This window comes from Pogona vitticeps, chromosome 3, assembly GCF_051106095.1.
Source record: "Pogona vitticeps strain Pit_001003342236 chromosome 3, PviZW2.1, whole genome shotgun sequence".
Lineage (NCBI taxonomy): Eukaryota > Metazoa > Chordata > Lepidosauria > Squamata > Agamidae > Pogona > Pogona vitticeps.
In genome coordinates this window covers 117,749,296-117,893,474 of record NC_135785.1, presented here as the reverse complement: position 1 = coordinate 117,893,474, position 144,179 = coordinate 117,749,296, and the positions used below count along the sequence as shown (strand labels likewise).

General features: G+C 42.7%; 3 protein-coding genes across 53 annotated transcripts in view; 1 reads left to right on the top strand and 2 right to left on the bottom strand.

Moving 5' to 3' along the window:
• Positions 1-20,391, bottom strand: part of SORBS1 (sorbin and SH3 domain containing 1) — a 166,668-nt gene extending 146,277 nt beyond the window's left edge. For all 50 annotated transcript variants that reach the window (XM_072994897.2, XM_078390592.1, XM_078390608.1 and 47 more), the window contains exon 1: positions 20,254-20,391. The gene's annotated coding sequence lies outside the window, so the exon portion shown is untranslated. The remainder of the gene's footprint in view (positions 1-20,253) is intronic.
• Positions 20,392-61,122: 40,731 nt separating this feature from the next.
• On the top strand, positions 61,123-105,610 carry PDLIM1 (PDZ and LIM domain 1). 2 transcript variants are annotated; one of them, XM_020808787.3, is made up of 7 exons: positions 61,123-61,520; positions 66,518-66,669; positions 79,377-79,461; positions 93,441-93,634; positions 102,255-102,409; positions 104,321-104,438; positions 105,134-105,610. In XM_020808787.3, the coding sequence occupies exons 1-7, from the start codon at positions 61,422-61,424 to the stop codon at positions 105,318-105,320; spliced, it is 990 nt and encodes a 329-aa protein (XP_020664446.2). In that variant the 5' UTR covers positions 61,123-61,421; the 3' UTR covers positions 105,321-105,610. The 2 variants fall into 2 exon arrangements, with proteins under 2 accessions (XP_020664446.2, XP_078246713.1); XM_078390587.1 differs by lacking the exons at positions 61,123-61,520; positions 66,518-66,669; positions 79,377-79,461; positions 93,441-93,634 and adding an exon at positions 94,046-95,985.
• Positions 105,611-106,745: 1,135 nt separating this feature from the next.
• HELLS (helicase, lymphoid specific) lies at positions 106,746-141,866 on the bottom strand. Its single transcript, XM_072994913.2, has 22 exons — positions 141,668-141,866; positions 140,950-141,077; positions 137,954-138,076; positions 136,901-136,957; positions 135,274-135,301; positions 135,119-135,183; positions 134,565-134,609; positions 132,303-132,527; positions 131,211-131,393; positions 129,415-129,558; positions 124,813-125,009; positions 124,039-124,135; positions 123,004-123,165; positions 120,689-120,834; positions 119,953-120,094; positions 116,354-116,437; positions 116,154-116,273; positions 113,843-113,959; positions 112,668-112,827; positions 110,926-111,022; positions 110,629-110,705; positions 106,746-107,187 (listed from the first exon to the last, which is right to left on the bottom strand). The coding sequence occupies exons 1-22, from the start codon at positions 141,738-141,740 to the stop codon at positions 107,093-107,095; spliced, it is 2,565 nt and encodes an 854-aa protein (XP_072851014.2). The 5' UTR covers positions 141,741-141,866; the 3' UTR covers positions 106,746-107,092.
• Positions 141,867-144,179: the final 2,313 nt, after the last annotated feature.

Sequence of the window (144,179 nt, the reverse complement as noted above, 5' to 3'; positions counted from 1 at the left end):
AATGTGCAGTGAGTGACACACATATATATACAATTTATGCTATTTGTACAGAAGAGAAAGTATTGCCAACAAACTCATAGACAGCTGAGAGTCTCCAGGGCTGCCTGGCCACTGTAAGCTGTATTACTCCTACGCCTTGCAATGAATCCCATCCCTTTTGTACGGCATGGCAGCCTTTAAAGTATTTGGTGCATGCAGCTGGGCATTCCCCACTGTTACAGGATACATCCTGTTCCATCATGCGCTGTTTACAGTGAACTTCCAGTATATTAGAATTATTATCTTACTGAGATAAAGAATTATCTCCCGCCTCCCTTCAGAAAGGAAAATAATTGCACAAATGTGGAAATTAAGAAATTATGCCTTGAGAGCTATCTTTTCAATGGAAAAACAGGATGTGAACACTCTCAATAAATAAACAACATAAAGGGCTTTCCTCCCCTTTTTTATAGTTTAATCAACATTAGAAGCATAGACCTTTTGGCTACTAGTGACAGCTTGAGCTCTGATGAGAGCAATCGTGTGTTTGCCACTGTTAGATCTTCATTGATCATGGAATGCTTTGGGCTGATTTTATTAAGTGTTCCCTGATATAATGTGAAGTTGACGTATGAAGCAGCCTTATACTATTTCAAACCACTGGTACATCATGTTACAGTAGAACTACTGTACAGTGTACAGTACTGTGTACTGTGTACAGTAGAACCCTCTTATCCACAGGATCAGTATCCAAGGATTCATTTATCCATGGTCTGAAAATATTAAAAATACTGTATTAAAAGAAAAGTCCTAGAAAATATATATATATTCTGCGGTTTAGCATGGTCACTGGCTCTCTCTTTATATACATATTTCTAAAAAAGAAATTATCACAACTGTCCATTAGAGAAAGCCAGTGAACATGGTAAACCGCAGAAGCCTCTGGGCTGCAAGGTCAAAAGACCAGGAGTTCGAATCCACGCATCAGAGTAAGTTCCCGTTGCTTGTCCCAACTCCTGCCAACCTAGCAGTTTGAAAGCACGTAAAAATGTGAGTAGATAAATAGGGACCAACTCACAATTTTTGGTGAGTTCTCTCCCCTTATATGAGGTATGCAGCAAGTAGCAAGGGCTGCTTTTGATTCTGCAGTTGGGAGATGATGGAGTCAGGAGATCAGTGCTTGGCAGGGGCAAGCCACAGCGATGGACTTAGATCAATGCTTCCCAACTTTGGATAAATGCAGGTATTTTGGGCTGCAACTCCTAGAATCCTTCACCACTAGCTCTGCTGGGGTTTCTGGGAGTTGCAGTCCAAGAACACCTGCATTATCCAAAGTTGGGAAGCACTGATCTAAGTCCACCGCTATGGCTTGCCCCTGCCATGCACTGATCTCCCGATTCCACCAGCTCCCAACTGCAGAATCGAAAGCAGCCCTTGCTACTTGCTGCATACCTCATATAAGGGGAGAGAAATCACCAAAAATTGTGGGGCTTCAGTTGCCTCAACCTCTCCTTGCTACTTATGCTTTCTCTTAACTTACTCAGTAGGTTAGTATTCTAATTGCATCAAAAGGCAAAATATCAGTGTAAATCAGCTTACAGAAAATACACAACAGACACGCACACACACAAATACTGAGAAACAATAAAGCAGACAATGTCATCTGGATGTCGCAAGACATGACAATTCCACAGGAAAAATGTAACATGGAAAGAAGGAATTTAACTTACAACGGGGCACATTAGCCTCCTCCTACATATTGAGGCCATGGGACTCCTTCAGCCTCACTCCTGAATATTCCAGCCTGTTTTGAACAATAAAGAAGACTGGAATGTTTCGGCGCCAGCTCCAAAACAGCAGATATTTAAAGCTTGTTTTCTTTCTGGGAGTATCTGAGAAAAACAAGTCTGATTGTAATGTCAAGCAGCTTTCTCTACCACTCCTTGCCACTCCACCTTAATTTTGTGTTACATGCAGAGCAGAAAAGCTATTACCCAACAGGGAGGGACAACTGAACCGCTCCCTATAGCATGTTTTTGTTCAAATTATAAACAGACTCCTAAATTAATTCCCTTTCAAGTAGAAGAACACTTGCAGGAAGACCATCATGATAGCCAAAAGGAAGGGTTCCTACTTTGAAATGTTGTATTTACATCTGTGTATTAACGTGAAATAGAATGTAACACATAATACCCGAAATACACTTTCTTAGCGATCCATTACTGGAAGAGACAAGGTGTCATACTCTGATGTTCAGTGATATGAGCAATACTATCTGTAACATTTTGCACATTTTAAAAAATGTAAATAGTTCTGTGGTCCAGGAGAAAAATAAAAATAAGAAATTCTACCCATAAATGGCTAAATTTGCTATGTTTCTGTTTTTGTTGTTGATGTTGTTGTTTTTGCTACAGAAAAAACTGTATTCAGTTATTTTGAATCTAGCATCAATGGAAGAGTTTTTCTTCTCAGTGTACAACTACATTGAGGGTTCCATCTCCCCCATCCACTAGGTAATACTCAGTTTGGCTTTAAGTTGACTTTTTTAACCCAAGTGCACTACCTCAGGCAAACTCCCATATTCCTTAACACTTCTGCTCTAAGCCAACTCTGGTGCTTCAACCATGGCAATTGGCAAGTACAGTACCAAGTTTCAGCCAGCTTTTTTTAACCTTAAAAATGGAGTGCAGCCATCAACCATGCATCCTCACATATACTGAGTGTAAACCAGTACATTCATACCTATATTGTACTTCCATTCAGGCTACTATTTCTATCTTGGACGTTAGCTGTAGACAAGGATCACAATACTCAGCCAAATATATGGGCTTAGTGTGTCTCCCTCACTAAGCAAAACAATTTATGCCATTTATGATGATGAAGTGTTTTAGAGAGAACAGAGAAACATCATATACGTCAGCTGCATTTTGGTTTGATATTTTGATATTACCTAACTCTGAATTTTGTTTTACCAGTTAACCATAACTCGGACTTATACCTTAATTTTCTAAAATCAAACAGTTACCCTGTTTCCCCCAAAATAAGACCTAACCTGAAAATGAGCCCTAGTATGATTTTTCAGGATGCTCGTAACATAAGCCCTACCCCCCAAAAAAGCCCCAGTTAAGTGAAACCCTGCCCTCCGCCATTGTGCAACAACCAGAAGATGACATGACTGTATTTGAATAAATGTAGATTGTTGTACATGAAAAATATAAAACATCCCCTGAAAATAAGCCCTACTGAGTTTGGGGAGCAAAAATTAATATAGACCCTGTCTTATTTTGGGGAAACACAGTATATATGACTCTCTTCATTACTTTGTAACTAGGAACGGGGGTTGGGGGGTGTTTTTTGTTTGTTTGTTTTACTTTAAGAATAGTAAGGTTTTGTAGCCATTAGTCAGCTTGCTCTTTCCTGTTAAACATCTCACATTATGATTTCATTAAGCCAGCCTTAGTTTACATTAAGGCTGATAGGAACACAAAACTAGTCCTAATTATATTTTTTAAACTCACGTTAGGAAGCATTGCTGTGGCACAAGCTTGCCCAACAGCCATGCTGATCTAGGCTTAGTTCTTGCTGAAATGGTGAAAAGTTGTACTATCTGAGGCTACAGGTGTAACTCTCACCACTGAATGCTTCCCACACAGAGAGAGGGTTTTTTATATTCAGGTCATGTGGGGTTCAGAGTTTTTAATCTGTAAACCACCCAGACTAGTGTGTCCACTAGAAGGGTGGTACAGTATATAAATCAAATAAATGCATGTATGCATTGATTCATCCATACAAGTAGAAGGCAAGTGTTTTGTGTGTGAGAAAGCTAGACTACAACTCTTCTCCCGTTTGGGGGGAGGGTGCTTGAAGTTTTTTATTGGTTTGCTTGTTTACTTTGTCTTTGGTGGGATCCTGGAGACCATCAGTCATACAAACTCCCACCTTGGCCACTCTTCTGGAAAGCAAGAAATCACTATGTTTTAAGTTTCAAGTAGCTTCATGATGATTCACAGAATTTCATTACACCCTCTCAGACACACTCTCTAATCCACAACCCAAGCGACCACTTTGTAAATATCTTTGTTTTGTTTAATTCATTCCACTATGCTGAGCAATTCTGGTTCAAAGGTCCTGAGACCATTTTAGGTCTGAAAGCAAGTTAAACATTGCTCCAAATTAAACATTGTGCACAGACCTTCATATTAAACTGGAAGCATACTTAAGCAAGAGATGTTTCAGAACATCCAACAGGTATTTTATTAAACTGGTAACTGTTTAAAGTTCTCAAAACATCTCAATGGGTACCTCCAACGTACCCTGTAACTTTCAGTTTTGCTGGGTGGGGCTCAGCCTTTGTCTCACGCACAACTTTGCTTCTGCGCACCAGCGTGACCCCCACCCAGGGTGCTGCCACAACCGGAACCTAACACAACTGTTGCGCAGAGGGGGAAGACAGCTGTGCGGAGGGAGGCATAGGTGTGCGCACACACACCCACCCAGCTTACAGGGAACCTTGGGTACCTCATGCCAACTCCTAAGCTTCCACGTGCAAATTGTCATGGAATGCAAGCAAAATTAAAAGCCTTGCAGAAAACCACATACCTGGATTGCTGCTGCTCTTGGCACTGGTTACACCACTGTAAGCAAAACTAGTGAAAAGTTTTGTGGTACCTTAAAGACCGGTATGTTTCATTTGCTATGAGCTTTTGTGGGGACTGTTAGCCACATTCTTCAGATGCAATGTAAAAAAAAAGTGCTACGGTCCAAGAAAGCTTTCGGCAAATAAAATGTCTTAGTCTTTAGGGTTCTACAAGTCTTTTTGTTGTTTTTGCTGCGACAGATTAACAGGGCTCTCCTCTTGGACATGTTTAAAGTGCTTACTCTTGTACGCAGCCACACCTGTCTAACAACCATTTCAAGGGATACAGAACTCTTGATATGCAGGTACTGAGGTACATCGGCAGCCTAGATAAGAACCTTTTAAACACCGCATTTAAATAATGCAGATAAACGCAAACCGCCTCTATACACAGCTAAGAATGTAGTTGGCAACTTCAGCTCTGTCAAGATAGGCTGGATCTGTCCTTGATGTCCTTGCACTTGCAGGAAAATAACTTTCTGTTTTGGTCAGCCTTTCGCAACTGACTAATTACTGAAGAAAAGGCCTTTTAACAGATACTTACTGTGCTAAAAAAAACCCTATAGATATATATTTTAATTCTTTTAAACTGAACTGCATTGTAATATTAGTTAGTTACACTGCAATTTAATACGATAAGCTTTTTGCATGCTTTTATCCTTATGTGATTGTTCAAATCTCTTTTTTTGTATCTGTTGTTATCTTGCTGTGAAGTGCATAGTTCGGAGAGGAAAATGTGGAACAGTATGTTTGAACTCTTTTTTTCCCCACTGTGTTCACTGGAATGCTTTTCAGACATTCTTAGGAGTTATATGTTTTAAAACAGGAGGGGGGAAATCAAAGACAAGTATGCCACCCCTGCCATCTGTCCTATCACTGCCCTTATTGCCTTCCCACATGGAGAGAGAAGGAAGGTAAGCAGTCTCTTCTGTCCTCACAGGATTTAGAACAAAGTGCGGTGAGAATAGCTGGCCCAGTAACATCCTGACTTGAGTGCCATCCTTCCCCACAGAGAAATGGGAAAAACCGATAGAGGTTCAGAAGGGAAAGCCCCGGATTAAATGGAAAGGGACCACCCCATGGGAGACAGAAATGAGGCAAAATTAAAAGGGCCATGAGAAGTAATACAGAGATATGGGGTACAATTGCTGGCAGAGGCAGGAAAACCAACTGAGGAAAGGAGTTGGGTCAAAAGAGGAGATAGAGAAGACAGTGGGGGAGGAGAAACAGCAGTTGGAAAAGGCGGGAATAGGAGGGAAGGAGGAGTCAGTGATTGCATGGGCTACTGCTAAGCCAGCTGGGTCTATGAATAACTGACACACACCATAATTGGGATAATGAGACCACATCTTTACTGATCGGGATGGCAGTTATTCTGGCCAAGCACTGGGTCAGATCCAGCTGATCGGAAGACCCATGTGTCACAGTCTCCCTGAGGGGTGGCAGTTCTGTCTGGAGACCACATGGACGTATGCCACTCCATGACTCCACTGCACATCCCTTCTTATGCCATGCTGGTGGACCAGAGTAGAAACCCCTCCCTTCAGGTCTGCCAGCAGAATGCCCCACCTCTGCATGCCATGCCAGCCAATCCAGGGCTGGCCCTCACTCTTGGGCCCAGGCTGGGCCTTCCCAAGGTCCTTTATGCAGGGCACCACATGGCGGGCACCATTTCCCACCCTGCTGCTCCGAAAGGGGACCCAAGCTGCTGCACCACCGTCAACACAGGACCGTGGATAAGTCTGGGTCCCAACTATATAAATGAGAAAGAAGCAAGAGGGGGAGGTAGAAGATGGAGAGGTAGAATCAAAACAAGGAAAAGAGAACACTCCCACCAGGATGGGAATGGATTTAGATGGAGAATCCATGGATTCGTCAATGGGAGAAAATAATGATTCCTCATGAGGAGGCAGAGAGGAGGAGCCGAGAGGTAAAACCTGTTGAGGTGAGAAGGAAGCAACCCTCATATTGAGGTGAGAAGGAAGCTAGGGAGTAGGGAAGAAAAATAGGAGAGAAAAGGGCTTGATAGCACAAGAGAAGAGAGAGAGAAGAAAGGATTTCAAGACCCAGCAGCATGAGAGTTCCAAAAACTCCAAGATCAGGACTGTCAGGGTTCAAGCCCTGTAATGGAGACCAGGTGCCCCTGCTATCAATACCATTGGGCCAGGAGTTAAAGGAATCCATACCGGTCACAGATGTGGCACTGTTAGAAACTTCTGCATTTAACCCTTTCCATGTGCAAGACTCGAACCCCTTCACCACACCATTGTGTGAGGTTAAATATCCTTGTTGATATTAATAGTTTTCTTGAGCTACCAGAAATGTTGATGGTTTAGAATTAGATGCAACAAGACATTTGTCTTTAATTAGCCCCAAGAAGGAGGCAAGCTCTGAGATGCCTAAAGAGTTTGGTGAACTCTCACACTGGGGTTCTAAAGCCCATGATGAGTCCCCTTTTGATTAGCGGGTCCGATCTACACACAGAGGGCAATGGAGGGTGAACGAGCTAATGCCCAGACTTCTCCCCACTCTCCCCCACTGCATGTTTACTCTTTAAGCTTCTGTAAGCTACAAGCTTCAAAAACTCTTGGAGAGGGCTTAGATAATGTGTTGTTGTGGAGTTATTCAACCCTGCCTTGGCAATGAATTTTCTACCACTCTATATCAACCACGTTTATTCAGGAAAAAAGCCCCACTGAAAACTGTGGGACATAGCCCTATAAAAATATTTTTTTAGGGTGAGCCAGAATTTCAATAAGTTAGGGTATGACTAGACATTGAAATTATCCAGGAACAGATCATGCTAAACAGGGTTGCTTGAAAGTGTGATCTTTAATTTAGAACAATCCCTGCATTTACACACAATGATCAGGTGATTGTGGGACAGGAAACCACACTGCACCTCAAAGCGACCCTATTAAGCCTGTTTCTCCCACTTAGCCTCCATGCCTAACATCCCCTCCTGTGTCCTTCTATGTAGGAAGCAGAGGAAAGCTGGATTATTGTTTTTAATTGGGGTGACATATCAATTCACTGGTTTGACACAGAACTGAACATCAGTGCTTCTTTGGTTCAATACCAGCAACCACTCATGCTAGAAACTAAAACAGAGTGATTGATTCTAGCCATGCTAAACAAAAAACAATAGCCTTGTCGGAGGTCTGAAAAGGTGTGGATACCCACAGAAAAGGGCCAAGCTAATTAGCAATTACTGATATATTGTAAACTTGCTGGAAAACAGATTGAACCTGACTGTACCAATAGTGGTCCAAAAAGCAAGATCAAGTTCCACCTGATCACACCTTTAGATACCTGAAAGTACATGTTCATTGTAATGGATTCTGTTAGCAATTCTCAAGATAGCGAACCAGAATAACAACCATAAAGGGTAACTGGACTTCCCCAACAGATATCTGTTGCTCACACTATGAACTTGCATATATGTATATGACCATCCCTTTATTTTACTTTAACTAGGCTTCACTGAATTTGAGCTGGTATTGTGAGGGTTCCTTTCTTCCTTTTTGGTAAACTCCCATGACTGAATCCACACCAGGCCTAGGCTGCTTTAGAACTCCTTTTTTCCCTTGGCTGCTCCATCCCCTCTCATTTTAGTCACTGCAGCTTGAGAATAGCAGCTGGCCCTTGAAGGAGAGAGCCCATTCGGCCTCCCAGGGCTTCCTGTATGCGAAAACAGCTGCACAGCCAGCCCCTCGTCCAGCAAGAGGAAGTCTCACCCTCCATACAGAAACTAAACAGCTTAGCACACTCTGCGGACAGCAGGCAAAACTAGCAGGTCAGCATTCAACTGAAATGCCTCTGGAGGACTTAAGAGGATAAAGATGACTAGGAAAGATGGAAAATTGAGATATGTACAGGCACACAGATACATATACACAAAACACACATACAAACAGCAGGGCTGGTGACTTTCTCTAGGCATCCAGGCATTACTCTCACAACCCATATGCACACGCACACACACACACACACAAAAACACCACAGATCTTTTCCCACTCCATCCCTTTGGGCAGCTGGCCAAGGATCAAAACACCAAGATTTGTAGGTTTTGCCTTCAGATGCTTTGTGCAAACTCGCCTAATGACAACTGCGAAAGGCACAGCTGTTTTTGTAAAGAGGGCATCAATAAAAGGATGCTGTTGATGCTTTTGGTTCTTCACTTTGCCTTTGTTTTGCTCCCTGGCAGAGGTGGTATCAAGCTTACAAGGATTGCCTTGCCACAAAGATTTCTACCTTCAAAGATGATCAGTGACCATCATCCTGTCAGGCTGCCATCCAGCGCCCACTTTCTTTTTCCTCCTTCTCTTCCGTAACTTACCATTCGGTCTGGCACACTACTTTGCTGCCTTCTGCATTCACCATTGCTTTGCCAGTTGCCTTTTACCAAAGAGTTGTTCTGAGCACAGGGAACAATCACACAAGCTCAAGATGTTCCCAGGAGGGAGGGTGAAAAGCTGATGGGACTTCCTCTCCCATATCTGGGTCCAATCTGGCTCCATGGAGCTAATCAGGAACACAAACACAGCATAAAAGGGGATGGTGGCAGTGGTGGGTATTTCTCAGTCAATTACAAACAAGACTAATCTAAGCTCGGAAGTTCTTTCTCTCTCCTTCTTTGTTTAATCGTTTAGTCGTGTCCGACTCTTCGTGACCCCAGGGACCAGAGCATGCCAGGCCCTCCTGTCTTCCGCTGCCTCCCGGAGTTGGGTCAAATTCATGTTGGTCGCTTCGATGACACTGTCCAACCATCTCATCCTCTGTCGTCCCCTTCTCTTGCCTTCACACTTTCCTAACATCAGCATCTTTTCCAGGGAGTCTTCTCTTCTCATGAAGAAATTGAGGAATCCTTCTTAGGCTGCTTTAAAAGGATTCCTCTCCTCCCTGGCTTTTCACATCATGTCAAGGAATCCAGAGCCATGAAAAGCAGGTTCTCTCTCAGGGTAGTCAGACTGCCTTGAAAGGATGCTTCCTAAGTATCTCCATTCCCCATTTCCTTTCTCAGGGTCTTGCTGAAGGGTATTCAGGGAAGCCAGCAGTTTGGAATAGGCAGCTGAACAATGGGGAAATGGGTCCCTTTCCCCCTTCATCTCAGCCTTTCTTTTGCCTCATTTGATCATCTGGAGTAGAGGAAAGAGAAGGAATGGCTCCTTTCTTCATCCTCAGAAAATGGCTGAGGAATACTTGAGATTCTTGCTTTTACTCTCCCTTCCGCAAACAAAGTGAAGCCTCTCTCAAGCTTTTGAGGGAGACGAGAGGGGATGAAATTGAGGAATTTGTATCTCCCAGTTTTGCTCACCTGGATTCTTTGTGCAGCACTAGAAGAGACCAGGGGTTAGGCAGGGGGAATTGCAGTGGTCTATTGAGACTTCATCACTTCAGTGGATGTCATAACCTGCTAGCTTTGAGTGTATACACCCCAAAGTGGATATCTGGCACAGTATAGGAATTCTGTTGGCATGCCAACCACCCCATGCTCAAGTGCCTCCTTTTCTGAGCTAGTCAAGCTGGTCTCAGGGGCGGTACTGGAGCTTATTATGCTGGGGAAGTCAATATCCATGCTTATGGCATCTTGTCAGAAGTGAGCAAGACTTCATGTTCTCTTCAATGACCACAGGTCTGTCCAAAATGGCATCTGGCTCCACTCTTATTGCTGGGCATATGCTAGACTTGTTTTTTTTGTACTGGGTGGGATGACAATGATCTAGGTGTTGAGAAACTCTCTGCACTTCTGTAGTCATGGACAGATCAATACCTAGTGGGAATTATCTAATTTAGATTTACTGGAACTCTGAATCTCTGCAGGAGTTGGGGGGCTGATTAAGATGGTCAACCCTGAGAAGCGTATGGATCCAAATGGCTTCCTGTTGGCTGTTTGGAGGCGTTCCTGTTACTACAACAGGTGGTCCTGTCAAAAACTTTAAATGTTATTTGGAATGGGGAGCCAGCCTGGGCAGTGGATACAACCAACCCTTGATGTCATATCCCACAAGAGGCAAAGAGCCAGACTAACTTCTTGTTTATGAGGGAGTTAGTGGAGAGGAAATGGGTGGGACAGATGTCATATCAACAGCGCCCCCCCCAAAAAAAATCAAGAACAAATCCAACCAAGCACAGACTACAGCTTATTGGAATACCTACTCTATGGTAACAGTGGCAAAAAAATTATCCTTCTCCTCTGCCACAGTGCAAATACATGGAATCATCCACTGGAACAGTTCTGAGTAAGCAAAGGCTTGCCTGAAACATGCTCACCCACATGAACAGGGTGCAGACCATTCAACAACCCTTTTCAAAGACTCTGTCACAGCATTTTGCAGACTACATGGCTGAGGACCACCCTGACTTGGGTGCTGCAGTTGATGCAGGACTTAGTGGCTGTAACTTTGCCCCCTTCTTGTCCCATGATGATGGATAGGTTCCCATTTGTGCAGTCCGAGGAAGGGGGCAGGATGCTCAGAGTGATGAAAACCAGCATGTGTGTCCTGGACCATTGTCCTTTCTGGCTTATAAAAGCACCTAAGAGAGGACCAGCCATGAGAGGAATAAGATAAGAGGAATGGCAAATGCCTCCTTGGAGCAAGGCAGGTTTTAAGCATGCCTTTAAAAGACTTCTTTCAGCACCTCTGTAAAGGATAACTACTAGTCAGTCTCCAATATTCTAATTTTAGGCAATGCGTGGGAATGTGTAGTGGTTTCACAGCTCCTGAGGTTCCTGGATGAGGTGGATTATCTACAGTACATCCATTTCAATCTAGATTCAGGTCTGGTAATGACAAAGACAGGTTTGACTGCCTTCATGGAAAACCTGTGTTGAGAACAGGACAGAGGACATGGTTCTGCTAGACTTCTTAGCAACTTTTGATACCATTGACTGTCATGTTTTTCTGGGCCACCTCTTAGGAGTGGAACTTGGAGGCATAGTTTTAGTGATTCTGGACCTGCCTAGAGGGGTGAACTCAGAAGGAGGTGCTGGGGGAATCTTGTTTGATACCATGCTGGATAGCCTGTGGAGTTGACGAAAATTCTGTTATATCCCCCATCTTATTCAACATATACATACACACAGGAGAGATTGTCCAGAACGTTGGGTTTTCATGCCACCAATATGCTGATGACACTCAACTCTATCTCTCTTTTCCATCTAACTCCAGGGAAGATATTTTAGTTTAATGCATTATGCAATTCAACACTTCCCCATGAAAACTCAGGTCCACAGCTTGGCTACACTCCTAGATTCAGCCATCAGCCTGTATGCACAGGTTTTGGCAGTAGCCAGGAGTACCTTTACAAAGCTAAAGCTAGTCACCTGCTGCAGCTGTTCTTTGAGATGTCTGATCTGGCTACAGTGCCACACACTTTAGTTACACCCCATCTAGTTTGCTGCAACATGATCTATGTGGGGCTGCCTCTGAAGAGCGATGGGAAATTTCAGTTGGCTCAAAAGGCACCAGTTTGCAAGCAGCACATAGATATGTGTGTCTTTGTGTGTACAAGATCCATGTCTGCCTGCACACTGTAAAGGGAGGGAATGCCTGTCTCCTTGTGCATAATTGCCACTCCGGCAAATTGCATAATGACAGCAGCGAAGGCTCTTTGAGGTGCTGCTTATGTTCATCACCACTGACATATATTTTGACTTTGGTCAAGCTCACTTGGGTGCCGTCAAGAAATTGTGGCCAGGAGTAGGAAAAGCTGGAGTGTTCATTGACATTTGTGGCTTTGCCAAATTGTTGCACTCAAAACTACTGAGAAGTGTCCATATGAGTCATTCAAAAACAGTATCAAAAAGCAATTGTAAAATATTAAACAGAGTGTTTAAATAATTCATTCTCTCTGGGGTAGCGTCCTCTTAAACAGCACAGTGCAGACATACTGGAAGCAAAAACAGAAAGTGTCTTCCAGTTGACAAAATCCCCTCCCACGTCACTGTGACGCTCTCGTAATTTCACAAGTTTTTGCAATTTCAACCTGGAGACAGAGCCGTTCAAAACCATCTTTCCAAAGGTTAACTTTTGGACTGTAGTCATTCTTGCCATGAAATGCTATTCAATGAATACTGCAATTCCCTCAAGTTCTTCCTCTGTGATTAGTATGTGTATTACACCAACACAGGCTTAAAGATGGTTTCTTCTGTGAGACATATTATGGTTAACTGATTTGTAAAAGTTTATAATTTGCCCACCCATATTTGGAATATGGAATTTCACACTCTAAAGTTAAAATTCATACTCTGAACATTACATTTCATGATACAATTTGGTTTTTTTTTGCTTGTTAGCAACCTGCAGTTGTTTAGATAAGCACCAGTGTGAATTCTATAAAGCTTTCATATGATGTCCAGTTATTATATATCATGTGGTAAATCAGCTATCAAATACTGTCAGGTATCAGGAATCATACAAAAAGAATCATTAAATGTTTCGTAGGAGGCAGCAGTATATTAATTAAATTAAGGTACCAGAAGTCATTATTAAAATTTAGAAATAATACAATTAAAACAAAAACAAAAAAACAAATTAAGCACATAACTAAAAAGCATATGTAGAAAAGCTATAACAGTACACAGCAAGTAAAACCCTCCATTATCAATCCAAATTAAATGCAGAAGGCCTTTCTAAATGAAAACATATTTGCCTGCCACCAGAAGAAAAACACAGGGGAAACCTCTCCTAAAAGGGAGTTGCAGAGCCTGGAACCAGCCACCAGGAAAGCCCTGTGTTACAGCCTCAATAAGCACGCCAGGACTGAGGCAGCCAAACCAACAGAAGGGACCTCCCTGAAGACCTTTAAAGAGATCCGTACAGTACTTCAAAGTCTTTCAAACAGCCTGGTTCCAAGCCGTGTAGGGCTTTATTAAATTAGAACCATCACTTTGAATCATGTCTAGATGAAGACTGGTCAGCAGTGAAGTCGTTGCAACTAGGGAGTTACATGTCCGCTTGTAACTGGCCTTAGTAAAAAAGAATCTGAGTGCAGTATTCCTGAGCAGAGCAAATTTCTATGCATTTTTCAAAGGCAGCCCATGCAGAATGCATTACAAAGGTCCAACCAGGATATAACTAAGGTGTGTGCAATTGTGGCCAAATCAAAGAAACAAAGAAAGCCATGTGGTCCTTACACAATACAAAAAGCAAAAGTGTGTGATAACTTTATTATAGTACTAAACATTAAAAAATAATTAAAACTGCTAACTTTCGATGTACACCAGTCTTCGTCAGGCTTCATACCAACATACTGTGGCCAGTGCAGTGGGGGGGGGGGGAATCCCCAAAGTCAAAGGAAATGTCCATGTCAGGTCTGTTTCTTAAAAGTGAAGGCTGCAAACAAAAGTCAGGAACCTAGCTTCAAATCCCACCCCTGGTGGTCATTGGTTGGATTCTCACCCCTAGCTCAACAAACCTAGGGCTGCCACGTATGCAATATCCCCCCCCACCCGCGCAGCCTCCAATATGGCCAGATCAGGCATCTCAAGACAGGAGTGCTCACAAAGAAACTCTGTGGAACTGATGACATCTGGGTAAGCGGATACAGGACAGAATCCAGATGTCTGTCCAACTATAAATGGTAAGACTATGCTTGCAATGTGGAGTTGAATCACGGCTCCTTGATCTGCCTTTTGACTGAACACAAACACCTCTGTTTTGTCGGACTGAACGAGTTTGCTCTCATCTGGTCCACCAGACGCTGGTTTACGATTAGAAGAGCTTTGGATGAAATGCACAGCTATACTTCAGTATCATCAAAAGCTGGTGGCAGCCTCAATAATCCCTGCCAGTATTCTCATGTGTCTACTCAATAGAGTGGACAGAAGAGACCTGAGGTCTCTACAGGGCAATTGTACTGGAATCCACTATCACATCTTCTCAACTCATCTCTATACGAAAGACCAAAGCCACCACCCTACTTCAAGTCTAGTCACAAACAGGGCCCTGCAAAAGGATACCTTGATCTGTGGTATCAAAAGTCATTGAGGGGTTCAGCCAAAGCAAGAGAGACATTCCTCTGGTGTGCAGCTTCCAGCACAGATCCTCCTCCAAGAGTACTACAACAGCTTCTGTCTTCTATCTAGGCTTAAAGTCAGATACAAATGGATCTAGGTGATTTGTCTCATCCTACAGCCCCTCAAGCTGAAACGCCTCCACATATGCTCTACCACCAAAAATGGTATATCAGAGATTAGCTGGAAATTACACAGTACAGCAAGATTTGCTGATTACTTTAACAAAAGAGAGGAAGGAGTGTTCTGTTTAAACAAATCAGAACTACATCTTGTTGCAAAGATACACTCACAACTATTCTTCACCACTAAACTAGCTCCCCACATCCCAGCTGCTTTTATAAACCAGTAAAGGTAGGTGTCAAACAAGCACCCAGTAAGCCTTACCTCTCTAAGGAAGCTATTAACACCCTCTAGTTGTGCAAACACAGAATTATCGATTACATCTAAACAAACAAAGTTACATCCACTGGACCTGTCTGAATAATGCTGTGAAGTCAGTGAGTGACTTCATCCACTGGCTGGTGCATACTGGTTACAATAAGCTAAACAATTTTTAGTAGGCCGAAACATAAACAGGCTTTTGACCACCCAAACAGCTCCATTGGATGACTGTGTAGACACAACGGTGGCAGAGAAACAGAAGGCCTTCAAACAGTGACTGGTTAGATACACTGAGAGTTTCGTACAAATATTACTCTACTCAACATTCTGTTCAATTAATTGAACCCAGTATCCCTGAAAGCCAGTGAGCCCCTTGAAAAAACAAAAGAAAGGAGACACTCAGGAAGTACCATATCAACACCATAATATATTTCTCCATCCCAGAAATCAAGCAGTGCTTAAACTGAACAGCTTGCTGAGGTAATAAGAACATCTCCAGAAAGCTATTTAAATCTTATCAACCGCAGGGCAGACACCAACTCTCTTAGGAAAGGCCAGAGTCCCAATAATATACCATATTTCTAGGCTCAGCCCAGCAGGGCAATCCAGAAAGATGGCAGGGTAGGGGTCAGAAGCTGCCACTACAAAGTCAAAGATAACCAGCAAGGCTATGCTCCACTCATCTAGTTTTCAGTGTAAATAACCTACTGGAATGAGCAAGCTTGATGGCCTATGGCAATGGTTCCCAATCTTGTATAACCCAGATGTTCTTGGACTGCAACTCCCAGAAACCTCAGCCAGCACAGATAGAGATGAAGGCTACTGGGAACTGCAGTCCAAGAACATCTGGGTTACTCAAGGTTGGGAACCACTGGTTTATGACAAACAAACAACATGGCCCCTAGTGGGGTTATCAAAGGCCTCAATGTATCCCATGTCATCCAAGAATTGCACGCACCTGAGCTAACCAGGTCCCTTTAGACAGCTGTAAAGACCCTACAGCTATAACTTCCTGCTCAGAGATGCATTATGTCAACCTCACAACCACCATTACGGCTGAAACATACAACATACATTAAAAACTTCCTCAATTTCTAAAAGCTGGCAAAGCTATATGAGGCCACTTAGCTCTTTGTGTCTTTGGAGGTTTTGGCAATGTTATAGAAACTTCTTGTTCCTCGGGGGACATGACTGATTGATGTGCTGCATAATTACTAAATTGTATTTAGTACTGCCGCTTTCCTTCCTTTTATGTCAGCTGATCACATCACTGAGGATTCATTGCCACAGCAATGAAAAGCTCTGTTTTTGCACACACACGGTGGTCTGTGTGTGTGTGTGTGTGTGTGTGTGTGTGTGTGTGTGTGTGTGTGTGTGTGTGTGTGTGTGTGTGCGTGCGCGCGTGCGCGTGTATGTGTTGTTTTTGTTTTAAGCACAGATTGATTTCCTCATAATACATCAGGGTCTTTCACTTGCAAGACACTTAGGTATCATATTAAATTTAAGTGCACTCTTGTGTGGCCTGGACAGACATTAACTATCACTAACCAAGTTTTTCTGATGCCCAAAGTACAATTATTGTGCAAAAGCATGACATCACTGCTTGCAGAAATTCTCAGGCCTTGGGTTAAAATAAATACATGACCGGAAAAGGGAGGACTTTTTCAATATACAGTAATCATTAGATATTTTGGAAAACTGAGACATATTATAAAATACTTGCTCTTTAGGAAAGAGAACAATGCTTCCAAAACAAGTGTTTATTTACTCAAAATACATAGTAGAGCTTGCATTTAAAAACATCAGCACTAAAGAGTATATGCTGCAGGTTGCAGAAGGAAACTGTTGAACTTTCCGATGCTTCAGACTACCGTAACTATAAGCCTTTAAAACAGGCTATCCTGTCAAGAGCTTTTGAAAGCTGGAGTCTAAAAAACTCACTGGACTAAAAGTTCCTCATCCATGCTGCAGATAAATACAAGTTCAGCACTCGGGAAATATAATGGTAGTGAGTGCTACCATCTTTATGAGGGGAAGTTTATAAGGGCCTTTGGGTGGGGTGGTAGTTCTGAATTGCTGCTTTCTGATGACCTTTGTTCTGTGCTGTTTATTGTGTGCCAGGTATTTCTCTGATCATGCAATTGATCAGGTACTGTATATGATGGCCAGCCTATGAAACAGAAAAGATGTCGCTCCTATACATGCAATGAGACACAAGTGCCAAAACCTCCTGCGGTTACCTATATCTGCTCCCACTCTAACTGTTTTGACATGAGCCGCTTCCTTGTGGCCCCTCATTTCACCACTCCCTTCAAATTATTGTAACAGACGCCTTTATATAGGTGACACTATATTTGTAGATTCAATGTTTCTGTAGCATAAATTCAAGTCCAAATATTGTGTCAGTCCTTAAAATATGCTTAGGGGACACAGAATACAGCTGTTTAAAACAATATGAAAAGTTCTAACATTTTTTATATTAATAGGCTCTGGGAAAATAAATAAATAAATTATATGTATAAAGTTACTGGGCAATTTTTAGTGGCTTTGATTTCAACACATAGTTTTAAATAACTTCTGTAAATCTGTTCTCAGAAAAAAAAGCTCATACCTCACTTTTTACAAAGTATGAATGTACTAACAAATGTACAGTAGCTCGCAAACTTCTCTCACAAACATGTTTCTGGAAGCCGTTACCTGTCCAGGGCTACCTGAGAAGTACCTTGGTTCAAATGCTCTTCCTTTATAGTTTAGTTCAGTGGTTCTTAACCTTGGGTAGCCCAGGTGTTCTTGGACTGCAATTCCCAGAAGCCTTCACCACCAGCTATGCCGGTTGGGGCTTTTGGGATTTGCAGTCCCAGAATACCTGGATTACCCAAGGTTAAGAACCACTGGTTTTAGTTGACCTTTCAAAGGGCCTCATCAAACAGCATACCTCATCCCATACTCTTACTGCTAGATGTCAAATCTGTTGTCCAAATCATCAGGATGTCCTGGTTTAAGAATGTGCTAGATTTTAAGGTCTAGTGATAACACTTTGGTTGGTATATTCAACTCTTTTTCTTTTCTGAAGGAAACTTTCCAAATAACAGATTATTCTAATAACTGGCATGTCTCTGTGTCACTGTATGCTAACTCTTGGGTTCCAGGTTAGTGTGGAAACTCCTATTTTAATATCCCTGCTGGGAAATCCTAAAATCTACACATAGCAGAAACTGGAATGTGGCAGTAATTCTTAGAGGTATTAGGAGGCACAGTATAAAATGTGTCAGAGAAGTATGTATGTGTACCTTATGTATCCATGTATTAGATACACAGCAGTTTCCTTTGTATCTACTAGTAAACAGTAACAAATGACACTCTTAGGACAGCCACCACAAGAGTTTAAATTTTAACCCTTTAAAAACAATTGCAAGTTTCCGTAGAAATAGGAGAATCAGACCACAGACTCTCTTTAAAAGATGCCAGAGTGTCCCAAAAGTATACACAATTCTACCACAGGAAGGACCGGATGTGGGGAGGAGGAGGAGAAGAGGAGGCAAGAATTTCAGACTGGAGTAATAATCTCCGTTGGGGAAGAAAACATCTGTCAGTAAAAAAAAGGAAGAGCACTCTAAATCTTTGATTATATAGCTCACAAGAGAAAAAGACAAAATCATGTTCACAGTTTCACAACCAGACCAGCATCTTCCATACGCCATCAGTATTTTTAGAATCTGGCATAAAATTTGCTGATCAAAGTACACTCTGACCAAAACGAGATAGGAACAACCCACTCGGAATGATTTCCCTCTTTCTCCTAACACATTTAATAAGTTAGTGGGACCCTTCTTGCTCACAGGAGCATACGGCCAAGTTTTTCCCCAGCCTCAAGACTGCAAGATCTACCAGGCTGGAATACGAAGGGTAAAAGAAGACAGTTAGATGCTGACTTTGTTTTGTACTCACATGTAAGTAAACCTGAGTGGAATCAGTACCCTTAGGTCCACAGTCCTGCTCTATATGGATAGCTATTAACATTTCAGCACAGAGAATAATTGCACATTAAAAAAAAGTCTGAACAACAGCAATCCCGGGAGAATGCTCTCATGATCTTTAATTAGTCAACACCTGGGAGAAAATATAGCTTGTTTTTAAAATGCATTTTTAAAGTTATTAACAATCCTATTGCTACCCAAACTGGTTGACCAAAATATAGCACCCCGTTTGCTCTGTGGTTTCTCTAAGTGCAGTATTCCCCTCAGCCTTACTGCAAAATGCAAGCAAGCGCCAACGCATTACGATTTAGGACACTCGTGCTCTGCTTTCCCATGGGGCTTATCCAAGGGATCTTTCCCAGATGATCCGATACTTGGAAATGTAATGCTCTGCAGACAAGGATGAACAGCTACTTCCACTATGTCACATAAGCCCTGCTCCCTTGAGCTTTCCGAGTGTAGGAGATGCTATGCCTTTTCTACTCCTAGCCACATCCACGCTTTATTAACATCCTCACTCTTTGGAAACAATGCAGGCAGGCTTTCCTCCATCAATTTTACCCTTGCCTTTGAACCTCCCCACCCCAGCATTCTCCTGCCTATTTCAAGGTCGCCATCCAAAACAGACACCAACCTTAAAAATGGACTCCCGTCAGCTGATTTCTTTCGGAACCAAAAGATTTCTTTCAAAGCGTTCAAAGCCAGGGAATCTGGTGGCGCGTGCGAGCCTCCAGGGACCCACCGGGTAGGGCTAGGACTGTGGAGGGGGGGGGGGACGGCGGAGGTTATTACAAATTTTCACACACGAGTATCCAGGCAACGCGAATAACCAATGACGTGTCAATTAGCTTTTTCTTAAAACCTGAGCATATGCTCTTGTGTGTGTGTGTGTGTGTGTGTGTGTGTGTGTGTGTGTGTGTGTTAGAGAGAGAGAGAGAGAGGAGAAGCAGAAGCAGGGTGTAGGTAGGTATATTCGGGGCTTTTGAAAGGCTGGTTCTTGCACTCGCAGCGATGCCTTCTCCAGCCTCCATCCAGCCTACAGAGCCTGGCCTTTATGAACCAGCGCGTACACACACACACACACATATATGCATGCACACACACACACACACACACACACACACACACACACACACACACGCCGTCCTCCTCCTAAGGCGCCTCTAATGATAAGCGGATTCTTCCCCTGAAGAGACCCGGCGTGCATCGGCCGTGACAATTCGGCCTAGCTCCCGAAGGAAAGACTCCGCTCACTTACCTTACACGGGCGGCGGCGGCGGCGGCGGCCTCCTCCTCCTCCTCCTCCCTCTCTCCTCTCCCCTCTCCGTCTCCCTCGCTCCCTGGACAACGACTCCCGCCGGTTCCCCGCCGCAATTTTTCGCCGCTCTGCTTTCGCCGCGGGCAACCAGAGAAGCCCTGACTTCACCGCGACGCGAGCGGGCGGCCAATGGGCGGCGGCGACACCGCCTCCTCCGCCTCCTCCTCCCTCATTAAAACGCCTCCGTCCGCTTTGCCGCCCGCCCGCCCGGAGAGGAGAGGAGAGGAGCGAGCGAGGTCCAGGCGACAGAGCGCGGTCCGCTGCCCGCCCGCCCGGTCCCTTCCTGAGCAGAAGCAGGAAATGGGTGTCTCCGCCGACGGGGTTCCGCGGGAGGAAGGGAGCGGTGCGGGGTAGCGCATGCCGACGCTTCGCCCCCACGGCTGCGCCCGTGGCGCTCCCTCCTCTGCCCACGCGCGATGTATTTAGACCCTGTCCTCCTCCTCCTCCTCCTGGCCTGGGCCCGCTCACGGCCCGCTCCCTGTTGGCCTCGGAGCGGCCGGAGGTTCGCTGGGGAGGAGGGCATCCCCAGCCCGAACCCGTGAGCCTTTTGAGTGTGTGAGTGTAATAGGCGACCTCGCCGGGTGCCTCTCTCACTCTTTACCGGCTGACCGGGCCCGGGAAGGGAGATGAAGCTCCGGGCGTGTTTTCCCGCTTCGCACACTTGGGTGTGTGGCCAGCGAGTTCCAGAACTGGACTTTCTCTCTCTCACACACACACACACACACACGCACACAAACACACACACACGCACACACCGAGAGTCATGAAAGGCTCCTCTAACGGGACCCGTGGCAGTGGGTAAAGTCCTTGAGCCGTCGCTACATGGCAAAACGCTCTTTATTCCATTTTGTGACCGTGTGGAAGAGCAGGAAGGGAAAACCTGCACAGAAAAGGAGAAAGCAAGCCCTTAGCAGAGGGAGCATAAAAAGAACGGTCCAAATTTCCTGTAGTTTTCTAAACTGCCTGTTTTCATTCTAAATACTGCAAGCTGCAGATTGTATAAATAATAATCATGTGCCATCAAGTCAATTCTAGCTTGTGATGACCCTTTCCCAGGGTTTCTTAAGTAGAGAATAAACAGAAGTGGTTTCCCTTTCCCTTCTTCTGGAGGATGCCCTGGGACTCTGCTGTTTGTCCAAGGACACACAGGCTGGCTCGTCTCCCTGGAGGCACAGTGGGGGAATTGAACTCCTAAACGACTGAGCTATCCATCCAGCTGCAGAGTGTATAAGCACCTTACATATTCCTATGATTGATCCCTATGTTGATTCCTGTGTTGGTACAACTCTGTTCCAATACGGAATGTATTTTGTTTAACTGCATGTATTTCTTTTATTTTCATGTTAGCACAATTCCAGTTTCGCTTATTTCAAGTTGTATACAATTACACTTTCGCTATAGATGTGAAAATAGCAATATAGAAAAAAGCAAATTATAACTAGTTTCTAGTTCTGCTCATTACATATAAATAGCGATAACTCCCTGAGATGGGAAATCTTTAAATCAAATGCCGTTTGCTGTAATCCAAACAGACTAATCTCCCAGATCCTTCTATCCTGAAACCTATTCTGTTAAGTAAGGAAGACCAGAGCGGGGGGGGGGGGGGATGTTCCATCAGCCAAAGACTGTCTATACTAACCACAGACTTTGTCAGTTGTATTCCTAATTTTGCTACAGTTCCCTGTTCTTGTTGGCAGAACCGTATCCTTTCTGCTAGTGCAAGACAGGGTGCCTTTTGAATCCTTGAGATCATCACTTTGCTTAAGCTGCTTCATGAACTAACTAGTTAATAGGAAATTTAAAGCTTCTTCCCATTCCACAGCAGAAGAAAACAAGAGAGGATGCAGCTGTGTGTGTGTGTTTTAAAAAAAGACCCACTCTGTCCAGCATTGAATTGGTTGATCTGCAAGCCAACTCACATTAATCACATAAAAATAATCTTTTCAATTGCAACTTGCTCCTGTTCCCCCATGAAGGGAGAGACCGGAGAGGGGATTTCTCTCTTTTTAAATTTAAAATTGCCCTGTTGTTTCCTGCCCTGAAATGACGTACTGCACTTCAAAGAAACCCTATTTAACTCAATCTAGCCCAATCCAATTTGGTTGTCAGGTCACATCCTGACTCCCAAGAAATAAATACATAAAATCTCAGAAGTATTTTATTAAGATCTTCATGTTATATAGTCTGAATACCATGTCACAGACATATCGTTTATCATTGTAAAATAACATATTTTACATTCCTTTTTTTCCCCCAACTTTTCCAGAAAAAAAATAAGAAACAGCTTTGGGGGAAAATGGGAAAAATCTACTCCCGTGTAAATATGTGTGTGGGATTGCAGTCTAGGGCAGGATAGAAAATTTTTACCCTACCTTGATTGAGATGGTGGAGCTACTCTCCCTCACACAAACTCTTTTGTTTTTCCTTATCTTCAAGAAAGCTGCAACTTCGGAGGAAGTCAGGAAGCCTACACCCTCAGGAGCCGTGAAATCTGCTGGAGGGCTTTGAAGTGGTAGTTCTCTGTGCATACGCCTGATGGGGAAAAGGAAGTCAGCCCAAGACTGGGCTGCCATCTCCATCTTGAGATGGTAGTGGCTCAGAAAGTTGGCAAAGTTGAGGGGCAAGAAATGCCAACTCAGCCAGGAACAGCTGCTTTTAGGCTTGTTGAAGCAGTGGCTCCTGGAGGTTCCTGTCATTCCTCAGCTGTCCTGATCAGAAGGGCAAAGGTGGAGAGGATCTAGCTCAGAGACTGTGTGTGAATGGGATTCTGCCCCCCTGCCCCCTTCTGACATGTGCCCCCTCCTTTTGTGTATGCCTGGAGTAAGCTTGGCATTCAGACCAAAAAAGCTTCTTTGCCTCTAGTCTGCGTAATATATTCATATTCTGCTTCAGTTGCCTAATTAATTATTAGGTTTTTTTTATTTACCACACTGGTTTTGCACTACAGTATATTGTATTATCTACTGCTATCACAGAATAGGATGATATAGAGATAATAACAGTTGAGCTAAGTAATTGCACTGCACCTTTCATTTATAAAGTATCTCATGCAAGCTTTTTCTTTAAAACTGGATAATTTTCATAAATAAAAAAAAACTCCCAACAACAGTTTTATAATCGGATATGTCAATTGCCACAGCAGTATCTGGGGATAAATCAATGATAACAAAGGAGGATCTCTGCTTAAATAAGGGAAACACCCCAACTAGCTCTTATTCATGACAGGAAAATTCCCCGTCTTTCAACAGAAGAAGATGGTAATGTGGTTATAACCCAGGCTTGATCTTTGCTAGTGAAACTATAGCCCAACAGCATGTGAAGTCAGTCTGTACCTCAATTCCAAAATATGCAGCACTGGCCCATGAGATGTCAACCCATGGTGGCAGTCTTTCCATCAACATCGTTCCACAGGAGATACCATTTTTTAAAAAGCTGTTTGGCAGAAATTTAGTGCAAGTATTGGATGGAATCATATAGAACATTTGTCCAGACCATGATGACTATGATTAGTTCATTGAGGCAGTGAAAACATCATCTCCACTGTCCATACCCTGAGGATACAGAACCAACTTCCTCCAAGGCCTAACACTGGAAATAGTCAGTCAAGTAAATAATAATTTTTCATCATTTGAACAAAATCTATTGAGCGAAGAAACCATTTTGGCTGGAGAATGATTAATTTCTTTGGTCTCAGAAATGAAAAAACGTAATTGGATAAAATTCGTGAAAGAAATAAACATGTCAAGAAACAGTTGAAATTACAGTGGGGTCTTGTCTTGAGAACTTAATCCGTATTGGAAGGCGGTTCTCAAGTCAAAAAGTCTGTAAGTCAAGTCTCCATTGACCTACAGTGCATTGAAAACCGATTAATCCCGTAACAGGCCGTTTTTGTTCCATTTTGGTTTTTTTCTGGTCTGTAAGTCAAATCTCAGTCTGCAAGTCAAACCTAAATTTTGCGGCCAGAGAAGTGTGTAACTCAAAAAGTCTGTAAGTCAAGCCGTCTGTAAGTCAAGGGTCCACTGTATGGAGATTATTAATGACTCAAGTAAAGACCTTACTCATGCAAACATTTCAGCAAATGAAATCACCCACCAACTCCTCATGAATGGCAGATCCGAATGTCACCATAGGAAATCAGAACTTTAGCTTGAAAGAAACCAGCAACTGGAGATCAGTAACCTTATAAGCTTAAGCAAATTGGAAAAAAACTATTTATAGGCACAAAAATGGCAAGGCAGCCGGCCTGGGTGACACCTGCATAGAATATGGCCTAGCCACTATATGTGTAGGTTAAAAATGTAAACAAATAAATAATAAATACTCATTTTTTGCACAGTAATATAAAATGGCTTCTTAATTTCTTTAGTAATTGTCTTGAGAATTCCAAAAATTTGGAACAAGGCATGAGATACTGCCATTTTGAAAGATGATCAGGGACGCACTGACACCCCCACCCCACCCCAATTTAGGCCAGTCTCCTTCCTTTGCCATTTTTGTAAAGTCTTGGAAAGATTGCTTCTTAACCATCTAATGGAAGTAATTAAATCACTTCTCATCCCACAATAGACTGGTTTCAATCCAGGGAAAAATTGTATAGCATAAATCCTACATCTAATGTAGTGTATTGAGGATGATTTTGAAACCACGAGAACCATGGGGTTAGCCTTTTTAAAAAAAAAAAACCCTGAGTTAAAATATATTGTTCATCATAAAATACCACTGCAAAATTCTATAATCTAGCCAAGGATAATGAGATAATAGAATATTATTTGTCAGAATATTGCCAATAAAATCACCAATTTATTCTTTCTCTTACCAGTGTCTTGGAATGTGTTGTTGAGACTGTGTGCAAGATGAAGTGAACAAAGTAAAAAGGGGTGGTTTACTCTAGGGAGACTTGAAGCTAAGTCTTCTGTATAGATCCTTGAATCTTTGTTCTGATGCGTAGCTACAGTGTTGGCAGTTTTTTTTAGCAAATAAATATTCATACTCTGTCAAGACGTTCAATATGATTGAACGTCGCCAAGAAGCACAAGCTGCAAAAAGACAAACACTTTTACCTCAGGGTACCCCCATATAAATGCTGCCATATATTAACCTATGCTATATCCACTGATGGAAAAAGGCTTAAGGAGTTAACCTAGAGGCAAAATCCGGAGCTGGAGTCCCAAAGGCAGTTCGTGTCGTTCTGCCAACTCCTGTGACATTGCTGGAACCAGTTGTATTGGCTCTTGCCTTTCCATTGGACCATTTCAGCAATGTGGAGAGGGGGGAATCTGGTGCTTGGGTAACAGCCTATCCTCCATATTATTTTACCCAGGCTTCATGCTCTGGAGAGGACATTCCTCGATTCAGAGCATGTTACCATAGTCTCTCGAGACTGAAGGATGCCTATGGATGTAATCATGAAGGTTACCTGTATGCATACATGAAGACATCTACTAATGCCCCTTAAACCTGCTTGGGTAAGCAATGCAGAAATACGTTTTTTATTATTATTATTATTATTATTATTATTATTATGAAAAAGCAAAGCTAGCATTTGCCAAGTATACAGAAACATGTCTGTAACAAGCAAAGTGGAAATATTGCAAATATATCCATCTGTCCCACTTTTCATGATTCTGTTGATATGGAAATGCATATCATGGGACAACTGCCCAAATTGTACAAGGATGTTTTCAGTCCAATTTCAGCCCAGTTTTGCAGATAACCTTCAATCATGGAAGCAAATGAAATGCAATTGTGGAGCATATTCTGGTCTCATTTTGCCATCACAACAAATTATATTGAAGAATATTTGACATCTAGGAACCTACTGTATGGAAATGTTTTATGGTTTTCAGCCTAGGGATATGTTTTGCTAGGTCTGATTACTGAGCAGACACACAGCTCTAATTCAATCTGGCTTGAGCCAGGATGACTTTAATCACATCAGTAATACACCTATGCCAGGTATGTCCCTGTTGGTTCTTATAGACCCCTTGGCAGTTTTTGATCACAGTGCCCTTCTGGGCTGTCTCTCTGCAGTAGGTGATGCTGGAGGAATCCCATTTGACATAGTTGGCCTGTGGGGTCCCTCAGAATTCTGTAGGACATCCATTAAAATGCTCGGAGAGGCTATCCAGAGGCTTGGCGGTTTTGTGCCATCAGTAAGCAGATGGTACCCAATTCTGCTTCTCCTTTCCATCCAAATCCAAGGACATTGTTTTGGTTCTAACCTTGTTCCTGAGGTCAGCAATATACTGCATGTCGATGAATGAACTGAAGCTTAATCCAGATAAGATATGGCACTCTTTGTTAGTTGAAGGCAGATTAGAGACTAATCATCCAAACACTGCTTGATGGGGTTACCACTTTCACAGAATGGGTGTATTCCTAGTTTCAGCTCCAAGCCTGAATGCCCAGGTTACAGCCAAGTTCCCCCCCCCCCCCGTTTCACAGTTAAAACTAGTGAATGAAGTAACTGGTTCCTAGGAGAAATCCTTCATTACATCTCGTTTGGTTTACAGTCAAGGGTGCTCCTGGTTAGTCGAAAGGCAGATCAAGGAATAGGGATGCAACCTGTACGGAATGGGGTTACACTCCCTTTGAAAACACAAACGTGGAGCTTGGCGGTGGTCCTGGATTCATCTCTGAGCCTGGATACCCAGGTTTTAGCAGTGGCCAGGAGTGCAATGTTACAGTTGAAACTAGTGTGCCAGCTGCATCTGTTCCTGGAGAGGCCTGATCTGGTCACTATGACACATGCCTCAGTTATATCCCAGCTGGATTACTGTAACTCACTCTACACGGGGCTGCCTATGGAAAGTCTCAGGAAACTTCAGTGGGTCCAAAATGCAGCAGCCAGATTACTAGCTGGGGCTGGTTACAGGGATCACATAACCCCCTCCCTTACAGCAGTTCCACTGGATGTCAATCCATTTCTGGGTACAATTCAAAATGCTTGAGATAGCTGGGACCTAAACCATTTAGCACTTTATAGAGTAAAGTGCTAAATGGTTTAGGTCAAGCTATCGCAAGGATTTAATCTCCCTTTATCATAGAATCACAGAGTTAGACGAGACCACAGGGGCCATCGAGTACAACCCCCCCCCCCCAATTCTGCCTCTCTTCACCACTATTGGTCACACTTAACTTCTCTTATGGAGGACCTGGAAAGAAAATTTCCCTCCTCAGAAATTATTCTGGCAGGAGATTTTAATGCAAGGGTTGGTAACGATGCCTTGTTGTTCCACAAGGCTCTTGATATTGACCACGACACCTTTCTACCACCTCCTTACTCTCAAAGCCGACATTCAAAAGACAAACTACTAAACCGTGCTGGTATTTATCTAACAAAATTCTGTTTCCAGTTTAACAGAATATGGCTTAATGGGTCAATGAACTTCGCCAATTCCGGCGATTTCACTTTCCTGTCACCCAGAGGCTGCAGCGTAATTGACTATATAGTAATCTCTTCTTCTTTTCTGCCATACGTTAATGATTTTGCAGTGGGCGACTACACAGATAGCGACCACGTTCCTTTAACAATGAAAATTAAGCTTCATTACCAGCCTAGCTCTCTCTTAGCCAAACAATTCCCTGCTGAATCTACCGAGGCCCTATGCAAAATCCATTGGAACGAGGCCTCAATTCAAATATTTTCTAACTTAATCAAATCCCACACCATGCTAGAACTCCGGCTACATTGTACTTCGTCTGATGACCCCCCCGAATTTATTAAAAGATACGAGGCTATACTTTTCCACATAGTTGATTCCTTGATCCAGAGTCCAAGATCTCAAAGGAACTTAAGAACGCCTTATAGTTTTCCCTGGGCAGACAAGGGGTGCCGTGAACTGAAACATCTCATCCGTGACACTTACCGCCAATTCCGGGACTCTAATGACAGATCTCTACTTCTAAGATACTTTGACCTTAAAAAACAACTCCAACAACTTATCCAGAAAAAGAAAGAAGACCTTTCATTTTCCCAGTGGGAACAGCTATATCAAGCCACAATTTATAATAAACCTAAACTCTTCTGGTCTATAATATCTGGGTCTTCTCACAAAGCAGACCCAGAGGCTTCCACAGTTTCATCACTGGAGTGGCTTCGACACTTCTCAGCTCTGTTCTATGAAAGACAAACTGATGTTCCAAACTTTTTAGATCCCCCATTGACCGCCTTACCCAACTGGCCCTTGACTACACCAGACGAAGTCCGTGAGTTAATCTCTCAACTCAAAAATGGAAAAGCCCCTGGCCCCGATGTCATCTCAGCTGAAATGCTAAAGCATGACTCGGACTTCTGGGCCCCCCTTCTTGCCTCCACCTTTTCAATGGCTGACCAAACTGGCTTAATGCCAGAAGCATGGACGAATGCCATTATAACTCCCATCTTCAAGAAGGGAGACCGTTCACTCCCCTCCAACTATAGGCCAATTAGTCTCTTGTCCATCATCGGGAAACTCTATGCAAAGCATTTAATGGCCAAACTTGCCCCCTGGATGGCACAGTCCAAAATCCCTGGGCCTGAACAAATCGGGTTCTCTAAAGGGAAGTCAACTACAGACCACTGTCTAGTTCTCTATCATCTGGCCAACAAATATTCACAAAAGCCCAATTGCAAACTCTACACTGCTTTCCTGGATCTGAAGGGAGCTTTTGATTCTATTGACAGAGATCTTCTCTGGACCAAACTATACAAACTGAACATAGATCAAAGGCTGCTCTTCCTCATCAAAAGACTGCATACTTCTACAACATGCCAAGTCAAGTGCTCCCCCACTGGAACACTAACATTAAAGATCCCGGTTAATAAAGGCGTCAAACAGGGCTGCATCCTAGCGCCCGCTTTATTTAACCTGTTTTTCAACAATATGGCTCCTTGCTTGGCTGAAATAGATGCTCACTCTCCTAAAATCGGCTCCCTACAAGTCCCTCTGCTCCTCTACGCGGACGATGCTGTTCTAATCTCCCGCACCCGTGTGGGTTTGAAACGCCTACTTACCAGGTGCCTCGAATATTTCAACCAAAACAAGCTTCTACTAAACTGCGAAAAATCAAAAATTCTTGTTTTCTCCAAATCCTGGCGACCCTTAAAATGGGTAATCAATGGAAATACAATAGAACAGGTTAAGCATTTCAAATACCTTGGTATCAACTTTCAATATAACTTATTTTGGACACAACACCGTAATTCTGTTACAAATCTAGCCACTTCCAGCGCCTTTGCAGTCTCCCGGTTTTTCTACAATACTGGCAACCAACTCATCCCTGCAGCCATAAAGGTCTTTAACGCTAAAGTTCAGGCCCAAATTTTATATGGTTGCCCTATATGGATTAGCTCATTCGCCCATTCTATTGAGTGTATCCAGTCAAAATTTCTCCGCAAAATATTAGGGCTGCCCAATTGCGTCCCATACGCTGCTCTTTGCCTGGAAACCGGACAGACTTCAATCGAATCTAGAGCCTGGTTGATTACCTTCAAATACTGGCTGAGACTTCATAACGACCCTGATCCAAATAGTCTCATTTTTCAATTACTTCAAGATTTGTCCCCCTCCAACTGGCTTGCCATCATCGAAAAAAAAATTAGTGCTTTGGGTCTATGCTTGGACTCTTTCTACATGCTGTCTGCCTCTGAAACGTTTCAAATAATTAAACGAAGAGTCCTGGATATTGAGCAACAAAATCTTTATAATGCGGCTAACAAGACTTGTTCACCAGTGAAATTGTCTCTCCCTTGCAAATTTGGACATATAGCTTCATATCTTTCTGCACTAAGTAACCCCCAGCACCGGAGGGCGTTCTCATTGGCCCGGTTTAATGTGATGCCATCTGCAGTCCTGACGGGCAGATTTTTAAGGATTCCCCACGCAGATAGGCTTTGTTCATGCAAACAAAACTGTATCGATTCAATTTCCCATATCCTATTAGGGTGTCCCAAGTATACTGCCCCTCGTATCCAATTTTTAGAACCACTTTTAAAAAACAAATCAGGCCTCTCCGAAGCTGATAAAGTTTATTTTATGTTGAGTGACTCTTTACAGGATGTATCTGTGAGCGTAGCATCCTTTCTACACTATGTTACAATCCTGTGCAACAAAGACCAGCAAACTGCACTCCTCTTTTAATTTTCCTTTTATACGTTGTCTTGTCTATGCCAATAAAGGTCTGATTGATTGATTGATTGAGTACAACCCCCTGCCATGCAGGAACTCCATCAAAGCACTCTGGACAGATGGGCATCCAGCCTCTGCTTAAAAACCTCCAAAGAGGTTTAAACCACCACACTCTGAGGCTGCTCTGGTGTTTATGAGCCTGCTCTGGTGTTCAGATCATCAGGAGAGGGCTTTCTCTTGGTCACATCACCCTTCTCTGTTGCTGCACCCAGACTTTGGAACTCCCTCCCACAAGAGGCCAGACTGGCCCCATCTTTGCTGTCCTTCCATAAGCAGGCAAAGACCTTTCTCTTCAGGCAAGCTTCTACAGTACTTAGCAACTGGCTGCCTGAGTGGGTTTTTTAATGGATTGTTGTACATTACTGCTTTGAATGTGTTTTGGTGTTGCTTTTGTTTAGCATTTTTAGTGTGGTATTTGTTAGATCCTTTTCAGTATTTGTAGAACTTACTGTTGTTAGCTTTAAATACTGTATTTTAATGATGTAAGCCACTTCAGGTCATTTTTAAGGAGAAAGGTGGGTAAAAATACTTTAAATAAATAAATAAAAAATATTGTAATACACTATACAGTACAGTACTTGGGTCTTCCTTGGGAAAGTGCTCAGGAATCACTCATGGGGTCCAAAATGCTGTGGCCTAGCTGCTGACATATTGTGAAAATGACAATCCTTTGCTACAACAGCCTCATTGGCTACCAGCCTTTTCCCTGGCACAGTTTAAAATAATGGTCATTACTTCAAAAGCTCTATATAGTTTGGGTGGTTAGATGTTGCGTTCCTGTTGTTGTTGTCATTGTCGTTGTCATCGTGTTTTTCAGTGGGTTTTTAGAATGTTAATTATAGGCTGTTTCAGTGTAGAGTGCCATTTAATTATGTGTTAATATTGTAATTTGTTGTGTTTTTAAAATACATGCTGTGAGCCTCTTTGGGTCCTCTGAGGTAGATAGCAGGATATAAAATAAACACATAGAGTTGATGTTTGTGCACTTCATGAGAAAATGTTGAAATTATTAAGAACTGCATCTGGCCTTGTTCTTGTATGTTTTGTCTCTCTCACACACCCCGTGACCTTTGCCCTACCAGCTTCTGGAATGCAACATTTCCATGTGTGGTCCCTAAAGTGCTGTGCTGCCCAGCCTGGTTGACCTCTGTGTGCATAGTGGGAAGTAAACACCACCAGATCCTTGACTTCAGGATGCAAACTTCCCTCCGGGTGGCCCTTGACGATCCCTGATTATTCTCCTGGACCCCTCAGCATCTTGAAGTCCCATTGACCACAGAAGCCTTCTGTACTGGGGTGTGGTTTGGCCGATATTGTGAGAGCGGCTCACATCCTTTCAGAGGAGAGGGAATTTGTCCATAATATAACATTGGGAAAATACTGCCAGAATCTTTTTTTTTTAATTTAATTTTTTGCCTGCTACAGATTTTTGTGCTGTCTCCCTTTTTTTAACGTTTACGTGAAACCTCTGAGAGAGATCATCCGAGATTTTAGACTGAAATACCATCTGTATCTAGATGGTACACAGCTTTATTTTTCATTTTGATCAGTCCAATGGAGGGAGTGGGTAGAAACCTCGATCTCCATTTAGAGGCAATCCTGATATGGTTGAGGGCAAAGGAACTGAACCATAATCTAGATAAGACTGAAATAACATTCACAAGGGAAACCACTAACCTGGAAGGAGGTCCGCAATCTAGGTGGGTTTGCACTCCTCTGGAAGCATGGGTGGGCATTTTCTGAGGTCTGGCCACATAGGGATATGCCCTCTGACCGATGGCAATTTAATAAAACAAGACACTTGGGGAGTGTACCCTAATCTGAAGCAGAAATTGTTTGATTTTAAGTTTAATGGCAGCTGTTTCAAGTGGAAGATACAAAAACAGCATGAAAAAAAAATCGGTTTTGCTGTTTGGATGATTTGGGGGGAGGGCAGGTAGCACTGATGGCCAGAGTGCTGTTGTGCCAGCAGTTCTTTTACTTGCAGAAAACAGATCTAACCTCAGTTGCTCACGAGCTGGTTCCATCAAGACAAAACCGCTATAATGATAACTATTTGGAACCATTAAAGACAGCACTAGAACTTCATTTGATATAAAATATGGTTATGGGAAACATTACTAGGAATTCAGCAATCCACTTACGTTACACCAAGGCCACACCAGATTGTTTCTAGGTTCAGTGTGAAGTGCAGAGTTTATCTTTACAGTTCTTTAGGCAGTACTGTACTGTGCAGCCAGACTGTTTGAAGGGCCATGTTCCCTCACATGAGCCTGGCCGGCCAGGTTGGCCTCAGATCTCCTGCTGTCCACACAGACCACTGGGAAAGGCTGGGCTCGTGACTATTGGGGATGGTCTTTTCAAAAGTTGTTCCCTTTTTTTTTGAAGTCGCTTTCCTGGCATCTTCATCAAAGTCCCCCCCCTTTTTTTTTTTTTGGCCATGAAACAGGATTTCAGGACTTACTTGTTTTATGTACCGTCCCTACGAATCATTTCACCAGACTTCTCGCTGTTTTCTTACTATTGTTCAGCTTTAGTTTTATGTATCTTACTCTACTGTTGTTTCTGAAGTCATGATTATCGGCCCCTTTATAAGGCCACTGTAACTGAAAGGTAGGATAAAAGTATTTGAAATAAAACTAGTCTGGCAGCACCCATCCTCCAATAATGGGGAGCATCTGTAAGTATTGAACTTTACAATACAGTAGTCTGACGGGGGTGATTTGGCCGTAGCCACAGAGCAAGCTTCAGAGCTTAACATGAATTTGAATTCCCGTCTTTCTATCTGAAACAGAAGAAAACATAAATGCTTGCATTCATGCCCTTAATTGTTATATTTACCTATCTCATTCATTCACTCATTCATTTATTCAGTCAGTCAGTTATTTACCACCCCATTAGAGCAAGCACTATTCTGGGCAGTTTACAGCAATGCCTCTCCCATCTCTCTGCTGTCAACCTCCCTGCTATAATTTTAAGTACTAAGCACCATGGGGTAGAATTCCACACACATACACCCATTTGGGGGTCTATAGGTAAAGGTAAAGGTTCCCTTTGACAATTTTTGTCCAGTCATGTTCGACTCTAGGGGGCGGTGCTCATCCCCGTTTCCAAGCCATAGAGCCAGCATTTTGTCCCAAGACAATATTCCATGGTCACATGGCCAGTGCGACTTAGACACGGAACGCTGTTACCTTCCCACCGAGGTGGTCCCTATTGATCTACTTGCATTTGCATGCTTTCCAACTGCTAGGTTGGCGGGAGCTGGGACAAGCGACGGGTGCTCACTCCGTCGCGTGGATTCGATCTTACGACTGCTTGGTCTTCTGACCCAGCAGCACAGGCTTCTGTGGTTTAGCCCGCAGCGCCACCACGTCCCTTTAAAAACACAACACCAGACCCCTTGGGGGTCTATAAAGCACATATATTATTTATGTTCCTAGGCTGCTCCTATCACAGTCTGATACCTGGGCCCTGCAAATGTTGGACAACATGTTCCATCATCCCTGACCATAACTGCCTTCATTGGCTGGGGCCAATGGGAGATGGACTCCAACAACATCTCAAGGGCCACCAACTCTCCACCTCTGCACTAGTATGTCAACGAGAGCATAGGGCAAGGCTGTGCAAACAGAGCCTGGCTTGATTCTCAGTTCCCGTTGCAATCTATGTAGCAAACAGGCTACATCTGGGGCAGAGGTGATACGAGGAAAAGCTCACGGCTCATTTGAAAAACTCTTTCACAGACAACCCCACCCATTATGAAAGCTGGCATTTTGTTAGTAAATAATAGTGATTTTACTCCAAAGGCTCTTTCTGACCGTAAAGGCAACCAACAGAAATCCATAAGGTTTTAGGAAAGCAAACATGGCTTTAAAAAAATAGTTGAAATGGAAACCAGAGTATTGTTCAGCTGTACTTTCAACAGGTGTGCTTCCCCAATTCTGTACATGCAAATGTTGTTGTTTTTATGCAGAACTGAACTTTCTCGGGATGGAAGTTGGAACCTTCTGAAGCATATAAAACATTCCTCTAATCCACAGGCCATTGAACATAGGGGCCATGTAACCCCAACAATTGTGTCAATGCACGTTGCCAGGGTTCCTAATCCCTCCCGATCTCTGACATGAAGCTCTCTGTCTACAACAGCTCATTTGGATAAATCACAATCCCCATTTATGCTTGGGTACATGATGGAAATGCTGAGTTTGGTTCTTGTTGCCAGCAGTTGGGAGAAATAATATTTTCTACGCCTGAGCCTTTTGTCATCAATTATCACTGTTCAGAAAGAGCACCCAGAGAAAACAAATGAGCCCTTATACAATACGAATTTCTGCATAAAAACATTTCGAAGGGGGTGGAATGTTTCCTTCAATAGTAAATGGAAGGCAAAATAATTGTTTTCACTATTCCCATCTTGAGAATCTGTTTCAGAATGTTTTAGTCTACATGAACACTCTTTGAAATAACTGTTTTGTGAAAAACAGTACAAAACCAGACCTGAAAGAAAAACAGCTGAAATAAAGTATATACAGATGCTGGAGATCCACTTGAAAGGACAGAATATTAACCAAGGCTTCATAAGTTATTTTCAAGTGTGAAATTCTCCCTTGATGCACACCGTTTGCCACTTGTGTCAGCTACACTACTATTACCTTGTAGATTGGTAACTGACATCATTCACAGCCTGATAGCCTACTACCGAGTCATTATCACTTTGTCCATGATCTGTATCCCCACCTGGTAAAGGGTCCATGTATAAATATAACAGCCATACAGTCTCCCTCTTACATCTGAAAGTGGACTGGATCCATGAAAGCTCACGTGAAAATATGGCAGTTAGTCTTTAAGGTGCCACAAGGTTTTCATCTCTTTGTTTGTTTTGTTTGATATGCTTGCACAGACCAACACAACTGCGGCGGCCAGACTCCTTAGTGGAGTGAGAAAATACCACCATATCACTCCTACTCTGGCCGCACTGCATTGGCTGCGTATTCAGTTCCACATTGACTTCAAAGAGTTGATGCTTACGTATAAAGCCCTAAATGGCTTAGGGCCTTGATATTTGACGGAACGCCTACTCCCACCAAGATCTACCCATATCACTTGATCGAGTCAGGAGGTGAGGCTGAGGAGCCTGATGCCGAGGGAGGCCCGAAAGGAAAAAACAAGAAATCGGGCCTTCTCGGCGGTGGCTCCTTGCCTCTGGAACAACCTCCCTCCAGAAATTCGTGTGGCCCCGTCGCTGGGTATTTTTAAGACCCAACTAAAAACTTGGATGTTTAAGCAGGCCTTCCCTCCAGTTAATACTTAATTCTTTTTTCTTCACTTATCTTTTGTTATCTTTCCATCTTGAAGAATCTGTTTATTGTTTATTGTTTTATAATTTTTTATGTTGGTATATGTATATATTATCCTTGATTTGTCTGGAAGCTGCCTAGAGTGGTCACAATGACCAGATAAGTGGGGTAGAAATTAGATAGATAGATAGATAGATAGATAGATAGATAGATAGATAGATAGATAGATAGATAGATAGATAGATAGATAGATAGATAGATAGATAGATAGATAGATAGATAGATAGATAGATAGATAGATAGATAGATAGATAGATAGATAGATAGATAGATAGATAGATAGATAGATAGATAGATAACTTCAAAAACTGTAAATGATTTAAGATACCTTTGTTGTTATTGCTATGTGCAGTCAAGTCGGAACTGACTTTTAGCAACCCTAATAGGGCTTTCACAGTAAATGAGATATTTAAGGGGTGGTTTTACCAGTTCCACACCCCCACTGAGATTTCCATAGCTGAGAGATTTGAACCCAGGTGCCCTGAGTCAATCACTCTATCCATTATACTACTGAAGATATCTAAGTGACACCCTATTACTGGCAGAAAATGACAGTAACTTGAAATGACTACTGAGGAAAGTGAAACAAAAACATGCAAAACCAGGAACATAGCTGAACATTAAGAAGGCAAAATCGTGATTACAGAACAATTACATAATTTAAACATTGACAATGAAGAAATTGATATTTTGAGAGATTTTAAAAATATCTTGATTCTGTCATCAATCTATTTAGAGAGGCAACCAAGAAACTAGAAGACGACAGATTGGAAGAGCAGCTACATATGTAGGACTTAGAAAAGAGTCTCAAGCTTGAAGATGTATCGCTGCAGACCAAGGCCAACATCATCTGTACTTTGATACTTCTGATTATCACATATGGATGTAAAAGCTGGACAGTGAAAAAAGTCTGCAGGAAGATACATAAAAGATCCATTCCTCTGAAATGTGGTGTTTGAGGAGAGCTTTGTGAATACTGCGAATCACAAAAAAGACTAAGTGAGCACTAGATCAAATAAAGCCTGAACTTTCACTAGAAACTAAAATGATTGTCATACTTGGGAAATACAATGAGAGGATAAAACTCAATGGAAAACACAAAAATACTAGGAAATATGGAAGGTATTAGGAAAAGAATAAAACCAAACATCACATGGATTGATTTAGTAAAGGAAGCCATAGAGTTTGCATGGCCAGAGTAGATTGTGAATAATAACACTTTTTTGAGGTAGAGTCACCATAAGTCAGACAACAACAGATTCAAGACTAGTAAAAAAAGTTCTTAATTAATTAATTAATTTACTGCCAGAACTAATGGCCAACATGTTAATGGTTCTAAAATAGCATTAGATATTGAGGTTACTTCTACCAATGACTGTAGGCCATGATGTCTATCTGGAAATGTTTATATTTATAATTAATAGCTCTCGTATCCTGGTGGCATTTTATTGGCAATGAAGAGATAGAGGGTTCGGCACCAGATGGAACCATTGGTTTTATGCTGTAGGGTTTTTCTTACAGTTTCCTCTTCAGAATCAGCTCCAGAGATAGGTGCTTAGATGACATTCTCATATTACATATATTCAATTCACAATTTATACTATTAGTTGATTCCTAATAACTTCTAGTGTAATTTTCCTTGGGTCCCACAAGGTTCCAGTGCAGAACCTATAAAACCGTAAACACCTTGGGTCTAAGCTATTTCAAGGACTGTCTCTCCTTTTATGAGCCTGTCCAGGTATTTAGGATCATTGGGGCAGCCCTTTCTCTCTGTTCCACCACCTTCAGAGGTGTGTCTGATGGGGGCACAGGAAAGAGCTTTCTCTGTAGTTGCTTCCAGACTCTGGAACTCTCACCCACTGGAAGCCAGATTGGCTCCATCTTTGCTGTCCTTCCACAAGCAGGTGACGACCCTTCTCTTCAGACATGTTTTCCCTTAGTGTTGTACCTTGTTGTTTTCAATCTGGTTTTGGTGTTGATTTTGTTTATCATTTTTAGTGTGGTATTTGCTTGATTCTTTTTAATATTTGTACACTGTTTTTAGCTTTTAAATGCTGTCTTTTAATGATGTAAGCCGCCTTGGGTCCTTTTTAAGGAGAAAGGCAGGGTCAAAATATTTTAAACAATTAAAAATAAATGAAATAATTTTGGACAGTTTTCAAAGCTCTAACTCTTTGTGGTTGATGGTGCTCCTCATAACACCAACAAAGAAATTCAAATGGGTAGTAGAACATTAGTTTGAATGTTCACCCAGCTGTGCACATTTTTACCTTCAGTCAATGGGAGATATAGAGAAGGGACCAAAGCAAACATGCTCCTATGGAAGTCAACAAATGGCAAGAAGTGTTCCTTGTTATTCTGAGAGTAGACAAGAGATCGGGCACATGGTTTCCTGCATTGCACTGAATGAGACAGTCAAGTGTTGTTGATGTCATCATCATGGCACCATCTCTCCAAGGAATTGCCCACACAACGCAGCCCTAACATGCAAGTAGCAGAGGCACTGAGTTGCTCTTTGCAGTTCTTGTCTAGGAATTCCCATGTTCTTTGTAAGTAGCATATCATTCTATTTAGTGGGAGATAAGCACATGTTCTTTTTCCATTCTATTTATAGAGTTCAGCTAGAACAGAGAGTGCTTTATAAGACACATGAAAGTAAAAACTATGCTTTGAAGTTTGCATGGTGTAGGGGATCTTCTGATCTATGTTTCTGTTTACATAGAGGACAGATGTGCAGAATTTCTTAGTTGTGAGCAAAGGTCTTCCAAAATAATAGTGGAAAAACAATAAAGGAGTCTTTCTTTGCCCCCTTTGCTCATTAGCAATTGTAGAGGAGCACATCAGTGCCTATAAACAGCAGCATCAACCATGACTTCAAGCATACATTGCCTACAGTTGTGTGTGGTGCCTCTTATTCTCAGGCACATTCAAACAATGTTTTTCCTTGTCATTTCCTTAAGCATCAACTTGAATCTTTGTTGCAATGTGATTCTCAATGTGATCCTGAATGTTCTTTTAATACTGTTCCTTTAGATAGTGTAAGCCACCTTTGTAGAAGTAAGGCAGCATATAAACCACTGGTTTCCAACCTTGAGTCTTCAGATGTTCTTGGACTAAAACTCCAGAAAACTCTACCATTAGCTGTGCTGGTCAGGAGTTGTAGTACAAGAACATCGAGAGCCCCACGGTTGGGAATCACTGATAGGAAGGGAGGGAGGGAAGGAGGGAGGGTGGGTGGCAGTAGCACTTTAGCCTGTATGTGGAGTTCCAAATCTCCAGCATATTCATGTGGTGTAATGAGCCACTGAAGATCCCTTCACATATAAAAAGCAAGCTGTGAGAAATGACTAGGTTGGACATTTCTCCCTGCTGCATTGGTTTTCTAAGTGAACGGATAATTTGTATTGAGGAGCATTTAATTCACATTTTGCTGATAATCACTTGGCTCAGACACAGCTGTACCATATACTATGAAATCAGCAGACATGTGGAACCATCTTCCAAAGAAGGACTAAAAATTTTAAACCACAATATTTTCTTCCCCATCCCCAACTGTTTTGGAATGGATAGTTTTATTTAGAAAGGAAAGAGAAGAAAGGATGAAGCTCTTACTCATTCATTGGGGCAACAGGCTGCTGTTAAGTTTATTTGTCACTATTGGGAAACACAGTTTATATTTTGGAGAACAAAAAATAGGTACATAGACACTTCCATATATATTTTGTACATGTGGATACTAGAAGATTGGTAAGGCAGGATTTTGCAAACTCCATACTGGTTCTCTTGTTCTGATTACCGGTAGGTAGTTCTTTGTCATGGTTAATAATGTTGTAGTTGGTAACATTTTGCACAAACGGCCTGTAATTTCCTGAATCTGTTTTTGAAAATTAATCACATGAAAATCAGTCCTCTCATACATCTGACGGATAAATATCATGTTTTTGTTGGCACATCAGAAATTTCAGATCTGAGTACACCCTCGTGATCTGTTCTTTAAGTACTTTTGGGTGGATACCCTTGTGATCTGTTTATTTGGAATTAGTCATTAGCAGCTAGAACTTCATCTTGTGCCAGTGGTCAAAGTCCTGTTGCATAATTATGCCTGTGAGATACCCAGTGTGGTGCAGTGGATAGAGTGACGGAGTAGGATGCCGGTGGCCTTGATTCAAATCCCCGCACAGTCATGGAAACTTACTAAGGGCATGGAACTGGTAAAACCACACACTTTTTAAATATGTCACTTACCTTGAAAGCCCTCTTAGGGTTGCTGTAAGTCAATTCCAAACTGACAGAACCTAACAATATAACAGTTACACCTTAATTAACTCAGTTGCTTAAGCAGTTGCAAAATTCACACCAAGCTGGATGCCATATCCTGCAGGTTCTTCCAAAGGCACAGTTGTGCAACCAGCTGCACAATATGGACTGCTTGGGTATCACTCTCTGTGAACTTCTCCAGGTATAACTATTGCCAACTGCAATAGGATTTCAGCCGCTGTCTGTTTGTGGAGACATTTCAGGCACAGATATCCACCCTACACCTTTATAGTGTGCTGAGGCTCAGCTCAACAAATTGATCCAGCTCTGCAACATTTTATCCTTTTATTTCTCACTTTTACCTCATCTATCATTCAAGGTCCAATTGCATCTGTAGGTAAAAAAAAATATCTCCATAGGCATTTTCTGTTGCATGCTGAATCATCATCATTATCTTAGAACTGCAGAGCTGGAAGAGACCTTATGGATCATCGTGTCCAGCCCTTATCAAGGAGGTACAAGTTAAGAATCAAATTCCCAACCTCTGGCTCCAGAGCCAGATCCACTGAGCTATCCAGCAGTTCATGCCAAGTCAGTATGCAACAGATAATGCCTACAGAGATTTCTTAACTCATGACAAGTCACCACTAAAAGTTATGCCTTTTGCATAACTGCACAACATGATTTCAGTCATTGTGAGTGTGGAAAAAACAAGAAGGGTTTTGGCCACTGTTATCTTTTCTAACCTGTTATATGCGTAGAGCAAATCTTGCCTGACCTATCTCTTGAGGCAAAAATGATGAAGCTAAGGCTGTCCTATTTGGGCATGAGAAGGCAAGATTGTCTGGAAAAGGCAAAAATACTGTGAAAAGATGAAAGCAGTAGGAAAAGAAGACCGAATATGAGATTGATTGACTCCCTGAAGGAAGCCACAGGTTTGAGCTGAGCTGAGCAGAGCAGCAGAGGACAGGGCATTCTGGAGATTGCTCATTCATAGGGCTGCCATAAGTCGACAGTGACTTGACAGCATGTAACAACAACAATACGCATTCCAGTTGATCTTCTGTTACTTTTTTCCTAAAATAAGCGTTAAGAAATCTAGAGAGATTTGACTTTTCAGTTTTCTGTTCTAGTGCTTATTTTCCTTTCCTCTCTTGGCTTTCTAGAAATTTCCTCTTGTTAACTCAAACGTCAGAGTGCTAGGCTTTCTTGGAATGCACGTCTACTGTGCTCAGCGTGCCCAACTGATTCAGCAACACATCACTTGGAATTCTGCATGCAAGAGACTGTGAAACATATTTCCTGTTATTTGCACTTAGCTGATAAATAGGAATAAATGCCTGCATACAGTATGTGCAGTGAATGTGAAATAATAAGAAGTTTGGAACTGCAGAGCTGAAAGGCACCACATGCATCAGCCCCTGTCAACGAGGTACAGGGGGGAATCAAACCCTCAATCTCTGAATCCACAACCTGCTATCCATAGCAGATCCACAATGTATATTGAAATATACAATAAACAGGTGCTGCTGTATGTGTTTTAGAGCAGTGGTTCTTAACCTTTGTTACTCGGATGCTTTTGAACTGCAACTCCCAAAAACCCCAGTCAGGACAGCTGGTGGTGAAAGCTTCTGGGAGTTGCAGTCCAAAACTCCTGAGTAACCCAAGGTTAAGAACCAATGTTTTAGAGAATAAACAATAATAACTTGCAATGTGCAAAGGATTTTTGATATACTCTAGTATTCAATTTAACCTTTGTACCTCTATATAGCTCAGGTCCATTCATATGAGAATATAAGAAGTAATCCATTATTATAACATTTCCTGCCTTGGATCACTCACTAATTTCATTTTCCAATTGAAGATGACCCATAGCATTTTGATCAGATGGGGAAGGGGTACTAGTATGACCTCAGGGCTTTGAATCCCAATGGCCACCCAGAACTATTCTGTGGAGTGGCCCCACTGAGTTCCAGGTCAGAATCTATGCCCTCTTTGCCATATTGAGTGATACCACCACCAGCATGCCTCCCTCCCTCTCCCTCTCCCTCTCCCTCTCCCTCTCCCTCTCCCTCTCCCTCTCCCTCTCCCTCTCCCTCTCCCTCTCCCTCTCCTTTCTACAGAGCTCTTCATCAAGGGGATAATTGTATCCTATTGCTGTCTATATGCAGAATACATCATGCGAAAGGCTGGACTGGATGAATCCCAAACCGGAATTAAGATTGCCGGAAGAAATATCAACAAACTCCGATATGCAGATGATACCACTCTGATGGCAGAAAGTGAGGAGGAATTAAGGAACTTTGTAATGAGGGTGAAAGAGGAGAGCACAAAAATGGTGTGAAGCTCAACATAAAAAAAAAGATCATGGCCACTGGTCCCATCACCTCCTGGGAAATAGAAGGGGAAGATATGGAGGTAGTGACAGATTTTACTTTCTTGGGCTCCATGATCACTGCAGATGGTGACACCATCCACGAAATTAAAAGACACCTGCTTCTTGGGAGGAAAGCGATGACAAACCTAGACAGCATCTTAAAAAGCAGAGACATGACCTTGCCGACAAAGGTCCACATAGTCAAAGCTATGGTTTTTCCAGTAGCGATGTATGGAGGTGAGAGCTGGACCATAAAGAAGGCTGATCGCTGAAGAATTGATGCTTTTGAATTGTGGTGCTGGAGGAGACTCTTGAGAGTCCCCTGGACTGCAAGGAGAACAAACCTATCCGTTCTGAAGGAAATCAACCCTGAGTGCTCACTGGAAGGACAGATCCTGAAGATGAGGCTCCAGTACTTTGGCCATCTCATGAGAAGAGAAGACTCCCTGGAAAAGACCCTGATGTTAGGAAAGTGTGAAGGGAAGAGGAGACGGAGACGACAGAGGATGAGATGGTTGAACAGTGTCATTGAAGCTACCAACATGAATTTAATCAAACTCCAGGAGGCAATGGAAGACAGGAGGGCCTGGCATGCTCTGGTCCATGAGCTCATGAAGAGTCGGACATGACTTAATGACTAATCAACAAAATTGCTGTCCACATTCCTCTAGCTTTCAGTTGTGTGTACTATATCTATGCTCTTAACCCAGCCAAGCACTCCAGTTCCACCTGCTTGCTTTGGAGGCTAATAAAGGTAGCATATAGGTATCCCAGTGTCATATAAACACCAGTACCCTCCAACCCTTTGACATTCTTGACAAGCTGTCTTGTCCTACCATTATGTTTATTTCCTAGCTCTCTGCTGGCTCTGCGTGGATGATCTATAACATTTTCACTCTCACGAGAGCCAGAGAGAGAGAGAGAGAAAGAGAGATATCAGTGACTCCTTGGGTCTTGTCCATTTTTCACGTTTCCTTAGTTTAAAAGTTGTTCTGTGATCTTGTCAATATCAGGAGCCAGCATCAGTCTAATTCTGTTTTAGTTCAACAGAACTGTCCCTTTGGGCAAGTTTAGCTTATGGCAGAATATTCCCCGACATTTAAGAAATCTGAATCCCATTTCTTGTCATGTTTGTTGTCTTATTTGTATACAAAAAGTCCTCAGCTTTGCCTTTTGCTGGCACTGCAAATGGGATGAGCACCATTTTTGAGAATGCCATTTTGGAAATCGTGCATTTTAGCTTCCTTCATGGCAATTTAAATTTTGTTTCCAGCTCTGCATGACTACGTTTCCCCATGCCACTGGTACATCATGACAACTTATTCCTCTGCAGCATCGCTGCTGTTCAGTCTGTCTAAGAGAGTATGACATGTACAACCTGTGTAGCAGGCAGGCATGTCATCAAGTGTTCTAAAGACCCGTCAGGAACTCCTCTCCTTCTGTACGTCTAGAGATCACACTGCCTATGACTGGGAGAAGGAAGCCCATCCTAAGCCTTAAGAGGAACAACATTTTCACTGCCCAAGAAGAAGGGTAATTTCTGCCTTGCAATTTTATCCTCCTTCCCCACACATTCATTCTTACTCATTCAGCTGCTAAAATAGATTGAAGCTTCAGATTGTTTGGAGATTTATTATTTATTTAAAATATTTTTACCCTGCCTTTCTCCTTAAACGGATCCAAGGTGGTTTACAACAATTAAAAGACAATATTTAAAAGTTAAAAGCAGTGAATATACATGTTAAAAAAGGATTAAATAAGTATTATATTAAAAATGGTTAATTAAAAAAAAACTTTTAAAAACACCACAGCACAAGAATCCATTCCAAAAACAAACAAACAAACAAACAAAAAACCTTCAGGATGCCAGCCTCTAAGGAAAAGCCTGCCTAAAGAAAAAGGTCTTCCCTGCTTGTGGAAGGACAGCAATCTAAAAATCACACAACAGGTAGCTAGTTACTGAGGGAAGGCTTCCTTAAAAGAAAGGTCTTTGCCCGCTTGTGGAAGGATATTAAAGATGGAGCCAGTCTGGCCTGGTGTGGGAGGGAGGTTCTAAAGTTTGGGAGCAGCAACAGAGAAGGCCCCTCTCCTGTGTCCCCAATCAAACATCTTTGTGAGGGTGGTGGGACTGAGAGAAAGCTCTCCCCCTGATTATGTTAATTCCTGGGCAGGCTCATAGAGGTAGGCAAACTTTAAGTTGTGTTGAATTATTTCCAGAAATGTTCTTAGAAAATTTGTTGCCTACAGCAGAAAGTCCGTCTGGGTTTCCCTTGTGGTGGCAAAAAATGTAATAAATCTATTGTACGTCGCTGACAATTTGTTACTCCTCACTAGTAACCAAAACTGGCCAAGTGCGCTTGTTTATTTTGTTCTGCCAGATGGGCCCTGTCAATTTCTTGTCGTTGCTGTTTTATAAGACCTATGCAGTGGCTGAAATCCTGTTGTTCAGCATAACAATTTGCAACCAGAGTAGTCCCACTGAATCAGCAGAATTTCAGAGGTGGTGACTCACTAAGAACCCAGTGATTCAATGGGCTACTTAGCTGTGACTTGCTACACTACAGGATTTCAGGCACTGTTTTAAGAAACAAATGTTTTAAAATACAGAGAACAACTCGTTACACCACGATTGTTGACATTCTCAATTTTGCATCTGATATTCTGCACAGAATTATGACTGGAATACAGGAAACTTCTTACATTAGAGGCATCTCCTGTGGTAGTTTGTTAAGAAAACATGTGTGCACCCACACAGATCCATGTCAGGAGTCCAATTACTTCTCACACTCACAGGTAATCTGGAAGTTGAATCGTGGCAACTGGACTTTTCTTGTTAGGTTGAAGCGTTTTGCTACTCATTCAAGTAGCTTCTTCAGTCTTCACAGATAATCATAAGTAATGTGTCCTCAAGCTGTTCAGCATGAAAGCTTCGAAGCCAACCCCACCCCAGCGCCATTCATGAAGCTCCTGTCTCATGTAGAGGGGCCAGCGTGGAGCATTTGCAAAGTCATCTGCAACGTTTGAGAAGCCAAGCTGGTGCTTGTTTTGTGGCTTGGCAGGTTCTACTCTAGCACAGGACAAGAGTTAGCAACATTCTCTATAAACCACATTAAAGCCATCACTTCACAGTAATTGACTCAATACACCTGCCTTCTTGAACCTGAGGGGTTGACTAATGAAGAAATGTTATGGTTAAAGAATGGAGGGCAAGAAATCATAAAAGACATCAAATGCAGAAAGCTGAAATACTTTGGTTAGGTCATTTGAAACAAAAAAATATAATAATAATTGTCACGAGGGATCCTTCAACACAAATGAGAAAAGAAATTGCAGGGAGGAGAAGAATTCCATGGCTGAAAATCCTGAGAGACTAGTTTGGATGGTAACCTGATGTCACTTCCTAGAGCTGTCACAGCTGAAGTTGGAAGAGCCATGATGATATCCAGTCTCATGCAGGATATGAGCAGGAAGAAGACACCAGGCCAAGGACAGTTGCACCCTCCAAGATGCCTGTCAAGCTCTCTCTCTCTCTCTCTCTCTCTCTCGCACAAGCACACACATGCACGCACACACACACACACGCACACACACACACTTTGGTCATAATGCTTCAGGAAGACTGTCATTAATAGGTTTAGACCAAAAAGCTTGTCCAACTGTAACTGGCTTTCATCCAGACCAGCCTGCTTCATTTTATTTCCTTCCCTTCTTGTTTGACTTGTTTAAGAATGCTGCGTAAGACGATCACACAGTGTTCTGCAGCACAATTGTTCCGATCTCTTCTGTTCTGCTCTAAATCACTTTGCTGAAGTCACTTCAAAGTCACAGGAGCCAGAGTTCACTACAGAACTCCTCGCCCTTTTTCTTCCCCCACCCAAACAGACATGCAATTCTGGTAGCCCCAGTGGTTGCTTTGCTGCTAAAGTGGGGACTGGGAATGCTGTAGTAAGAAACCTTGCCAGAGGTTGTTCTGCTGGTTGCAGAAATTCTTCTCAGTCCTAGCACTGTATTCAAGGAGGATCCTTTGGGATGCTGGGAAAGCTCTCTTTCAGAACCTGTTCCAACTTCTGGACGTCTTTTCCTTCCCCATTTCCCCCATTTTACTACTGTATGTTAAGTATGAACTCTCTCTCTTTTTTTGCACACTATTGTCTAAAGTACTGTATAACATCTTGCTGGCAAATTGACAGACAGAATTGTGTGTAGTCTTCCTCTGTATCCCACAGGAAGAAACTCTGTCCTTCCCCATTGGGAAGGGACATGTGCAACCCACACATCTCTGTGATGATGCAGTCCAAAGTGCTGGTTGTTGCAGTGAGATTTTTTTGAGCAACGTATGACAACCGATCTGAACAAAACCATATATAGAACACCCACTTAAATGAGAAAACAAGATTCTGTGCCTGTCATAATTGCATGAAGAGTTCCCTCCGTTTCAGCAGATGGCAGTTACATGACAAGCAGGCATGATCTGAAATGTTTCTCTCTCTCCTTTTCATGTGACCACCCTTCACATGGCCCACATCGCACGATGTGTAGCCTGTATTCTTGGCTTGGCTCAACTGAGCCATAACTGCCTCCCTGCCCTGTGGAGGCTGGAATCAGATCCCTTGCTAGGAGAGGCACTGAGGTGCAATTGGTGGGAGTGGGCTGGTGATAGCAGTCTTGGGCTTGGATTGTGGGCAGGTGGCAGCACTATTCAGCCCCATCAGGATGGGAGTGGCTAGAGGATCGGATCTTAGCAGAGGAAGCAGGAACCAGTCCAAGAAGGATGTGGTGACAGGATCTGTCTCAGTAAAAGAAAAGTAGCAGTCAGGTCAGTTTTCAATAGAGAGTAAGGTGGCAATAATATGCGCAGGACAGCCTTCTACACCTATTGTATTCTGCACCTTTGACTATGTTGCTTGGATGTTGGCCAATTCAGTCCCTGCATTGAGTGAGTGCAAAGCTAGGCTAGTTAGTGGGATCAATGGGAGGTACGAGAAGAAGGTAAATGTTGTGTACAGATAACAAGGCGGCGGCAAACTTTAGGAGCAGAGGGAGAAGATGTTCTGGACAGTTGCTGGGCTAAATTGTCTTGTTGGGACCTCCTTTTCCCTTCTATCTTCCTGCAGGCTGGAGCCAGTCAGCTGTGTTCCACTTGCCATTGCAGGACAACGGGGACAGGCTCCTCCTCTCTGGAGAGCCCCCAGTGACTGCCCTCATCCAGAATGTTGGTTGCTTTCTCCTGCCCCAGTTGCCAGGTCCCACAAGTCCCTCCTCCCCAGCTGCACAACTGCCCCCAAAACTTTCATTCCCCAGACATCTTTCCCCTCCAGCTGGCAGTCTCTGTGGCATTTCTGTTATTGCTAGACTATTGGCTGTTGAAGTTACACTTGGCAGGGCCCTGGTGCAGCTCACTGCATCTTCTGCAGTGCTTGTCAAGGAAGAAGCAGGAGCAGTGCTCCCCAATGCCACACTACAACCCTTCAGACAGGCAGCGGCCTTCCTGTTGTACAAAACACTTCCAGGGTGGTGTGATGGGGTGGTTCCTAATAAAGATTCAGAAGAGAGAGATTCATTTGTAAAGAGAATCTGGAACATGCATGCATGATGGCAAAAACCTGTGTGTTAGTCACTATCGGCCTTCCTTGACTGTGGAACTCTATTCTACTTCTCTTTGTCAGAGGCTATGGCTCTTCCTACCTTTCCAACTTGGCCCCTTGGGTTGGGGAAGTCACATACAGGGAAAGCCTGACTTACTCAGTTTAGGGATGGATTGTGCCACCTTCCCCATCCACTAGTTTTGTGCTTTCTTGCATTCAGCTGGTCTTTTAGGCCTAGCGGGAACAGGGCTAATTGCGCGCATTATCTTATTACAGTTCACATAGTAAGATCTCTTACTGCATGCCTGTATCAGATGAGCTGATTCCCCTAAAAGTAATAATTGTGTAGATTTTTTTTATTGCAGTGTGATAAACAAAAACTGCTGGATAGCTCAGTGGTTTACATATCTGGCTGCAGAGCCAAACATTGGGAGTTCCAATTCCCCAGTGTGCCTCCTTGACATGGGCTGGCCTCAATGATCTATTGGGTCCCTTCTAGCTCTGTCATTCTAAGATGATGATGCTAATGATTTAAACTGCCCTATTAGACTTGTGTGAGTTGTGTGTTAGTGGGACAAATTTGCTAAGACACACTACTTCCAAGGCTGCATTTCAGATGATCATATGTATTTCAGATGTTATAGGTCTACATATATCTGAAGAAGGAACAAAGATGCACATTCTATCACTGGGTCCACTTAAAAAGGTGGGGGTGGAATAGGATTTTTTCTTGTATGGAATTTAATCTGGTGTTGCTTGTTACCCAAGCTACAGTTGCTGACACTCCCTCTTCCATATATCTATTTACACTGTAGAAATCCTGTCCTTTTCATCATCTAACCACTCCATTCTCAAGCAACATTTTTTCCTTCTTAGGATGGAGAATTGATACAGACATATAAATACCCAACAGTTTCATTCTGAAGAAAAAGAAAACAATCTTGAAAAGGTAATTCAAAACTAGGGTGAGGCATATAATATATCAAGAATAGGAATACTCTTGAAATAATCCATCCACAAATAAAACATTGCACCTAACAGAACAGAGCCTCAGTGGATAAGATGTTAAAACCATCTGTTTGAGCATTGTCCTCTGGAGTGCAGGCAAAAAGGGTTATGAGAAATTGGCTGGCCAAGAGCAACAATTGTCAAAACTAAAATCCTCAGAGACCATTCATTGTTTGCACATACCAAGGTAGAAGGAAAATATGTCCCCACCTCGAAACTCACCCATTCTGAACAATAACAATCAAGTACCTTCATTTTTTTATCCAGTGAACCAGAACACACATTTTATTTTCATTTAATTTTTACCTTTACATACCTTTTAACCAGCAGAAAAAGTGAACATGTTTTCACACTTTCCTGGAAAGCTGCCAACTAAAGAGCTAATGTAGTTTCCGGGAAGGAAGTTCTACAATATGGGTGCCACAACTGGAAGGACCTGATTCCCCCTTTGAGTTCAACAGTCCTCTGAGAGGAAGGCAATGTGGAACAACATCTTTCAATATACCATTACAGAGAAAGGATTATGGAAGAGAGTGGTCTTCCAAACAGAATCATAAAATAATGGAGTTGGGAGGTGCCTATAAGGCTACCAAGTCCAACCCCTTACTCAATGCAAGAATCAAAGTTAGAATATATCTGACAGATGGTTGTCTAACCTATTCTTGAATATCCCCAGTGTTGGAGTGTTCACCACTTCCCAAGATAAATGGTTCCATTGTTGTACTGCTCTACCAGTTAGGAAGTCTTTCTTGTTATTCAACTGAAATCTGGCTTCCTGTATCTAAAGCCCATTATTACATGTCCTGAACTCCGGAATGTTTGAGAACAGATCCTGTCCCTCTTCTCTATGACAACTTTTCAAGTACTGTACAATAGCATCAATATCCACAGTTTCATTTATCTGTGGTTTGCTGCAGCCCTATATGCAACCTAAAAGGGTGCCCCCCTTATATGTTGTATATAGGGTTCCCTCATATCTGTGGTTTCATTCTCCTGGGGTTGATCGTGGAACTGATCCCCCATGGATACAGGGGCCCTACTGCATTTGATAGCTGGCTGAATAGCTCAGGGAATTAGGTATCTGACTGCAGAGACAGAGGTTGGGAGTTCAATTCCCCACTGTGCCTCCTGAGAGTAAAGCCATCCTGCATGGCTTTGAGCAACCTGTACAGTTTCTGGATGCCCCAGAAGAAGGGAATGGTAAGCCACTTCTGAGTACTTTCTAGCTAGAAAATGCTGAAAATGGTCACTATATGTCAGAATTGACTTGACTGCACACTGTATTTGATGAGTGCTATCATACCTCCCCTACTTTTCTCAAGGCTAAACATGCCAAGTTCTTTCTTCATAGGGCTTGGTTTCCAGTCCTCTAATCATCCATGTTGCCCTCCTCTGAATTTGTTGTCTGCATCCTTGTTGACATGCAATGTTCAGAACAGGACACACTACTCAAGATGAGGCCTATTATTGAATGAAAGGGAACTATTCTTTCTAATCCTAAAATAGTAATTGTCTTTTTTGCAGCTGCATCATGCTTTTGGCTCACACTCAGCTTGTGATCTACAACAATTCCAAGATTCTTTTCTCATGTAGTATGACTGAGCCAAGTATCTTGGAACTGTGCATTTGGTTTATTTTCCCTAGGTGTAGAACTATGCACTATTTCTGTTCAATTTCATTCTGTCATTTTCAGCCCAGTGCTTGAGAGTTTTTCTATATTTCTTTCATCTGGAGTTAATACCTGTGGCCAAAAAAAAAAGGTTAAGAACGGCTGCTCTAGAGTACTGTGCTCTGAGGGGCAAACCTACAAGAGAATGCTAAAAGGCTGCATTTTCAACTAGCGAAGCTTTCCTACACTTTTCAAAGATTGTTCCATGCAGAACACACTGCAGTAAGCAACTCTGATGTGACTGGAACATGTATGAGAATGGTCAAATTTCCACTCTATACAATCAGGCATCATTGGTAAACTATCCAAAGCTGCTTCCTACAAGCATCTGATCGAAAGACTAACCAGCTGCTGGTGCTGACAGGCACTAATGTTGGTCCCTGGATTTCCATGGGCAGCCTCCCAAAAGGAGCAGAATAAGGCTTCCATGTCCAATGCCATGAAAAAGATAAGTCCAGACAGAGGCTTACCATTGCAGTGAGTACAACATTTCTGATCTCACGGCACAAATACAGTTTGTAATTTGTCATTTAACATTGTGATTGTCATTAACACTAATCACCCTACAGAAGGGCCTGCTGGTACATGTGCACACATAGGATCAGAGCCACATACAGTAAGCCACGGAATAGTATGGAGGCAGGGGATGTGATTTTGGATCACAGCTCCTATCAACCCTGCTCTGCAGAGCCAATGCTGTGGAATGTTGGGAGTTATGAGTCAGCAACATCTGGAGGGTTATGAGTTTCCCATCCTCGCTGAAGTAGATCATCATTTTCTGACAGGACAAGGGAGAAAATGTAGACTGATGAGGGACAGGAGTAGGACAAAAATCTGATAATTCCTCATAATGGTTGTACAAAATAAGTAATAAAGATTAGAGGAATTCTAAACACACACTGGGTGTCTTTCGTTCACACTTTGGGCAAAGGCTTGTGCAACTGTGATAGAACAAGGACTAACTTTCAGTAGAAATCTAGGTGCTGTTAATCACATTATTAAAACATATTATAATATTTTTACATCAGAGAAATGTAAGGGTTGTTTTCCCCCCTCCTTTTGGTGAAATATGTGACATGACCAGATAGATTGAGAATATTTAGTGAATTGTTTATTTCAGCCAGTGTCAGAATGTGCATATGGTGTGTTTTCTTCAAACCTGCTTTGTTGTGTGGTTGTGGTAGCCTGCCTGTACTCAGACCTGTCAGGGGACACTGGCCCACCCACCCACATGTCCAGTCACAGGAATGTTTTTATCTCTGTCTGGGAAATGCCGATGATATGGAAGGGCTCTCTCATTTCCTGCCCCCTGCCAATGAAGTCAAAAGTCAAGTGCTGTAAGAGATAGCTATAGTTGTGTCACAGTAAAATGAACAGCAAAATAATGAAAACCAGGTCCAATCAATGTAAGCCTGATAAATTGGTTTAGGAAGGAGTCAACGAAGCATTGATATAGTGGGCTAAATAGTGCAAACATACACCTAAACACACTTTGCGAGATAAAGTAGAAGTTTCCAGAATCTGCCAAGAAAGTTCCAGTTTGGAGAGTTCATACCAGAGCCATCCTTTGAAGGCTTCTTGTGGTGGGTGGGAGCTGCGACCTTGAGGTCTGCAACAGAATGTTCAGAGTTGCATAACTAATGCTGGAATATATTTTTTGTAGGGCTGGACCGGTGGTTGGGGTGGGTGAGTGAGAGAATAATATTTTAGCCCAATACACATGATGCTATTTTTCCACTCTGTAAACCACCCAATTACCTAGCACAGGTCTTCTGGGTTGGGATGTTTGTATAATTTGAAATAACCAGCCCAAAGACAAGACAAAAAAACACCATCAACAGTTTCTATCATTGCAAAATTTGGGAACTCTGAGAATATTGTGACAAGGAATGTTGACTGCTTTGCACAGAGCTCCAGAGGACTGAAATGTGGAGGACAAGAGAGCACCATTAAAGGTCATAGAACTGATCCTTTCCCTTTAAAGGCATGGAGAGTTGTGAGCACAACAGCCAAAACATTTCCCTTCTCTGGTCATATGTTTGCTACTGCTCAACAAGGCGGAGTGTCAAGAAGCTGGGGAGACTTTGGCATTCAACTGTACATACTATGCAGGGAGAAGTCATTCCCAGAAAGGTTAGATTATCGCAAAGTTCACATGCAGAATGACATTTCTGTTCTCCTGATATCTTTAATAAGCGTCTGCTAGCCTTTTATTCTTCACTGTTGTTGTTTTTTGTCAATGTTATTTTGTACTTTTTTGGTATGGCAGAAAAGTAAACCTTCCTGCACGAAGTCAGCAGGGAAGGAAAATATGCTCTCCTCAAAAGGTTCTATTCTGAGATTGTGAAGGAATGAGAAAATAATACAGATAGGCAGAAATCTGGTTTTAGGATCTTCTCACCGTTATTTGAATAATGATACTCTAAGCAGCAAAACAGAAATAAAATCCTTCTAACTTTTTCATGCAAAACTGAGAACATTGTTATTTTACCGTGCTCCGTCTTGTACATACTCCCAAAGTGGGTAGTGTGTGGCCCCTTGGATAACGTTCAGTTGCAAATCTAATCAATCCTATTTAGCACAGTTGAGGGCTAGTGGGACTTACATAGAAACTTTTCTTGTTCTATCTAAAAGAATACTATTGACACAGAAATCAGAGGAAATGACCTCCAATCCCTTTTCTCCTTTCATGGGGCATTCAGGGCAGGGCGCTTCTACATTCTCCATGCCTTTGCCCTCCTACCATGGTCTCAGCAAATGGTCACGCCGATAGAGGGACTGGAGGGATCCAATCATTGAGGCGGGGCTTTGCCAACTTACCTGGATTAACACATCGGGTGGCCAAACGCAAGGACGGCCAAGGGGCGTGGGCAAGTCAGAGGGCATTTAAAGGGGGCACTACCTAACGCATAGGCAAGAAGGCTACTTTGTTGTGTTTTTCAGGCGCTCCGTGGGTACGGAGGAGAAGGCACATCATCATTATCGGCCACAGCTTCGTATTCTGGGCAGAGAGATATGCTGCCACATCCCCATGGGGGAGCAACCAGGGCCTCAATGACCGAGCCCTTTTGGAGTGGAAGGGGCGCCACGGCATGCTGTGGAGTCAGCTTTGTCGAGCGGCTGCCTTTGGTATGCAACTGCCAGACGTGTTATTGATACACCTGGGTGGCAACGATTTGGCTCAGTACCCGGGAAAGGCACTGATCATCAATGTGGTACGTGATCTCAGGTGGCTGAGGTGCACGTATCCGGAGATGTGGCTGGTGTGGTCGACAATCATCCCTCACCGGATTTGGAAAAGGGCAAGGCACTTTTGGTCTGTAAACAAGGCCCGGAGGAGTGTCAACAAAGAAGTCGACAGAGCAGTCTGTGGCGGCCTAGGTCAAGTGATCGGGCACCACAGAATACGGCTCGATAGGCCGGAATTGTACAGGCCGGACGGAGTGCACCTATCTTTTTGGAAGATGTCAAGGGGGGTCTGCTCTTAGATCTGCAGCAGCTCGAGGGGGAGCATGGGAAATAGTGGGCCTATTCCCATTGCTGTGGCAGGTAGTGCGGATTCAAAGGTACTGGATATTGTTTTATTAGGTAGTGGCAACAAATTCCAGCGGATCTGGACCAGTAGCACACCGGGGCAGGCAACCGCAGTGCTGGAAGGTAAAGATGTGCTGGGGACGCTACCGGACCCGCGAAAGGTACAGAGAGAACAAAGGGGTCTGGGGAAATTCAGAGACCGTCAGTTATTCCATGTTGATAACGAAGGGAATAACTGAGGCCTGAGACCAGCCTCGCAGCTGGGCAAGAGCCAACCTATTACCCATTAAGAATTTGAATCCGCACTACAGCAGGACCCCCCTTTTCCTCGGAGGATTAGCATGTTCATGGAAAATGAATGAATATTAATAAAGTATGGCCCATGTTTAACCCATATAACTGGTCTCGCGTGATTATTCCGGGAAAAATTGGCAAAGGGATTAATCTGCTAATTCCAAGGACTCCTAAATTCTTACAGGCCATAAACCAAGAAAAGGAGTGTGTGATGGTCTCATATCGTGTATTGTCTTAGTTTCCCTTTGATTTTCTTTCACTCAGAGACAAAACTGTATATTACATAAGATGTTTTGCAGGCAACCAAAAATCACTGTTTCACTTTAAAGTAAGTGCACACAGCCCTAATCCAGAGTAGAACCAGTGCATGACAGCGTGAGAGGTTTAAGCCAAGGCTGAGCAACCCTGACTGTCCAGATAATTTTGGTCCCATCAATCCCATAATATCTCCCACCGACAGTACTGGTTGAAGTTGCTGGGATGTGTAGGTCAAAAACATAGGTGGACCCACAACTCCTGGTTTAAATCAATCAGTTTTTTAAATTAATCTAAAAATCTCCTCCCCCTGCCACAAATTGCTTCAGAAAAGGGATCCCCAGCTGCATGTTCAGTGTAACAGACAGCTTAGTCCTGCATCAGAGAAACCACAGTGTGTCATTTAACCCTGAGCAATCCTTTTCAAGGCAAAAATGGTTAGCATTCCAGCAGCAGCTAGAGCAGAGGGAGATGTAAAGGGGCCATAAGGAGTCTAACTGTTGGCCACCAGGGTTGCCTTTTATCCTCTGCAGCCCATTCTGAATTTCACACCTCTAGAGATGCAGAAGACGTGTACCCTGCTGCAGCACAAGGAAGAGACCTCTGTTTTTAGGATCATCACTGAATAAAATGAACCCTATAAAAAGAAATTATTGTTACCCTTTTGCCTGGGCAGGAATGGCATTCCAGAGCTATTTCAGAGGAAATTCCAGTGCCTATAAGGCACCTACCTATTACCTACCTACCTGTTACCTTACTGGCTGAACAGTGACCCTGAAGAAAAGCTGTGGGAGGTTGCCTTGAACTTCCTGCCTCTCTGCTCGTGGAGATCAGTCAATGTAGGGAGTCCTTCCCAATTCTCATACTGCATTCCTGAAGAGGGAACACATACAACTGACAGACTACAAAGCCAGGCTTATAAAACGCAGCAGATGTAGAGCCACTGCTGTGAAGACAGAGCAGGCAATGAGAATAAAGCCTTCTTGCGGTCTTCCGTAGTAGAAGTGAATTGTTATTACAATCCATGTCTTCTGCATCTATCCCAGAGAACTTAACATCCAAATGAAAGTATCTTCTTCAACGTGGGTGCCAATTTGATGACAAAGTCTATTGGGACTTTAGGGTCTGTCCAGTGCAATGACTTCAATAAGTTTTAGTTGATTTAATTTGAAGGGGCGGTCAAAGTGCTTGGTGTTTTGTGATTCACCTTTATCAGATGGTTTTCTTCTGAAAGCTGTGAAACAGCCCATGGTAAACCTTGTCCAGACCTTTTGTTTGACTGCATTTAAAAACAAACAAACAAAAAACCAACAAAAAAACAAAAAAAGGACTCCAGGGTTAGTGCTCTCACTGTGCTATCTCTTCTGAGAAAGTTGGCTGATCTAATGTACTGATTATTGATCAATCATTTTGTTTATTACATTTCCACTTTGCCTTTCTATGATTAGACAATGCTTAAGGCAGCTTACAATAATTACAAATCATTATAAAACATACTCAAAACAAATAAAAAAACAAATTCAGCCATAGAACCATTATAATCAAATAAACCTGGCCATGAAACCATTAAAATCAGTTGGGTCTACAGGCAGCTAAAATAAGCACAATACTGTAAATAAAACAGGATCACACATCTTTTTCAAAAGATATGCCTTCATGTCCTTCCTAGAAACAGCAAAACGAGAAACTGATGGCAGTTCTGAAAGGAGTCCGTTCTGCAACTGTGAGTTGCATGGAGAGAGACGTGTCTCACATGATTCTGAAACCACCCTCTGCAACTATAGGTATTTTCAAAGGGACCAACCTCTGCTGAAGACTTTAATGTCTAAATAATTGGAATATAACTGCAGCCTTACTTTTGGAGGGGTGGACATCAGGTGTCCTGTGGGTTGCGCACGCACAAACATATGTAAACCCATAATCTCTGTGTCCCACATCCCTTCCCACTATTGTCCAAATCTAAGCAACATTGCTAGAAGTTGCTAGAGGGGTGGGGTATAAATCTAATTAAAGTAAAGTAAAGTAAAGTAAAGTAAAGTAAAGTAAAGTAGAAAGCACGATCTAAAGAGAGCATAGACCGCACTTCCCAGCAGAAAACAATTCTGCAGTTTTGGAGAGAAGCAAGGTATGGGTTCCTCATGTGCTGTTTCCCAGCAAAATTATTGCATTAAAGGAGCTATACCCACTATGAGCTGTGGGTGTGGGTGTGGGGACAGATTCCCTAGACCAGGGAAATGCTCAGCCCCATGTATATAATCTTGACGGGGAGATACCAACCTACACCTTTTTTCTGAATAACCCCACGGTGTGTAGCTTTCTCTTCCAATGTATGTAACACATAGAAAAAGTTCTGGGCTCTGCTCCTTCTTGAATGTGATTACTGGCAGGGACTGTTGACCTATTCTCGAGGGTCTGGCAGTTGTTCCCATACTTGGAAGACAGTTGCACTGAGTTAGGAAGCCAGATGGGAGGCAAGAGTAATTCAATTTTATTGTGGGCCACACTTTTATCTTCTTCAAATCTGTCTTCCTTCATCTCACTTTGGCAACATTGAAACGACATTCGCCTCAACCCCAACCATTCTCCTGAGGTCTCAATTTCCCATTTTGTTGCTTTGTCAAGAAGTCTTCCCCCATGCTAGCATATTTAACATGCCTGTACTCATCTAGTTTCTGGCCATAGTCTGCCATCTACTGGCATTTCTTCCTTTTAATACCAGCAATCATTGGACCTCAAATACATACATCCAGCCTCTGCAGTGTGCTTTGTCCTCAGATCCCTCAGCTGAGAAAGCAGTGCTGAGGTTCTCTTGGGTGTCTGATTGTATAACTAACCCTTCCTATTTTTATGGCTCCCATTGGCTTTTTGTGCAAAGTGTTTCTGTGTGTGAAGTGCTCCTTTACCAATGTTCCTATTTCTTTAATCTAAACTCTCCAAATATGAGACAGGCTGATGGATCTTCAATACACACATCCTGTTATATAAAGGTATGACTGCACAGAGAGCTTATCACACATTTATTCAGGTAGACTGAAGGTTTTTAAAACCAGTTTCTGCTCCTGAAATTGGTTCTGTGGTTCACACAGAGAACTGAAATAGTCTTCATTGCAGAAGGCCACAAAATTTACAACCACCCTCTTCATCACCCCTTCCCTCCATCCCTCTTCATCTGTCCTCTCTTCCCTTTAAAAAAAAAAGAGGAGATAGAATCTGAATTCATATGACAAAACTCTCTCAGTTCTCCCTTTTCCTTATCCTGATTGTTAAAGAGGCCTGTTTTGCTGATCACAGCTCACTCCATGCATTCTTGTTCATAACCTGGCTTTTCTTTATTATTATTATTATTTTAGACCCTTCTATAACAATATGTGTATTCCACTTGTAGTAGCAAAATGGCCAGCAATCCATGTGTAAAGGAAGAAAATGGGCACCCCCATTTAGCTTTCTCTTCCCCATTTTCTTCGTCCTCCCCTCCCCCTCCCCCTTGCTCAGACTTCAATATATCAATGGTGGAGGAGGGGAAGAGAAGAATAGAGAATGCTTGTCTCTTTTCTCTAATCAGATTGGCTGCAAACTCAGGAGAAGTGTTCAGCTGACACAGCACCGATCTGAATCAGCGCTGTATTTAACAGACCCATTAAAAACTCTTCTATGAAAAGTGAAGAGGTACTCACTTGAGGGGAAGGATCCAGCATCCCTGTCACATAACACTCCACAGAAGACATTACCTAGGACACACCGATATAGGCGATCACAAATGTCGGAAATCTGGACAAAGCAATGCAGGGAGAATAGCAACAAAAAAGGTAGAACCCCCTAATGGAAGAGCAAAATACAATGAATTACCATGAAAAAGGACTGGGCTTACTCACACTACCTTTACATCAGGTAATTAGAAGAAAATATCACAGTCAATTTCAAGTTAATTGCTGCAAATACTATGGGATAAATTGTAATGTAGGCAAGTGCTGAAACGCACATTCCCACGCTGGCTGTTAAATGTTGCTAGTGGGATGCCATGATTAAGAACTGAAGTGGCTGGCGTCCAATTTCAGGTGGCCCTGCACCCATATCCAGATGGTACACACCTTGGAAATCTATGTAATACTGTGTTATATCTATGTAGTGGCCATAGCACTTGTCAGGATTAAGCCTCATTTTGTCTGCCCTCATCCATTCCAGTACTAAGGCCTGACAGCTTACATGGTTTGTGATGGAAATCTGGAATAGAGCTGCGAGAAGTGACATTCATGTACCCATCAGAGTTGTATCATACTCTAAAATGTTGGACAGAATCTGACATTGGTGTCCTACGGATGTTAAATGACATGCGAGATAGAATAAAACCCTATGGAATATCAAAAACTAATGGCTAAAGCCCCGTCTTCTGTAACCATCCTTCTAAGAAGGGTTGAAATAATCACAGAATAATGGTGTTCCACCATGCAGCCCAGAAGATGATCATAGTTGACCATACAAAAGCCTACTACAATATCCAGCAGAAGTAACAGTTATGCCTCCCTTTGTTTGGCCCCTGATATCAATCTTCTACCAAGGTAAAAACAAAAAGGTCTATCTCTGTCCCATAAGTGGGTGTGGATCTAGGTTAGAGTGGGTTGAGAACATCTGTATCATCCAGAAAAACCTGAACCTCAGATGTCATCTAACCCAATGACATGGTAACAGGTTTAACTGTAAGCCATGGATTCTTTGAAGAACATGCCAGGGAGAGCCACACTTCTGAAATGTATTCCAGAAGGAATAGTGCAGTGATTTATATCCCAGGGGCCTTCATTCCATGCTGTCATGGCCGCCCCTGAGTTGTTTGCTGCTAGATGTTATTTAGCTGCAGGGATAATGATGCCAGCTTACTGATCTATTCAGGGGTGCTGCATATAAGGCATTCTCCATTTAAAGCAGACCAGTTGCCGCCTCCTGATGTGCCAACCTGTCCCCCCTCCCTCTTGCTTTAAACAGTATCTGCTGCAGCTGTGGCCATAGTGTGGATACTCCTACAATCTCTTCAGGGGTGTTGCATGTCCCCGTAATGTCTCAGATTTCCTCAGAGTCAGGTTTTGGGGCAACTAGGCCATGATTGCCTCAGAACATCATGTGGGAACACCACCTCGGGCCGGTGGCAAACACTCTTTAGAGTGTGAATGTTGTTAACACATTACACAGTATTTGCCACTGACACAAAAGGTGCATGGGTCTTTTCCAGAGTTACCTCACTCGCTCTAAGGAAGGGCATGATGGAGCAAGGTAGTTCTGAGCTAAAAGATGCAAACAAATAAAATACATATTCTGGAAAAACAGTCTGGAATGGTAACTCTCCAGCTAGCCAGATCAATCCAATTCAGCAAAAACACACTACTGGGTGATGCAGCAAGATATGGAGTTTTGGGCCTGGGGACAGTGCTAGAGTGGATTTTGTGAGGGTGTGCGCGCGTATTTGTTTCCCTGCATTGTTTTTTGTCTAGTCTTGCAGGGCTGGTGAATTTGGTTAGCATGGCAAGCTGGAAAATCGCAGTTCTGGGCCACTTCTTAGAATACGGTTTATGAAACAAAGATTGATATATTTTTTGCTCTGCACAAATACTGAGTATGGATTCTGTGGAGGTTTTGTGACCAGCTGCATCCCTCCCACCTAGTCAAGTATTTCATGGCTGAAATTGGGTCTCCTTGGTTTGTTCAGCTGTGGGCATTCCAAGACATTTCTTTTCCATTTTGGATGCTTTCTGGGCATTTTGTGGTCAATGAAAGAAAATGTCAAAGAATTCCGTTCTACAATACTGTCCTGGAACATAACACCTCCAAGCCGTTTCGTTTCGTTTCGTTTATTCGTGACCGACTCTCCAAGCCAGTAGGCATCAAATGCTGTGGCCACAGTGGACTTGTTCCGGCACCTTCTGTTCTGGCTTTCACTCGGTCTCCCGAAGGGGAGGGTCGAAGCTTTGCTCCTTCAGTTGGCCCGCCTTTTGTTCCCTGATGCTCCCAAGGGCCACTGGGCAAAGGCGCGCTCCCATTATTAGCAGGGCCAACAACAGCCCCACTCCACAGCACGCCCCTTTGGGCTGTTTTGCTTGCTTAAACGGTTGCAGTCCATTATCTATTACTCTGCAGTTTCCATTATTCGATGGGAAAAGGTCTTTTAAAGCAATATCGCGAACGCAGCCAATGAAGAGCAGACGGCCATGACGCCCCCCCCCTCTGTGTTGTGTGCTTCTGTCCGCCCCGGCCTCTTTCTGAGGGGGGCGTGTGGAGGAGAGCCGCCCCGGTCGCCCTCCGCCGCGCCCCGTCGGAAGCCTGCGTAGTGCGGGGGGCGGCCGCGCGGCTCTCCCTCCTCTTGAGGACTCCGGGGATGCCGGGGAGAGTGCCGGGTCGCGCCTCCTGGCCTGCTTGGCGTCACGGGGTGGAGTGAGGGCGGAACGGGGAAGGGCTCCGGCCGACGCTTCTGTCTCCGGGGGAATATCTCGCCTCCGGAGACCGCCTGGTTGGCAGCTCGGCTACGCCCGAGTGTGCGCCCCGGGGCGTGGCGCGGAGGCGCCGTCGCTCAGCCCAGCCGCTCCCCGACTCGAGCCGGCAGTGCCAGCCAGCAGCATGAGCAAGACCCACCGCGTCGCCATTGAAGGACCGGGGCCCTGGGGCTTCCGCCTGGTCGGGGGCAAAGACTTCGACCAGCCGCTGACCATCTCCAGGGTAAGGGAGGCTTCCCAGCCACGCGGGGTTCGCTTGGCGGAGCCAGACGTTCGGGAATGCCCGAAACCGTGGTGCGGGGTGGGTCGGGGAGGGATGAGAGGACTTCTGGGCATAAGCAAAGCGCACTCCCGGCTCCCATTGAGGAGCCGCGGCCCCTCTCCGCCTTTAGAGATAAAGCCTTTCGAAGGAGGGGGGTCGAGGAGCAGGAGGGCGTCCCGCCCCAGGGCGACGTGAACTAGTCTCGTCTTCTTTAACCATTAACCGCGCGACCTCGGCGCAAGCGGAGAGCCGTCCCTGGTTCAGAGCTGGGGCCGGACCTGTTCGTTGAGCCTCTCGTTCCCAGTGGGGTCCTCGGGTTTCTGAGAGGAGCCGGCAGGCAGGCTCGGATATAGACGTCAGCCCTGCTTTCTTTGATTCCTCAGCAGCCGGTGCGCTGCGTCTGAGGAAGGAGATGCCCTTAAGCTGAGAGAGAGTTAATAGCTGCTCATAAAATTGCCGAGAGTGATCGTAGAAACCGCAGGAGGGAGAGGGGGAGGCCGGCTCCAAGCTGCCTTGAACGCCATAATTAATATTTGAAATAATAAATCAGAAGGAACACGATTTCTTTCCCTGTGACCAGGCGTGTTAAAACAAACTTCTGAAGTTTATTAAAGGCACATTACAATAAACTTCTAAAGTATCATTTGAAGTAATAAAATAAAACAACTTAATCAGTCTCAGTTATTTTCAGTAATTCACAGGGATTACTGAACAAAGGGATCCACCTTTGTTAGGACAAACCACAACCCCCCACCCGACTCCAGTTTTGTATCCTTGTGATCCTTTACATTTTCCTTTCAGGATCTACTTCTTTCTCTGTTTGTAGCTCATTTGTAGCTTGCACTGATGTCAGTGGAACCCAGTATCTTTAGAAGCCATTCTCTCCTCCCATATTTTCCATGACCTTCTGCTATCCTCCCTCCTTCGCCATGGATATCCCGGTCCTTTGTTTCAGCCTGTGTCAACCCTGAGATCAGTAAATGCACTGCCACATACATTTTTGAGGGCAGGGTTGCTACAGTACATAATTCTTTTTACACAAAGTTGCCAACGCATCTCCTGTTGCTTTTGGTGCAATGGATAGCTTGCCCTTCTGAAGAGCTTAAGTTTGATTATTTTATGTATTTTAAATTTTTAAGATTAAAAAGAGCTTATTTGCAGCCTTCCAGTTTTCTCTCCAAAATATACAAGCTATGTTAGAGATAATGCTTCTTTGTCATCTCTTAATTGGGTTTACTAAGTTTGAATATACCTTCCATTTTATTAAAATTCTTTCCAAAGGTCAAAATCCAAAGAGAAATGAGTTGGGACTTGCAACAGGATACAACCTGTACATGACTCTAAGTCCAATTTGCCTTACTAAAGTAGACAATTGAATCAGTTACTCAAAGGTGAGACAGAACCTCTGCAAACCCTTTGAGTCAATGGGTTACTCTAGTTGGGACTATTAACTAGATTTATTCCACTGCATTCCAGCCCCCCTCCTCCACGATGAAACACATACAGTGGAACCTCGATTTAGGAATGTAATCTGTATTGGAACGGCGTTCATACGTCAAAACGTCTGTAAGTCGAAGCAAAATTCCCCATAGGAATACATTGAAAACCATTTAGTCCGTTCTGGCTGTTTTGGTTCTTATGTAGAGGCGCATTTGCAAGTAGAGGCATTAGTTCCCATAGGAACTAATGCAAAGCTGGTTAATCTGTACTTTACCACTAGGGGGAGATTTTTCTTCTTCTTCTTCTTCTGACCTAAGATGAACTTAGGTCAAAAAAAAGGGCAGGAAAGGAGGGAGGGAACACCTTCTAAACACAAGACCTTTTAACCCAAGCACCTTTTAAACAAAACCAAGCACCTTTTAGCTTAAAAAAGGTCAGGAGAACGCCTTTTAAAAAGAACATGGGTTATTTCCGTTCGTAATTTGAAGCGCCGTTCGCAAGTCGAAGCAAAATTTTGCAAATGGAGTGGTTCGTAAGTTGAAGTGTTCATAGGTAGGGACGTTCATAAGTCGAGGTTCCACTGTACATGAAGTTTTTTTTTTTAAAAAAACTTAATTTTTATTGCATTGAAAATAGAAATTATAAAAATAATTAAATAATTATCACAATATTAGCACATAACCAAAATAATGTTCTGTTATCTCTTTCGTAAAACAGTAAGTCTTTAACATTATTTCTTCCTTATTTTCCACCAAACATTTATTTTCTTCGCAATCTTAATAATACCTTTCTTAAGTGTTATTTTATATCCATATTAGCAGTCTGCTTTACTTTGTTTTTACTTCTGTTGAGAGCAGTTCTGCTTCCAATTTAAGCCTAAGTCACTTGGTACAGGAAACCTGTGCCAAACCATACATGAAGTTTTAACACCCAGTTTCTCCTGCCTTCCTCTAGGTCAAGTTAGGAAGTTCCTCCTACAGTATTTATTTATTTATTTATTTATTGTATTTATACCCCGCCTATCTAGTCATTTCGACCACTCTAGGCCCCTTTGTTAGGCCATGCAGAGGAGAGACCTCCTGTACCTTGAGCTGTGGATTGGAGAAATGTGGATATCTTTTCTTTTTTCAGATCACAAACTTGCATTTATAGCCATCAAAAGCGGCAACATAATCACAATTGCAGTTCTGATGTTAAAGTTTGGTATTACCTTGGTCTTTGCCTATTCGGTAGATAGCCGCTATAAACCAAGGAGATAGTATTGGACATGTCAGGGCAAACTTTCACAATTAAATGCTCGCTTTTAGGAAGTCTCTGTGATAGCATGTACAGTAGGACTAGAAGAATTTCCACACAATTTTTTTAACTCTTGAAGAAGGGAGAATAAGAGTCAGATTTCACACCCACTCTCAAATAGCCTTGGTTTTTGTTGATTATTTTCTGCCGTCTAACTTCAGGCTGTTCAAAAAGAGATTTTTCAAAATAGGGTGGTTTTGTGGGACTGTGAGTGTGGGTGGGTAGAATGTTGTCACATAAAAAAAAAACTCCTCCATCGTCATGACTATTTGGATTTTTTTCAATTCTGAGATTTTCTAGGTAGAATTCTCCCACGTTCTAGCCCACAGACCCACACCTTTAGATGCCTTTATTTCCCTTACCTGTAGCAAGGCATAGGCTGTATTCTAGGCCTTTATTTCCTGATGCAGTGTTTCCTGGGAGGAAGAGGCTGTAATGTTTCTTTGGCATCTTGGCTCTTATGGATCTGTATGGATGCCGCCTCCCAAATAACTATAACACTAAGGAAAAATAGCTGCAGTGTACTCCCAGGAAGCATTGTGGCAGGAAATGAAGGCCTGAAATGTAGCTTTGGAGGGCCGGGCCCTGCTCCAGGTGAGGGATGTCCAGGCATCAAAAGGTGTCCGTTTGTGGATTGGAACTCCCAGAACTCTACTTGGGGAATTCTTGGAGAATGCTGGGGAAAGAATGGCCTCTCTCTAGTCATGAATTTATGACTGAGGACAAGTATTCAGTGCCAGTTCTCCATCTCTGCAAAATAGAGATTTTGAAAATGGGGTCCTCAAGATACATTTTGGTGCCCTCAAATATATTTTAGAAAGTAGACTTCTCATTTGAAAATGCTTCTCCTTTGACAAAAAATGTACACTGCCCTAACAGTTTTATTTGAAGGTTGTTTTTGTTAGTATAGAATAACTTTTCTTAGAACAGTGGGGGTAAATGATGAAAACTCTGTAGGGCTCTTTGGCAGAGGAGATCTATGTAGAGCTTATAAATGTTACCTTCTTAGACTACAATTGCCAGAATCCCCAGTGGTGGGCCAGTGGCTATTCTGGTTTTAGGGTTCTGCATATTGTAGTCTGAAAAAAATTATTTCCCAAGGTCTGTTTCTTCATATCTGCCAGGAAAGTGCCAGAAAATGGGTATAGACAGGAATTCTGGTGCAAACAAGGCTTCTTGTGTTCTGTGTAAGTTTTCATGAAAACAAATAGGTACATTTTTATGTTATGTACCTGTGCAAACTCATCTAAATGGATAACTGAGCTGATCTGCAGTTTTGGCCTAGTGAATCTGAATGAAATTCAAGCCAGTGGTATTTCTTACACTGAGTTCTTTTTCAAACTAGGAATGGGAAACTATTTCAGTCCAGCTCCAGAATTAATACATAGGTTTAGATCTGTATCTGGTATTTGGATAAGAAAGGCCACAATGACTGCCAAGTTCCTTACTGCTCAGGATGGCTGAGCATCCCAGATAAGCGGCCTTCAGCGTCTACAAAATTGTTGAATCATTTTAGAGAGGGTGAGTCAATATCCCTCTTCGTCCCCAATCCCAGTGGAATAGGAATAGGGTAGGTATCAGACAAGGGTGGGAATTCCAGATACAGTGTGGTTATTTATTTTGAAAACCTCCTCCTGTGGTGTTTTGTTGGAGGCATAGTTGTAATTAGAGATGGGTGTATTCGTATACAGATACCCTCGCACAGGTAGACATAATGAGGGTCCAGTCCCCTGGGACCAGACCGTCTATTCTCCATCCGCTGTTGCCATGGGCTCTGTGCTCCCTTCCTATTGCTTCAGAGCTTGCAGTTTGTGAGCCATTCTTTGTCCTTGCAGCAAGGATCGTCCTCCTGCCTCCTGCCAGGAGTGGCTCGCAGACTGCGAGCTCCGGAGCAATAGGAAGGGAGCGTGGAGCTCGCAGCAACAGTGGAAGGTGAGTGGACGGTCCAGCCCCAGGGGACTGGACCCTCGGTATGTCCACCTGTGCGAGGGTATTTGGATTTGCATACAAATATGAATACCCCCATCTCTAGTTGCAATGTTTACCTACTACATCAAGAAATGGGATAGGTGATGGGGGAGCACAGCAAGACACATACTTCCAGGTATGCTGTCATCTCTTAAGCTGCATGTGGAGACCCGCTGCACATTTAAGGAAGATGTTTGGATGATACACTTACAGATTAGTGAAGCATTTATGATTCATCTTCTGTCTCCTTTCAGGTGACGCCTGGCAGCAAAGCTGCCATTGCCAATCTGTGCATTGGAGATGTAATCATGGCAATTGATGGGGAAAATACGGAGAACATGACTCACTTAGAAGCACAGAACAAAATCAAGGGCTGCACAGATGAACTGACCCTGACTGTGGGCAGGTAAAGTGGCTTCTGATGGAAAGAATGACACATATGTCTCCCACTGATTTTGACTGTGACTGCAGTCCTGCGTATTTGGCTGATTTCCCACAGCTTCTTCTTGAAGAAATTTCTTTCTGTGGATTGATACACTAAATATAAGATGGGGTAAAATAATCCTGTGTAACAATTTGCAACTTTGCAAAATGATCTTGGTATTCTGAAGCTTTGCACAAATATTTGCCAGGTTCTCCATAGAGGTTTTTTTTTTAAAGCAAATGATGACTAACATCCAACTGGATCTGTAAATAGACATAATGATGCTTAATTCTGTATTGGATTGTTACTTTACCCACCAGAGGTCTCAATCTGGGTTGTTCTCTTGAATGCATTATATACTTTTAAAAAGCTATTCACTGTGTTGCTGATGTTTCACAGGTGTTGTGCTTAGTTTCACCCTCAAACAACACTTCTCTCCTTCTTTATAGAGCTGGCAGGTGCCAAATTCACTGTATCCACTTTATGTCAAGTTTGGCCCTTTCAGTGGTATAATGAATTTTGTTCTCAGGTAGCAGATGGAAAGGAAGCCTGCAGCTGGAAAATCAATTTGGGAATTAATTAACAGGAAACTGCAGATTTTGCCTAAACTCAACGGAATCTTTGTTAGACCTCTACTTGGATAGATTAGAATACCACTCCCTTTTCCTTCCTTAAAACGAGGCTAAACATCTATACAACTGAGAATTTATGGCATAGTTTTATTCCCACTCAGTGGGACTTACCTTTGCGTGAACAGAATTACCCAGTTAGTAAGCTTTTACTTTTCTTTTCTTTTCTTTTTGGACTGGTGAGATTTGATACCCTGCCATGACAAGGATTTCTTGCTATTCAGCTGCTAGACACCATTTGAGGCGTGGCAGGGGAAAATATTTCTCTTTTGTTACTTCAAATACTGAGGAGAATTTGCTGCAGCTGTTGTGTTTTGACAAGACTGGGGACATACCAACACGGGCATCATTTTCCTTCTTAATAACTGGCTATATCTGACAGGTGAATTGCCATTCAATTCTCTGCCTGTAGTTTTAAATGTGAAAGTATAAAGATAGATTAACAGTGGAAACACTAACAAAAACTGTGATATTCCTGTCGTTGACAAGTTGGCAACCTTAAAATATAGTGGAGGTAGAAACCCAAAGTATATATGAGGAACAGATTATATATATATTATATTTTTTCTTTTAACAACTTTGTTCTGTCCACTGGTGCTGTCTGGGTGATAGTTTCTGTAGTCAAAATCTTACTTCTTTCTGTGCTTAGAGCTTTTGTATCTGATACCTGAGTGGTGGACTGAAACTTTTTTTGGGGGGAATTCCTGCCAGTATTTAGAAGTAAATAGTATGTCCATTTCAGTTCTGGTTGTAATGCTTGGCAGGTTCTGCTTCATCTTCATATATCAACTGTGCCTGTTTCGTTCCTTCTCATCATATACCTGAGGACTGTACTGAGCTCTCTGCTTTTTATCAAGAAAGTCACCCATCCCTTCCCATTATGAGGTAGAAGGTTGGGAGGTGCTAAATACTACACAGCAATATGAGAGCTAAGAGTTTTAAGATCTAAAAGAAGAGAAATGATTAGAAGGGAACCACTGAAGCAGTCCCATTATTAGTGCTAAACCTGTGTGGGGAACCCACCTAATCTACTGTTCCTCAGATATGTGAGTTACATATTCAAGTATAATGATTTCCATTTTTTCCCAAGACAATGTTCTTTCCTTGCATGGAGGTAAGAATGGGGTCAGATTTCAGCAGCCTGTTTCAGTGTTTTCCAGGACTAAAGACAAAAGAATGGAGACAGAGACCAGCCACTGTTTGCTTCTCCCTTTCTGTGCTCTTCTTTCATACATAATTTGTAATAACCTTTTATACATTGTTTCTAGTAATATTTTATATGTATCTTTGTACTAGCATGGAAATATGGTCCTGATACACAAACTATCAGAATTGTATTTCTCACTGTATCTTTGCATGCCTTCTTTTGCTTTCTTCCTGTAGAAACATGCCTAAATATTTTGGCGGGTGTCCTTTTCATTCTTCTCTTACACAATGCCACTAGACACCATTTGTATCTTTTGGGGTGGGGAGCCTTTTAAGTCTTGGATATTTATCAGCACCAGCTTTTAAAACAAGCTCTCAAGGATGTTTTTTCAGGAAATAAAGTTTTGCATGGCTTGAGTGGAGGCCAAATTCCCTTCGGTTTAGACCTACTGAACAGTAAATGTTTATGCTGTGTATTTACTAACCATGGCGATTTGGCCACTTGGTAAACGTAGATAATTTCCCAACCTGTCACCTGGTTTGCTCCTTCATTGCATAATTTTCTGTTATGGAATGATGGAGGTGCAGTGGTATGATGATTAAACACACACGCGAAAGGAGATGATTCTGTCTTTTGTGGCTCCATAGCAGCCAGTGCGAATGGAGATGTAGAGAGATTTGTGTTTGTTTCTTTTGTTTTTTGAATGCGTTTATATTCTTCAGAAGTGGGAAATGTGTCTAGAAAAGAGTGTTTTAATGTAGCTCCTGCCAGCCCAAGGTTTATGAGTGGTGAAAGAGAATGGGAATGGAGAGCCATATACTGTATTCCCCATCCTGGATATGTTGCCAAAGCATCTACGACAACTTAGATTTTTCAAATACTAAAACAAGCAAATGTTACAAAAATAGGACAGTGTTCTTGGCTGCTGCTTGGAAGTCTGTTTGGGAGCTGATGGCACAAACTCCAGACCTAGAGTTAGATATATCTTCCTTTGCTGGGAACATAGAGGTCATTTCTCTCAAAGAAGGAGGGGGAAGGACTGCTCCAACCATCTTCTCAGACTTGTTGATGACCTCTTTAGGAGCAGATTGCACATGTTTCCCTGAACCTTTTGACATATGGAGAGGGATCAGGGAAGGAGTCAGTGGTGGTCAGAGATATTCATTGGCCAAGGCAAAATTCTGCAACCTCTACTTTTACTAGGCAGTAATAAAGTATCAGTGTTAAGAAGCATTTGCTGAAAAGATAATAATGCTGTGAAGAGTTGAAGGCAGCAAGAAAAGAGAGTGACCGCGTATTATATATTCAGTAAAGGAATCTACAGTTTGCAAGACCTGAACAGGACTGTTGATTATAAGACCTTTTGGAAGACACCACTTTGTAGGGTCACTGTAAGTCAGAAATAAGATATCCAGCATAGCTGAGTATATATTAAGTTTTTCTATAGTCATGTGTCTCCAGGGGTAACCTCTGAATCTATAGCTGCTCGTGTGTTGGCACTGAAAAGCTGGGTCCCAATCACCATATACATTGTGGCTGTAAGAGCAAGATTTTTTAAAATTTTAAGAGCAAGATTTTTTAAAATTTTAAGTAGGCATATCCTCTTGCTAGAATAGGTGAAGTCTTTCAGATATTTGGGGATCCTTCCCCATTTCTCTTTCATGTGGAAAATCCTTATTAAATGAGGTATACCTATAACTATGGCAATTGATAAATCTCAAACTATATCCTTTCAATGTATTTGCGAAGGCTTTCGTGGCCGGGATCTAATGGTCGTTGTGGGTATATCTTTTCACTTCTTCTACACTAAAGCAGATAACTTCTTCCAGCCATTATTAAGGTTTATAAGGCCAAAATTGCAGCAACCTGGGGTTGACACCGGTATTTGGGACAGGGATGACATTATCTTTAGAGCATTGTTTCCAAACCTTGAATCCCCAGATATTCTTGGACTACAACTCACAGAAATACTGGCCAGCACAGTTAGCAGTGAAGGCTTTTGAGAGTTTTAGTCTAAGAACATCTGGGGACCCAAGGTTGGGAAACACTGCTTTAAAGGATAAAAGAGCATTTATGAGAATAAAATTTCCAAGGGCTGAAGGCCTATTCTACCTATTAGTGTCAACAGAGTCAAAGTGAGGGGGAAAAAAAACCCTTGCTCTCTGTGTTTCTTTAACACCACCTCTGCTCTGTTCTAATTTGGTCCAGTGCACAATTTGGTTCATGTGGAACCTAGTTATGGTGTTGTTCTGTGCTGACCTGTGCATTCTGTGGGTGTGTATCATTTGATCACATTTCCTTGCTGGTGTTTTTCTGCTGTCAGCCTGCATCTCCATGCCCTATGGATAGGTAAAACAAGGAGAAAAGGGAAGAGAGACTGAAATAAGTAGGGAGAGGGTGAAGAAGATAAGCAGAAGAGGAGGGTAATCTGTATTCAGAGTGCAGTTCCAGATAATGTTGTGAATAAGGTGTTCCTGGGACATCCCAATTCATCCAGCAAGAAATACTCTTACCATGTGAGCTCACCAATATTGGGATGATCTATTCAAATCTGCAACAACAACAACAAAAACACCAGAATGACCCAGGGTGATTCCAGAATGGCTGGAAACAAAAGCACTGTGTGGACAAGCTCTAAGATAAGAACTTAGTGTTTAGTTGTGTAGAATGAGTGCTTGACACATTTACATTTCTGCATATTCTCCTTGTAATACTGTTTTTATATTTTGTTACCTGATACTTGTTTCATATCACATTTATGTTTTCTAATGGGTTTTTAACTTTATATATGAATCTGAGTTTGATACTTGCTTTAAAGATGGGCTAGAAGGGCACAGAAACCACCTTTGCCCTGTTGTGTTGCTTTCTACTTCTCTAGAGAAAGGGTATGCCAAATAACGATTTGTAGCATCATGGCTGTTGAGGTTAGCCAGTTGCTTTTTAAATATGCCAACAGGCTCCTCCACAATTAGAGAGCCACTCTTTCTGACTCTTTGATGTTGATGTCTCCGGCCCTGCCAGTGTAGACTTCTGTTCGTGGTGAAAGCTAAGTGTACCATACCCATGTTGCTGCAACAGTAGCAGGTATGTCTTGGTTTCTCAGGGAGACGTGAAGGCGTGGAACAGGTAAAAAGGAGCCCTCTATCTCCTTTTCCTGTGACTTTGGTTTAGAGACCCTTGTAGGCCTTCTTGGCCTCTGAATCAGGGCCTTCCTAGTTCAAGTGCAGTGCCAGGAGAAGGAGCCACAGTGGGCCTTGGTTCATGAAGTGGTCATGGTTGGAATATTAATACAAAGGCCTAACTGGTTAAGATTTTAGAGGATCCTGAAACTTATTTCAGTCTACATTAATGTAGGAGGAGTTGAATTGGGGGGGGGGGAGTTTTTAATTAAGTTAATCATTAAATTAACCATTAAGTTATTAGGTTAAAGGAAACCCTATGAAAAAATAGTATATGTTATTGTGATTCACATTGTTCCTCCAGTGACATTTTGTTGTTACTCTTGGTTCTCTTTGTAGTTTAAGTTGGCGTCCCCAACCTGACACTTTACTCGTTAGATGTCTCGAACTGCAAATCCTGTAGTTGAGTTGTTGGCCAGGGATGGTAGGATTTGTCGTCCAACAGATCTTGAAAGTACAGTAATAGTTTGGAAAATGCAACCTTATAGAATGTGTTGTGTTAAGTCCTAATGCTTAAGTAGCCCAGCTTTTCAAAAGGCAAAGTGAAATCAAGGCACAAACTCTGGGAGAATGTAGTGCCTCCAATCTTTTAAGTTCACTTGGTTCCTAAAGGAACTCATGCAAGAGTTTGCCTGTACAAAGCATGGTGAAACATGCATAAATTTTCTTTCAGCTCAAGTAATAGAAAGAGTTAGAATGGAAGTTTAACAATATCTGTCCCACAAAATTACAAGGACCCATTGGGACATGCAGGTAACTCTTGTAAATGTAATTTTTTTATAGAAGACATCAGACATTAATGAGAAGCAGATATAGTAAGCTTACAGTGCTGTGCTCTCCTTCATGATGAACAGATTGAGCAAGTTCTATATAGGAACTAAAAAAAACAGGGAGGGGGAAACGTATACCGATGGAGTGCCTTGAATTCTGTTGACTCACTCCAGCCTTGTCACTCTTCAGAAAATTCTGTTGGCCTTGGGCAAAGTCTCTGTTGTCTAACCCAGTCTGGCATGCTGTGTTTATCAGTGTCTGTCTATATATGGTCATTCAAGCAGACTGGCTGCTTCTGGAAGGGAGGTTTTATTTATGGCTATCCACTGTGAGTTTTAAACAAGTGTAGTGCATGGGAAATGTCAGAGAGTTTGCCTCGTCAGAAAGAAAAGTCATATTTAGAATTTGTCTGAAGCTCATATCTTGTGCTTCTAGGACTAAATTTCCTGGCTTGGTGATTTCCCTGGAGACTGTCTGAAAGAATCTGGGCAGCCTTCATTTTTCTCTCACTGAATTTTAAAACTATGGGTCTGATACTCCAGGCTGAAGTATCTGCCAGAAGAAGAGGAAAGCCATCATTTGGCTGACTAACATAGGGTGAAACTATGTACTTTGTTGAAGATTTCTATGGGAGTACCCCATGTAATCCTTTATTAAGTTTTGTCTTGTGTGGAGCAGATAATTTGTGGCAGCAACTTGTGGGAACTGGTTAAACACCAACTTCTCCCTCTTCCACTCCCACTCTCTTCAAACGAGAAGCCACTACCACTATATATAGATGATACTGTAGTTTTATCCTTAACTCAGCTGGACAAGTTAAAGAGTTTAGATAGCTAGGGTTAAAAAGTACAATTCTAGCTGGACTGTGCATCATAAATATGCACTTAATCTGGTTGACTAGTACATTGGCTGTTGCTCACTTTTCTTATTCCCACCTGTGTAAGATACACAGCCATGCATATGAAACCTGAAGTAGGCCAATTGGAAACCAGAGCATGGATCCAGATTATAAAATTCTGGCTGCATCTTTTTAGCAAAGCTTCCTGGCTATGTGCACTTTATGGCAATGGATTTCTCAAATGGGTCACTTCTGGTCCAGCATAAAATTAGGTCCATTCCTCTTGATTCTGTTTGAATGCTTGGACAACAATAAGCATTTAGCGTATTGTCCCAGAGACTGTAAGCTATTGAGAGACAAGACCTGTTTCCTCTAGCAACCAAAACGTGCTCCCCTGTTGCAAAAGGTGTGTTGGCAACATTTGGATAATCTGCAGCTTATTGAATGATTTTTAGAACAACCAGGTTCACAGAATGTTCATATTTGCTAGATTTAACATTCTGGACCTAATATTCTACTTTCAATGTTGCTTCAGGATAGATTTTTGGGAATTTCCAGTCAAGAGAGATATTGTCTATGCATGGCTGGGGTGTCTGAATTTTTGAGTCATGTTCTTCTGTATTGTAGGCAGACATGAACAGATAAGGAGTGATTTAATATGTCTTCTTTTGCAAAACATTAAGGTTATCCTGGCTAATTATCTATTGTTTGTCAAACTGTTTGTCAAAATGCTACTGCTCAAGTTGCTAACTTTTTCCTTCCTATAATACAAAGAAGGGCCTACTTATTGGAAGATGCTTGATAACTTTTCTTGGGTTTTTAAAAACATTCTGTGTTCTTTGTATTGTGTATAAATATGAATGTCATAAACTTACTGATTGAAAACCCATCACTTCCATGGCTACAAGTTAACTGAAAAAAAGTTGTTCCAAGTTTAATCTGAATTGAATCCAAATAATCAGAAAAATCTACAATTCATTTGAGTTATCTGATACCATTTTGTGTGGCAGGAACTGTTGGTTCAGAAGTGACTTTACAACCCTAATTATGATTACTTTTCTTGGTTTTTCTATGTTGTTTTCAATATCAACATTGCAATAATGCAAACATGGCTTTTTAAACAGTTTAGTGTGTTCTATTAGTTCAGTAAGAGTCATTTAGATAAATTATATAACAGTGGGTGCAGTTCCTTAGTATCCCTTGTTTCACAATTCATACCAAGTAACAGATTTGTTAAGTCTTAAATTCAGTCAGTAGAACTATCATAAGCATCAGGTCTTCACTTCAGTACATGATAAATCTAAGTGGGATGTAGTTTCAGCAAACAGTAAGTTAATTTTTGTCACTGAAATAAGTCCTCAGTGAGGTAATAAGCAAATTGAGACACTGTGCGTGGTCCACAGGGTACTGTGGAAAAAATCTACAGCGATGAGTTTGTGTGGTTTTTCTGTTGTATGTCAAGGTGCTGTGAATTCTACACTCACTGACCAGCTTCTTGCACTTCTCTGATGTTGTATTCACAGTCTCTTCACTAGTTTTATTCCAGCATTCACAGGGCTTGTACGTGTGCATTCATTTCAATTAGCTCTGACTTCAGAGATTGCTGAAGGTATGTGCCTGGCTCTTGCCTTGTGAGGAATATTTGCTTAGGATTACAAAACAAATAAAAAAGGCCAATTTCTGCAACCCACACCACCCGTATAATTGTAGTCTTGCCTTTGTATTTCTCCACCCTGTTGATGACTTGCACTGCAGATCACTACTACATCTACTTTCCAGTGAAGTTTAGTCTGTGGAAATGGGCAGTGAGCAAATGTTGCTTGAGGATGGATTGCCCTAATTTGAACTTGAACTGCAACTTATTTTCCTGCCAATGGTTGAACAGCCATGGAGGCCTTGTCTAACTGGTCTATTGAGAGCAAGAAGATAAGAATGTACTGACTGTGCCCACTGTGGTTTTCTTTTTCTCTCTCTGGAATTCTCAACCCTTGTTCTTCTTTTGCCTGTCTTCTTTCTTTCTCATCTTTGTTCCATGCTGTGCACCTGTTGAGTAATTCTTGGAAGGAGAACGTGGTGGGAAAGAGAAGTTCTGGACTGTGTTTTATTAAAACTAGGCAAAACTAGATTTGTTTTTTGCTCCTCCTCATCCAACATTTTGCAAAAACTGAGCTCACAGTTGCTTTGTCAGCCACATTCCCAGCAATAGCATAAAAGCTTTAATAAAAATAGGAATTCAATTGAGATGAGGGAGGATATATGCATGCATATAAATCCTATGTAAGTCCTGGGGTGCTCAATGAGGCTTACTTCTAGAAAAGTGTGCATAACAGTGCAGCTCACATTATTGGAGGAAGTTTGCAAATTTCTCAGAAGCAGGTCCTAAGTTGTGATTGGAATATTGTGGGTTTAATAACCTGATTACTTTTTCACATACTAATCTATGTTTTCAATTCATATTCATTTTTGTCATTAGCATTTTTCTTTTCTGCAGAGATGCCAGGTTTAGTGGCAAGGGAAATGCATTTGTAAAGCATGATGGTACTCTTTCCATAGTCTTGAGCAGGGGTATAGAAGTGGATCTCCATCTTCCTGCTTTCCTGAAGGCTATATGACATCCCGGGGCATGGCCCAGCACCTAAAACCACAGCCATGATCATGTCTCTCCCTTGTTGTCACAGGAAGCTTCCAGATGGATACCAGGCAGATTTACTCTCTCTTTGCTTTCCTTATCTAAAGGTATGATAGCAAAGAGGAATTAAAACTGTACGCAGAACCAAGCGTCAGCTGCAAGAGTGTATCTGGAGTTGGTGATAGATCAGGGAAACTTTGCCAGCAAGGAAGCGTTGGGGGAGAGTTACAAAGTACACACAGTTTTTATGAGGCATTTCAAGTGAAAAATGAGGAGGGATTATTGTGCAGAGGGGAATAGTACCATGTATGATCTTGTTATAATTTGCTTGCAACAGGTGCAACCAGTCCTTAATCTCTAAACGAGGAACACTGAGACTTTAATCTGTTTGGGAGATGCTCCATTACTTTATGTGTGGGGAGGTGGGGAAGCTATAATTGCTAGGAGAGGTGGGGAGAAAAGCATTCTGCATTTGCTCCCAAGCTGTCTCTGTTTTACTTATTTCCATCCACATTTGCCACATTTAAATTTTTGCATTTATTAATTAGTTGCATTTCTAGCCCCCCGTTTCTTCCAGTGAGTTCATTGTGGCATACCTGACTCTCCTCCTTCCCATTTTATTCTCATTTGAGGTAGATGACATTGAAAAGGAATGACTAGCTCAAGGGCACCCAGTATTAATAATAATAATATGATTTATTGTCATTGTAAGTATATACACAGTATACCATACAACGAAATTCACAGTAGGTTTTGTGGTTCAATAAGGATTAAATGTAGATTTTTCCAAGTCCCAATCCAATGCTCTAAAAACTCACACTGTGCTGAATTTGTACATATACACATAAATCAGTGTGTGCAAATTGGTGGCAGAGGTGTGCGCCTTAGAGCTAGCAACATCCCTGGCTACAAGTTTCCTAGTCATGAGGCATACATGCAGATGTGAAACATTTTCTTAAATAAAAAGTTAGGATTCTTAGGAGTTTCAATGCCAGCCTCTTTAGTGCTCACCTTGAACACCATTTTATATGCTGTTGCCCTAAAATTTATCCTAAAATGTCTGTTTCCCTACTTCACTTGTTTAGAGCATGTCAGCCACCTTACTACAAGTGTTGGGGGCTCAATGATGGCAGCAACATAATTGGGAACTGCAGCTGTTTTGTTTCATTTGGAAGACAGCTGTTATATATTTTAGGATGCTAACTTTAGTCTGCATGTTTGGAATGTTGGCCTTTAAATGGAAGGTGAGAGAGCTCACAGTTCTTTGCTCATTCCCTTGGCATGATTAAAAGCCTGGAATCCTTAATCCCTAGCTCTGTGGTATGCCTTTCTTGTTTGTTCTGCCTTGCACACCAAATACGTATATAGTTGGTCAGCAGTTGGGACAACTGAGGATGTACCTGAAAGACATTAGTAAAGAGGTGGTGCAGGTGCAAACATTCCATTTTCTCCTGGTTAAGAGACAAGCTGTTGACCATGGGCTGGCCGATTACCTCTTCTGCACAAACATTCCATTTCTTCCTTGTAATTGTTAATGGTGGCAGAGCACTGAGAAAGCTTGAGTTGGCGTTATCCTCTACGGCAGGCTTGCAGGATCTGCCTCTTCGCCTTCCTGGCATGTTAACTGCAGGCTAGCGCAAGAGATGTTTTTGGAAGTCAAGAATTGTGAGCCTAGGAAGCTGTCTTGAATACAAGAACTGAAAAGAGGTTGCACCCTCCAAAATCCTTTCCTGTTCTTTCCTCATTTCAGCGTTGTAATTGTCTTATGAGTCAGAAATGCTTGCCAACTTACTGCAAATCACCCAGAATTCTGCTGTAGATGAACCTTCTGTTTACCATTGTGTTAAGAAAGATCCTATTTCTTTTCACTAGGTGTGCCTCAACAGGTAGTAGAATCTCATAGGAAGTTTTTGAGAATATACTTCTTCAGATAGTATATAACTGTAATGTCATATAGGGCATTAAAGGTCATAAACAGCACTATGAATTGTACTCAGAAATGGATTGGCAGCCAAGCAAGCTGTTGAAAAAAAAAAGGGATTTGCATGCTGCCAGTTAGCAGCTCTAGTCAGCAGTTTAGTTGTTACTGATATAGAGATGTAGTACTTAACTGGGATAAGAAACAGCCTCTTCTTTTATAAAGGAAATTTCTAATAAATCTCCAACAGAATTGTTCTTTTCCTGAATAAGGGATGTGTTGTCCACCTTCTTGTGCATTCTCATCAGTTGGAGCTGGTCTGAAAAGAACGATGTATGTATTTTTATGTCTGTCATGAATTTTAAGCTGCAGTGAGAAGGAAGACTATCCTTCGGTACAAATGTTTCCTTCAGGGAGGATTGCTCAATGACCCAATTTATAAAGCAATTAAGAAACAACAACTCACAAATATATAAATATATCTATTTGTGGGTTGTTATATATATTTATATACATATAAATATCCCACAAATAAATATATAGAAAGATATGAGTATACATCTGTCTGTGTGTTCATGTGTATGGACGCACACATACGCACGCACGCACTCTCTCTCTCTCTCTCTCTCCATCCTGATGGGGGTAGAAATAGATCTAAAGACCTTACCGTGGATAATATTTGATTCAACATGAGAAATCCATATTGTTTCAGCTATCAGATTTGTGGAGAAACCATTTACTGTCTGAAATACAATTGCTATGAGAATAAAATAGGAAGATCTTGTGGCTCTGAGTTCATTGTAGAAGTATAGGTGATAAACATGATACATGTACGCAAAGCAAAAACACACTACAAATTGCTTATGCTTTTTTACACCCTAAAAGTGAGCGGCAGTGAGCCATAAAACTACAGTGGGAAAGTTGTTTATTTTTGTGGTCTGATTTCAGTACATTTTCCAGACATGGAAGGTTCTCCTGATAAGATGGGGCACAACTACAAAATGCTGAAAGCACCCTTGACACATTTCAAAAGCAGAACCCTGGACTCTGGCGAATTCCCTTTTATGGAGTTGTCAAGTAGTACAGGGGTGCCCCGCATAGCGACATTAATCCGTTCCAGGAAAAACGTCGCTATCCGAAAGCATCGCTATACGGAAATGAAAACCCCATAGGAACGCATTAAACTCCGTTTAATGCATTCCTGTGGGGGAGTAAACTCACCGCTAAGCGGGAATCCTCCATAGGGCCGCCATTTTCGCCACCTCGGTAAGCGAGGAATCGGCACGAAAACGCTGCGGGCAGCCATTTTCTTCATCCAGTTGCCATTTTGGAACCGCCGATCAGCTGTTTCCCAAATATCGCAATGTAAAGATCGGTAAGCGAAACGCTTACCAATCATCGCAATGCGATGTTTTGCCTATTAAAACATTGCAATGCGATCGTAAAAACAATTGCAAAATCTGCATCGCTATGCGGATTTGTTTAAACGGTGCGCTCGTTGAGCGAGACACCATTGTATATTGAAACTTTTAAATGTAGAGAACACTGGAGATGATCACAAGCTATTCCTCTTTTCAGAACTGAATCAAAGATATGGTCACCACTGGTTACTGAGGAAGGGAAGACAAACCCATACAAGATGAATCTGGCTTCCCAGCCACAGGTAAGTACCATAGATAATTCTCTGTTCCTTTTCTGCTATCCTGTGGCCAATGCAAATATTGTAATATACTGAGGCACCATAAATTGCTCTCCCTTAACGGCGTCTCAGATATTTTTAAAGGAATGGATACACTTTTTTTAAAAAATTAATACATGAATGCATGATGTAAACGTGATGATTATGTCACAGGGAAAATGAGTTGTGCAAATCCATTGTGATGTTTGGGGCCAAAGAATACACAATTCCAGGCTGGCGCACCTGGTTCGTATGCTAACTGTTTCACCTTTGGGCACCTTCAGTAATGGCTGCATTCTCAAATTACTGCCTACGAGAAGAATCAAATTGCGGTGGTTCCACATAGAAGCATTTATTTGTTCTGCCTTATACAGTCAGAAATAGTCTGTTGTCTGACATAACCATTCGAGTATTTCTCATTAGCAGCATTTCACAGATTGAGTTACAAGTTGCTCAGTACTGAGACATAGGGTGATTGTTTCACGCATGTTGGCTCACAGAGTTACATGGCTGAGCTGCATGGTGATGGATTGGGTATTCACTTTCCATGCTGTATGTATAGAGGTCCAGGTCACATAATCTTCCTCTGTTTTTTGACTGGGAAGTATTGCATATGTAGATCCCCTTGTTGAGCACTCATGTATCACATTGAGGAGAGACTTGATGGGCAGGGGTGTAACATGGTTTTTTGAAAACTGGTTGTAACATACAGCACTGATGGTACCTGTCTGTCATGGGTTTGGAGGGAAAGTTCCATCCTATGGGGAGTGGAAGGCGGGACATCAGGGGGAGGAGCTGTACTGTATATATTTGGGAGCTTGTGTGGGGAGAAGCAGGAGTTGGAGTCTGTGTGTCAGACTGGGTACAACTGTGTGTCAGTTAGTACCTACCTGATAGGTTCAGGTTTCTATTTGGGTAGCCAGAACTGATAGGTTCAGGGTCTGTGCTTTACTTTAAAGGGTTCTGTGTGAACCAAACTGTTATATGTATATGTTTGGGACTATGCCACGTTACAGTATCTTATTTACTTGATCTTTTTATTTACCCTGTTTGTTATTTAAATAAACCTTGTTCTTTTATTTGTTAAAATCCATTCCTGGTCTGTGTGACTCCTTATAGGGAATGGTTGGTGGCAGCTTAGGTAAAGTGTGGCACACTCCAGTAGGTCTGGGGTTGTCACATTGATTGGTGTCCAGCGTGTGGGATACGACTGATCCAGTTGTCCAGTGGTCCAGCAAAGCCTTGGCAAGTGTGCCCAGAGCAAGGGGGTCTAGTCAGGGACAATCTGAGAGTGCGTAGGTAATCTTCTAGGCTTACCTCACGGGGAGGTAAGCTCGTGGAAGAACGTGTAACCTCAGATTGGGGACTAGATTAGGGAGCTCTGAGGCAATCCGTTTTGGTGGGAAAAGGACTGAGGCAAAGCTGTGTGAAGTAACAGTGATCTAGCCTGTCTGCTGAGAGGCCCAGCAGAGGGGGGTGGATTCTGCCTGGCAACAGTTGCAAGTTAGTGCTGAAGGAACAGCAGCAATCTATAGAAGGCTGTTGCTGAGGCAAAAGAAAAAAAGTCGTCGCTTTATTTTGAGGCTTGACTTTTGAAGGCAGCCTGTTCTGGGGGGGGATTATGCCCTTGACTCGAAGCCAAATGGCAGAAATGGGTGAAGTAAAAGAGCCACAGGTAGACCAAGGTTCTGAGGAGGAATTTGGCTCAGTGCAGGATGAGAGCACGGGAGAACAGAACCCAGAACTCAGAAAATTGCTCCTAGCCCAAAAGCATGAACTGAGGGTGAGGGAAATGGAGGAAAGATTAGAGAGAGAAAGAATGGAGGAAAGGGAGAAACAAAGACGATTGGAAATGGAAAAGGAAGAGAAACAGGAAAGGGAAAGGGAGAGGCAAAGACAATTTGAATTAGAGAGAATGGAAAGAGAAGAAAGATTGGAGAGAGAGAAAATGGCGTTTGAGTTAAGAAAATTGGAGATGATGAATCAGAACAATAATAACAACAGAGATTCTGAGGTGGGCCAATTGTCTAAAACTGACCTGAAGAAATTCCCTGTGTACCACAAGGGAGATTGCCCTGAGGTGTTCTTTTCCCTCGTGGAAAGAGCGTTTGTGGACTTCTCAGTAAGGGAAACTGAGAAGATGACCATTATGCGATCTTTAATCAGTGGCAGCCTGGCAGAAGTCTATGCAGAGATGCCAGTGGAACTGATGAAAGACTTCGCTGAGTTTAAAAAACTGGTGTTTGCCAGACATGGGATAAATGCGGAACAGCTGAGGCAAAGATTCAGGTCACTCACAAAGAAACCAGAGCAGACTTTTACTCAAGTGGGGGCCCAACTGGTGAGGCTGCTAGAGAAATGGCTGTCTCAGGAGGGAACAGAGACCTTCCAGCAGCTCAAAGACCTGATAGCGCTGGAACAGTTTTATTCAGTCCTGCATGGGGAACTGAAGTTCCAGGTGAGGGAGAGGAAACCGAAATCTGTGACAGAGGCGGCAGAGATCGCAGATTTTATTTACCAAATAAGAAAGCCCTTAGGTGCTGAGGGGAAATCTGTAGGCAAACCCAAAGAAACCTACAGCAAGTACTCTCAGGGACCAGGGAAAAACCAGCAAGGGGGAGGGGCCCATGTTGAAGGGAAGCCCTCAGACATGAAACCACAAAGACCTCAGATTTTGGAGGGAAAACCAAAACCAGATGAGAAAGACTCAAAATACAGCAGAAAATGTTATTTCTGTCAAGGAAAGGGCCATCTAATCTCAGAGTGTGAGAAATTAAAGCAGCTAAAGGGAAATTTGCCTCATGATTTGAGTGGAACCAAGCCAAAAGCGGTGTTCTGTGTCCAGAAAGAGCAAAGCTCCTTGCCACAGAGGGAGCCTGTTACCATGGCTACTCAATCTGGAACGGTTACATCTGCTGATCAGGCTGGGGAAAATGGTTCTCTCGTGGAGGTCAAGCGCTGCTTACTAGTGAGAACAGATTCACAGTTGTTTGAGACCGCAGGGGTGGACGTAGGAATACTTGACCATCAGTATAGGGGGCTAAGGGATACTTGTTCCCAGGTGACCCTGTGCCATCCAGACATTATTCCTAGGGAGTATATAATCCCAAATGAGAGCCTAAAGGTGGCAGGGATTGAGGGACAGGTGATCTCACTGCCAGTGGCTGAGGTACCTGTGAGCTTTCAAGGCTGGAGGGGAGTTTGGCGGCTAGCGATTTCATCGACTCTGCCAGCAGCCGTGCTTGTGGGAAATGACCTAGCTGAACATGTGAAACGGGTGCTAGTGATTACACGTTCACAAGCCACCACGGGGACAGTTCAGGGGGGTACTGAAGAGCCCGAGACGGAAGCAGATGAGGGGAGTTCCGAAGCTGTGGTGGAAACCTTAACCACAGACAGCAAATTTGGCCAAGAGCAAAAGGCAGACGCCACTCTCCAAAAGTGTTTTGAACAGGTGACAGACACCCAGCTAACACCTGAAACCACCGCGAGATTTCGTGAGAAAAAGGGAATTTTATATAGAGAGACCCTGAGGAATATCTCAAAAGGGGGAGATGGGATCAGAAGTCAGCTAGTGGTACCTGAAAAGTATCGCCCTATGATCTTACAAAGGGGGCACTCTGACATGTTTGCTGCGCACTTAGGGGTGAACAAAACACAGCAGAGAATCACACAAAATTTTTACTGGCCTGAAATAGGGAAGCAGATCAAGGAGTTCTGTAAACAATGTGATGTGTGTCAGAGGCAGGGGAATAACCGTGACAGGACCAAAGCGAAGTTGTGCCCTTTGCCTGTGATTGACACCCCGTTCAAATGTATAGGAGTGGATATTGTGGGACCTTTGCCCAAGGCCACAAAGAGGGGGAACCGGTTCATTCTCACCATTGTGGACCATGCCACGAGGTACCCCGAAGCCATACCCTTGACTAACATCGAAACTAACACAGTGGCAGATGCCTTGGTGGGGTATATGTCCAGGATGGGATTTGCCTCAGAAATAATCACAGATTTGGGCACATCATTTAAATCAAAGCTCATGAAACGGTTATGGCAAATCTGTGGAATTAAACACAAGGAAACCACTGCCTATCACCCCGAAAGTAATGGGTTATCGGAGAAGTTCAATGGGACTCTGATGCGCATGATTAGGGCTTACTTGGCAGAGAATCCAAACAATTGGGACCAGAAGCTGCAATCCCTTTTGTTTGCTTATCGATCAGTGCCTCAAGCCAGTACCGGGTTCAGTCCGTTTGAACTTTTGTTTGGGAGAAGGGTGAAAGGTCCACTTGATTTAATCAAGCAGAATTGGGAGCAGATCACCCAGGATGACCCACAAGATGTTGTGACGTATATAGACACTTTAATGATTGACCTGAAGAGAAACCTAGAGCTAGCAGCAGAAAACCTGCAAGCTCAGAAGGTCAGACAGAAAACCTGGTATGAGCAGAAAGCCAGGGAGAGGCACTTTAACCCAGGGGAGGAAGTGCTTTGGCCTAGGCCCTGCAAAGAGAACAAACTGCAGCTGGGTAGCCCAGAAATAGAATACTTGGGTCACATAGTAGGGGGAGGAGTGATCAAACCCCTAGAGGCCAAGATAGAAGCCGTTCGTGATTGGCCCAGACCCAACACCAAGAAAAAAGTCAAATCATTTCTTGGGTTGGTGGGCTACTACAGAAAGTTCATCCCGAGGTGGAGGCGGGGCTTTGTTGCGGTGCTGCCAGCAACTTCAGAGAGGAGCTCTCTGGAAAAAGCTGGAACCCTCCGGTCCGGGATCCCCCTTCTGAAATGGGGATCAAAGGAGAGTCTAGAAGAAGTCTCTCTGAAGCAGATGGTGAGCAGCAGAAGGAGAAGAAAGGGAGGCAGACCCGGACTTTTTTCTTCTGAAGAAATCACCGTGCACGGACTGGAGCGGGCGCCATTTTTTGGCACTGAGCCGCGAGGAACCCTTTACCGGGGGAGAGGAGAGCAATCAATATAAACTAAAAATATATAACAAGTAAGTAAGCCGAAGCCTCTGATTTATGAAACAGCCTCATTAAGCTGAAATAAGAATGAAAATATTTGGCTGAAAGAATAAACGCAGCGGCAGGTTTATCTTATCAGTCTGACTCAAAAGCGAAACTAAGCTTCCCCAAGTGAACTATTAAAACGCCAGGCTGATTCTAAAGCCGAGAATCTGAGATGGAAAAATAAATCTTATGTTTCTGGAGAAGAATCCCAGACAGCAACACCGTCTGACTGGATTTAAGAGACTTCGGTGGATGCAGTGTGGCTGGGATACGTTACTCTTTGCCTTCTCTGGACTTTGTGAACTATAAATAATAGAATCTGGTGGTTTTCGGGAGAAGGAGCTGACGTGGCCGACTGGACTAAGGAGCATTAAGGGGTTAATGAAGATCACAAGACGAGCTCCAAGGACAATCTACTGGACAGTTTGAGACTCTGTGACTGTTGTTTTGTTTGTGACCGCGTGTGAGTCTAATAATAGAAGCTTGCTGAACTCAAGAGAAGAAGAAATAACTGCGTCACGGTTCTAATTGATATTGTATTTGCTGGGCTAAAAGTTGATTTCTATACTACAATATTTGGACAAAGATTGGAGGGAGATCTAAGGGGAGGTTTATGATGAGGGGTTTGAATTGTTGATAAAATTGTGGAAACTGTGGAAGGATTTCTAGGGGGTGATTATTGTGGTATTTATACAAACCCCAAAGCCTGAGATGGACCCCAAAAATTCAAAAGAACAAATGGAGACTTGGTCTGTTCAATCCCAAAGTTCTGGAATAGTGGTGCAAGAAATAGAAAAGGAATGGCAGATTAATATACAAAGGCTAATATTATCAGGGTTCCAGCAAGTGAATGCAGGTCTTAGCAAAATAGAAGATTTGATGAAAGGGACGAAAGAGGAGACAGTAGATGCCAAACAAAACTTAAATGAAGTTGTACAGACTTTAGAATCGTCTGTATTAGGCATGACACCAGGTAATATGAATGCAGTAGAGAGTTATCCAGTGACCCATGCAGCTTCCAAAATTAAAAAGCATTATGACAAAAATCTTAAGGAGGCAGAGATACTGAAACCAGATAATTTTATGGTGAAAATATGGGAAGTGAAAAAAATGGATATTCTGTCATATGGGCTGAAAGACTGTTCAATTCAAAAAGAAACTGAACGATGGGATGTATTGTATAAATGGCAGCAGCTACCAGACAATGTTGGAATAACATAGAATAAAATTAAAATTAAATGATAAGATAAAAGCAGGAGGGTAATCAAACTGTGAAAAAGCAAAAAGTTGATATGTATTAGTAATATGAATTGATTGGATGATGTTATACTTTATGCTCTCCTATCCCCCAAAACCATTTTTCCTTTCCTATCCCATCTTTCTTTTTGTACCCTCTATCCCTGTTCCTAAATAAAAAAAAAAGATCCAAAAAAAAAAAAAAAGAAAGTTCATCCCGAGGTTTAGCGAGATGGCGACTCCGCTGACCGATCTGACGCGGAAGAAGACTGATGACCGCATCCCGTGGACCAGCGACTGTGAGGAGGCGTTCCGGAGGTTGAAGGAGGCGCTCATCAATTATCCAGTGCTGCGTGCTCCTGACTTCGACCGGGAGTTCATCATCTACACCGATGCGTCTAACAGCGGGGTAGGAGCAGTTCTTTGCCAGGAGGATGAAAATGGTGACCAGTATCCGGTGTCCTACCTGAGTAGGAAACTCCAGAAAGGTGAGAGACATTTGGCAACCGTGGAAAAGGAGTGCCTGGCCATAGTATACGCGATTCAGAAGGCCAAGCCTTACATCTGGGGAAGACATTTTGTTCTGTGCACTGACCACTCACCACTGCAGTGGTTAAAGACAATGAAAACCCACAATAGTAAACTTATGAGGTGGGCTTTAAACCTGCAAGATTATGACTTTGAAGTGAAGGTGGTCAGAGGGTCAATGAACTGTGTTGCTGACGCATTGTCAAGAAGACCCGAAGAATGAAGACGGTGAAAGAAACCATGGACAATGTATATATTTTGGTGACCAAAAGTTGAATGTACCTGTTTATTAAACATGCCTGGTTTGTATTAATAAAGGTGACTTGATGTATTGTAAATGTTAATGTTTAAATGCCTAATTGATATGTTTAACCTAGAGTGTAAGTATGAGTAAGTATGGTATTGTGTTATTGTATAACTGTTTGTGATTGATCCTGGTTGTTTTTTGGAGAAGAGCACTTTAGCTTTTCCCCTACAAAACAACTTATAAAGAGGGGAGGTGTAACATACAGCACTGATGGTACCTGTCTGTCATGGGTTTGGAGGGAAAGTTCCATCCTATGGGGAGTGGAAGGCGGGACATCAGGGGGAGGAGCTGTACTGTATATATTTGGGAGCTTGTGTGGGGAGAAGCAGGAGTTGGAGTCTGTGTGTCAGACTGGGTACAACTGTGTGTCAGTTAGTACCTACCTGATAGGTTCAGGTTTCTATTTGGGTAGCCAGAACTGATAGGTTCAGGGTCTGTGCTTTACTTTAAAGGGTTCTGTGTGAACCAAACTGTTATATGTATATGTTTGGGACTATGCCACGTTACAGTATCTTATTTACTTGATCTTTTTATTTACCCTGTTTGTTATTTAAATAAACCTTGTTCTTTTATTTGTTAAAATCCATTCCTGGTCTGTGTGACTCCTTATAGGGAATGGTTGGTGGCAGCTTAGGTAAAGTGTGGCACACTCCAGTAGGTCTGGGGTTGTCACACTGGTCCTCACGAATTGGTCTTGCATTGTTTTCTTGGCTTGGGAGGGCAGCAGTAAGGTGAGCTTCAGTAAGAAAGGCAAAAATGAGGATGAAGTGGAAGGTGTGGTTGGGAAATGTTCTTCCTTAATGAGGACCGTTTGATTGTTTTGGCATTCCTCCAGCTAGCTGTTTTGTGTCAGACTGACTGAGAATTTTAAGTGCATTTGCTCAGTTGGTTTATTTTACCTTTTCACCACATGTTAAGGGTAGTAAGCTCAGCGCATCCTAATTGCCACATGAAGTGTAGATATGATCATCTTAGCAGAAAGAAAAAGAAGTATTTCTGAATGCTGCAGTCTTACCATGTTACTCTAAGGTAAGTCCTTTAAGTTTTGATCATGTGGGTTGTATGTATTGTTAGAATTCTAAAGATGTTAGAGTCAGAGAAATGTATGGGTTTGGGTAGCAGCTGGATTGACTGGGAATGCAGCCAGGGCAAACATGGCATTTTGGTCATGCTGTCTTTCTTCCTGCTCAGAGATTTGTGATGACGTAGCCCAAGATCAAAACTGGGGTTCAGGCATTATTCACAGTGATTGATAGATAAGGGCAAAAGTGTGAGAGAGGATTTGTCCACATTTTGGGGGGGGCATCTGGAAGAGAGCCAAAATGAATTTGTCACCATTTCCAAGAGGCCTCAGTGGGTTGGAACATCTGCCAGCAGATCAGGAATTTAATTCTCCACTGTGTTGTGAAAAAGAGTCAGAATGTATGGCTTTGGGCAAGCTATAGGGTTGCAAAGCACCACCAGAAGACAAGCCACTTCTTAGTATTTTATATGTAGAAAACCCAGGGAAGCGTTGCCAGTTGTTTTAATGAATTTGATGAGGCATCATCAATTGTTATCATTCTTTCAGTTGCTTCTTGTGTAATGTGTATTCTTTCTATAAAAGAACCCCGTGTATTTGGTAGAAAATAAGTTTAGGATGAATAGGAAGGAAATAATTAACATATCTGAAAAAGAAGTATATCCCCTTTGCATATCAGGACATAATCATCATCATCCGGTTCTTAGCAGGTCTGAAAATTAGGTAAAAATCTAATAGAAATCAAACAAACAAACAAACACATGACATATTACATAGTCTCTCTCTCTCTAATGTCAGTGTGTTTCCCCAAAAATGTTGTTCAGTAGCTGTGATCTAACACAATAGATTTCCCTTCAGCCTATTCTCATGCAGGTCCACAAATTTCTAACTTGTCAGACCAAAATATTTATTCTTTCTTAGTGGCTGCTTTTCTACTGTGCCAATAAAACTGTGGGAACTGTTCTGGTTTGTTTAATTTGTGCGCAGGCGCATGAATTGCGCATAAAATCTAGGAGTGCACATATCCATTTTTGTGGTTGCCTGAGGCAACTAAGTGAGTGGCAATGTTTCTGTGTTCCTTCCAGCCATAATTTTAATTTGCCCAACTGATGTAATGATTAAGTTAAAAATAGGCCAGGCCATGAATGGTCTTTCCTGAAGCTTTCTTCTAAAGCGTGTTGTGTCACATCCTCTAGGGATGAGGTAATTGTTGCTGTTTTGTGTATCTATTCCCATGGAAATGTGAAGGTTACAGAAACTGGGAGTGTGATTAAACATTTGATAAGACAGAGCACAGTTGGCAAACCACTGAGGCAGGAAGTAAGCAGCATAATAGTTCCCCTTTTTATTATTTTTTGCAAGTCTGGTGAACTTCACTGACTTTACATTACTCACTATTTTTCAGCCTTTTGACCTGCATGTGTAGTTCTTTAAAAATGCAAAAAGAAGTAGTGGGAAGTTGCTTGGAAGGTTTATATATCTCATCCAGAAAGACCTGGGGTGAACCTTTCCAGTTATCATTCAGATTTCTTACTATTTGAAATGTTTTATTGTTTATAATTCTCAATATATGGGGTCTATTAGGATATTTGATTGTTGGCCACAACTGTCAGGAAAAATCTTACTGTGCATTGGAACAACAGTTCCTAATGATCTGGCAGTTAACACATTCATGAAATTATGTTTGATGTGCTAATAATTATAATATTTAACTTTTGTATAGCACTTTGAAGAATCCAAAGCACTTCTGTTAAGTTATCTTATAATCCTTACAAGAAGATTGCAAGGTTAAAGAGTATTATCCTCCTGTTGTGGGGCAGGACATGGAGTTGTCCAGACTGGCCATCTTGGTGTGGCCCGAATTGGGCTACAGTTATTGAAACATCTTGAAGTGGAGACTACATTGGTGTAGGCTGGATCAGGCTACAATTATTAAAATATCCTGAAGTGTTTGGGACAAACAATGTGCCTCCCATCTGAAAAGCATATCAACTTTCAGCTCATTCTGCTGTCCATTAAACACTTCTCCTGATTACTTTTGGAAAGTCAGGAGTAGTAGGATTTTTAAAATGTCTACTAGATTGTCGCTGATGTGATGAATCACTTCCATTAAATTAAAAAAAATATTTGCCTATCTTTGAATTGCCAGTTGAGAGACTGCCTGCAGACAGGAATATATTTTAATTGATTTGTCTCATCCACAACAATCTAACAGACGCAATAAAAAAATAACTTAACTTCTTCCCCTGACCTTCTGCAGACAATAAGGGGAAATGTTCAATTTCTGATACGTATCCTGAAGCAGCTCATACGCCACTTCAGAATGACACTGGAAGGAGCTGCAAGGCTCCAGTTTAGTCCATTCCAAGTGACCACGCTCACTGGAGCTCTCCAATCCTCACCAAAATAGTAGAAACCCCCTGGCAGGGTTTAAAAAAAAGATGTGAGTTGAAACAAATTGATCTGCTTCAGTGATGTCCATGTGTGGATGCTGGAAACAAACTGCAAACCAAGCCATCGGCGCACCAAGTAGTGGGACAAATCTCCATGTAGACTCTCAGAGAGAATGGCTTGTTTAGAGAGCTGATGGCAAAAGCAAGGTTTCAAAGATTATTTTTCCTGATTCATACACACTATACTATACGGCCCCCACCAAAGTGCACATGTTAAAATCATGGATTGGTATGATATGAAAACTTTCTCGAATCCTAACAAGAGAATAAAATTGAATTCCCTGCAAAATAATGCTTGCAATGCTGTCTAGCAAACAGCAGAATAGCTGGACAAGGCATTAATCTCAAGTAAGTGGTAAATTCTTTGTGAGACAGCTGTAACGCTGGGAAGGTTGTGTACTTTATATAATGTAGACAATAGATGCCCAAATCTTCTTGTGTATTTGCACCAACATAACACTTAATGGTGTAACCTTTGGAGGTGAATTGTCCCAAGTTGAAAAATCACCGTAGACGTTACCTGTTGTGTGCGGAATTGTGGGTTCAGGGCACAACAGAATTATCTACAGTGATTTTGTAGCCGGACACAGTTTGCCTCTCAATGTTATTCTGGTAGGATGAGAGATGGGCACAAACCTCGGTTTGGAAGTTTGTGCTGTGTGTTCTCTTTTGCCGCCTCCCCCAGCTAGATCCCCCACTCACCAGCTGGGATGTACTCTTCCTTCTCCTCTTCAGCTGTTTGGCCAGTCTTCAGCAGGAGCATGGGCTTTCCTGCCCTGCCTTGTCTGATCGCCTACTCAGACAAGGAAGCACAACAGGCAAACCCGTGCTCATGGCAGGGACTGGTCAAACAGCTGAAGAAGGAGGAGAGGAGCATGCTCAACTGGCGAATGGGTCATTGGTCAAGGAAGCAGAGGGAGGTACCGCTCATACAAACTGGCACAGACCTTCAAACCAAGGTTTGTGTCCATCTGTAGTTAAGATTACACTGGTATAACTGTGCAAGAGGATTTTGGCCAGTGTTAAGGTTTTTTTTATCCCATTCTGTGCACATGCTATAGATAAATGTTCTGACCAAATGGGAAGGAAGTTTATATAGAAGGCTTAATTTAACAAACAAGGGTGAAAATGTAACTGATCATGATGATTTTAAGCTCTTGGCAAGTTTTTAATCTTCCAGTTGGAGTAGTTGTATTGCATCTGATGAATACTCAGGAGGACCTATATATTCCCTAAACTAGGCATGAGGGATCTTTTTTCCAGCTGTGTTTAGCATTACTTCAGTCTAAACCTAATAAGGTATGGTTTCTAGCAGTAGACATAGCTGAAGTCAACATGTTTATGGATGTGACTCTGACCCTTGTCAAGTTCATAGCGGGTTGGTGATGAAGGAAAGGAGAAGAGACATTTCATCTGCTCCTCTTTCTCCAGGTTGTACAAGAATCCTTATATCACCTTTGTAGGCGGAGGACGGCAGTAGGAGTTAAATAATGACATAAATAATATGTAAAATTCTGAGGGAAGCTGGTGACTCTGGAAAATGAGAGGATGGCTAAGGGAAAGGTGGCATGGCCTATGAGGATCTGGAGATCCAGGTTGAGAGGACTCAAAATCCATTTTGGGTCTTTAAATTGGAGGTCCCCAACTTCAGTCCCATATATTACTAAGTTTGGAGCCAGTTCTGCCTTTTCAAATAAGGGAATGGAGCTTAATATGAAAATAATACGGCTGTCTTGCATGTTTCATGAGATGTGAGATTTTGAAAATGGTGCTGTGTGATCCTCCTGCAACACCATTGCATTTCTGAGGATTGGGAAGAAATCTGCTTAGTGAGGATAAATTCATCTATCAACAGGAATGTTCACATTCAGTTGCTGTTTTTGTTGCCTGGCTAGTTAATTACATAGCCTTTGACCCAGGAGGAAGGTCTAAAGCATTATATCTGACATATTCAGAACTTTTGAGCCCTAAATCCTGAACCTCTATACAGGTCTAAAAAGGGAACACAGGATGCCTATAAACCTCAACCCTGTATTCCCATTCCATCCAGAAGTCACTCACATTTTCTTGTGAGAAATGTGAAGGTCTGAATCAGAGGCTGTAAGCTGGTTTGTCTTAATGCACTAAATGCTACTCAAATTGTTAGTAGGGCTTAACAGCTTCGAGCACACATTGCTAAGGGGACTTGATCTTCCCAGGAGGTCTAATCACTTTCATGCGTTCCTCACATGAAGGTCTCAGTGATTTCTAGATGGGGAGAGAATATGGGGGTGGGATTTACTGTGTTCATGCAACCCTTTCAGACCTGGATGTGCTTTCAAGTTTAATGCCAAATATGCAGTCTCCATTTGAGCAAAGGTAGATTAGATACTCTGGGCACCTCTCCTGCTATTGAGGAGTTCCTCTGAAATCTTTATTTTAAAATGGGAGACAAAAAGTTTCAGAGGTAATCCATAGTTTCCTTTTTCCTTTGGTATATATGTTTGCTGATGGATGAGGGTTGTGGAGATCACAAGCAGTGCTGGAGTTCAGCTTCTTGGATCTCTCTAGAAGAGTTTTGTATCAGCTTGGACAGCGGCACAGTTGCAAGTGGGGCGGGGGGGGGGGAGGACCCTGGGAATTAAAGGCTGCAGGTTACCAATCCCTGACCTAAGTTACATTTGAACTTTCCTTTATTCGAATACCTCAGCGCCTTGGATGACTTAGAAACATGGGAAGCAAACTTGTGCCGAGTCAGACGAGTGCTTCCTCAGGACCCTTTATCATCGCTTCTGGATAAAAGCATCTCTCAGGGCAACCTCTCTTCCCCCCCCCCCAAGCTGATGATGATTACAAAAATTATTGCATTTTATACACAGAATGATAACCAAAACAAACAGAAATAGTAATGGAAGACCTTTAAAAAACAAGCTCAAAAGACGAAACATACTTTTTCTTACATGGATAAGGTTAAATGGGAAGAAAAGGGGATTTACAGAATTGGAGACCTTTATGAACACTGGGCCCTCCTTATAATTAAATGGGGGAAAATGCAGGGAGTGCAAATGAACTGGATTATTTCCCATTAACTATGTTACTTAATTATAAATACTTTAAGGATTTCAAATCAGGATTCTTTTCCACCTCAACGTCTCTAGTATTTCCTGGTGCTGCCCCATCCAAGTCCTAACAGGGTTTATCCCTACTTAGCTTCCAAAATGAGACTAGCGTATTCAGGGTTGTGTGGAGAGTCATGGTGTAGCATTAAGATGGATGGCTTTGCCTTAGATATCAGCGGTGCCTGCTTCTCCCTCCTTCGGGTTATGTAAACTGTCCTTCTTTCACAGATTCCCTGAATAAGTTAGTTGCCTGTCACTTACCCCTTGCACGTCAGATGCTTCTGATTTTTGCCTCTGCTCCCTTGCATGCAGGATATAAAGCACATAGGAAGTGCTCACAACAGGAGTGCCATGCCATTCACTGCCAGCACTGCTTCCAGTACATCACCTAAAGTCATCAGCGCTCAGTATAATAGTCCAGCAGGTCTCTACTCCTCGGAAAATTTGCAGTCCTTCAACACTGCAGTGGAGTCCAAAACTGTGGCCGACCAGGAGGCCCATAAGAAGTAAGTGACACCCACCACCACCACCACGTTGCACTCTTTTTGCTCAACAGCAAACCTGAGAGATTTCTGTTTTGTATGTGTATGTGGAGAGCATGCTTTGATGCCTCTGAAGACTCTTTTTTTAAAAAACAAAAAAACAAAAACAGGTTGGTTTCTCAGCTGGTGTGGTGCCTGCGAGGCGTGGTACATACGTGGCCCTTCTGGATGACAAATGTAAAACTAATGATTCTTCTTTTCTTTGTTCAGCAGCTGCCTCTGCAATATCAGCGTGCTGTCAGTGTGCCGTATCAGCCTTTAAAATTGTCTACCCACTCACCCAGGTGCTAATTGCTCTTATTCTGAGATATTTAAGATTCTTGCTCACTTTCTAATGAAAAGGAGACTTCTTTCCAAAATGCATAAGAATGTCCCTTTTTTTTCATTGAAAACTTTGGGGTTTGGAAATTTCTTTTCTTTTTCTTTTTTCTTTTGGTCAGATGTTTAAACATGGTGTTCTAAGTCTCACTCTGTGGGTGTGGGTCTGGTTAATTATTTTCCATGGTCCCTGTCAATCATACCTATAAGTTTTGGGTGTGTGCAGGACAATATTGTGAACTTGAGAGATGAAAAATGAAAAACTTCAAAATAGGAAGACCCACCTGCCCCTCAGTAGAGAGGCCTAGAGCATGGCTCTTATCTCCCAACTCAGTTCTTTTTCAGCTACTTCAGCAAACACATAGCACCTCCATACCCTTGCAGTTTACCCAGCTGTTTCTTTTCCCCCCTTTTATTTTGTGTTTTATTTTTTATGCAAGATTACTGTCTCGCAGAACAGTCACCTCCTGGAACAGCTGCCCTGTGCGTGCTGTCACTTACTTTTTCTTGGAGCTTCTGGCTTCATCAGGCCTGAAATGTACCAGGTGTGGGAGTAAACTCCCACCATCAGAAGGACACTCTCTGTGTCCTCTCTTGTTTAGGAAAGTAGCACTTTGTGCAAGCATTGCAGGTTTTTCCACCCAAACCCTGAAGGATCGAGTCCTCTTGCTTCTGAGACCTGTGTTGGCACCAGGCCTCTCAAGTGACTGATATTGCTGCCAAATAAAGATCTGCCTTTGTCTAGGCCTCCTCCTCATTTTGTCCCTGCCTCTTTCATCCATTGGCTTTTCGTTGCACAGGCTGAGAGGGCTGGGTCAGGTTCAGGTTTCTCCCTCAGTACAATCACTCAGGATTGATGCTGGCTGCTTTGACAGCTACAGGCTGTCTTGGCTAAGTGACCAATCTCTGCCCTGTCCACAACTCCACAGAACTCTGAGGATGTTCTACTGCTTTTGGACATCTACTGCAGGACACGAAAGATTTCATGAATATTGTATTTGAATGGTCACCTGCATTATCAAACAACCTGCCTCCGTTGCTTTGCAGGTGTGGTATCTTGTTTGATTTTATTTTTGGCTGCTTTGTTAGTCCTGGGAACTGAGTGGAAAGGCAGGAAGTACACCTTTAGGCATTTCCACTAAGTGTGGCTCCCAGGCTTTCTGGTTTCCACTCCAGAACATTCTGGAAAAAACTCAGAATGTTAGTTTTTACAAAGCAGTTAGTTACATCTGTTCTTCCAAGCCCTCCTTGGTATTAGTTGCATTTAAAGCAGCATTAAATTTTTTTTCTCCTGTTTCTTAAAATTAAAACTGCTTCTGTACTCAATACCATGTTTTTTTCAAGCAATAAGTATTTTTATTGATAATAAGAAATGAATTTTACAATGCATTTCTTACAATTTTTCATGAATGTTAACAGATATTTCACAATGAAACCTAGTGCATTCATCCATCCTTGTACAATTTTCAACTGAATCAAGCATTGCTTTATATTGCAGGTGTTCTCAGTTCCAAATCCTCCATTTTTTACTGTGTCTCTTTGCATGTGGAAGAGTAAAGTTAATCTAGTATTGTGACTGGTTTAGTCTTTCTGTTTACCTGCAGTAATTTCTTTCCTCCCTTTCCTCCCTCCATGGCAAATGGGCACCTCTTCGACCACTCCTGCCCTTTTAACACCCTTCTCCTGTGTAGTACTTGGTCGCCCACTGGTGGGTTCAAGGCTCCCTTTGCATCTGTCTATGACCCTCTCCAGAGACCTCCCGCCTCCTGCTTGCAGAGGAGGCACAGTACCTCGTCCATCCCAAATCAGATCAGAGTGGGTCCAGAACAGCTCAAGGAGGTTGCTCAGATCTGTCCCCGTAGCCCCGTGGAGGTGGAGATGCCTGGACTCAAAGTACGGCACATACAGTTTAACTCTCCTTTACAGCTCTATTCACAGAAAAACATCCTGGATTCTTTGCAGGGACAGATCTCTTCCATTAGCCCCACTTGCCCCAGGTAACTTTGCCTGCTTGGTATGCAGTTGTCTGAAGGCCGGTGAATGTTCACTGTCATTCGTTTCTGTGACACCTTCTGCTCAGCCAACCCACTACGTTTGTTGCAAAGAAACTAAGGCCTGGGTAAGATTTTGTAATTCCCAGCCAATGGAAGTGACTTCCCGTATCGTTTAATATGACGGTTTTATTGGGCTGCTTCCTGGTATTACAGTCCCAAAGCAAAACTTTACACCAGCATGCGCACAGGTTGACTCCCTTCCAGCTCTAAGATTGTTAGTAGTAGTATTCATATTATCATATGGTAGCATTCAAACATGCAAGTCTCTGTTCTGATAATTGAGCCTGAAGCATATTGGGTGGGAAAGACAAACAGCAGCAGCAGCAGCAGCTGGGATATATATATATTACCTGGGAGGCACTGGGGAGCTAACAGTGGATGACTATTTAAATGTGCCAGTCTATCTGTGAAGGGCGTGTGCTGCGTGAGTGTGTGGGCTGCTTCCGGTGAAAACACTATTACATTGGCCTTGGCCCTCGTTGCATGAGGCTTATCTCGTTAGCCTTTCTTGGCTGCTACTCTCTCTCTCTGTGTCATGCATGATGTGGTACTGAACCATTCAGGTCGGTCGGTCACAGCTTTATTTGGATAAGTAGGAAGAATCCTTTCTACTGTGCTGAATTTTACGGATCGTTGCTAGGAAACTGTCTCCAGTCTGAATACCTTTGGCATTTGTCACGGCTGTCTCTCAACCACAAGCTGACCTGTTGTTGCACTTTGTGTTCAGCAGGGGGCATTGTAAGGGGCTTGGCCTTGGTGAGGTGGGAACGGAGTGTGGTAGAAAATGCTGCAGATATTTCTTGCTATGGAGAGAAGCCCATTTTCAAATACATGAAGGGTTTCAAAAACCTTCCCTCGGAGGTATATCCAGAAAATTTATCTGGGCAAGGTCTAAAAACTTACGTTGGGGTAGGGGGGCCTCTCATAATGCATATACATGCACACATGTCTGTCCTCTTAATTAAGGTGGAATCTAAAGAAACAGTGACAAATGTGAGGTCGCCTCCCAAACCTTTCCAGTGAATGTACAAATGGCCAAAGGATGCCTCTTGTTAACACAGGGCCTGGATAAGACCTTGAACAAAGGAGGACCTGCATAAAACCTGTTGAACTAATTTCCTTTGTTATATAGTGGCTGGCAAAGGCATTTTCCATTCAGGTATGCTGGTAGTACCCAACATGTTCCCCCTGCTAAACAGTACCAAGAAATCATGCCTTGTTTTCTAAAGCACTCTTCCAATTATGGGAGCTATAGGGAGAGGAACAAGCAGCCCCACATTTGTATGTATCCTGCAAAGACGGCAGAAAACGGTGTTGCTAGAAACACGAATTCCAACCGGAGAGGCTCAGTGATGATCAAACACCAGTTTCTGTTACTGTCTTTCCTTTTGGGTTGCCTGAGGAGGAGATATGGTAGGTACAGACTGTAATACTCCCTGTGTGATTCATATATTAGAAATTGTCTGGCTGTTAACGTGGTCTGTGGAAGGACTGTGTCTTCCCCCCCTCTACTGCCCTTGAGCAAAAAGAGCAAAGCGGAAAGGAGATTCATTGTGTGCTTCAAGAATGCCTTCACTTTGAAATCCATCCCAATTGCCTAATGTACTTTTTTCTTATATTTTGCTTTCCCCATACCATTTCCTGTGACATTGTCATGACATGTGCATTACCCTGGTTCCTCAAAAAGGCTGTGCCTGGAAAAGGTGTTTCCATCGATGTAGATACACTGGAGTACAGTGACAGTGGTCCATTTCCTTTATAACACAGTCAGTTTACACACACACACACCCCACACACCAGTGTTTTTCACAATACAGTGGTGCCTCGCTTAGCGATGTTAATTCGTGCCGAAAAATCACTGCTAAGCGATAACATCGCTAAGCAATGTTAAAAAGCCCATAGAAACGCATTGAAACCCCTTCAACGCGTTCCTATGGGCTTAAAACTCACCGCTGAGCGAAGATCCTCCATAGCGCCGCCATTTTCGGTGCCTCTAAAGCGAGGAATCCGTGCCTGAAAACAGCGGGCGGCCATATTGTTTACCCGGCGGCCATTTTGAAACCGCCGATCAGCTGTGCGAAAATGGGGGCTTTGCGATGATCGCTTCCCTGCGATCATCGCAAAGCGAAAATACCCCATAGGGACTATTGCAAAGCGATCACTTTTGCGATGACAAAAAATGTGTCGCAAAGCGATTTCATCGCTATACGGAGCGATCGCTATGCGAGGCACCACTGTATAAATCAGCATGTTTTAGCTTTTAATAAGGAACACAGAATTATTATTTTTTCTAAATTTTGCTGATGCTCAAGCAGTACCAGACTGTTTCTCCACCCTCTATAGATGGGGTGGGAACAAGGTTCCCTCTTAGCTGGGTCTCCATGCAGCTGTCTTCCCCTCCACACAGCAATCAAGTTAGCTTCTGGAGGGCAGAGTCGCACACATGCAGGAACAAAGTCGTGTGCAAGAGAGGCAGAGCCCCACCCAACGGAGCTGAAATTTAGAGGGTACATTGAATGGGAATGCATACACAACCCACTGAGTTCAACTTTAGCATCAGAAAATTTTGATGATGGGGGAGTGATTTGTACATGAGCAAGACGGATCCCTATGATTCTGTGATTGCAGCTCATCCATTCAACGACCTTCTAATCAGCCAAAACCCCTAGGAGATTCTTGAAAGCCAGGTGATCGACAAAGACATCAATCCGATGAATGAGAGGAATGTTGTGGAGTATTTGCTTCTCAAAAATGGACTTGAGTCCCTTGAACCTAGGATCTCCAAAGATGGAGAACATGGAAAAGATGAGCTGCAGCCTTCGTGAGTGTCTCTGCAGCCTAGCGGAATGGATGAAAGACATAAAATAACAAGCCTCCTTATTAGGTGGCTCAGTGTGCTTTGCACTAGCTTCCAAATTACAAGTCACGACATAGTCCCGGCTCATCAAGCCTTCCAGCGGTGACTTAAGGAACAAGTCAGTTATATCATCATTTCAATGACTCATTGCCCACAAAAAGTACAAGTAAAAAGAGCAGAAGGGCTGTTCTAAGAAATTCTGAAGGGAGGGATGCCAAGATGGGAATCTGTGACGCTTTCTATCCTGATTCGCAGTGCCAATGCAGATGGTTCCAGCCAGTAAAGAAAAAAAACAGCTCTTTGTCTCTCGCTGTGGTCCAAACTGAATGAGAGAGGAATGGGAGCAGAACTGAACTTCACACAACTGTTTTGGTATTTAGCATTGACTGGAGACTGAATGTACATGCACATGTGGTGTGGGGAGCTCTGTGGGAGGAGGAAGAGGCTTTAAAAGCAGCCCCCATCATAGCTATGCCAAAATTGCTTTGGGATCAGTGGGGGGGGGAGGGGTTTTGCTTGTATTGTCTCTCTTGAGATAATCTGTGTGACCAAATAAATTACAGAATAAAGAGTTTTTGTATTCAGAGAGCAAGATGCAAAGTAGCTGAATAATATTTCAAGTCAGCTGTTCCAAAGTGATATAAATAATTTGCATGCGCCTGGTTTCTACAATATTTCTTAGTCAAACACCAGTACAAAAAACAAACAACCCAGACCAGATATAATAGGCCATACAATGAGTCAGCTTAAATAGTTCACGTATACTCCTCCTTTTTCTCCTTCTTTTTACCATCTTGAAGGAAGCATGTAAGTGAACTTAGCTGAAGGTCCCTCTGCTCGACATATCTTCAGTTTGTCATGCCAGGCACTTCACCTGCCCTTGTTTTGAAAGGGAGGCAGGCAGAGGTGTGTGAGGGCGAGGGAGTGGATGGTTCAGAACTCTTTGCCCAGATGCCTCTTAATCATAACATTGAGCTCCTTGTGCCCCTTGATAAATGGACCTAGCAGATATCTGATTCAAAACATACATGGCCAATCTGGTTGTTCAACTCATTATAATTGGGAAAGGTTTCATTTTTGTGGTTTTGTACATTTGAATATAGTGGCATAAATAATCACCATATTTATTTGGACTTTTTTCAGAGTCCACTCATAGTAGTTTTGATAGGTGGGAAGAGAGGGGTGGATGCCTTAGTTATCACTGGAAACCTGGATCAGGCTTCTATAAGTGGATATAGATTTTATATATATAATACATAATTATATATATATATAATACATAATGAAAACAGCATGTGATTGGATATTTTCAGATTAAATATATTTGATTTGTTTACATTTGTAAATAATATTTAAAAGTCGTTGCTTTTCTTTGCAGTATAATTTTCTTAGTTAGCAAAGTTCTGGCTTTTTCCATTTATTTGTTAGTTGAATTCATATTCTACCTTATAATAGAATAATATGCCATCAAGTGGATTCTGTCTTATTGTAAACCTTCCAGGGCTTTTTTGGGTATAAAGTACTTGGAAACAGTTTACTGATCCCTGCTTGAGTTGGTATTCTGGGACTATGCAGCTTGTCTAAGGGCACCACCCAGGGCATTTTAACTCCCTCAGCCATACATGTGCCCAATGGTCTCCTTTTCTGGAGACACAGTGCAGTTTTAGACACCTGGGCCTTTGCTCTGCAGCCAGGGACTGCAACCCACTGAGCTATACCAGCACCTTGTCTCCGAAGGAGACAAGGTGAGGTACATGATGATCTTCCTCACGATAACCCTTTGAGGTTAACCAAGTTGAGATTTGGACTTGTGTCTCTTAAATCCTAGTCCAGCACTCTAACAAGTCTTAAACACACAGGGGTTCCCCCACCACTTCTTGTTTGTTACCACACTACTTATGTAATGGAATATAGGTAGGGCTATACAAAGGCAAGTTAGTGTAGTCTCAGCTGCAGCTGGGTGTCTTCATAGAAGTCCGCCTTGCCCTCTCTTTCTGCACTTAAAATGCGATGAATCCCTTATGATAGAACTTGACAGATTGGAATTGTAGTATTTGTCTAATTGAGTGGTCTTCCTCTTAGGGGGTTTCTAGCATAACACAGGGCATGCACATCATGTATAAAGGAAATATGATTAAAGTGTCTCTATAGACTTAGATACAATGAGATAATATAATATCAGAGTGACATAAATCATTGCGGACCTAAAGTGTACCCTCTACTAGGAGCTATTGAAGGTTAATTTGCTCTCAAGCCCAATTAAAAATGCTGGTGCCAACCTTGAAAGCTGTGACTAGCTTGAGCCCAAAGCCTGAGCATGCTAAGATAACCAGGAATGGACTTTGCCAGAGGCCACCTCCACTTCGGATGGGATGGCTATATCTGCAAGGGGCAGGTGGGTTTGGGGGGGGAGTTTATTGTTTTTTGCTGTAGCAGTACTGGCTATTGTTTAAGCTCCGGGCTAAATATGTTTTTAATCGGGCAGTCAAGAACCTTTAAAAAGACCTTTTAGTACATTTGATGATTAATTGCATAGTTACATGCTGCCTATTTTGTGACCTCAGAGGTCATTTACTTGAGCCCCTGATAAGGCAGAAAATCGACTCCCTAAGGATCCTTGACAGATGTCCATCTGTGTCAAAATATCTCATAAAGGAGATACTGTTCTCTTCTGGAGCAGTTCATTCCGCTGGCAAACAGCTCATTTCCACAGGATGTTTATTTTATTGTTCTGTCTCAGCATTTCATCTCCTTGAAATTGCCACTGTGGAGTTCAAGGCATATTATATGGGGTTACAAAATCCAAGATTGATCTATCACCTTTGTGATAATTTTCAAATATTTGAAATGGCTGTCATTTTACCTCTTATTCATTTCTTCTCTGAGCCAAATGCACCCACTGTCCTCAGCTTTTACTCACAGGACTAAAAGAAACAGCTGAAAATGGGTGAAACATTTCTAAAGATGGTATGATTCAGAGTATTGTTCCAGGCCAGCTCCAGGCAGGCCTGGTACCATGTTTATATTACAGCTTTGGTAGTATGTAGCTTGTCATGCGTTAATCTGAAAGAACCAATAAGGAAGTCGCTGCTTTTAGCTGTAACTGAAAACCACTGTGAATATGTACAAAGTAGCTAAATACTAAAAATATCAAGAAAACTCCGTCAGGAGGTAACTGCTTATGTTTGGTGCATTGAATCATAGATTTAATCTCACTGCAGTTTGACACCCTCTGCACTGGTGCTAACACACTTTGCATCTTCCACTGTTCTAGTAGTGTACATTTTCTTTTAATTACATTATAATGCAATGTGACATTTTATTAATTTGAGACATCTGCTTCAATTTTCTTCAGCTTGGACTCTCTTAGCCAGCTCTCAAGTAACTTGGTCATTGACAAGGACTCTGAGGTTTACAAGATGCTGCAGGAGAACCAAGATTCCAATGAGCCACCGAGACAATCTGCCTCGTTCCTTGTGCTCCAAGAAATTTTGGAATCTGAAGAGAAAGGTAAGAGACACACAGAGTCTTTTGCTGGTTTAATGAATGGGACTAGTTAGTAGTAACAAGAGCATACAAGCTCTGAGTTTGAATGGCCCTTACTATGAACTATCTGTTCTGTTCCCAATATTACATAGGATGCTAAATGTATCATGAAATTGTATGGATCAGAAATTGGAAATAGCAGTTATGGCAGGAAGTTGCACTGCAGTCTTGGTGAAATTGCTGTGTGGCTCAGGAGGAAAATCTTCCTTGTAGTCACAATCACTAGGTCTCTCCTTCCTGCCTGCCAACTTTCTGTGTGGTGGCTGATGGGAGAGGATATAGCCGTGCCCTTGATCTAATGAGTGGGACTTCAGCGACATTGAATTACAGCGGACCCTTGACTTACAGACGGCTTGACTTACAGACTTTTTGAGTTACAGACTTCTCTGGCTGCAAAATTTAGGTTTGACTTGCAGACTGAGATTTGACTTACAGACCAGAAAAAACCCAAAATGGAACAAAAACGGCCTGTTACGGGATTAATCGGTTTTCAACGCACTGTAGGTCAATGGAGACTTGACCTACAGACTTTTTGACTTGAGAACCGCCTTCAAATACGGATTAAGTTCTCAAGTCAAGACCCCACTGTATCTCTCTCATCAGGATTGTCTTCCTTGTCTCCCAGTTTAAGCTAGAACTGGATTAGTCCAGCATGCTCCCTTTAACATTTGTTCTTCTGATCTAAATTAGTTGCTGCTACTCCCTTTTGTTAAGGGAAAGATCGCTGAAGGGGGTCTGCCTCTGTGGACAGTGTAGTGTGGGAGCTTTCCTCCTGCTTCCTGACAAGAAGTCTACAACTTCCACAGATGCTCTTCTGCCTACAGGGCATTGCACCAAATACACTCTTCACACCACCAAGGTTACACCGCATTAGGTTTGTTAGCTCAAAGCAACCAGCAGCAACTCCTTCCAGGCTCTCTCAATATTCTTTTCCACTTCTCGTGCTCGGCACAAGTCCATACTGGCTCCATCTAAATCACAGGAGAGAAGAGGCCTTCAAATTCTTCACATGCTGGAGTAGGTTTTGTCCCTGCAGAATAGCTCAGCCTCTGATCATCCATTCCTTACCAGTGGTCTCAAGGCATTACGAATGGTTTTGAAAAGACAGGTGTTCTGTCAGAGAAGGTGAGGAAATGTTGTAATCTCCAAATGAAGTCTTCAGCTCCTCTTGTTTTTTTGGTTCTGTGTAGCAAATGATATGCTTCTGGTTGTCAATCCATCCCTTGGTGCAGGGTAGGGTCGGCAGACCTAATAGCAACTAGAGATGGGGACGAAGGGCCAAAATGGTGTTTTGCCTTAGTTTCATGGGTCATCAACCTTGACGACTCACAACTTGCCCCCAGGTGGCCCGACAAACCATGAATCAGTTACAATACAGAAGCCAGATGGTTGGAACCATGGTTTCAGTTCCATCCGCCTAGATTTTGCTAGGAACAGTGGGGAGGGCTTCCCGTTGGCAAGCCTGACTGAGTTAGCATTTGCCTTTTTTTGCAGCCACGTGATCTACAATTCCAAGATTCTTCTTGCATTGCTGAGCCAAGCGTCCCCCCCCCCCCATCTTGTAAATGCGCATTTGGTTTCTTATTTCTAGTTTTAGGACCTAATTATGAAACTCAGTCCGCTCTTACCAATTTGAAAGTGTATGCTCATTAAGTAGAAACATTCAGCCTGCGTTCCTTCTGAAAGTAAATGCAGTTTTACTTTTCATACTCACATCTTTCAAAGACATGCATGCTGGACTTGAGTAGCCCAGATGAAATATCACCGAAGGATTTTTCTCGCAGAAGATTCTTGATCAATGGCCTGAATTGTTTTCCTGATTTTATACTCTGTGTATCTTTTGCATTGCATACTAAATGATTTTAATATTCACAGGGGACCCCAATAAGCCTTCTGGATTTCGAAGTGTAAAAGCCCCAACAACCAAAGTAGCATCATCCATTGGAAACTCCCAGAAACTTCCCATCTGTGATAAATGTGGATCTGGCATTGTGTAAGTATCAGTATGTGCACTAACTGGAACCTGCTTAGTAATTTGGAAGCTGCCTGCATGGCTCATTGAGTTGGGTGCCTGGCTGTGGAGCCAGAGGTCAAGAGTTCAATTCCCCGCTGTATCTCCCAGAAGAGCTGTGTGGCTTTGGTCAAGCTGGGCAGCCCCATAGCCTTCCCAGAAGGAGGAGGAGGGTGGTAGCCCATTTCTCACTATTTTGTATCTGGAAGTCCCTGAAAAGTTGCTGTAGGTTGGATTGAACTATTAGCATGTAGTCATTTCAGTGATATGGAACATTCTGCATGCTGGGGAATTTGTGAGTGATTAAAGATTCTTCCAACTTAGAAAAGACATGGCTAAGAAGGAGATATGACTGAAGTACATGTGTTACAAAACATGATTATGCATCGATACAGTCCTCCAATTAAGTATGAGACCTTGAAGCACATTGCCATTCATAAACATGCAGCTAATCAAGTTTGGTCAGTTCTGTAACTGTGCCAAAATATCTTTTCGAAATTTCTTCTATTCATGGGAATAGAAAGCATTTTTTTTCTTAATTTGAGTTTTATCAGGTTTTGCCAAGAGGAAAAAAAAATATTTCTCCCAGAGTGCTGCACTGGTGGGATTCAACAGCTTTGTTTCCCCCCACCCCCAAGATTTCCAACAACTTTGACCCTGTTCCTCTTTCTCCCCAGAGGGGTGTTTGTGAGGCTTCGAGACAAGCATGTCCATCCAGAGTGCTACGTGTGCACCGACTGTGGGACAGACCTGAAACAAAAAGGGCACTTCTTTGTAGAGGATTCTATCTACTGTGAGAAGCATGCCCGGGAACGCGTAACTCCACCGGAAGGATATGAAGTGGTCGCTGTGTTTCCAAAATGAATGTTTCAATGCGTTAAATGTTCCAGCAGGAGCCAGTCTTCCTTTGCAGACCCAAAAGCTCAGCACGCCTTTTGCAGTCAGTGGGTGTTTGTTGGCTGCCACTCAATACCACTAAATCATGAAACAGCTGCAACTTTTAGAGAACTCTGCTCAATCTGGGGGAATACCCTTCTTGCTGACACAACTCTTCCTTGTGCCTTTCTCAAAAGAAATTGCCAAAATCAGACCACAGAGCTGAATGACCATACTTTCCATCTGTTCTTTTTTTTCAATAAAGTGGTTGATTTGAAGATGTGTCTACATTTATCCCCACCTGAGCCTGAATTATTGATGCTTCATTGAGTAGGTGGATACTGTTTTTATCCCAGAGTTTGATTTAACTCCAGAGGAAAGGACTACAGGTGCCCAGTCATGTTGTTGAACAAAAACAAAATCCCTTTTGCACTTAAAAACATTTTGAGAAAGGAAGAACTGAACTGCATAATCATCATGTATGACTTGAGATTTTCATTCAAATGTACATTTCACTGAAAGTAATGTAGTACACATGGGCAGAACACGTGTTGTTCCTGGCCAAGGAAGCGATATGTATGTAGATGATTATTCTGTGCATTAAGCACATCTGTGCTAAGTCTGGATGATTACAGTGAGGTGTAAGACAGAACAGGCCACATATTACACTTTTTGGTGCCTTCTGCTGTATTTCTATGCCACTAACAATGCTATATAGCAGAAAAACCAGCAGCTAAGTTGGAACCGATATGTGTGCAGTGACATACATGCAGATAAAACTTATGAGTGCACACAGCTGATCAAGAGTGAAGAACACTCTCCCTGTGGGCACTGCTGTGACTGTATTGCCTTTGAGCATTCAGCTCCCCAAAATGAAAAATGTCCCCTATGAAACTGCACCCCTCTTCCAGCGGCATGAAGGCTCTTCGCATATCATTTACTGCTTTTCTGGATCAGAAGAATATAAAAAGGAATGGTGTGTTCATTCCACTGTAAGACAGCACAGGTGGCTGCAAAAACAGTGGGTGAATCAATAGTCTAAGTGCATATTCTAATAACCTGAACAGTTTAAAAGTATAATGGTGCGGTATATAAATCAATATGAAAGTAGTAAATGTATACTGCATGACAGAATGTGATGTGTGCATTCCAAAGCAAACTTAATATTGATTCATGAAACCTCACATATCCTCAGACACAATGTACAGTACCTCAGGTTGCAAAAATAATGAGAGCATAAAGTAAAGCAGGTGACTGGATAAATTAATAACCATATTGGCTGCCATTGCTTATTCATATCTCCATTTGTGGGGGTAATGCCTACTTAAATGTCAATGTATACATCTGGAATTGCAACAATCCAACCACTAATATATTTGCCAGGTTCTTCTGTTACACAAAACAGTACAAATCTATGTTAAAACAACACAATTTATTTAGTAAGTTTATCAGCATCTGAATTGATACTCTTTAGACTTACAAACACAGACTAAAGAAAACCCACAATGAAGGTAAAGAGTCAAAACACTGTTTTTAAAGAGACATCCTGTAGAAAAGAAAACTGTACAAATTAGACAATGAGACAATATTGAAGCCTGGAAACCGTTCTAAAATCTGACAACAAAAAAGGCCCCCAAAGGCTCTCATTCAGTTTTGTGACATTGTATTTTCAAGTCGCCTGAGAAGAATACAATCTGAAGAATGTTAACTACTATGAGGGTGTCTGCATATGGGCATATAAAGCACAAGTTGGCCATACTTCAAAAGACACTTTCTGGGCTGGCATCCTTAGTGTTTTCTAACAGTTTGAAAGATCCCACTTTTTCTTTAAGTCCTTTAGAGGTTTTCATCTGATCTAGAAGAGAAAAGAGGAGGAAAAAAATGCCACAATTCAGAGGACTATGGAGTCTCAAGAAATGACCATCAACTTTTAAAAAACCGACAAGAGTCGGTTTTTGAAAGAAACCCTGGAGCCTCATGGAAAATTTTTAAATTCTATTAAATTTAACAGTGGAAATCCCAGCAGAAAGTAAAGGACTGTAATGCAGCGTGTGTGTGTGTGTGTGTGTGTGTGTGTGTGTGTGTGTGTGTGTGTGTGTGTGTGTGTGTGTGTGTGTGTGTGTGTGTGTGTGTGTGTGTGTGTGTGTGTGTGTGTGTGTGTGTGTGTGTGTGTTTTTTTTTGAAGGAATGTATCCCATAAAGGTGTGACCAATTTCAGTGGGGTGTGTATGTGTGTGTTTGTTTTAAGGAATGTATCCCATAAAGATGTGACCAATTTCAGTTGGCAAGAAAATACTGGCCAGAGCCTAAGAAATACGGACACTGATGAACCTCAGAAGGAGCCCCCCATGCAGTCACTGGGGAAGGAGCTAGAGGTGGAAGTAAATGAGACCCCAAACCTGGGGAAATAGTTCTGCAGAGGTAAACCCAGGCTCTTCACATGCACATGTGGATCACAGCACCAAGGCAAGGAATTGTCAGCCCACAAGATACAACTCCTCTGTATTTATAGGAGAGAGTTTGGATACTCTTGGAAGTGAGTCATTTCACACCGAACATCCCCCAAATCAATCCTGTTTCCAAAATGTGTTACAGATTCTCTGCTGTCTTCATCAAATTATCAGAATCTTGGAAGGGTTTGGAGCAAGATGCTGTTCCAAACTTACTAAATGGATTTGATGCAGCTTTTAAATAACAAGACCTAATAAGAAACCAACACTATTAAACAAACTGAATACTTGGAATAAAGTGTGGATCCAGCACTTAATCTACAGATATTTAGGTGGGGTGGGTTAGATAGCTACTATCTCCTGTTTCCTGTTTGTACATAGCAGGTTTATACTTAGGTATTTTGTATCTTCTGCACTTTCATAAAATACCTGTGGTACAACCATCGTTGTGCTGAGTTGCAAGTGACATTTAAAACTCTTAGGCTTATGGACATCTCTGGTGTTATTTCAGTGTTACAGTTCATGTTAAAGAGTTTTAGTTTAACTTTCCCCGGCTGAGTCTTAACCAGCATTCTAATTCAGTGATCATATGCTGGAGGTTACGAGTCATCCTTCACAGACTGACGTTTGTTTAGGGTTGGTTTGCAGCTCCTTGCCAAATTAAAGCGCATAAAAACCCAATCTAGGGAGCTCATTTTCCTCTACTGACCATGTCTTCTAGAAGGGCAGGAAAATACTTTGGTCCTTATAGCAAGACATTCATTCTCTACAGTGGACAATGGACACCTTCCCCATGGGTTATCCCTCCCACACGCTCTGACACGTGGGGCTTTGCAAACCAGTTACTTGAGCCCTTCGGCCCACCAAGAAATTTCAGTCTTTTTCTCCAAGCCACAGTCCAACACGCACGGAGGAACAGATAGAAAAACAAAGTGTTGAAATAGAAAAATTAATACAGCCCACATACAAGAACTGTAATTGAAAACACGTGAAGAAAAAAACAACACGTAGCAACATTCAAAGAGTATAATTGTGCTCTGCCAATACTCTGCTATGATCTCCATTGCCCTTCTAGAACTTAAATCTTATCTTTCCTATAACTTACACTTGGGAAGAGATGATTGTCCGCCACTATATCAAATGAATATCTTACACCAGGTACCAAAATGCCTTTCTCCTCTACAGTGGATGAGGACATCCTTGCCACAAGACATACCACAGTACAGTGGGGTCTCGACTTACGAACGGCTCGACATACGAACATTTTGACTTACGAACCGCTCTCATAGGATTATATGGACTCGACTTATGAACTTAGATTCGAGTTACGAACTTTTTTCCTTTTTTAAAGGAAAAAATATCCCCCTCTAGTGGCAGAAGGTGGAATAGCAGCTTCCCATTAGTTTCTATGGACGAAAAGAGCAGATACGGATTAAATGGTTTTCAATGCATTCCTATGGGAAATGCAGATTCAACTTAAGAACTTTTCGACCTGACAACTGCCTTCCAATACGGATTAAGTTCATAAGTCGAGACCCCACTGTACAAGTTTGTATCTGGGGAGGTTACTGGTTACCACTGAGATTGTGCCCCTGTTTCATACTAATGTCATGTCATAGCGCTCTGCATCTGAAGGATGTCTCTGGCAATGCAATGTGATCAACCTATAGTAACATTTAACAGAAAATGACGACGACGGTGGTAACTTCCAAGTGGCCAATTCTACAATGTTTAAAACAGGAGCTCTGCTGTAAAACGCAAATGAGGCAACTACAGTTCTGAAAGAATGTGCTGTAACCCATCTAGGGATAAATATATCCTAAACCTGGTATGCCTAAAATATGCAAGTCTTAATCCTCCTTCCCAAAAGTGGCCTTGGATACTCTCCTGCCATTCTAGGAGGCTGAAAAGAAGTAAAACGAATATTCTCTTCTCTCCCCCTCCCGCATTAGTATTATTATTCTAAGTATAACTCCATGGTCCTATGCTCATCTAGTGTGTGCCACTCCTTTTCCAAGGGTCTTGAGGGTTTGCAACAGAAAGGAAGTACAATAACCTCTTGTGTGGTATGTATGCATGTAAGTATTTTATTTAAAATATTTTTACCCTAAAGGACCCAAGGCAGCTATGAAAAACTGAGTTAATTTTAAGGGTAAATGTTATTCATAAGCAGAATTCTGGGTTGAAGAGTGCTTTCCATAAACTGGGGCCCCTCTTAGGAGATGTTTCTCCCTCCTGCCCCCAAAGTCCTACAAGCCTGGCATCTTGGAATCTCACTTTGTGAGTCTCATTGCAACCCTGGGATGGTGCTCTCTCTCTCTCTCTCTCTCACACACACACACACACCCGTGGTGAAGACAATACAGAAACGGCTTTCCCTGGAGCCCTCTGCATTAGTGAGTGATTCAATGTAGAGGCCAAGCTGTCCTCTTCCAGCTCACGAGAGCGCAACAGCATAGATGAGTAGAGGCAGCAAGAAGAACAAGGAGAGTGAAAGGCTTCTTTTTTGGGGGGGAAGTCAGAGTGAACAGAAGAAAAGCAGCCCAGGAGAGAAATTAGTTCCACAACTTATGATAGTGGAAGCAGGAATTAGACAGGATTTTTCGTCTGTCCTCACACACCAGAGGATGCCAAGGGCTCAAGTAATTGGTTTACAAAGTCCAGCCAAGTCGAACCTATCACCGGGGGGGGGGGGGGGAGGAGAGACGGGGGAAGAACCATTGGTAAAGGTGTCCTCCATCACCATAAGAAAGTGGATTTAAACTAGAGCAGATGAGTCTGCACACATATTAGGTTTTAGTTGCTAGAGAGTGATACAAAGATACATGCATATAATCTGAACTTACTGATAAGGTCAGTTCTGTCCAGCAGTAACTCTAAATCTTTGTCAGATATTACTTTTTCTCTTGATCCCTTAATCTCTCTGTAAAACAAAAGAAATAGCATTAATTTGAAAATGAAAAACAGTTTGAATGCAATTTAATGCATGTTGACTGCATTCATGGGTTCAATAGGGCGTTATTTCCTTGCGTATGTTTACAATTGCAGTTAACTTACAAGGGTGTTTCTGTGCCAACCCGATCCACATGTATTTAGCAATTATGCTCTTCTTACACACTTTATGCTAATAACGCTTATCATACCTATCATAGTCCCTGGATTGTAGCAATTCCAGTAACTCCTTGGGATCCAAGCAACTCTTTGACTGGTTTACTCCAAATTTTCCACCTTTAAATTGATCTTGAAGATAGACCAATAAATAGATAAATAAAAATCTTAGTGAGTACATTGCTATTTTATCAATGTTCTTTATACACAAACCGCAGCTTCAAAATTATTAGTTCAGAACCATTCTACTCCAAATCATCTCAATAAAAACCAACATAATTAAAAATCTAATAAAACCTTGAGAAGTATTTTGCAAAAAAAAATGCAAGAAGTGTTGAAATAAGACATGCGATCTTCACATTTAGATTCACATTAGAACTGATGGAACAGAACCATTAACAACTCAGTTTGCTGTACAATTAATATTAAAAAACCTAACTGTGAGCATTGGATTTGGCCAAATCGTGAACCAAACTAGACTGATTTGGGGGGATTCTTGAAAGGAGGTGAGTCCATTTCAGAAGTGTCTGAATATGAAACACTCCAGTAAGAACTTCAGATTTGGAATGACACAGAACATTATTACACTGTGCCTAAAAAAACCCAATATATTTTCCTCCAACCTCTCTATATTAGAATTCCAGGCTTGGGACATGAATAATGGAGAAGAGGGGATGCAGTTTTGTAACTGAAATTTCAAGTTTTTAATTCAAATCAAATTCTATGCTTGCTTTACACCCCTACAAACACAGAGACACAAACCCTCTGTTTGTAAGGACTCTGCTTTTATTTTATTACCCAACCTGTAACACATTAAGCCAATTAATTGTTACACAGATATAAGCTAAGGCAAGACAGTCTTGCCTGCTCTTGGTAATTTTCACCGTCTGATTTCTGAACAATAATCTGAATGATTCCATTACAATCCCTCAACATTTTCATTTCATTTAATCCCGCCTTACTCCCCTAGGGGAAACCCAAGGCGAGATACAAACCTATTGGGTAACAACTATGGATTTTTTGATGTTAGTACAGTGGTGCCCCGCATAGCGAGGTTAATCCGTTCCGGATTAACCTTCGCTATGCGAAAACATCGCTGTACGGGCAAGGAAAGCCTATTGGAACACATTAAACTTAGTTTAATGCGTTCCAATAAGCGTCCAAACTTACCCCTCCAGCGATGTTTTCGCGTCCGGCGGCCATTTTGAAGCCGCCGATCAGCTGATCAGCTGGCCGCGGATGGCCCGAAATGCCCCCCCGCAGCGTTTTCGCGACCTCGGTAAGCAAGGGGAGGGCGCGAAAACACTGATAGGGGGCCATTTCGGGTCATCCAGCGGCCATTTTGGAGCCGCCGATCAGCTGTTCGGCGGCTCCAAAATGGCTGCCGGACGCCCCAATCGTTGTAAAGCGAGTGTGGCGATTGGGGCAGATCCGTATAGCGATCCCCAAAAAGGGATCGCTATACGGATTCTTCGTTAAATGGTGCGCTCGTTAAGCGAGGCACCACTGTACTGGAATCTACCCTGGAATACCCATGAAAGGATATCTCATTTTTCTGATGGAGAAGGCTACAATCCGTTAAAATGCATGCTCAGATAAATTGGCCAGTATTTCAAGATGTCACAAGACTCTTATTGCTTTGAATGTAACAGACCAAACCTGCTGCACCTGTGAAATACTAATGTAGGACTACTAATACATACAAGCAAAACATATACATGTTAAAATTATCCTTAATGGTCCAACAATACACACACACACACAATTTTTTTCTCACTTTTGTGAATAATCAGCTTCTCCAGCTTCCTTTTGGCAGCTGCTCTTTCCACGATCTTTTGGTCAATGGTATTTGCAGTGACAAAGCGATAAACCACCACAGGCTTTGTCTGACCAATTCTATGGCATCGGTCTTGGGCCTGAAGATCAGACTGGGGATTCTGAGAAGCAAATATGTGACAAGGATTTCAGTAAATTATAAATTCTACCACAAAGCTCAGACAACTATTTCAACTTTTTCCAGGCAAGAGTAGGTTATCTCAAAGGAAAGAATTTGGGCCTCTTTTCAAAAACTTGGCCAAAGCAAAGAAGTGACAACTGTTTTGAGAGATCTCACAAGAGTGGTGAATTTGTAGCTATTTATTATGAAAAAAGGCAGAATATTTCTATTCCTGATGCTGCTTAATCGGAGCCTATTTTAAAAACATCTTACGAACATGTGACCATTGACTTGACCATTAGTTTACCTAGCCCAGGACTGTCTGCTCTGATTAACAGAAAGGGTGCAAGACATTGGTAAAAAAAAAACTACTATAAACCAGGTGGAAATGTGCAGAACAAGCTATATGGTTCCATCTGGACACAAGAAATAGTGAATTTTCTCCATAAAACTTTGAAGATATTCAGTAGTGTGACTTGTAAGGAGCCTTGCAGTACACTGGTTAAATTGCAGTACTGCTTACTACCTGAGTTCGATCCTAATGGGCTCAGGTAGCTTGCCTGAGGCCGATTCAGCCTTCCACCCTTTCAAGGTCAGTAAATTGAGTACCCAACTCATGGGCAGGGGCAATGTGTAGCTTGCATAATTAAATTTCAAATTGCCCAGACAGTTCTTTAAGTGCTATGGGGGAGGAGAGGGGTATATAAGCAGCATGTTTTGCTTTGCCTTTTGTGAGCAACGGATGTTGGCATGCTGAAGCAAAACCAGAAAGACTTTTCCAGCAGACTTCAACCTACATTTAAAGGGAAAGAAACTATGGCTATACAGTTGTCCTCCAAAGAGCATCTCATCATGCTCAAAGCAACTGCACCAGGCTTCAGGGACGTTTTGCTGGGCTCTGGCCTGCTGCCAAACACAAAATATCTCTAAAACCCCATGTTCTTCTGTGGAGCTCAGCACATAGCCCATTCGTATCAGGGCCCATCTCCATTTAAGTGTCATGATGCAAAACATACCCAGTCGCTATCATAAATGATTACTGTATCTGCTGCAGTCAGATTAATGCCAAGGCCTCCAGCCCGTGTGCTCACGAGAAAGATAAAAACTTCTGGATCTGAATTAAAGTTATTCATCTATAAAAGACAGAAACCAAATCAAATAAAAGGACATGCTACCCAAGCAAAACACAGAAACACAAAGCCAGCAAATATCTGGTTTGTCCTCCAACATTAAGGCATCCAAAATAAGATACAGTGGTACCTCGACTTACGAACTTAATCCGTATTGGAACGGTGTTCGTACGTCGAAAAGTTTGCAAGTCGAGGCAAAATTTCCCATAGGAATGCACTGAAAACCATTTAATCCGTTCCGGCTGTTTTTCATTCTTATGTCGAGGCGCTGTTCGCAAGTAGAGGCATTAGTTCCCATAGGAACTAATGCAAAGCCGGTTAATCTGTCCTATACCACTAGGGGGAGATATTTTTTATTTTTTTTTCTTCTTTTGACCTAAGATGAACTTAGGTCAAAAAAAGGGCAGGAAAGTTTTTTCGTTTGTAAGTCGAAGCAAAATTTTGCGATCGGAGCCGTTCATAACTCAAAATGTTCGTAAGTAGAGACGTTTGTAAGTCGAGGTACCACTGTAACTTGTTGGACATTACCAGGCTAATGTGTTGTAGACACTCTGATGTGTTGTTGACTTGACAATTACAGGTCAGGAGAAGATGACCTTGGTCCTCCCCTCAGTCCCAGACAACATGAGCAATGCTTCATGGAAGACCTGACAGTCATATCTTTCCCTAGTGAACAGTCATCCAACTGATAAAACAAGGACCAACTGATAAAACAAGGACCAACCTCCCACACAACACATTTCAGAATCCTGGTAAAGCAAGATGACATTGGCTAAAATCCAGTAGTAAACTGCAAATGGAGCAGGCCCATTGAATCCATCGGGATCTGGTGTGTGAATAACTATGTACGTTCCACTGATATAACAGACCCACTCTAGTTGCAACTTACTATTGGATTTTAGTCAATTATGTTAGACAGGTATAATTGAAAGATCATCATATTTTGAAAAGGAAATGCAACCAGAACTCTTTCCATATCCCCATTAATCTGGGAAACATTTCCTTCAACTCTATTAACAAATATATGTAGAATCAGAAAACACACTTATGAAGGAAAAAAAATGTAATGCAGTGGTACCTCGACTTACAAACTTAAACTGTATTGGAACGACATTCGTACGTCAAAAAGTTTGTAAGTCGAAGCACCATTTCCCATTAAAATGCATGGGAACAGAATTAATCCATTCCAGCATTTCAATTAATCCGTTCCAGCATTTCCCACCCTTTCTCCCTGCCTTTTTGGCTTCGGAGGTCTCAAACGGCTTCCTCCGATGTCGAGGGGGAAAGCCCTTTGAGAGCTCGGAAGCCACCGATCACAGTGGCGGGGACCCCCAGGGAGGTCTCCCAGGGCTTGCCCGCCACCATGGGAGACTTCCCTCGGGGTCCCTGCCGCCGCAATGGGCGCCTTCGGAGCTCCCAAAGGACTTCCTCCAATGTCGGGCAGAAAGCCCTTTGAGAGCTCCGAAGGCAAAAAGGCAGGGAGAAAGGGCTGAAATTCAAATTTCCTGCCCTTTCTCCCTGCCTTTTTGCTTTTGGAGCTCTCAAAGTTCTTTCCCCCCCAACATTGAAGGAAGCCCTTTTGAGAGCTCTGAAGCCAAAAAGGCAGGGAGAAAGGGTGGGAAATTTCCTTTTTGCAGGGAGCCATTTACGAACGGCTCCGTTGTCAAAAAAATGGCACTGACTTGCGAACGGAGCCTCAACCTCGTTCATAGGTCGAGCTCTGTTCACAAGTTGATGCCAATTTTTGCCAACAGAGCTGTTCGTCAGTCGAAAAGTCCGTATGTAGGGCCATTCATAAGTCGAGGGTTGACTGTACTGCAATGTGTTTATATTGCTTTTCTTCCTTCACTATATTTTACATCAAAGCATCTTGATATGTGTTCTAGTAAAGGATAATATGGAGCTTTCTTATTCAGTTTAAAACACTATACACTGCCATCCTTACAACAGTGGAAAGTGGATCAGGATAATCCTGTCACGTATGCTAAGGCCACCCCCTTGCGAGTGCATGGCAGAGTCCAGAGAGGAGCCAGAGATTCCTTGAGCAACAGCTCCATCCAGCTGACTGTGTGCCACAGCAGCTCTTGCGTATTACCACCAGGATTCTGTTCCCATCCTGACATCACAAACCATGATGGTGTACAACAAGTCTTCCACCAACCCACCCAGGCTAAGCTTACACCTCCAAGTCACCTACGTTTTCCTCCCTTTCTGCATAGGACATGCTTCCATCCAGGCGGCTGAACTGGTAATTCCTCAAATAGCAGTAGTCCATCAAAATATCCAACATCTGAGTCATCTGTGAGAACAACAGTACCTAGAGAGAGTGCAAGAGTCCATGGTAATCCTTCCCTCAAAACATTTAAGTAAATTTTTGGCCTAGGCCACAAACAATACCTTGTGTCCCCGCTTTTTTAGTTCTGGCAGCATGCGATCCAAGAGTAGAAATTTGCCGGAACTTTTCACCAGATCCTCATCAACCTTGATGTGAAGGAGGGAAAACAAATTTTAGGATGCTCTGATAAAATCACAACTCCATTTGGAAGTCCAGACTTTCGCATATTCGTCCTTCTTGCGCATTTGGTGATGTCTGCAAAGATGTCCCCGTTTTCTCCCAAACCATGTTATTAAACACCAGGCTGTCAGTGACTAATTGGAACTTACAGTACACGGGGTACACGTGGTAGATGGCTCACCGAGGAACCTAGGGACAGCAATACTTGTGCTAGTATGTTTAACGAGAAGGCTACTTTTGCAAGAACAAAAGCAAGGCGAGGGACTTTTCCTCAGCTATCCAACTGGCCCCTCAGCCAGGATGAAACCCCCTTCGCCAACCTGCTGACCATTTTTATAGTTTTTGTAAATGAAACTGTATAAGGAAAACAAAAACCCAAATAATAGTGTGTTTTAAGCAGCACAAAAGTGAAAAAAAAAACCCAACAAAAGGACAATCCAGCAGACGCAAGCCAAATCCGATACTAAAAGGTTCAGAAGTCCAGTAAAAGTAAACCAAATTCATCTGGTTTATGCTTCCTTCCATTGCTTTGCTATTTTTAAAACATGCACAATCCTTCCCTCCTTGTGTGCCCTTTCCTCTTTGCTTTCCACCCCAGAAGCACATCTCTTTCTTGCCCGTCTTCTGCGACATGGTGCTTTCTTTGCTGAAAACGAGCTGCCTCCATCACAGCCACAAATCCGACCCATCCCACACTCAAGTCTGTGCTGAGGAGAAAACTTCATTCCAGAGGTTCTTTCCTATTCTGACCAATGGGTTTTATATACGTATGTATAGAAAACAAACACAAGAGGCAGAGTTATTGAAAAGAGAAGCTGAACCTCAGCAAAGAGAAGGGTTGGTACTGAAAGTGGACTCCTGCTAGGCTGTGCTCAGGCTCAGACAAAACCCGGGATAGGCCTACAGGAAGGGAGTTGAATTGCTGCTGGTGGTGGGGATACAGTGGTGCCTCGCTTAACAAGCGCACCGTTTAACGAAGAATCCGCATAGCGACCCATTTTTTGGGGTCGCTACTGCGATCGCATTGCGATGTTTAGATAGGCTAAACATCACATTGCAATCATTTCTGCACCCGGCAGCCATTTTGGGAACAGCTGATCGGCGGTTCCAAAATGGCCGCCGGGTGCAGAAAATGGCTGCCCGTACCATTTTCACGCCCTGCCCTCGCTTACCGAGGGTGCGAAAATGGCGGCGCTATGGAGAAACTTCACAGAACTGTGAGTTTAAGAGCCATAGGAACGCATTAAACTAAGTTTAATGCGTTTCTATGGCGTTTTCCGTTCCTTATAGCGATGTTTCCCCATAGCGACGGTTAATCCAGAACGGATTAACCTCGCTATGCGGGGCACCACTGTACTTTTGTGAACAAAGGAAAGGTAAGAGTTAAAGAAACTGGGGGATTAAGGGAATCTTCTGTTCTTTAGTTATGTACAAGATACTTGCTAGGGAGAGAGATGCTCTTGAAAAAGTGAAGTGCAGGAACTCAGGTCTATAGAGAAGCTTATGTGGGCTTATTAGCCCCTTTTTTCCATTGGGCTAAGATGGAGAGGGCCAATGGGTCTGTGTGTTTTTTAATTACTGTTTGCTCCCAAGCCCAGCTGAAGTATGTACACACCTTATTGTGTAACTATTTCAAAATGTTCTCCCACCAGTAGCCAACCAGCAACCATAAGCTTTCTTTGATTTCTTTACAGGCCAGGTTTAATGGAAAACTTGTAAATATTTTAACACTTGAAAACTTGGTGGCAGACATCTCCTTTTCACTGGAGACCAAGGCACTACTGTATTCCCAGTTATCATGTATGGATGTGAAAGATGAGGAGAGAAGAAAGTCAACAGGAAAAAAAATAGATTCATTCAAAATACAGGGAGAGAGGAAAGCTTTACAGATGCCTTGGACTGCCAGAAAGACAAATAGGTGGGTGCTCCTTCAAATCACGCCTGAACTCTCTTTAGAAGCCAAATTGACTAAACTAAGGTTTATCATACTTTTGGGCACATTATGACAACACAAGTTGGAAAGGACAATAATGCTAGGAAAAGTTCGAGGCAGCAGGAAAAGAGAAAGAACAGGTGTAAAATGGAATGACTGAATAAAGAAAGCCACAGCCTCTAGTCTGCAAGATCTAAGCAGGGCTGTTGATGAAAGAACCTTCTGGGGGGGTCACTCGTGCACAGGGTTGTAATAAGTCGGAGGAGACTTGCTGGCACATAAACAAAACAAAAAACACTCCTATTTTTTTTTCTAAAGAAAAAAAAGGCAGTGAACCGTTCCCATCCTCCACTACTGGTTATATTAACATTAATTATGTGCTGTTAAGTCAGATCAGCTTGCCCAAGGCCACACAGGATGCCTCTTCTGGGATGCACAGTGGGGGAATCAAACTGTCAGCCTCTGGCTCCGCAGTCAGATACCCAACATAACACTTGGTCCTCAAAAATATAATTATACAAAGCAAACTGTACAAGCATGCTATATTTATAGACCAGTTTTTCAAGCCAGCAGGCCTAAAATTATAAACCCAAATGTGTTAAGATTAACTTGGAAGCTCTGAATATTAACACTACACCCACTCATGGCAACTGGACTTCTTCCCTTATTAAGGTGAAACGTTTCACTATCCATCCAAGTAGCTTCTTCAGTCTGAGGAGAGCTGGTACCACCACACCCACCAGAAAGACCACTGTTAACGAGTGTTAATGACCCATGACAATGGGTGGAGAAAGACTGCAGAGGTGGGATTTTCACTCACCCAATCCCCCCTCCCTTGTCCATCTAACCACCCTATTCAGACACCAGGGGGAAGTGAAACCAACAGGGAGGATATATCAGGGGTCTCCTGCCAACTCTCCTCAGACTGAAGAAGCTACTTGGATGAGTAGCGAAACATTTCAGTCTAATAAGAAAGAAGTCCCGTTGCCATGACTCAGCTTCCAGGTAACCTCCCCTGGATGTCTTGAGAATCTTCACAGATATACCGTATTTTTCGCTCCATAAAACGCACCTTTCCATAAGACGCACCAACTTTTTAGGAGAAGAAAACAGGAAAATATAATGTTTTCTTTGCTCCATAAGACACACAGACTTTCCACCCCCGTTTTGTGGGAAAAAAGTGTGTCTTATGGTGCGAAAAATACGGTAATATGCCCAATGTTTACACTGTAAATTAATATATCAAAGGATTTGGTGCACACACTAGATGCTTCACTCAAAATCGTACTCTAATGCCTCTGAGTTGTTCTTCACCCACTGCACTGGAGAAATTTAAAGTCAGACATACTTTTGGAGAGCTGCTCTCTGCAGAAAAGTTACTCTACAAATAAATCACGTAAAGCTCTTCAGAAATATTGAATCAACGCAAGTCTTTCCACTGTCTAGTAGCACAATTCTATAAAGTCTACCCAGAAATACATTTAACTTCAGAGGGGTTTACTCCTAGTTAACTGGGTACAGGACTGGACTGCAGCCTGAAGCACTTACCTTAAACTGTTGTGTTGCAGGATCCAGTGGATATTCAATAAGATATGCATGGTTGCAACACTTCCTGAGTAACATCATAATGTTCTGCAGCTTCAGGTTGACTTCTGAATCCAAAGGCATATTCATTTCTACTACTGGCCTTCTAAATGATAGGTGAGTTTGTAAGGATGATTGTATAACATTACAACTAAATGCAGACAGAATTCAGCCACTATAAATGAATACTACAAACAAAGCAGAGATATAAAAGCCATGGGGGAAAAGATAGGGGAAACAACATTTCCTCCCCTACTCATCTCAGGACTTTTTTTGTCCAAAAAATGAAATGAGGTGACATTTTTTGGATTCTCAAACATTTTGTTTTAGAATGATGAATAAGGTGCTTAAATATTCACAGACTGCTGCTTGTCCAGAACTGCTGACCACACTCAGGACTTGATCTTGGATGAAACTATCAAATGTTGAACATGACATAATAACTTCGGGTACTGGATACAGAAATGCAATCTGCCAAGCAGAGCCTTCTGAAAGCATGATGGGAGAAGATAGCCTCTGATGCCGTTTGCTTCTTACCTTCTTCAGACTCCCCCACTTTTAGTACAAGATCAGGATTTATGGAAATACCTTGAAAATAATAAATCCGTTTACCTTGTGCTGTTAAGTTATATCTAAATGCTATTGATTTCCATGCGGAAACAAAAACTGCAAAGGGCACAAGGTATCATTATATAAGTACCTCTCTTTTTCAACTTCTTCCTGCATTTTATTCATCAATTCTTCCAGTTTATCTGGAAAATCCTCTTCACCAGGTTCACGGTAGCAAACTACTTTTCGACTGCGCCGCTTGGGTCGACCTGTAGGACTCAGCTCGACAACTTCTTCCTACAGAATGGAATACCAGCTGTCACTGCTACAATGCATCACACACAAGGCAGTCAAGGTCCGTGCGCTACACGCTCTGCTCAAATATTATACTAGGCCTTTTATCCATTACACACAATAACTGGAACATACAGTGGAGTCTTGACTTAGTCAGCGCCACTTACGTACTTTTTGACCTATGGACTTCTCCGGTGGCAAAATTTTACTTCGACTTGCAGCCGGAGAATCGACCTACGAGCCAGAAGGGGGAGGCGGAGAAAGCGCCAAATTCAAATTTGGCGCTTTCCCTGCCTCCCCCTTCCAGTCCGTAGGCCGTGCCTCCGGATGCCTTGCAGGGCTTCTCTGCCACCATGGAGGTATCTCAGAGGTTCCCCCTGTCATGGATTGGTTTATGTAGTTTAAATCTTGTACTGAGGATGGGATATGTAGTAGTGAACAATGTAAAAAGGATTCCATATTGGTTCTCTGTATAAATGATTCTGCATGCTGACAGTATTTTCCAGAAGGTTGTGGGAATGTTTTCCTGTAGGCCTGAGGAGGACATTCCTAGATAAGAAGACCAGACTTTTGTTATGGCGTAGCTGCAGATGTGCTAAGAAAAACAACACCTGTTTCCCATGGGAAGAGAAGAAAGAAGAGAAGAAAAAAGATAAGGAGGGACTGTTTACCTGACTTCATGCCGTGATTGGATGGGAGCTGGAGAAACAGAAGATAAGGGTGGTTCCAGTGAAGCTTGAAAAAGGAACTTTTACTATAAGCAGTATTTCTTTACCTTGTTCTACAATCTTGGACTATTTTTCTACCATAAGTTTTTCTAGGTCTGTTTGCCTGCTGCTCAGTGCAGGCAGGTAAAGGACTGGGAAAGATGTAGGGAGACTAGGAAGAAAGGGGGGCTTGTGCCTTTTGCCTACCCTAAAAGAGCTTTTTAGAGATTTTTGGGATTTTTAGTGTTTTTGTATTTAAAGAGAATTATTGCTTCATTTCTATTTTGTAACAAGCCTTGAAAATGGTAATATGCTTGCTTATGCATTAAACTGACTTTATTTTGTAAATCTTTATATCTTTTTAAATAAAATAATAATTATATTATATAATTATATTATATAATAATAATTATTATATTCCTCTAACATCGGAGGAAGCCCTTTGAGAGCTCGGAAGGCAAGAAGGCAGGGAGAAAAGGTGGGAAATTCGAATTTTCAGCGTTTTCTCCCTGCCCGTTTGCCTTCCGAGCTCTCAAAGGGCTGTTCCCCCTGACATTGGAGGAAGCCCTTTGAGAGCTCTGAAGGCTCCCAGCAGCGGCGGCAGCAGGGTGGGAGGGACTCTGAATGCCTTCCAGGCAGAGAAGCAATGGAAGGCATCCAGAGCCCCCGCAACCCTGCTGCCGCCGCCGCCGCTGGGAGCCGCACCGCGCCAGGCAACCTCAGCCATGCTCAGACTCCTGGGAGTCCAAGCACGGCTGGGATAGCCAGGCGTGGCGCGGCTCCCAGCGGCGGCAGCACAGGAACCTCCAAAGGCCTTCCCCGCCACTATGGGAGGCCTCTTGGAACCTCTGAGAGGCCTCCAGCAGTGGCATCGAAGCCCTCAGAGTCCTCCGGCAGTGTTGATGGCTGCGGTGGGGGAGTTCTGAGAGGCCTCTCGCAGCCGCGCCGAAGCCCTCCAGCAGCAGCGATGGCGGCAGCAGGGGACCCCTTGAAGACGTCAAAAAGGTGTTTTTTAAATTTATTTTTAATTTTGTGTGTGTGGGGGCGTTTCTTGGGCGGATTACGGATTAATTTGTTTTCAATGCATTCCTATGGGGAATGCATTTTCGACCTACGGACTTTTCGACCTATGGACTCCGTTCCAATACGGATTAATTCCGTAGGTCGAGACCCCACTGTACATCATTTTCAACAAAAAGGGAGCATAAATGCTGCCCTATGGGACGAGGGTCTGAAGACCTTTCACATCTTGCACAACAAGACACTCACAACCATCACAGGGAAGATTATTTTATACTTTTGAGAACCTAGGCATTCGTGAGGCATTGCCACACACAAACACACACTAGTTAGTTATCTTGTACAGATACATTCAGAAATAGTGTATCTCATCTGTGGATTAGGAAACAGTAACATGCTTGTCTGAAGCCAAATCAAGGCTGTTCAGGATACCCTTAACAAGTACCTGGTTGTTTCCCAGTAGCTTCCGAATTGTCTTATTTACAATAGCACTGTAGAAGATTTCTTGTTTCTTTACAAGTGGAGCATAGACCACAACTTCACGCTTGGGAGGAACTTCCAGAGCTACATCAGATTTCAGTCTTCTCAGTAAGAAAGGTGTCAAAATCTAAAATTTAATAATTAAAAAAAAAACTTTAAATGTAGTTTTAATTCACATTTAAATGAAATAGGAAACATGGCTTACATATAACACTTGAGTACACAAATATACTTCTGAATGGCAATGTGTTTTCACTTCTGAAAAGCCCCAACAACTTTTTTTAAAAACCTAAAGGTAAGATTAACTACTTGCTAACTTCCACTATAGTCAATTATTGCCGTGAAATAATTGTTGTGGCTCAATAGCTCACACTGGCTGAAATCCTGTGGCACAGTTATACACAAGTCATAACTTTCCATGATAAATTACTGTAAGTTATTAGGCATTATCTGTTGCATCTTCAGTCACACAACTTGGGTGTGTCTAATGCCTGTGCAGATTTCTTAACTTATTGCAATTCACTGTTACGTTGCACTTCTTGAGTTACTGCACAACAGGATTTCAGCCATTATAGCACCTCGCAACCCAAAGGCAGCTAAAAGCTATTTGTACACATGCAAGATGAGACCTTCCCTATTTGAAGCTACAAACTATTGTCCATTTTTCAAAGCAACCAGTGCTATTGGGAAAGGTTATCCCACCCATTGCTGACTCCCAACTTAAAAACAAGAAATAATCAGATGCTAGTTACAAAAGTGATACGATTTAAAACAGAACCATGCCCCACTCAATCCTTGAGGAAATATGCCATTTACCAAGGTTTACGTGAATATGTATGCCAGGACTAGAAAGGTATGCTTAGACTGGATACATTCATGACAGCCTGTATTTGTGTATTCATTAGACTGCAGTCCACTAAAATACTTTTAAGGGCAAGCAGAATCCTATAGTGAGGGGGGAGGGAAAGCTACATTTTAAGCAACAAATAAGTAGTAAGACCTGGTGCAGCATGTGCAGGATGTTCTGTTCTTTTTCCTGAGCAACAATATCTTCGGCAATTTCGGAAATACTGGTAATGTCGAACCAGGTTTCAAAGCTGGGGGGGGGAGATAACAAAATGATAAAATGATCTTTGAGAACTAATACAATCCAACTTCAGCACAATTCTGCAAACTGTACTGATTCTCCAAATTTACATGGATACAATTCACAAAGATTCAGCCAACTAGTGAAGTTTGAAGTGGAAAATGGCTGACGCCAGGCTTGCAAAAGACTGGTCACCTTCCCCGCCATTCCACTTTTAAAAATTTCACAAAAATGGCCCCATGGACTCCTGAGCCTATTAGCAGTGATGTAAGCCCAAGACATTTTCTCTTTTGAAAGGAAATAAAAGATTCTCAAGATGCTGGATTCTACACCCAAAATTAAAATTCACATACACTTGTTCACAAGAATCTTCTAATTTTTCTCCCTCCCGAAGTTAAGTGATCCACAGAAGGATGAGAAAGGAAGCAAAAGGCTCCTTCTCTATGCACTTTCAACCCCCACTAAAAGGCGCAGAAGTCTTCTAGCCATAGAGCCCTGCCCACTCAAGAGAACAAGAGCAGCAAGCTAGGCAAGAATGCCCAAACATCTCCTCAAAAGACGCATGTTTTCAGATGTTTAACGGCTGTTTGGGACTTAAACCTTATGCAAGAATGCTGGCAACATTCACCAAGGCCAATTATGTGGACACAGAACCTGGTACAAAAAAACCCCCTGATCTCTACCTACCTTTTTAAGTCATCAAACACATCAGGGAGCAGGAAATTAAGCAGAGACCAAAGCTCCGATAGGTTGTTTTGCAAGGGAGTTCCAGTTAATAGAAGTTTATTATCGGTGCTAAATCGTTTTAATTCTTGAATCAGACGACAGTTCATATTTTTAATCCTGTGCCCTTCATCTACAATTAAGTATTTCCAGTAGAAGTTCTGGAAAGAAGAAGATTCAACATGTTTTAAAAAACAAAAACCAGAAACCCACCAATACATCCTACCATAAATAGAATATTAGACTACAGTGGTGCCTCGTATAACGAGTGCCCCGTTTAACGATGAATTCGCATAGCGATGGCAAAAATGCCATCGCTTTTGCGATCGTATAACGATGTTGCCTATGGGGAAAAATCGCTTTGCGATGTTTTCCCCATAGGCACCATTTTCCCCCAGCTGAGCGGCGGGAGCCTCCGAAGGAGTGCTCCCGCAGCTCAGCTGGGGGAAAATGCCTGCGGTGGCCTCGGAAGGACCCTTCCGAAGGGTCCTTCCGAGGCCACCGCTGGGATTCCCCTTCCCCGCGGCTGGCTTCCCCGGCCATGGTCGGACTTTCAGGAGTCCGACCATGCATGGGGTAGCCTGCCGCGGGTGGGATCCAAGCCGCGGGGAGAGGGTGGGGGGATCCGGATGGATCCCACCACCCTCCCCCCACGGCCTGAGGAGGGTGGGAGGCATGGCCGGACTCCTCGCCAGGCACCGCGGCTCCGATCCGATCTGAGCCGCGGTGCCTGCCAAGGAGACCGGCCATGCCTCCCACCCACCCCCACCTCCTGCGGCTTGAGAAGGGGGAGGCATGGCCGGACTCCTCGCCAGGCACCGCGGCTCAGATCGGATCGGAGCCGCGGTGCCTGCCAAGGAGTCCGGCTATGCTTCCCACCCCCACCCCCACCTCCTTCGGCTTGAGAAGGGGGAGGCATGGCCGGACTCCTCGCCAGGCACCGCGGCTCCGATCCGATCGGAGCCGCGGTGCCTGCCAAGGAGTCCGGCTATGCTTCCCACCCCCACCCGCACCTCCTTCGGCTTGAGAAGGGGGAGGCATGGCCGGACTCCTCGCCAGGCACCGCGGCTCAGATCGGATCGGAGCCGCGGTGCCTGCCAAGGAGTCCGGCTATGCTTCCCACCCCCACCCCCACCTCCTTCGGCTTGAGAAGGGGGAGGCATGGCCGGACTCCTCGCCAGGCACCGCGGCTCAGATCCGATCGGAGCCGCGGTGCCTGCCAAGGAGTCCGGCTATGCTTCCCACCCCCACCCCCACCTCCTTCGGCTTGAGAAGGGGGAGGCATGGCCGGACTCCTCGCCAGGCACCGCGGCTCCGATCCGATCGGAGCCGCGGTGCCTGCCAAGGAGTCCGGCTATGCTTCCCACCCCCACCCGCACCTCCTTCGGCTTGAGAAGGGGGAGGCATGGCCGGACTCCTCGCCAGGCACCGCGGCTCCGATCCGATCGGAGCCACGGTGCCTGCCAAGGAGTCCGGCTATGCTTCCCACCCCCACCCCCACCTCCTTCGGCTTGAGAAGGGGGAGGCATGGCCGGACTCCTCGCCAGGCACCGCGGCTCCGATCCGATCGGAGCCGCGGTGCCTGCCAAGGAGTCCGGCTATGCTTCCCACCCCCACCCCCACCTCCTTCGGCTTGAGAAGGGGGAGGCATGGCCGGACTCCTCGCCAGGCACCGCGGCTCCGATCCGATCGGAGCCGCGGTGCCTGCCAAGGAGTCCGGCTATGCTTCCCACCCCCACCCCCACCTCCTTCGGCTTGAGAAGGGGGAGGCATGGCCGGACTCCTTGGCAGGCACCGCGGCTCAGATCGGATCGGAGCCGCGGTGCCTGGCGAGGAGTCCAGCCATGCCTCCCTCCCCTCTCAAGCCGAAGGAGGTGCGGGTGGGGGTGGGAAGCATAGCCGGACTCCTTGGCAGGCACCGCGGCTCAGATCGGATCGGAGCCGCGGTGCCTGGCGAGGAGTCCGGCCATGCCTCCCCCTTCTCAAGCCGCAGGAGGTGGGGGTGGGGGTGGGAAGCATAGCCGGACTCCTTGGCAGGCACCGCGGCTCAGATCGGATCGGAGCCGCGGTGCCTGGCGAGGAGTCCGGCCATGCCTCCCCCTTCTCAAGCCGAAGGAGGTGGGGGTGGGGGTGGGAAGCATAGCCGGACTCCTTGGCAGGCACCGCGGCTCAGATCGGATCCGAGCCGCGGTGCCTGGCGAGGAGTCCGGCTATGCCTCCCACCCACCACCCACCTCCTGCGGCTTGAGAAGGGTGGGAGGCATGGCCGACTGTGCTTGCAGCAGCGGAAGAGGTGCCCTGTGGAGGAGAAGGCAGGAGCCGATCTGTCATTTCTCCTCCACCGGGCACCTCTTCTGCTGCTGCAAGCACAGTCGGGGCAGTCCTTTGGGAGAAGCCGGGCTGCTCCGAAGAAAGGCAGAAGCCCATCCAATCTCCCCCCCCTCCACACCGGGCAGCTTCTCCCGCTGCTCCCGATGGTTGCGAGGGGAGATCGGATGGGCTTCTGCCTTTCTTCGGAGCAGCCCGGCTTCTCCCAAAGGACTGCCCCGACTGTGCTTGCAGCAGCAGAAGAGGTGCCCGGTGGAGGAGAAATGACAGATCGGCTCCTGCCTTCTCCTCCACCGGGCACCTCTTCCGCTGCTGCAAGCAACTTCGGGGCAGCCCTTTGGGAGGAGCCGGGCTGCTCCGAAGAAAGGCAGAAGCCCATCCGATCTCCCCCCCTCCACACCGGGCAGCTTCTCCCGCTGCTCCCGATGGTTGCGAGGGGAGATCGGATGGGCTTCTGCCTTTCTTCGGAGCAGCCCGGCTTCTCCCAAAGGACTGCCCCGACTGTGCTTGCAGCAGCAGGTGCCCGGTGGAGGAGAAATGACAGATCGGCTCCTGCCTTCTCCTCCACCGGGCACCTCTTCCGCTGCTGCAAGCACAGTCGGGGCAGCCCTTTGGGAGAAGCCAGGTGGTGGGGGAGAAGGCAGGAGCCGATGCCGTCTTCCCCCCCTCCCCCGAGGCTTCTCCCAAAGGGCTGCGCCCGATAGTGGGGGAGAAAACCGGATAATCCATTCCTATTGGAACGGATTATCCGGTTTTCAATGCATCTCTATGGGAAAACACGTTTCACTTAACGATGTTTTCCCATAACGATGTTTTTTTTGGAACCAATTAACCTCGCTATGCGAGGCACCACTGTAATTTGATTTGGAAGGGGTGTATAGGCCATCAAGTCAATGCAGGAATCCAAATCAAAGGACATCCGATAGATGGTTATCCAGTTTTCTCTTGAATGCCTCCAACACTGTAATGCTCACCACCTCCCGAGGTAACCAATTCTACTGTCATGCTGCTTTAACAGTTAAGAAGTTTTTCCTGATATTCAGCCTAAACCTAGCTTTTCGTAGCTTGAGCCCACTATTACACGTTATGCACTCTGGGATGATCTGGAACACATCCTGCCCCTCTTCTGTGGCCACTTTTCAAGTATTTCAAAAGTGCTATCATATCTCCACCTTAGTGGGGGCAATTTAAAGTTTTCAGCCTCTTTGAGGCGCAGGAAAAATATTAATACAGCCTTCTAACATGACACACTGTCTCCAAGAGAAATGCCTTCTTCTTCAGTTACAACAACCAATTAATTCATACCCACAAGTTCCTTATCTTTCTCCCTAGTTTTAACATTTGCTTAATTCTATAAACCCACTTTTCATCATTTTTTCTTCTTCTTTCTCACAAACTTCTGGGCTCCTCTTTCCTTTTTCATTCCTCCACCCTCCCTCCTCCTTCAAGCTCCTGCACAGGTTCACTACATACACCACCCAGCCCATCACACTGCTACCCTGTAAACAAGCAAATCGGCCAAGGTTCCCTTCACACCTCCAAACAGAGAAATCAGTATACAGACTACTTGACATGTTGACTCCAAGTGCACAATGGAGTGCACTTTTGTAAGAGGCCCAAATGACAAATGACATTTTTAATTTACAGTCCTGTTTTCCTATCCTCTTTTCTTATCAGAACAAAATCAGTTCAGGAAAAAAAGGGAGGGGGGAAGAATTGCAGCACTATGCTTTTTGAGGGTTCCCAGCAAGCTCTCAGTCTGGAAGTATCTGGAGTAGAACCTCTTTGCCTTTTGCCAGAGCTTCATCTGTTTACTTTTTTCTGAAAAGTCAGTTCCTAGACAAGGAATGACAGATTTCTGGGAATCATTTCTTTGTGCAACTTAACAAAAGTTGAATATTATCACTATAAATAGTCATTGTAAAGGTAAAGGGATAAATCCTGAGCAAAATGTATGCAAGCTTTCAACTCATATGAAAGCAGTACTGCGTAACTATCAAGGAGATGTTTTTGATTACTGATTACTAGCAACTGATTATTTTTGGACAAAAAAAATTCAGTTTAACTACTTAGAAGTAATTGCAAGGGCCTCTTATTGAGGCACCACGACAATGATAAGGTTCCTCCCCATTGCAAATGTTTGATTCTGAATGGCTTTCTGATGCAGCTTTTTAGAAATGCCCATACTTATCCGTATTCATATATGGTTTTATGTAAAGCACCATTTCAGATTCACACCTGAAGGGAATTTCTGTCTCTCATGGCTATTTCAAAAGAGGTGATGACGACTGGCTGAATATTCAGTGAGCCTTCTTTCCTTCGAATTTTATGAACCAACGTACGCCGTTCTTGCTGGGTCCCATGGTACAGCATTATAGGAATCTGAAATCATTTTTTAAAGTATGTATAAGTAAAAATGTATGCAAAGCTAACCCAGAACTATGCCAAAAAAGTCACTCAATCCATTTTCCCATTTATCATTCATTCACCAAGCAGCTACTGTTAGGAGGTGACCAAACGAAGACATGAGAAAGTATAGTTTGAAAAGGATTTGCATTAATCATGTTTTACATCCAGACTAGCAAGTGAAACATTTCCTCCCACCTAATTCAAAACTGCAAAGGGACAAGCAAGCCACAGAGGTTATTTTCTTTAATATGCTATGTAATCAAACTAAGCCCTATTTTTACTATGTTTGGGATCTTGAACACAGTTCAAATAAGGACCAAAAATTAATGCTAGTTCTTACTGACTATTCCTACACAGTAGTACAAGAGTAGCTTCATGTGATGTTGAAGGGAACATTCAATCTCCCAAAATTCTGAAACGAACACTGCCTGAACTCTTGGGCAAAATGCCACTGTCAACGTGCCTTGAATGAACAACAAATAAAGAAAAGCTTTGTATTTTCTACTTCCTTCCTCATCAATAGCAGCTGCTTGTCAGATTCTTCAGACTTTCTAGCGACACAGGGGTTACAATCCCTTCACTGCACACACATGCAGATTCAGTCCCACACTCCCTACCATCTCTCTTTTTGCTCTTGAGTTAGGCAAAGGATATTATTTCTACTTAGGAAAAATGGTGTCCCCAGATACTAGAGCAAAGCATAGCACACATGTTAGCACCCCAAACACTCCAAACCTCCCCCAAATATTTTATTTTTAAAAAATGACATCACAATTTGCCCTTAGAATTCACTGTCACACTACTAGACTATAACACTCAAGTAAACAACAAGGATTACTTGTAAGCTTGTTGCTAGTCTTTAAAGCAGACACCTTACATTACAGTACTCCCCTTCCTTAAACCTTGTTCAATTCAAGCTTTAAAGTTTTAATCTATTTATTTAAAGAAAACTGCAACTTCCAAGCCTCTTCCTCACTTTTGCAGCTTGTTGCTACTGCTGCTGATTCTACTACAATAAACAAATTGGAAGTGTATGACTTGCGCAACTGATTTTAAATTGCATTGTAATTAATTAAATCCAGTCTATAATCAATAATACCTTTTATTAATGTTAATACATATTTAACTACACCTCAGTGGACTTGGGGAACATGATGAAATAATCTTTAATGAATTCAAATTAATCATATTATAATTAAGTCTAAAGGTATTTGCACAGAATTTTTTATTTCTAAAATAGCCAGAATTACCATAATAAAATATAACAGGGTATTCTACTGTACTTTGCTCACTTCTGTTTAAGTGTAGAGCCATCCTGAAAATTGGCCCACAGCCCCACGGAAGTTGCTCACCCTTCTTATATTAGATTCTTGGTATAAATGACTGTGGGGCACTGCCTTTTAAGTAGGCAGCATGTATTGACCCTGCCGATACAACTTATAACACTGGTATCATTTAATTTCTTTTTTATTACAGTATTATTAAAAATATCATCCTTCTTTTATTTATTCCAGCTCGGGGGAAGGGCTCTTGGAATATACATGTAACCAGGACAAGTGTCTGCCATCATCGCTGGATGTAATTGTTCCACTGAATTTGTTTTGTTATTTTTAAAGATCCTTTACCTCAGGAGTGAACCTTCTGAATTCTGCCATCCAGTTAGGAAGTGTAGACAGAGGCCCACAAACCAGGAACGGCCCAGAAACCCCTCTCTCTATCATCAAAGCTACCGTTGCAATACACTGGATTGTTTTTCCTAAGCCCATCTCATCAGCCAAAATGCCGTTAATGCCATTCTCCCAGAGCATCTGCAAAAAAACAAAATTACTGTTTATTTATTAAGAATATTTATGGAATAATTTCCCCACCCAGTGGAGCCCTTAAAGCAATACTGTACATTATTTTAAAAAAGTAAAATTGCCACAAATGAAGGCAAATAAAACATACAAAACAACTCATGCAATAATAAGATCCACTACTGGTCATCAATGAACTGATAAATAAATAGCTTTTCAGCATATTTAAAGATCAGTAGGATTGGAACCAAACTGAACTTCCTCAGAAAGAAATTTCAGTCACATGGAGCTAATTTTTAATCTGAGATGGCCCAATTTCTATTTCCAAGAGATGCTTTATGAATACATGCTTAATGGATGCCCAATAAAATCTGAATCCTGGCTTAAAATATATATTCAACTCTTCACTCATTGCTCATTCAATGTTTATCTGAATATAGATGTCCTATTTTCAAGAAGTACTTGATGGATATTATGATCAATATTAATAACCTGAGTTTCAAAATGTACAGGCAAACTATGAGTGATAATTATTGCCATGATGCTTCTCTTTACTAAATATCCAAATCTCTGCATGCAGTGGCCACTGGAAATGAAACAGACATTAACTACAGTCAACATGAGCATCACATGAAGCCATTTCAGATACCTTGGCCATTGTTCTGTACCAGTTCTGATTCGGGCCACAGTACTCTGTCAATAGGAGGCAAGCAGCAGGCAAAAAAAGATTACGAGTTTATGACATAAAGACTGCTAGACCATATTGCACTACCCATCCAGATAGTACCATTCTGGGGTCACTGCCATGTGTATTTGCCAGCAGCAGGAAACAGCATCCAGTGGCCAGTCAACTGGGAACATCAACAGTAAATGACACCAGCATCATTTACTGTTTTATTTGGGTAAAATAAAAATTCATACCTTGAGCCATTCCATGCCTTCAACTTGGTACCACCTCATGACACCTCCAGTGAAGAGCTTTGGCTGATGAAAAGGTACGGGCTGTCCGTTAAATGTTCGTACTGGGTCAACGAAGTGCTTAGCGCTGTGGCGCACTGCCTGAGCCAGTCTGTCCTTAATAATGCTGTTGGAATCCTCATTGTTCTGGAGTTCTTCTGGACTGAGTTTCAGGGAAGAGCTTTCTGTCTACAAGAGAAAGGTTATAGAGACAACCAATTGTTTCATAAGCATGTTTAGCAGGACTTAAAAGTTGGCACTCATTTCTTCAAGCAACTTTACTGCTGATAGTTAAGCCCAGGGATGGGGACTTGCAAATTGCAATTGTCTTGCTGTCGAGTCTGACTTAAGTCACACCAACAACATGACTCAGATATGAGTCTCTGACTCAGAACCATTTTTCCAAGTTGTGTTCGAGTCTCTATTAGGAATGGGGCTCCCCTACCTGCTGCCACTGCCATCATCCTCAGAGGCAGGAGGCCCAGTTTCCCTTTCAGGAGCTGGCTGCTGCCTCCGCCTACACACCCGCTGCCCAGCTGATAGGCTGGCACATGTGCAGAGGCAGGGACTGGCTTCAGGAAGGGAAGTCGGCCCACTATCTCTGCACATGCGCACACCTCCCTGGCTTCTCTTCCAGGTCTGCTATCTCTGAGCATTTACCAGCCTATCAGGTGAGCAGTGCATATGCAGTTCAACTCTTCACGCCCAGGGAGTCTCATGCCTCGGGGGGGGGGGGGGGGACAACTCAAGACTTGGACTTGGGCCCAAAGACTTGCCAACATCCCTGGTTAAGCCTAAGAAAGGCATTGGTAGGTGAGGTGTTAAAAACACACACACAACTCTATCAAAATTATGGAAGCAGATAACCTAAAGAAAGTACAACATACTGTATTTTTCCGTGTATAAGACGCCCCTACATTTCTCACCCAAAATTAAGAAATCTAAGTGAGGCTTAGCAAGTATAGGGGAAAAAGATCAAAGCGCTGCAGGATAGCTTTGATCCCTGCTTTCTCCCTTCATGCTAAGCCCTGCAGGACTTAGCAAGAGGGGGAAAGGAATCAAAGCAATCCCACAACTGTATGATTGTTTTTATCCCATTCCCCCTTATACAGCCACGGGATTGCTTTGATTTTTACCCCCTCCCATGGGACTTAGCAGAGGGGAAAGCAGGGATCAAAGCGATCCTGCAGCGCTTTGATCCACGATTTCCTTTTGCTAAGGATTAGCAAGTGGAGGGGAAAGCAGGGATCAAAGCCCTGCAGGAACAATTTGATCCCTGCTTTCCCCTCCACTTGTTTTTGTACTCTCCTCAGCTTACTTCCATGTATAAGACAACCCTCAATTTTTAGTCTAAAGATTTTAGATAAAAATATAGTCTTATACAAAAAAAAATACGGTACACTTCATCAGATCATTATACTGCACAGGCAACAATTACGTACTGCTACAAGTAATCTGACTTTGTACTGTTTGAAAGCAATAGCACCCTTGCACTGTACTCTTAAAACTTGTTCTAGGAGTGTAACGCGTAATAGGAAAGCTAATGTCACAGATTCTCCTTGCTGATGCAGGGTCTCAGTTCTAAACAGGATGGCTACTAAGACACTATTTTAAAAGCTCTCTTGTTGTATCTTAAATTATTTAAAATTTTAGCATTATGTCACAATATATGTATTTGTTTTTTAAGGTGCCACAACAGATTAATCTGTGGTTTTAGAAGTGACAACTGTGTTAGACTGTGCAGGCATATCAAGCAAAATCCAAAGGGGGGAAAAGGATAAATAGAAAAAAGACAAAAACCTTCTGGCACCTTAAGAGATTGAATGGATTAAGTCCACTTTTGACAAATTAAAAGATTTACTTTTAGACATACCCAGGATGAGGACCATTTTAATGTGAGCCTATCCCATATACTTTAAAAGCTAGGCTTTTAACAATTGGGTAAGTAAAATCATATTCTACATTAAATAATTCATATTTTGATTAGGAGTGAAACGAGGAAGATAAAGAGTTTTATTTCCATGTTCAATAGCTTTATTTCAATACAAATTAATACATATATCTACGTATAAAAACTTGTCATAAAAAAATAACAATCTTTGCAGTTGTCCAAAAAAGATTTCCATACAGTATTCTTAAGTAAGATTACAGTTGGTGATAACCTGAAGTACATGATTTCCCACGCAACCCAAATTTACTAATGAGATTTCAATACAGCTGACGTACCTGATCATTTTCAACTTTGGTTTTTTTAGCTGCTGACAAGATTTCCTAATAAAAAAGAAAGTTCAAAAATGGAATTACTTGTTTAGAATTTTAAATGAATTTAGCAACTTAAAAGTCACAGACTTTTAGATAAAAATACATCAAAAGAAAAACATATAAAGAACAGAAGAGAGCACATACATTTATGATTTGTTCATATACATCCCCAAGGAAGAGGAAAAATGGGGCTTTTAAAGGCTCCTTCAGGCACAGGTACAAACTCTGATAAAAAGTAGATCATGTGCATGATTATTATGCTTTAACAAAAATAAATTCCCCTCAGTGAGCAGTGTCACAGCTTAGAAAGTACCAAGCACAGTATCTTCTACTAACATTTCATTCTTTTAAAAATCTCCAGTTTATCAAGGTGGAACAGAGCTTCAGTATCCACAATATGCGCCAAAAAGTGTATCAGAAGAAACTGAAACTGAAACAATTTAAAAATGAAACTCAGCAGGTAACGCGAGTGAAGTTCCTGCCCAGGAGGAGTGCTGGAAGGGCCTGCATCGATTTACCTCTTTTGACATGACTTCAGAGATATTGTATGTTCTGTCTTCTCTGGTCCTCTTTCTTTTCGCAACTGCAACAAAACATTATATAGGCTTCAACAACTGAACTTATTAGATAAAATAAGAAAGTAGGTTAATACTTAGTATTTCATATGACTTACCCAACTTGCCTCCAGACAGTTTTTCATTCTAAAAAGCGAAGTATTTGGAAGAAAAACCAACATGCTTATTTATATCTCTCAGAATAATGACAATTTAAATTATTACTAGGGACAACTTAGGTTATTTTATGTGCTATCAAGCTGCATTTGATTTACAGTGAACCCAAAAGGGTTCTCAACATATGGGAGATATTAAGGAGTGGTTTTATCATTGCCAAACCCCTTCCCAGTGAATTTCCATGGCTGAGCAGGTACTTAAACCTAGGTTTCCTGAATCTCAGTCCATCTTTCTAACCACTACACCACACTGGCTCTCAGGAAAAAATGAACACAACCATTTCACCTATAACGTCTCTGAAAATTATTTTTTTAAAACCCCGTCCACAAACATTTCCTTAAACAGCATTTTTTTTAAAGAAAGCTTGACTGTCTTCGAACTAAATCAAACTGCTAGTCCCAACTAGAACAGGCCCATGAAATCAACAGGAAAGTAAAATGATTTACCATTCAGCAACTGATTCCAACAGGCCTAATCTAGTTTGGACTAGTAATTGGATTTAGGCCATACTTAAAAGTTACAGCATGCCTAAACTCATATCAAAGTTACATAAAGGAACTTGAGTAAGCACTTTAAATACTATAAATGGTGCTAGTCAACCACAGCATTACAGTGTCTCACAAATAAAACCAACACATCTGTAAAGCAGAAGAGAGATCAAAAATTACAAGAGAAAAATAAACCAACTACAAAATCTGGAAACAAACAAAACCATTTTTTTCCTACTGAAGCTGCCCACAAATTCTAATTAACAATGTCCAAAAAGCTTCCTGGAATTTAGGAAATGTGTAAGGATTTTGTGTGTAAATATCTTCAGAAAAACGTAAGGAATTGAATACAGTAGGTGTACCCCATATTGTTCACGGAAGTGTTCCAGAGTACTTAGATTGTTACTGAAAATGTCCTGCTAATTGACATTTTAAAAAATCCTAAAGGTTGGGAATAGGGTGAAATATATGTGTATGGAAACATTCTTTGACATCATCAGGACCCAAGCCACAGAGCATTTAAAAAAGCAAATGCCAGCCTAGAAAGAAACTGGTGGAAAATGCAGTTGGCTCAAAACTAGTGACATGCAGGAATATCATTCCACATCTGTCAAAAGAATGGCTACTATATTCAATGCTAGCTGTTTTTTTCTAGCTCTCCTTAAAAAGATAAAACATGTTGTGGTAATCTAATCTGTAACTCAGAGATCTCCAAATTTTTCACATGGAAGGCCACATAATACATTTACAATATTTTTGAGGGCCGAAGGAGCATGCGTGTACGCGCATGCATGAACACGCTCCCGCCCACCCGCATGGATGGATGCCCACCCGCACAAATGCATGCACCCCCTACCCGCCCGTATGCACAGACCCCTGCATCCCCCCCGTGCAACGGGCTGGACAAAATATCAACATGGGCCAAGGCATATGCGGAAATATTTTCCATTCATACATAGGAATTCAGATTGCAACCAAGGAAAATTAAGCTGCAGTGTTGCATATCTGAGCAAAGTCAAGTGAACATTTTTTGCCCTGATGGTTCATTCAACATTAATCTAATCTTCCAAGTCTAATTTACCTTTGAAATATCTGATGTTCCTTTCTTTTTTTCTAGTTTTTCTTTCTTTTGTTGCTCCTTTAAAAAAAAGAATACTGTACAAGTTTCTGTTTATCAAGAAAAATACCTCACACAGAGGCTAAAGTACATAGCACAATGAAGTTGAAAACGTACAGGGATTCAAGTTCATAATAGTAAGAAAACAAAAGTCTGGGCACCTCTGCATGAATATTTTATGTTCAGACATAAACCCTATTCAGTCATTCTCTAAGGCAAGATCATCAACAGGATAACAAGCAAATGGCTAAATCCGTCCCCTGTTCACTCATAGGCTCTGCACGCAAGCAAACCCCCCAATTTTTAAGTGCTTGCCCCTGTGTGGACCACGCAAGTGAGCAAAAAACCTCTCCATTGCTGCTTACATGAACAAAGCAACAAGGGAGGAGCGGGACCAGCCATTCCCCTGTAACTCTGTGGATGAGCCCGGATTAGGAATAAAAACTGGATTGAAGTCTGTCAAGTTGGGAGCACTTGCCATTCAATGGCTTTCCAACATTCATTTTGTGTGCCATTCCTCCACCACAGCTAAATGCTTTTATAGCAATTAAGACATTCTACAGGTTTTCCCATGATCTGAGGTGAGTGGCAACTGAAGAAAGGGTGTGTTTCTTTTCTCAGTGATGGGGCCCTCTGGATTTTTTTTAGTTTCTATAAACTACGTATAAACTCTTGTTTCTTCTGCTACTCTGTTGCTTCAAGCTATCCTGAATTATTGTATGTAAACAATAAAAGCAGTATAGAAACTTCCAATAGGTAACTAAAGTCACAAACAACTAACATTAATAGGTGCAGATAGGTTAAAAAATAATTCCTAACATACTGATACTTGGGTAAAATCATCTCTAACTTTAATTATCAGGCTAAACCTCTGTTATGAACTCAAAAGAATAAAATGGGACATTTCACACCAGGTTTTACAACCACAATAACAGATAACTAGACAGAGATTCTGTGCATACAAATATTTCTTGGAACATGCTGTGTCAGATGCTTTGTCTTTAGTTTTTCATTTACCTCCAATTGCTGCTGTTCCATTTTGGTCAGCAAGAATTTTGAGTAGATATTGCTTTTTTCAAGCAAGTGTTGAAGCCTCTTGTAACGCATTTCACTTGAATCTCTGTCCCAGGACATGCGAGCCTACAAGACAATGAAACAGCAATTGCCTATAAATGTCAGCAGTATCTGGTTATGCTATTGCAACCATCTTTTTAGACCATCTGCTTAATCCAACAGCAAAATAATAATTTAACTCAAAAGTTTTCTCCAACCACTGGAAATGTGTTGATTGCCATTAGGAGCCTACAGTTACAACTACACTTCCTAGTTTCCTGGAAGCATCACATTTCCAGCAAAGCTATCCTTCCACACAGGAAAAGACTTCTGTTACATGAGTACACTAATGCATATTACTGTGCAGTAATGTGCCTACCATGTGACAGTGATGGTGTCAAAGAAAGTTTACTTCACCGCCATTGCATCTTCTGTGAATTAGTGGTCCAATCCAGGCTGGAAATGCATCCAGTTGGGACCTCCAATTATAGTTTTACAAATGGATTATAGTGCTGACATCCACAACAAACTTTATACCACAACTGTTGCTAGCATTCCAAGTTTTAAGCAATGGGCTCAGTTTCTAATTTTGTGGCCTGAGGATTTGGACCAAACACTAAGTAGATTATGCGTACTTTTGACTGATATGCATACTCTTAACTGCTGAGCCTTTTTTTAAAAAAAGGCTTTTATTATGCAACAAATAACATGAGTGTTTAACGTGTACATGTGTGATTAAAAAACAAGCAAACAGCAACATAAGGCGAGGCAAGAGTGGGGGTAACCAAATTAATAAAGAATACGTCATTAATAGATTAATTAAACAGATTTGATATGAGTACTTGGAGAAGATGGCACATAAACATTAGTGTTAGTTTACCCACACTAAAAAGTGGTAAACAAAAACACATTCAAAGCAGTAAAACACAACAATCCACTTAACACCCCCCCCCCCAAAGGCAACCAGTCACTAAGGGAAAGTTTCCCTAAACAGAAGTCTTTTGCTGTGTGGAAAGATAGCAAAAATAGGGCCAGCCTGGCCTCCTGTGGGAGGGAGTTCCCAAATCTAGGAGTTGCAACACAGAAGGCCTACCCCAGCATCTCCACCAAATGCACCTGTGAAGGTGGCAGGACTGAGTGAAAGACCTCCCTGGATGGTCTTAATTCCTGGACAGGCTCATAGAAAGAGATGCAGTCTTTTAAATGGCTTGGATCTAAGCTGTTCAGGGCTTTACAGATTAGAACCAGCACTTTGAACTGTGCCTTGAAACTGATGAACTGCCAGTGGAGCTGCTGTAACAGGGCGGTGGTGGTACTGATGCGATCCCTGCGGTCAGTCCCAGTTAGCAATTTGATCTGTGTTTTGGATCCGCTGAAGTTTCCCAACACTTTCTATATATAGTCCCACATAGAACGTGTTATGGGAATTCGGCTGGGATACAACTAAGGCATGTGTCACCATGGCCAGAGCAAACCTCTCCAGGAACACAGAAGAATTCCAATTCCCTTGGAAAACCTTATGTGAACTCCCATCATTTTTTGTGATTTACTGCCTTAGTTAAACTAGATCATTCTTGATCTAACTGTAGAATCTACCCTGCCTTATCCAACAAAGCAGGAGAGTCCGCCAGCTATTTATGCTTAAGAAACCAGGCCACACGGGCATGTGACACTGAGCTACCAGAAAGAGTATTATTCAGAGGCAGGCCTATTCAGAATCATTTCAAAGGAGAAGACTGGTTGGGAGGTACCACTTCCTGCTCTTAAGATCAATGGTATGAAACTATCAGAGAGCTGCAATTACAATTTGACCTTTCTAAGGATGATCTCTGCCTTTCCACTTTCTACAGACAATTCCGCTTCTTACAAAACATCCTGTTTCTTAAATCTCAGTATCATGACTGAGCTGGACTAAGAGTGAAGGGAAGAAGGGAAACAGGAATGTTTTCAACCTGGCAGATAAATGATTTACTGTATCTTCTTCCACAAGCCAACAACAGTACCTAAATAAAAAAAAATCATTACGATACCCCTCTGCTTTCACTAATCAAGAAACGAGACAAAAAGCTCTGGAGTAGTTGGGTGAGCTGGGAAATTAGGCAAGAAAAGATATAGCTTCCCTCAACTTGTTGCTACAAAACATATGGCCCACGACTCAGGATCCTTCTATCCAAGGAAAGAGAAAGCCTAAGATGCAGTCACCCCTAAATTTGGAACCTTTAATTAAAATTTTAGAAGCCTATATTTTAAAAAAATGCTAATAAAAGTACCCCAGTACCTTACCAGGCAGGAAATAGCCAGAACTACCCACCCTTGTGCTTTACTTGTAGACTACCAATAGGGATCTGACTTGCTACTGTGGGAGGAAGGATGCTGAACTAAGATAGGCATTTGAGGAGATATACTATAGCTCTTATGTTCCTAAGCAGTCTGAAGGATTCTGAAGGCTACACCAAAAGCAGCAAGAGATAACTAAACTGTACAGTTCCCATTGCAATGTTTGTAGCAAATCTTTCAAGTTGCAAGCTAAGAGATTCGCGCGGCTCCCTCGCTGGGCATTTTTAAGAAACAATTGAAAACACTGATGTATAGGCAGGCTTTCCCAACAGATAATCCCTGATGATTTTTCTTTTATATTCTTTGATTTCCATTTTTGTCTATTTGTAATGTTTTTAATAATTTTATTGTTGCTCCAATTGTAAGCCGCCTAGAGTGGTCTAGTATGACCAGATAGGCGGGATAGAAATAAAATAAATAAATAAATAAATAAAATAAAAGAAAAAAAAATACAAAAGAGCACTTTGTTTGGATAGCATCAGTACCACAAAACAGCAACATATAACTTTCAGTCCTGCATCATCCCTGTGAGTTACGATTTATTAGTCATCCTAGATCACTCTCCAAACCGAAACGTTTTCCAAACAGCTCTCAAGGAGCACACCCAACAATAACCGAGTCACCTTCTCCATGATCTGCCTTTCCTCTTCTCTTCCTTCTGCCTCCAGCTGCTCCTCCTCCTGCAGCATCGCAGCTGTGATCACACCGGTGGCGCCGGGCTCCTCGCCACCCATCCCTGCCGGCAGGAGTCCTTAAAAACAAAACACAGAAAACGCAGGACGAAAATGATGATTGTATAACTCTGCAGTTCTAAAATGATGATGATTGGCCTGGACGAAGAACAGGGGGAGGGGAAACAAAGGTTAAATAACTTTAGGAGTGCTTGGGAAACTCCGTTCGCCACCGCTTGTTCTTCTATTGTTGCTGCGGAGAACTCTTTAAACGCCAACCCTGAGGAAGAGGATCCGGGACCACGGGCAACCCTAACCCTTTCCGATTCTCCTAATTATGACCACCACCACCACCACCCTCCACGCCATTGCTTCTCGCCTCTTTTCCCCTTCCATCCGTGCAGAGGGGTCAGGTGGGTCCTCCGGGCAATTGCCGGAGGTAACGAGTAGCTACCACGACGGCGAGGATCGCAATGTTATGAGTCCTCGGGTTGTTTCTTGTCTCCTCGCGGATCTCCGGGTTACACTTACTTGTCCGCAAAGAAGGTCTCCGTGGGGGGGGGGGGGGAGGACCCCCTTCACAAAACAGAGAACGCGCACTCTGCACATGTTCCGGGACAACTTTTTATGCCTACCCCCCCCTTTCCCTTTTCCGTACTCCTGCCCTCACCTGCGTCGCTCCCGGCTGAGGAGGAGCAGCTACTGTCGCTGCTGCTGCAGCTGCTGTTGTTTTCGACCGGCATGCCTTCGCCGCGGGCTTCCACTGCGCGACCGCGTTTGTCTCTCCTCCAGCCTCGCTCCAAAACCGCGCGCTTTCCAAATATCACGAGACCTTCTTTCTTCGCGCGAAAACTGGGCTCCCGCCCTACGAAGCCATAGAGGCAGGAAATGAAAGAGTCGCGAGAGCCTGAGGCCAGCCCTCGACGCTTGTTAGCTCAGCTGAGGACAAGGTTTCCGGGTTGCCTTTTTTTTTTCCCCTACCGCTATCCCAGCGGCGGAACCTAGAGCTACGCAAAAGCGACGTGCCGGTGATCGGCGCTCCGCCAACAAAGGGAGCGTCAGAGGAACACCCGTGTGAACTTTTACATTAGAACTAAGAAGAGGAACGTGTCAGCCTGTGGAAGCAAAACCAGCCTTAAACTTTAAATCTTTTGTTACAAACATTGCAATGAGAATCATACCTGAGCTTTTGCGGGCTGGAGTCCCTGAACACTGACATCAAATAAAACTTCGGGGGCTCTAGAATGCCACAAGATTGTCTCTTGGTTCTGCTAAATTCAAGTAATCCAGAAGTTAAATAGTTAGCTACCGAATAACTATGATTTCCCAGTGCACTATAGGTGTTAATTAACATAACAGAACGGAGGTGATGGTATGGTGAATGGCCCCCTTTGTTTATCCTAAGCCTGACCTTTCTGTGGACTCTGCTTTCTGCATCTGATTGCAGTTTAGCCTCACTTCCTTCCTACTCCCATCTTGCCGACTTAGGGATAATACCAGGAGTATCTGATGAAGTACAGTTCACAAAAGCTTATTATACTATGAAAGCTAAATCTTTAAGATGCCAGAGTTGTCCCTTGTATTTATGTAAGCTTCAGTGATCTGCCCAAGCACGTGGTGGTTTTCAAATTGTGTCCTGGAGTCTTAATTTATACAGCCCATAATAACAATTACTAATGAAACCAGTCACAGGAATTATTGAGTAAATACTGTATGTATAGAATTGTATTGCCACCTAACAAAGATATTCTTCCCAATAGGTCAGGCAAACAGTAGTGAAACAAGTCCCAAAATGTTACCCAAAAGCAAGGTGGAGCCCCATCCCCCAAAGTTTTGCCACAAAGCATTTTTTCCCATAAGAATGAAAACAAATCCTCTGATGTGACCAGGGTGCTTTTGTAGAGCACTGGTTCTTAACCTTTGTCACTCAGATGTTTTTGGACTGCAACTCCCAGAAGCCTTCACCATCAGATCTGCTGGCTGAGGTTTCTGGGAGTTGCAGTTCAAAAACACCTGAGTAACAAAGGTTAAGAACCACTATTGAAGAGGATCCAGGATCAGTCTACCCATGATCCCCTAAGCATATGTACATATATGCTGCAGCTCAGTAGCCAGATCCACTCATGCTTGCTTTCCTTCTTCCACATAGTATGGGAATGGTAGCTTGCCTGCCTCCCTGCATGTAAGTATATATGTGTGTGAGAACTTATTTGTGCCCACATCTGCCCCAACAATGACTGTCATCTAGGTTCTACCCATGACGGCTGAGCCTTCTATACCACCAAAGATAATGGTCACAAGCTGCCACATTTGCAAAGTTCATAGAATCATGGTGTTGGAAGAGGCCTATAAAGCCATCAAGTCCAACCCCGTGCTCAGTGCAGGAATCCAAATCTATAGATATTTGACAGATGGTTGTCTAGCTCAGTGGTTCTTAACCTTGGGTTACTCAGGTGTTTTTGAACTGCAACTCCCAGAAACTCCAGCCAGCACAGCTAGTGGTGAAGGCTTCTGGACGTTGCAGTCCAAAAACACCAGAGTAACCCAAGGTTAAGAACCACTGGTCTAGCTTTCCCTTGAATACCTCCAGTATTGGAGCACTCACCACCTACCTCCCAGCGTAATTGGTTCCATTGTCATACTGCTCTAACAGTTACAAAGTTTTCCCTGATATTCAAATACAATCTGACTTTCTGTAATTTGAGACTATTGTTACATGTCCTGCACTCTGAGATGATCCAAACCAAATCCTGCCCCTCCTTTGTATGACCACCTTTCAAATATTCGTTCATCATCCATGATTTCAAGAAAATAATAAACAGTGGTTCTGGGAGTTCTTCAGCCAGTTCCTTCAATACTATTGAACACAGTTGATCTGGCCCTGGAGATTCCAAAGTAAAAAGAGTTTGACCTCCCATGTTAGAAAATACAAATCTACAGAGATTCTATCAGAGTTCACAGGATCTGTCGGCAGAGAATAACCAGAGAGCAAAACTGGAAATATGTTCTGACACTGGCTTTAAGGAGAAAATCAATAAAAAATAATTTATTTCTAGGACTAGTCCAAGAACATCTGGGGACCCCAGGTTGGAAACCACTGCTTAGGGAATCAGTCCATAGAGGACTGCAGGTGGAGTCAAATGGATTTTGCACCCGGGGAAAGGTTACCTAATTCTCCCACT

What these genes read in the sequence shown, in the direction of transcription:
- PDLIM1 (XM_020808787.3), top strand. Translation starts at nt 61,422, where the DNA reads ATGAGCAAGACCCACCGCGTCGCCATTGAAGGACCGGGGCCCTGGGGC. An exon ending in TTTGGAATCTGAAGAGAAAG is followed by an intron (nt 102,410 to 104,320) that starts GTAAGAGACACA and finishes TAATATTCACAG; the next exon opens with GGGACCCCAATAAGCCTTCT. An exon ending in AAATGTGGATCTGGCATTGT is followed by an intron (nt 104,439 to 105,133) that starts GTAAGTATCAGT and finishes CTTTCTCCCCAG; the next exon opens with AGGGGTGTTTGTGAGGCTTC.
- HELLS (XM_072994913.2), bottom strand. Translation starts at nt 141,740, where the DNA reads ATGCCGGTCGAAAACAACAGCAGCTGCAGCAGCAGCGACAGTAGCTGC. An exon ending in CTGAAGTCATGTCAAAAGAG is followed by an intron (nt 134,610 to 135,118) that starts GTAAATCGATGC and finishes CTTTTTTATTAG; the next exon opens with GAAATCTTGTCAGCAGCTAA. An exon ending in GAAGCTGATTATTCACAAAA is followed by an intron (nt 111,023 to 112,667) that starts GTGAGAAAAAAA and finishes TCTATCTTCAAG; the next exon opens with ATCAATTTAAAGGTGGAAAA.